Here is a 144,179-nt window from a genome sequence, read left to right on the forward strand (position 1 = left end):
AGGTGCTCAGTACTGTGCTGGTTAATTTGGTGTTGGACTTGATTTTGCAACGCTTCATGTCCCCCATTTTTTTCGTTTCAGCAGATGGGCAGTTGATTTTTTATTATTAAGTCTTCCCCTCAGTAACTAGGCCACAACTACATATTTGGTTGTCATACTACCAGGGTGGTCTGCGAACACACGCAGTCTGCCAGCTGCTAATTTAGAGTGTACCACAAAAACAGCCACTTCTGGAGGCATTCACCTGCTTTCCATGGGTACCCAGAAAGGATGTAGACCAAGGCTTGCCCTCCAGGCCCTGCACCAACATCGTAGGGGCCAGGTCCAAGCACTTTTTTTTTCCACTGGAAGCCCTCTTATGCAGATGCTGCAGGAACAGGATTAAATGCTGAGTCAAAACAACTGAAAGTTGGGTAAGCTAATAATACATCTTTGGAAAACAAAATGCGTAAAAGATGGCGACGTGGAAAAAGACCACACAGGAAAACCCACTACAAGAAAAAGAACACTCGGCACATGGTACTGTGTGTTGTTTTCTACAAAAGCAAAATAAGAAATCTCTGCTGCATTGTTAATAACAAGGATCATCCGAGGAAAGGGAAAAATGAGTGCAGTGTTAACCATGTGCAGCCTTTAGTTCATTGTGCGATTGGCATGATTTGCAGTATTCCGTTGTCATGTAAGTCCATGTATATGGGCCAGACAGGACGCTGTCTAAGTGCCCATCTCAGAGAGCATTTGTTTACGATCACAAATTCAACGGGTGCAAATCTTCCTGCGAATTATAAAAAGTGTGGGTGTCGCCCTTTGTTTGATGAGACTGTGATGTTGCACAGGTATAATGATCAGATTGTTAGGGAACGGGTTGAGGCCTTCTTTATCGATGAACATAGTAGCAAGTGTGTCAGCAAATCGTCTATAACTCTACACGGGCAGGAGCACGCACTAATCGGCACCATATTTCTTCAATCTATTATTTCTTTCGTGAATAAATTTCGTGTTTTTCAACAAAACGGCAGTAGCAAGTAAGTGCTTGTGTGTGTCCCTCCTGCCTGTAATCGTTATTAATGCGCTTTCAAATTTTCAATGGCTTCATGGCCTGCCACATACTATTTGTCCCATACACAGCTTCTTCCATTCACCTTCAATTTACACTTTACTGACAGTTGCTCCTGGTGCCTCCTCATAAAGGGCCCGAAATGCCGCGTAACCTTCACAGCACTTCGGTTGATCTGATTCTGCCGCAGTCATTTGGTCTATCCTTTCTCTCTCCCTCTCCCGTCTTTTTTGGCTCGCGGTTTCACGCTTTTTTTTTTCCTTTGGCCGCGATATCCTTACGTTCTCTGTACAGAAGCGACGTTTCCAATTCCTCTCCCGCAACGCAACTTAACTGCCCGAAGAGCTAGAACTCTGATGCGTGCTACTCGCGAGATTAACCCTATCAAACACATGCATACTTACGATCGAGGCACATGTACTTCAAACATCCAGGACAGCGCCTCGGGGAGTACACGCCACCGGTTCGAATAAACTTGAGCAATGTGATGGGCTCCTACACAAAAGGAACAACAACGAAACGCTTGAAACTGCGGCCGGAGTGTGTAAGGACATAGCATTGTAATTTGAATTTAGCGTGTGCTCCATACTTGGGCGAGAAACAGGGAGTGGGAAAAGAAACCACACGTACGTTGGATACACGAAGCAAGTGTTGGTTTGCGCGCCAACGTCTGGTTTGTCGTTTTCCACTGTGTCTGTTCCTCGCCCAAGTATGCAGCGCACGCTAAATTTGATTCAAGATTATACAAAAATCGTTAACATCACAATACGATCGGGAATGAGAATGACAGCTAGGAGGCCGAGCTAGGCGACCACGTAAGCAAGAATTCACGCAGCTTTAGGGTACATAGTACAATAGTATAAACACAAAAACTACAACAAACATAAACTAACGATGTTACTGACCTTGCTGGGAAAATGAGCGCATACATGCCCCCTTTTCCGCTCTTCCGTGTCTGTGACAGCAAACGCCTGAGACCGGCATGGCTGATCTACGCTGAGCTCAGGCTGCAAGTCTCTCTTGAAATGTCGCAGTAGGTATGTCGGATAGGGAGATCGCACCAATACTAGCATTCACGGTATATTCACGCATCTGCAGCTTCATTTGGTAGCATTCAACACAAACACACGCTGGGTAGTGACAGCGCAAATCGTTCACTCGGGGGACCCAGGGAAATGCTGCGCCTACTTCGGCGTTGTCCCTAGGCGCTCAAAAACAAGTCAAGTGACGTCACGATTTGATCACGTGACCCAAGGATTTCTTTCCTCCTTTTAGCCGCTTCGCCAGCCGACAGCTTCAAGCCTCCCCGTCATCAGAAGCGCGTCGGGCCAATTGGTTTTACAACCGTCCCTCTGGCTAAACGCGCGTGCAGGCGGCCCCCTAAGAAACTGCTCCGACCATCCGACCCACGCTTTCCCACGCTTACTGTGCTTTGGAACACGCCGTTCAAAACAACGCCACAGCCCAGCTGAGGCTCAAGACAATTCGTGTTCACGCAGGCGGCATGATCCAAAGGCCGTTCGCTCTTAGCAAGCTGGCTGCTATAAAGCCCTTCATGCGCCTCTCAGGAAACCGCCGCTTCCAACGCGTTCGACTTTGCAGCGTCGCTGGCGGCTGGAACCCTTACAAGCTAGCGTATAAGTCTTCCGGTAGCCATGATGAATTCGTGATGGAGGAAGTATATTTCTTTGCTTGCTTTGCCAAGGCAAAGCAAGCAAAGAAAAGGCAATTGCGCTCACTCGAAATTAATAAAAAGGGGCGTGGCCATGACATGCATCAAAACATCCTTAAACGAGCCGTGCGCACACAAGGTACAAGACGCATTTAATGAACACAGAGCCCGGCTGAGCAATGCGGGACTCTCTTCTGCAGTTGTCTCTCGCATTTGCGAAGCATTTCTGCAAAAATTAAACGAAAACCGAAGGAAGGTGACGCGCAAACGAAAATAGAAAAAAGAAAGTTCATGTTATCCCGTATTGGCACAGGATCTCGCATAACCTCAAAAAAGTAGCTCGAAGATACGATGTCAATGTTGTGTTCAGCACGCCTTGAAAATTGGCGAAGGCTTGCCCTATGTTGAAGCAAAGGAAACGGCAATCGTGCTCCAAGATACACGGCGAAATATACACAGAATGCACCATGGGAGTTGTCCACGAGATTCCCATGAGTGATAACAATTCTTATATTGGCCAAACAGGCTGATGTTTCAACGACAGAGGAGGGCGCTGCGGTCGTTGAGGTGAGCAGACGTGCCTCACATCGGCTCCGCAGATTATGGTCCACTGTGCCGAAAATTCTTCACGAATTTGGGAATCCTTGGTTCGAGGACATCCGCGTTGACGCAGCGATCACGCCGACACCGAAATTTGGTGAGCCGGACCATTTTTCACCAATTTTCGGACTTCGAAAGTTCTTCCGACGTGGCCCGAGCGCTAAGCCTAACGAGGCCTAGCACGACTTCGGGCCGCCGAGCCCCGCCGCTCGCTCCGCTCCGACGGCGATGACGACCACGACCTCACACTCTGCGATGGATACGACCACCGATTTGGAGTCTGGCCCCGCGCTGGGCTTCCGAGACGGGCGGACGACGATCACCGTTCACGGGTCCGACGAAGACGACGGCACCCCGAACGCCCAGGCCGGCTGGATCCTCGCAACCCAGCGCGGCCGACGATCACCCACCGGCACCGGAGAGCCACGTCAGCACTCGTCTCCGGCAAGCCCTGCCAGCCAAGGTAGGCTGACTCCCGCTCCTACACGGGCCCAGTTTGCCCGAAAAGTGAATGCTACCATCGACAAGGCCGCCCGCATGCCACGCGACACGGCCCGCGACGAATTCAAGATTGTGATCCGCCCCCGCGGCGGACTCATTGTTGGAAAGACGAAGCCCACCGACCTCATGCGAGCTATTGCACGGGCGGCGGGCATGGAACCGCAAGCTTTCACAGAAGACACTGCATGTCCCAACGTCGCCCAGAACATCGTCGTCGTGAGCACGCCGAACGACGCGAGAGCACAGCGCTAATCGACCATTCGAAGCATCACCCTCGGCACGCAAGTGTTCGAAGTCTTCGAATACCACGCAGCACCAGACAATACCGTCAAGGGAGTCATTCGGAACATTTCACTCGAAGACACCCAAGAAGACATTCGCCGCTACATCATAAACAACTACAACCCAACAGTCATCGACGCGCACCGCATCGGCTCGTCCGAGGCTGTCGTCGTACTGTTCCAGGGAAACAAGGTGCCCATGTACGTGAAGTACGCCGGCGTCATCATTCGCTGCACTATCTACAAACAGCACAGAGAAGTCTGCAAGACATGTGGACAGGTCGGCCACCGTAAGGACGTGTGCCCTACGCCCAACCTGAACTTGTGTTTCGCCTGCGGCAAGACTAACCCAGGCCAGAACCACGAAGAGGAATGTAAGCCGCACTGTAAGCTGTGCGGCGTTCGCCACCCCACCGGCGACAGACACTGCAAGAATCGTTTCAAGGTGCCCTTCCAAGTGAAGAAGCGCCAATGGGAAACCAAGACTGCTGCGGCAATGGAAAAAGCCCGACCTCCTCCGCCGCCGGCGCCGAAGGTCAGACTTTCCAGAAAGGACGCGTTCCCGGAACTGCCGGGAGCGAACAAACAACGCCATCCATCACGCTGCGCGAGCCGCGATAGGTCGCGCAGTAAGTCACGAGGCCCGGTGACGCACGACGCCACGTCATGGGCCAAGGTCACAGCTGCCGGGGGTGGAGCCAAGCAACCGGCTCGTCCACGCTCGTCCAGCCGCGGCGACAGCAGAATACAAACGCTAGAGAAGATGGTGCGTGATCAGCAAGACGTGATCGCCAAGCTGACTAAGCAATTGGAAGAGATCCTTATCACAGGACACCGTACGCCTACGACATCACCATGGGTGCTTGGGAAAACGCCACAACCGGCGTCCCTCACCCCGCAACATCTGCAACAATCGCCCAAGCCGAGCCGAGCGCCGGTCATCCGAACGAGCGCCGCTCAAGCGCCCCACCAACCACCACAACAGCACACCGCTACCCCGGCGGCACAAGTTACTACAATAGAAGAAGAAGACGAAGACATCGAAGAAGAAGCCGATCAGGAGGACCGCCCTCCGCGCTCTCCACGGTCAGTCAGCTCGCTATCGCCACCGCTCACACCGGGCGGTGTCAGTTCCGCAGTACGACTCCGCCGTCTCTCGGAACGAGTGGACAGCATAGAGAAACGCATGGACAAGCGCTTAGACGCGCAGAACGCCAAGATCGACCAGCTCGCTGCTCGACTCGATGAGACCAACGCGCGGCTCGACGAGACCAACGCGCGACTCGACCGCCTCGAACAGTTCCTTTACGAGAAGCTGGGAGCCCCCAACTCCAGCACGGTCAACTACAACCCACTCGTATCCCAACAATCACCATGACCAGGTCCGCCCAATCAAGACTAAAGATATGGCACTGGAACGCTAACGGCCTCCAGTGCCGCAGGGCGCTCCTACAGCAACACATACAGACCATGGACTCTCCGCCGGACGTCATCATGCTTCAGGAAACACACATGGAACGTATGCCAACACTACCGGGCTACCGAACGCACGCTACACCTCCCAGCGCTCGCACCAGTACCAAGGGCGCGGCGCAGGGAGTCTGCACCTTCGTCCGGAAAGGCATCACCCACATACCGCACGACCGCTTCCTCGATCACGACACGGCCCTCGAGCTATGCGCGACCGAGATCGTAGTCGGCAAGAAGACGCAAGAATCACTCTACATGATCAACGTGTACAGTAACCCGCAACACCGCAGTCAGCGGTTCCGAACGCTGTTCCACAAGACCCTGCACAAAGCCTCGCGCCACCCGATCCTCATCGCCGGCGACTTCAACGCCCACCACAAAGAGCTTGGGTACGGACTCACCACGGCCAAGGGCAGAGACCTGCTCGACGAAGCCGTGGAAGCCGAATTCACGCTCGTCACTGACCCGCTACAGCCGTCCCGCATCGGCACCTCAACCGCCCGAGACACCAATCCCGACCTCGCCTTCGTACACCTGCCTGACGGCAGAACGACGAGCTGGCGAAACACGGGCCACAACCTCGGCAGTGACCATTACATTATCGAAGTCGAGATCCCCCTGCGAGTATCGGGAACCTCTACCGCCAAGTGCACTCACAAGCTGGTGGACTGGCATGCCTTCCGTCAGCAAGACATCGCACCGACCATCGACGACATCGAGCGATGGACGCGTTGCCTGGTGGACGCCACGAAGCGAGTCACCACGGAGATCGAAACGGACGACTCCATACCGAGCATGGACCCCCGCCTGGCACACATGATCGAGGCGCGCCGGTCCCTACAGCGGCGATGGAAGAAACACCGCCACCACGGCAATTTACGCAAGCGGATCGCCCGCCTCGGTCGCGAGATCGAGCAATACAGCCGACAGCTCTGTACCCAGCAGTGGCACGCGATCTGCAACGAGGCCGACGGACAACTCCACGCGAGCCGAACATGGAAGCTACTTCGCCACCTCAAAGACGAAACCCAGAGCAAGTCCTACCAACAACACCGCCTGTCCCAGATACTACACACGGCGTCTAAGACCCTCGGCACAGAGGAGCTCTGCAAGCGCCTGAACGACCAGTACCTGCCCATCACCTCGAGCGTCGAGCATCTGGACTACCGAGGGGCGGCCAACCCCGAGCTAGACGGCGACATCGAGGAGTGGGAAGTCCGCCGAGCGGTGCAGGACCTCAACTGCAAGTCGGCGGCCGGGCCGGACAACGTACACAACAAGGCTCTCCGGAACCTGAACGACACTGCCATAACGGCTCTCACACGGTACTATAACGACTGCTGGCGCTCGGGCTCGCTCCCCAAACAATGGAAGACGGCCCGAACGATCCTCATACCAAAGCCCAACAAGCCGCCCGGCATCGAGAACCTGCGCCCGATCTCCCTGACGTCGTGCGCAGGCAAGGTGCTCGAGCACGTTCTCAACAACCGCTGGCAGAGCTACCTCGAAGAGCACAACATCTACCCGGCCACGATGCTCGGCTTCCGAGCGAAGCTCAGCACACAAGACGCCATGCTCCTCCTGCAACACGACCTGCTCGAGTCCCCCAGCAGAACCGACTGCAGGGCAGTGCTCGGCCTCGACCTCAAGAGCGCATTTGACAACGTGCTCCACTCCGCCATCCTGGCACAAGTCAACGGACTGGGGCTGGGAGAACGAACGTACAACTACATTCGAGCGTTCCTGTCCCACAGGACGGCATGCATCCACGTCGGTCACCTACAACTAGACGAAAGGGAGCTGGGCAGCGTCGGCACACCGCAAGGGTCCGTCATCTCTCCCTTCCTGTTCAACATCGTCATAATCCCGGTGGCCGAGCGCCTCGCCCGCCTGCCGCACGTCCACCACACGATCTACGCCGACGACATCACGCTCTGGGTGTCGCGCGGCACCAACGGCCACATCGAGGAATCGCTGCAAGAGGCGATCTGTGAAATCGAGGCCTGCCTGAAGAACACGGGCCTCCGGTGCTCCCCGCAAAAGTCGGAGCTGCTTATACTGCCACCCCCCGGCCACCGCAGGAAGGAAGCCGAACGCGAAGCCGGCAACATCACCCTCCGCACCAAAAACGGCACGACCATACCGCACGTCCGCAGCCTCAGAGTGCTCGGCCTCCACATCGACTCGGGCAACACCAACCACACGGCCCTGGACAAATTACTCACGAGGATGGGCATCGCGACCCGTCTCATCAGGAGGATTTCCACACGCCGCGATGGCATGCGAGAGCCCAACCTCCTGCGACTGCTGCAGTCTTTCGTGATGAGCCACGTCTCGTACGTCGGCGCGTTTCACCGATGGCTGCAGCCCGAGCGGGACAAGATCAACGCAGCCATCCGCAAGTCCCACAAGACGGCACTGGGACTTCTCCACAGCACAAGCAACCGGGCCCTTGCGTCCCTCGGCGTACACAACACACTGGAAGAGGTGTGCGAAGCCCAGCGCTCCGCGCAGCTCGCCCGTCTCGGTACTACCAAAACGGGTCGCCTGATCCTGCAACGGGCCGGCCTCCGCCCGCTACGGACGGAGCCGCTCTCGGAAGACACCCACGAACACAGGAAGATACCCAACGACATTGCCAGACAACTGGTCGTCGCACCGCTCCCGCGCAACGTCCACCCGGACCGCAACAAGGAGCGAAGGCGAACCAGAGCCCGCGCACTCGCGGAGACGTACGCCACAGACAACACGGCGGTATACGTGGACGTCGCCCAACTCCCGGACAGACCCCACACCTTCGTGGCCGTAGTGATCCGCGCCACGGACGGAAGCATCCTGAACGCCTGCAGCTTCCGCTCCCCCGGCGCCGAGCAAGCAGAAGAGGCTGCCATCGCACTGGCGCTACGAAGCGACCCCGACACCACAACCATCCTGAGCGACTCCCGCTCGGCCATCACCAACTTCGCCAGAAGCAGCATCGGGGAAACGGCAGCCCGCCTGCTCCCCACGCGCAAGTCGACCACAACCAACATCAGATGGTTCCCGGCACACGTCGGACCCATCGCCGGAGGAGCGGCCAACCGCAACGAGACAGCAGACGCCGTCGCACGCGAGCTCGCGCACCGTGCGGCGCCCCCCTGCGCCTCGACCGCGGGAGACGTCGGCCTCCAAGCGGAACCGCTGACCACGTACGGCGACATCCTGTCGTGGTACCGAGAGGGGCGCCGAGCGCTGCCTCCGCCTCACCCGAGGCTGGGCAGACGCGAAGGCGTCCTTCTCCGACAACTACAGACCCGCACGGTGCTCACGCCGGCCCTCGCCCGACACGTGTGCCCCGGATACTATGTGCAAGTGCAGTGCAGTGTTTGTGCGCGTGAACCAGCAACTCTAGCCCACATCATGTGGGGCTGTGAAGTGCAGCAAGACGGTGCCGAGCCGGACTCACTACCGCCAGACATTGTGGACTACATCAGCTCGCCCGACTCTGCGGCGCAGCTGCTCGCCATCCAGCGGCTCGAGGACGCCCTGGCCCGGCAAGAGCGAACGGGGGACCCTCCCGCGGGAGCGGACTCACCTAGTAGCCGACGTCGCGACGCAGGCCCACCCTCGAGGTCTACATAGCCACGAGCTAGATAGGGTGCGGAGAAGCCCTGCGTGGCCTGATCCGCACCCGCACGCCGGATATTCTCAATAAAGTCTTGTTCTCTCTCTCTCAACGACAGAGCGCGCGAGCACTGTTGGGCAGTAAAGAACACCTTTGGTGGCCACATGTCTGAGCACTGCAAAAGGTGTACTCTGAAAGGTACAAACTGCACTCCGCTCTGTTCAAGTAGGCCATTTTTAAATGGGCAAGAGATAAGCAAGAAAGACAGATTGTGGAAGCGTACTTCATTCATAAGGCGGGAGACAAGTACATCAGTACACCGTTGGTCGCATTGTCATTCAAAGAACTCGAGTTCTTAGATGGACACGTGTACGTCTGCACTCATTGTTGGTGTGACATTTTAATCACGTCAAAACGGTGTATTTAACCTAGGGTTTGTCACTAATAAAGTTTAGTTGGAAGGGGCGCCTGGTGTGTGTCGACGTGTTTCTTCTGGTCCCCGTTGTTCAGCGCCTCAAGTTATTCAGTACGTACTTGTCAAACTCTTTTAGACGGATATTGAGTTAGCGAAGGCTTGTTATGACTCGACCATTTCGCTTGTAGCGACGGCCGTTCGCGTACCGCTGGGCACCAATATATCTTCCGGCCATGGCAGCAGAGGGCAGAGTCTGGCCAGGACGCCTGCCATGGCGACAACGATCATAATGGCTACAGGCTTTGTCGCCTTGTGTAGTCAAAATCAGCACGCTGGATGCACATGTTCAGGTGCAATACGCGTGTCTTCGCGACTTTACGAGATGACACATGTTCTAAAAAATGCTGAAGATGTTCACTTAATGAATGAAGATGTCATATTAAAGTCATCCTGCAATTATTCATACCAAGAAAAAAATAGGCATTCATTTTAACGTATTTCTGTAATCTAAATGTTTTTGTTAAAACCGTTTTCCAAACCACAATTTCCTCTACTTCTACTGGTTACCCGCCGCGGTGGCTCAGTGGCTAAGGCGTTGTGCTGCTGAGCACCACAAGGTCGCGGGTTCGATTCCCGGCCGCGGCGGCCGCTTTTCTGATGGAGGCGAAAAGCAAAAACGCCCGTGTGTACGAGATTTCGGCGCACGATAAAGATCCCCAGGTGGTCAAAATTAATCCGGAGCCCTCCACTACGGCGCGCCTCATTTAGTGGCTCTAACCCAACCCAACCCATGCAACCCCGTGGTCGTCGTCGAAGAGCCACGTGGTCGCGCCAGAGCGCCCCAGGCGCATCGTCTGCTAAACGCGAATATCCTCGGATCGCGGGATTCCACGATTCCCACAAATTATAACGAGGATCGGGCTCCAGATCATTCTCCTTACAGGGCCAATAGCGTGTCGCTCTACTCGACATTCTGATACGCGCCGCGGTGGTTCAGTGGCCAGGGCGTTGCGCTGCTGATCACAAGGTCGCGGGCCGCCGGGCTCGATTCCCGGCCGCGGCGGCCGCTTTCCTGATGGAGGCCAGAAGCAAAAACGCCTGTGTGTACGAGATTTCGGCGCACGATAAAAGATCCCCAGGTGGTCAAAATTAATCCGGAGCCCTCCACTACGGCGCGCCTCATCGCCTGCGTTGCGTCGGCGCGTTAAACCCTACAATCAATCAATAATTCTACTGGTTAACAGATAGTGCGTTCGATTAGGTATTTTACATCCAATTTACCGTGTAGACCAACGTTATTTACAGGTCTTCTGAAACGTTCTAATTGCTGCAACAAGTCCCTTATTGCGTTGTGTGTGTGTGTGTGTTTGGGGGGTGGGGGGAGCGGTGCGTGCGCGTATGCGTGTCTGTGCATTGTATGCGTGTATGTATGTATGCGTGCATGTATACATGTATATACAGGTGCCACCAAATGTAATTGTAACACGGTCTCGTAAATTTACAGGAATTGCTTCTGTCGGAAACGGCCTGGCTGCATTAGCGTGCGTTTAATTGAGTCCTCCCTAATAGAAAAACCCGCCCGCATCTTCCCACGGGGGAAACTCGAGTAAATGCGTCGCATCTACTCGAGTCAAGCAAAGCGTCACGTCAAGCGAAAGCCAAGCAAAGACGCCCTTGACTGAATTCCGAACGCGCGCTCCGCCGCTTATATACGTTGAGGGGACTGCGTAAGCCGGTCCCAGTCGACGACGTTGGCGTACTTGTAAAGCGGCGTGGAATCTAGGTGTCTGAGCCAAGCGCGGATGTTGCTTCGCCGGAGAACGGCACAGCGGTTATATGCGCAGCGCGCCCGAAGGAGAGGAAACCGCGGAAGAGAGAGTACTGCACATGCGCCGGCCCCAGCGCGTCTGCCGCGGCTATACGCAACGTGCCGCGGCTATGACGCAACACAATCCAACACAATCCACTTTAATCCAATCCAAATCCAATCCAATCTAAGCTAAGCCAATCCAATCCAAGCCAATCCAATCGAATCCAATCCAATGCCCCTCGGGAGAGAGTGTTCGAATCCAATCCAATGCCCCTCGCGAGAGAGTGTTCGCTATCGCCTCGACTCGACGCGCATGCGCAGTGAGCGTGCGGACTACGGACGCCAACGCGGGTGACATCGTGAGTTACTGAAATGCTCTGCATTTAAAAGCTTCCTGTAAGCCGGTAATGGCTGTCGTAAAGCTAGTAAGACAAATATTTTGTGATATTCAAAAGGCTTGTTCCAATTAGTTATGACGGCACCTGTACAGTCATTGACAAATGAAACGCGAGAAGAAAAATATGAATAAAAACACGCAAAATTGAAAAATTCTGTTCGTGGAGGTGAAATAATGGCGCGCTATTGGTATATTTGAAAAGACACATTTCCCCAAGTTTGTACTGTAACTATATAGCCACGCGCCAATTTGTCCTGCAGGGGACGAATTCGCGCTATTTCTGCGTTCGTGATCGCGTTTCATTTGTCATTGACTGTACATGCGTATGTATGCATGCATGAATGTATGTATATATGTATACCTTTAACTTTCCAATATTTGTCACTCATCAATCACTTAGTTTTAATGATTGATTGATTGATTGATTGATTGATTGATTGATTGATTGATTGATTGTGGGGTTTAACGCGCCGACGCAACGCAGGCGATGAGGCGCGCCGTAGTGGAGGGCTCCGGATTAATTTTGACCACCTGGGGATCTTTATCGTGCGCCGAAATCTCGTACACACGGGCGTTTTTGCTTTTCGCCTCCATCAGAAAAGCGGCCGCCGCGGCCGGGAATCGAACCCGCGACCTCGTGCTCAGCAGCGCAAACTTAGTTTTAATGGATGTACGCCACTTGAGTGTTCAAGGAAGAAAAATTCGTTAAAACAATCAGTGGTTCTGATTGGTCCGTAGTCAGTCATATGCATGATCAAGTCGAAACACATAACTGTTTTGCTCATTCTTTTAAGGGGCCGTTAATACCTCCACAACGGCCGTCCGATGTAAGAGGAAAAGTAAACTGCCGTGTAATCGTTGGATGTCTAAGGGCCTATGGAAAAGGATACGCAGGACGAAAAATCTGCATAACCAACCAGAAAGTAAACATTCCTATCGCAGCCTTACCAAACCCTACGAAAATACGTAATCTTCTCAACGTGAAAGCGCTTTTACGAAAACGCCTTCCTACAAGATAAGCACGATACGAGAAGCAGTGGAAACTTGTGAATGATTTTGGAACTGGTTTAAACAAAACAATTACACATCTGAAATAAAGTTCAGTGACACTGTTTATCACCAGCCAGTTTGACATTGACAACGCCTTCTGTATTTATTTTTGTCACCAAACAATAGGTAACAAGATAGTGTACGGAAAGAATTCCGTCGCTCATTCTGCCTTTTTATCTTTTGTGCTTCCACGCCTGACTAAGCGTATGGGAAGATTTTAAATCTTAGAAACACCAGCCGAGATTTCGATGATTTCTTTTGTGCGTCATTTGACAGCAACTGCTCAATTCATGTATGTCCCGATGGGCCAGAATTTTAATCTTATCTTGTATTTTGGTTCATTTTATCACTTGATGCAGCGATCAAGATTACCCCACTGCTACAAAGTGTGATAAGGGGTTAATTGCAACTTACATGCCAATTTCAGTCCTTTCGTCTACTATCAAAATAATCGGAAATTGTTTGGTGATAGATGAGACAACTATTTCATGAAAAAGCTTGCCACTATGACTTCCGCATAGCAAGATTTAGTGATCTGTCCCGGATTTCTTTTTTTGACTATAGTAAAATATTAGTAGAGAATTTTCAGCCCGTGGTATGTTTTCCTGGAAAAGCTTTTGGTATAATTGATCCCGAAACTCGAAGCGCACGGCATAACAGGCCCTGCAATAATATTCTTCAAAAAACTTGTTCTATCGACAGTATGTAGTGTATGCAGCAAATAAATTTTCCGAAACTAGAGTCACTAACAATGTAGTTTCACAAGAGTCAATTTTGGAACCCTTGCTTGCCTGTCTTTATATTAATGTCTTATCTGAGTATTATACAACTATTGTATTATCCGACAACAGGTTTACCTATTTAACAACTGAACTAAGTGTCGCTCTCAACTGGCTCGGTGGTGCATGAAGAATCAATTGCCTATCAGCTCAATAAAATGTTAGTAATACATATTCCGGTCAAGTCAAATGATCGCACCCCAGCTTCCTCCTTAGTACTCTGTCGAAGTAACGTTTGCTGTCCGGCGTAATCAACCCTTAGCTCGCTGTAGTCAGCTTTCTTTGTAAATACTTGGCCTGTTCAGATTGTGAAGGTACGCCCCACCCAGCCGTATCGTGAAAGCGACCGCTAGTCGGGGACCCCCATCTCCAGACAAAACATATCAACGGATGGGAAACCAGCGAAAAAAGGACGCAAAACACAAGGAGAGACGAGACAACACAACGCTGGACTGCTAACTGAAATTTAATAGAAGAAACCGATACACCTTGTGAACAACCAAGTCAACGCCTGATGGAGGTGAAAAGCAAAAACGCCCGTGTGTACGAGATTTCGGCGCACGATAAAGATCCCCAGGTGGTCAAAATTAATCGGGAGCCCTCCACTACGGCGCGCCTCATCGTCTGCGTTGCGTCGGCGCGTTAAACCCTACAACCAACCAACCAAGTCAACGCATGCGCCAACACGTACGCGTAAAACGAATGAAAATGCTATTGTTCACTTAACTACTTCTGCTTTCGTACACCAACACCGCTCAAGTTTGAAGGAATCCGATTTCTTAATCGCTGAGGGTAATAGACGGTGCGCTAATGCAGTTGCCTTCCTGCTGTTGTCTTATGAAGAGCGCTTCGAGTACGATTATTACTTGAAGCGTTCTTTTACTTGGAAGCGTACTTCTATTGAATTTTAGTTGCTAGTCCAGCGTTGTGTTGTCTCGTCTCTCCTTCTGTCTTGCGTCCTTTTTTCGCTGGTTTCCCATCCGTCGATATGTACCAACTGGTCAAGCAAGCTATACTTCTACAGACAAAACAACCATGCTCCTTTATTTTCTGTAGGATACCTGCTTCTCACGATGATAACGCTCCTCGCGCCGCTGCCAGCTTCTCCACCTTCCCCCTTTTCTACTCACTAGATTAACTTTCGTACCACTAATTGTGCTATACCACGCCGTACCACCAATTCATTAAAGGGGTCCTGAAATGCCTTCCGCCGATGCATGGATGTACATGTAACCAAATAAAGCAATGTATTAGCAATCTCCTCCTGCAAGAATTTTGTTAAAGCGATGAGTATTAGCTGAGAAATCGTAAATCAAAAACCGCGAATTATCGTCGCGCCGTATTTCCTCCTCCTTTCAACTGTTTCTTCGCTGTTGGCCTCCCCTCCCATGATGCTCCGCTCCTCAGCGGTGACGTACTTCCGCTATTGCGCTCCCACAGACTGCCGTCTGCTACGGGCCAGCTCTTTCGGCTTTTTCATCTCTGTAGACACCATGGACACAGGCTGGAAAAGCGAACGAATGACCTGGCCGCATGTGTGCGGCCTGGCCTTGCCCTTTCGCGATGTACGTAGCTGCAGGGCTGCAGTTGGTATCGGCGGCGAACTCGCAGCCGCGTGGGGAGAATCGCGCGCTCGTTCCCTTTGGTGCACCGCGCACTGTTTATCCAAAAAGCGCGGTCTCAGGTGTGGCCCCGCTGGTGCCGGGTGTTATTTTGCGGTGGTTGTAATTCCTACTACCGGCGGCATGTGAAAAAAGACATTTTCAACCGACACAGAACCCGTGCACAAAACGCGCCGGATCGGATCGCTTTATCAGCGGCGATGAACGTGAAGGCGAAGAGCAAACCAACGCTGCACTCGATCAGCGAGAACCCGTGTTCTGCACCCATGTGTTGCATTCAACACTGACGGGAAAGCGTTTGTTTGCACTTGTTTGGATAGTCGTAAAATGTCCAAACACTCCGGCACTCCGCTAGACCTGACGTTCAGGAACGGTGGACGAGCACTACTGCGCATGCGTCAACTAGACATCAAAAAACAAAGAAAGTGACTTTTTTTTTTGTCGGATGTGACGTCATAGTTCAAGAAAATTGGCAGCTCTTGCGAGGTCATCTCGCTGCGCTCTTCTCGTCGTGATTTTTGCCTGCCGTTGCAGCGGTGCATAGGTGTTTGGCTTACGATTGTGATGAAGGTGCTGTCGAAGAACTTCTGGAGAGCACTTACGGGGGTGTGCAGCGTGTGATCGGGACGCAGAGCGTGTGCGACTGCCTAATTTTCGCGTAGTACGTTGCGACGGTGACCACGGGCGCTCTGCATCAGTTCTGCCGCCTCGATTTACGACAGTGATGAGTGCGTTCCCGTCGAACTTCTGCACTGTGTTTTATTAGAGCGCCGTGTTGAGGCCGCTGGGCGTTTCGCCGCCTACGTGCCGTGGCGAGAGGCAGCAACGCCGGTCAGACGAGGGCACTGGGATGGCGCATGACCACTCCCATCGTAACCAAGCTAGCCACTGCAAACGTAGACCACAGGGCTGTGTTTTTGTCCCAGTAAAACGGAGTTAACCTGTACGAAGGTATAATGGTGTGTTCGTTGTCGTGAGGCAGGCAGGTAATGTTCACCATTGCGAAGTTGTAGTAACTATCATAATCTGTTTGCTAATCACTTTGTTGGTCTGAAACCTTAAGCCAGCTGATAATAGGACATGCAGCCTGGTGGGAGGTAGGGCTGCGCACAGGACAAAGGTCTTTTTTTTGGTGTTGTTGTTACCAGCTGTAGGAACCAAGCCGTAATAATACACATCCAGGCCTCAAGTAGTGATGAGAAAATATTAACTAGTTGCACTTAGCCCTGGTGCCAAGCATTTTTTTTTTCGTGGGCCCTTTCAAGTTGCGGTTTTTAAAATTATCCCTTCTAAGGCACGTTCAAGCTGGTATAATGCCATGCATTCAACAGATGCTGGACAGTTCACCCAATATGTCCTTGATGTGTGCTGTCACATGCCGAAGAACAATATTGTACTTCATTTGGTACTTTTAGAAACAGATCTTATGATGTGCAATGCTTTCAAGTTCATTTCTTCTGTGTTTAGCGTGATTGAGGACTTTTCTGCAGCAATCTTACCGCAAATAAGTTATTGCTTGTCGAACAGCACAAAAGTACCACTACAACTTAAAACTGAAATTAGTCAGGGATGAGGTTTTGCTTGTCAGTTTTCTCTCTCCAGCAGTGATTGCAATGGCAGCTTAGCAGTGGCGTTGCTGGGTAAACTTGCACCCGGGGCCCAGGAAATTTGTCTCCCCCTCACATATACAAAACAATTATTAATAATAAAACTAGTGTTATGGTTATTATTGATAATATTAATGTCTTCTATTGTTAGCATATGAAGGCTGGTTCACACTTGCGACTGGAGCTACCAAAAGCAATTTCTGTCACTCTTGTCACTCGGCATTGCTCTCATCGCGCAACAAGAGCGATTGGTCTCGACAAATTTTGTGTCTTTCATTTGGATACCAATGTAAAAAAAACTTTTTACAGCTACTTAATGCATGGGCTTCGAAACGTCAATGCAAGCATGCATAATATGTGACATGCGATGCGAAATGAAGCCACAGGATACTTGATGTGTAGTTATTTATAAAGAACTGGCAATATAGTATTAGAAAAGTAAGCAGCAAGATAAGAAACCGTGTGTTATTTAGGCAATAATAGCTACACGAGCTTGGTTTAGAGAACACCAGCCGACGACTCTGGTGCAGTTCTTGATACACAGCACCAACCTTTTCAGTGAATTAGGCATCGATAAAAATCCTGACAGTAAGGAGCATCATGGTGTGTCACTCGTGAGCACGAAAACACCATTAGCAGCCGAGAAAGGAGTGGCCAAGAGCTACTTGCAGCAGCACAGGGTGTAATGCGCCAAGCCAAAGTAGGGTAGGGGAAAAGTGAAGGCTGATATGCAGCAGTGTGAGAGTACCACATCTTACAGTCGATACCAAGCAAATGGATGCCTGCAAGAGCAATGGAGGTGTGAGAGAGTCTCGGGCCTCATCAGAAAACGACACTATAAGGTGGTCGCCAGAGGCGTTCGGAAAGCTTTGCAGCCCGCTGTGCCGACTAAATCATGCAGACGTCCCACGGGCCTGGAGGAGGGTGGCCAGCAATGATAGGGCTGTTTAAAGGCAACACATGCAGTACAAATAGTCGCTTCATTCGCATCAATTTTCCTGTGTCTAGGAACACACCTTGAACAAATTATGCTTGAAGGACCACAGGCGGAGCCTGGTGAAAGAAGGCTGGGGGAGAAATAGACGTTGTCGCAGCAAGTAAACAACAGCTGGACTTTAAAAAAAAGCTATTTCCAAGTATTGTGCAGGAAAAGTGGTATACTATGTGAAAGAAACGGCCGCCCCATAAATTAGGAAAAACTGCCTGCGCCTGCCCGTTTGTCACTAAAGGCAGCCTCTGTGGCAGCATGCAACTGCTGGAAATTTCTCTAAGTGAGAATTTCAGTACGTTTGAAATAGATACATTGTCGGGTCTCTTTATTTTTATGGTTATGTGATTACTGAGAATGGAAGCAGATAGAAAGGGAACATTTAGCGTTGAAAGAGACGACTGGCCGTACATGAGTCGTCTAAGCGGCCAGTGCACGGCTAGTCGTGTGGATGTTTGTCTGCGACAATGTTGTCACTTCCTTTCGTACGTTGTAAAAAGATTCCAGCACACATTTGCAAATAAGTTAATTGACATTGGCGTCTTGGGAAAATGAACACAGTTTAACGTATAAAATGTGAGGTTCGGGCTTACCAGTGAAGCAGCCACCAGCCAATGGAGGAAATCTGAATCGAAGGAGGTTATGAGGCGATAAAGAAAGAACTCTTGAGTAAAATATCAGATTCGTACGGGCCCGAGTGTATCAGCGCCACACGCTGGCTCACAACCGTTCGGTCGCGCCCATCCCGATGTGTTGGTGACGATTTCATTGACGTCGTTGTACAGTCGACTAGCTCAAGACAGATCCTAGATGAAACAACCTTTTCCCAGTAGCTGAGGAAATAATATCGCCCTCTCCAACCAAAAATAATAACCAAGAACAAGACGTTTGGGACCAATCTCGATTCCCTCTTCCTTCAGGGGATACTGGGGTCGCGTTGTAGCGCCGGTCACTCACAAAGCGCCTCGCTGTGGAGCGCGGTGCCCGCATGTACACAAGTGGGAGGGTTTGGAGGGAAGGATTTATGTTCTTTGCATCTTTTCCGCCAGTTGGTCACGCTTCTGGAGCGTTTCACCGAAATCTCTTTTGCGGTCTGATGTTTTGCAGTACTGGGCGACGGTTTTGCAGCCGGACGTCGTCATGCTGCCTGAGTCGTTCCAGTAGATTTTTCCTCCCCAATGCATGGGGAAGGGCACTCAGCTCAAAAATCGTGTATACGACACCGGGCGTCCTGTCCTTTGTCACACAGTCTTCAACATTTTTTTTCTAGTAATTTTCACAAAGCACTCAGCAGAACCTTTCACTAACACAGAAACTGCCCCTCACTCCCACCTCAATTATCGTGGGGTCTCCCGACCATATTCCGGGATGGGAGCACTCAGCGGATCGAATGCCTAATGATGGAAAGTGGGTGACGTTTATCTTTTTGTTATGCACTTAATTCGTTGTCCTGTCCTTTTTTTTTCTCACCCTCCACCATAAAAGATGAATCTACCAGAGCAAAATATTTAGGTCATCAGCTTCAAATATTTCTTCACTTAGAACTCCTTGAGACGGCCACACGAAAACCATGATAAAATGGAAAGAAGATGAACACACGGCTATCCGCTTTATTTATGTGCACAACGCAGATACTCATTTATATTGCTCTTAACTTACAGGGGAATGAAATAAAAAAATGTAGATTTACCTGATTAAAAGTTAGGTAAATAAAATAAATGCCTACATAACTGTTCTATTTCTTGCATAATTTGTTCGACAAGCTAGTTGTCCGTTGTTCTTTTAGTTTAATTACACGGGGCCGCATAGGATACGCCCCTTCCATATAATGCCATCTTCGTGCAATTGACATGTGCTGGCTGCGTCACTGGGCACAATGAAGGAAAGTCAACGACATAAAAAATATGAGCTATCAACACCCGATATCAGATCCTTCGCAATTGCTTAAATCGCAAATTGGTTGGTTAGTGCAAGCACTGAAGGAATCTGGTGCAACCAAGGGGAAATCGCGACAACCCATTTGTCTCGCCTAATGTTGGACAACTGAGCTCCCACCCCTCCTCTTCCACATGCGCCCCTCCTCCCAACACAGGCTTTGTACAGTTAGCTCCCCCGCACCAACCTTCATTGCATGTTTCACACTTACTTTCGTTTCTTTTTAATTATCAGTCCCCGCTTCCTCAAGATTCAATCTTCCCCATATTTTTTTTTTCAGGTCATTTTCACCTTGGTTTCCTTCTGAAAATATGACAACCGGACCGGGGTACACGGTCTCCGACGCGTCACTGCGAAGACTCCAGAAAATGCTAAACATTCACCATGACCCGTACACAACATCTCATGTGCGTAAAAAAAGCCACGTAAATAACCGCCGAGGACACATGACCAAAGTCTCGTAGGCTTGGATGCCTCCCCCTTCACTCCTCTTCCCTACTGATCTCGTCCGCCACCCCAACAGTGGTTGTGGACGTGATGAATGGGCTTTGTTAGGCCCCTGTCGTCCCATTGAAAAGCAAGCTCGCTCGCTACACCCCTCCAAGCGTCGCAGTCGTATACCGACGCACCCCCTCTCCAGGAATCGTTCCTTGTTCGCCTCCGCTCACCCTGCAGCCAATTAACTCCTCAAGCCACACCCATCCTCAACTACTGCGACATTCCTGGTTGCCAAAATTCTCCTCGCTTTCTTCCATTGTACCAGGAAACAAGTTTGAATAGACTGGTGGGGACGTAAATTGAGCAGGCCAAAGCTGTGGTCTCGTTACAGTTGTCTTCCAGTTTTTGACGTCAGCATTACACATTGTAGGGGCACAAGTGGCACCCCCCCCCTTTACCGAGGGGCTAGTACCCAGGGCCCAGTGAGCCCCGGCCCCCCCTTAGCGACGCCACTGCAGCTGAGTGTTTTTTGTCACTACAAACCACAACTTGCCTTTTGTATATATGTTTAGAGGTGTGTGATTATCAACTTTGCGTTTGCGAATTGAATACAAGTTAAACGTTGCTGTGAATTCAATAAAATATTTTTGAATACGAATAGTAAAAGCTGGCTGCGAATTGAATATTTTCAAACCACACTATCTTTGTTTTGGTGTTTCTAGAGTGTATAAAACACAACTACACCAAAAAAAGACAGCTTAGGCAGTCAGAACTAGACACATCTCTGTTCAGGTACTTGCGCTTGACATACAAAAAATTTAATGTAACAGAGAAAATAAAACATAGACATGCAAACCAGTGCAACAAGAATTTTGCATACATTGCCATAAAGAAAAATGGGTTCCTCAAAATACTGTGAACACACTAAGCATATTAAATATGATAGACAGCAGTCCCCCCACTCTCCTCAATGATTGAAAGGAGGCTGGGAATGCTAGTTGCCGGTGGGACCTCACCAACAAGCCAGCAATAACGTTTTATTTCTCACTTCTGCTATTATATTTATAGAAAACCTATTTTAGATTATAACTTTTGCTTTCGTAGTGTTGCACTTGACCTAACATACACCACAGTTAGCAAACACTTGCTTGGTGCAAGGCTTCTGCATTAGGCTTTTGGCACGGCTTCGGTGTCATGCAGAAAAACCAACCTGCAAGGTCTTACCATGTAGTGAAGCTTGAAAGTTTGCACGTCTTCAGATAGATCAAACATTCGTTCCTCTATTATTTGTAAATTTCAAATATTTGAAACAGAGCTGCAAATCGAATATCAAAAAGTACTCGCACAGTATTGTAAGTTGCGAATGTTCACACACCTTCAAATATACTGCCTGGTCCCTTCAGTATGAGTGTATAATTTACACAAATAATTTCATGAATGAGAGTTAAAAATCCAGTAAGGTGTTTCATGCAAGTTTGACGCATTTATTTGAAATCACTGATAAGCATTGGGTGCAGTTGATTGGATGCTTAACCGCTCTGTCTTCCCTGTACTATCTCCCACATCCCCTCAAACTCAACGGGCATGGCTTCTGCTTTCCTTTCTTTCTCCACCGGATTCGACCTCCCTCGAAGAATACGCCATTGCCCTTGCAATAGAGCACGCTACTCGTAATGTTCCTACCACCACGCCAGTATATATCTTCTCCGACTGTCAGTCAGCCCTTCGTAATTTCACTAACCATAAGACCCACCCACACACCACTGATTTTGTCACTCCGATACTTGCATCGAATCCTCGGCCACGCTTCACACTGGTTTGGGTTCCTGGCCACGCTGGCGTGTGCGGAAACGCCTTAGCAGACGTGCTCACCCGAGTACCTTTCCCGGGTTTGCCCATGTCCTGGCCAACCTTGTACCACCCGCCGACGGTTCGTACTCAACACCGCGCTTCCCGCCGTTACCAATTACACGCCCAACGCCTATCACGTACCGTACCTGTACCCACCCCCCAGTTCCCGTCTAACTCGTGAGGCTGCGTGCCTCATTCGGCAAGCTCAAACCTCTTCACTCCCCTCCCATCACATTCTTCACCGCATCTATCGGCGCGCTGGTCATCCTTCCTGTCCCACCTGTTCTTCCTACCCATCCATCCCTCATTCTTATTGGGACTGCAGCCCGCCATCACTTGACCCATCCCTCGCCTCCATCACCTCCTGGGAGCTCTGGTTGTCTCCCCCGCCGACAGTAAACATCCAGGCTGCCCAGGAAGCTCTCTACAAACACGTGCACCGGATCCGCACGGACATTCTGGAGTACTACGTGGATCCGGTCAATTGAACTTTGAAATTAAGACCAGGCATTCAGGAGTACTACGCAGATCCGGTAAATTGAACTTTCAAATTAGGACCTGGACTTAGAAATAAGTGTTTGTTCTCTCTCTCTCTCCTTCCTTCCTTTTCAGGGTGGGCATTCATAGGGGCACTTGTTGGGTAATATGTTGTGTTGTAGTATGTGTGGGTTTGTAGGCATCTGTAAAACGGCTTTGGACTTAGAGGTTCGCGAGGGAATCTGGCAGGTCTTTTCTGCTTTCTACGAATCCGTGGCTAGTAAATTTGAGGGCAGCAGTGCGTGCCGCCTCATTCCCTTGTAGAAAGGCGTGATGTCCAGATGAGGTAGATGATCACTAGCTTTTGCATGCGTCGTAGTGTATTTGAGGTGTGATGCATCCTTCTTGATAAAGGGACATGCTTACTGGGAAGCACGGTGAAATCTGTCGTGGCTGTGCTTGCATCTGTTTTTTGCAAAGTTGTGGAAGTGGTAGTGGTGAGTGTGGCGGGCATCAAGGGTTTCTTATGAGTGATTAATGGTAGACGTCCCAGGGTTTTGTGCTTAAATATGCATCAAAACAGTGAACTGAACGAAGGTGGCTACGCAGGCTAGTTGAGACTTCATCTTGGAAATTTTGGTCAAATGTCAGGCATGACTCAAGGAAAGGATAGAGACAGGAATGAGCTTCATCAACGAAGCTTCATTTCCCTCTGAGAGTGATTACAAAGTAAACAAAACCTTCATGTGACACTGCTTTAACACCACATGTAAAAAGCAATTACAGCTGCTGCACACTTCACACTAATTATTCAGTATTCTATAGTGCATCTGTCTCCCACCTTTATCACAATAGGCCTCAAAGATTTCTCATTCCTGTTTTGTGCCATACAACTTCAGCACTCTCGTCGTATCGAATTCTGGCATGTAGCCACCTGGCGTGCATTGAGTCTTGGAGTGGAGCACCAAATCGGTTTCTGTTCAAGTCGTCAGCAATGCGGCATGCTCCCACCACTGCCTGTTAGGGCCTTGTCTGCCCTATGTACAGGTGCAGTCAAAAGTAATTGGAGCACGGGAGCTGTGGCCGAACTGCATCGGAGCGCCGTGTAGCTGCACCGGCGGTAAACGAAAGGCGCAGAACACGCATGCGCGCCTGCCGACGGTGATAGCCCATCTATACTTCTCAACCCACTTCTTTTAACGCGGCTTCGAGCAAATTATTCGCAGCATACTGGTCTCAGCGATGGCGCTGATAGCATACCCACCTAAACATATTAGAAAAGAAAAATTGTCATTTCAGACCCTAGCGATTACGACGCTTCTCCAGCAACTCGCGGGCGCTGAAAGTGTGTGAGCGACGCTGCCAGATACCACCTCTGCTATCAGCGCCATCGCCGAGACCAGTATGCTGCGAATAATTCACTCGAAGCCGCGTTAAAAGAAATGGGTTGAGAAGTATAGATGGGCTATCACCGTCGGCAGGCGCGCATGCGTGTTCTGCTCCTTTCGTTTACCGCCGGTGCAGCTACACGGCGCTCCGATGCGGTTCGGCCACAGCTCCCGTGCTCCAATTACTTCTGACGGCACCTGTACCATCAATATACATTGAAATAGGAACAACAAACCATGTGACTTTCAGTATATGCTGTGCATCATGGTGACGGGCTGTGCAGCCACAGGAGGAACAAAGTTACAAGAATTCGTGTCCAACAGTGTTATGGAAATAGCATTTGAGAATGTTAATTTGGCCCACTGCCACATGTAGTGCGGGGTCCCGCTACGGTTATCAAACTTTGTCACTGTGTAGGATCAAGCAGAACACGACGAAGGCTTATAGCAGAAGCACAAACGGGCACCAAATATGGCGGTGGGCGAAATAAATATTTTCACAGACCGAACAGTGCCCTCTCGACACCCACGTGCAAGTTGGTCGAACTGGAAGTACATAATACCTTAGATAAACTGCACGAAGCTTACCATCACTCCCAAACCTCCCGCCTCAACCACCTACCAGACGAGACACCCTTGAACTCGTATATCCAGCGCCCCAAGAACAGCTACAAAGTGTGCCCCTCCACATCCGTCAACACATTTGTACAGCTCCCATACCGCGATATACGCATCAATACGCTCGTCAGGAAAGCAACCCTCTGGAGACCAACGAAACTAACGTGGATAATTACCGTAAAATCCCGAGCAAGCGCCCCTACCCGGACAAGCGCCCCCCCTCCATTCTCGATTGATTTGAAATTTGCGGCAAATCCCGAGCAAGCGCCCCCTGCCTTTTTTTAACCTTGTCCGGCGCTTCACCCATTTTCACAAAACCTCTTACCTAGTTCAGTATTTTCTTTTCTTTTTTTGCTAAATATTTGCATGTTAAATTATAGAATGACGCAATTTTTTGGAAAAATAAACTGTTTGGGCTTACGTATGTCACGTGCAGTATCCCTTCCCCATGCGTAGCCAGCACACGGCCGAAGCCGAAGCTGGGGGAAACGTGAGCCAGCCGGAGCCAGCATAGCTGCTGACAGTCGCCATTTGCCATTATCGAAAAACGTGTGGACCGTCCCACGTGTGCGGGACGTAAGCGAGAAAGATGCATTCGTACACAGTGAAAAAAAAAGGTTGAGGTTGTAGAATGGCATCGACAAACCGGCAGAAACGTGCACGCGACTATTTGCGTCCATATTGAGTTCCGGTCCGCTACTGTAAAAACTTTCGCGGGATAGGTATTGGGGGAGGGGGGGACGCTAGCTCGGGATAATACGCCGCCATTTTGAATTTCGGTCGACGACCGAGCAAGGGCCCCCCTCAAAAATTCCTCAAATTGTCTGTTACCACAGGGGGGGCGCTTGCTCGGGATTTTACGGTACAAACTTTTCATTTCTGCGCGCCAAGAGTCCTCTGCAATGATTTAACAAGAATATGCAGCAAGACCATGACCTCCTGAATATAATGTCCCGGAGCTTATGACAGCACGCAGCGATTACAAGACACGGGGTCCGACGAACCAAAGCGACGCGCAGGAATCACCTTTGTAGGTCGCAATAGTCTTGTCTTGTTATTTCTTAGTCAACGACCGTGTGGTGAGCGACAAGAGTTTCGTGCGAACGATCGTTCGTGGCTGGCCGGTCGCAATAGTCTTGTCTTGATATTTCTTAGTCAATGACCGTGTGGTGTTTCGTGCGAACGATCGTTCGCGGCTGGCCATGATAGCACCGCCGTTTGATGTTGAAGGCATACGCGCACTCGCACGTCGGAGACGAAACGCCCAGCGGCCTCAACACGGTGCTCTAATGAAATGCAGCGCAGAAGCTTGTCGCGAGCGCGCTCATCACTCTCGCAAATCGAGGTGGCACAACTGATGCAGAACGCCCGTGTTCACCGTCGTAACGCACTACGCGCAAATAAGGCGGCCGCACACACTCAGCGTCTCAATCACACGCTGCACACCACCGTGAGTGCTCTCCAGAAGTTCTTCGAGAGCGCCCTTATCACAATCGCAAGCCGAACACCTATGCACCGCTGCAACGGCAGACAAAAATCACAGCGAGAAGATCGCGGCGAAATAACCGTACAACAGCTGCCATTTTTTTTAAATCATGACGTCACATCCGGCAAAAAAAAAAGTCGCTTTCTTTGTTTTTTGATGTCTAGTTGGCGCATGCGCAGTAGTGCTCGTCCACCGTTCCTGAACGTCAGGTCTCCGCTAGCAGATCAGCCGGCGAGACATTTCGGAAAACATTTGACAGATGGCGCCGTATGCATTAGTGTGTCGCTACGCAAAACTGATGAGACGCTCTACTAAAACTCCCATCGCGGTGTCACGTAGCGGGACGCAAAAATTTAGCGTTTAGCGTATGCAAAGGCCACAAACGCTGTACTAAAACTCTATTAGCAGCAAAATAGCGTGCGTATGTGAAACCGCTTGCGTTTACAAAGCTGCACACCGAGCGCGTACGTTTCAAACCTAGTGACATCGTTTAAATACACTGGCAAGCACAGTGTAACGTAGTCAGATATCAACCGTATGCTCAGGCGACAAGCAAGAGCTTGTTTTATGTGGGGCGGAGATTGCGCATAAAGGCCCGTTCGCACTTGCGACGAAAGCGAGTGAGAGCGGCAGGAATTCCGTCGCTTTGTCGCGCGACGATCGTTTTTGTCGAATGGTCGGGACAAATTTTGGTTGCGCGACAGAATTCCCGTCGCTTTCGCTCGCTTTCGTCGCAAGCGGGAATGGAAAGTTCTGCCGCTGCCGTCTGCTACGCAGCTCGGAGGTAACCGCGCGATCTGCTCGGGCCGGATGAACGCCCACACTCCCGCACGGCAGCGCCCCAAGCGGCAGACGGCCGCGTACATCGCTCCCGGCGCCCCCCTGGAGTGCGTAGAGCCCGCCCTCGGCACACTAGCCAGTATATTTCAGGCACTATTCGCCCCGAGCGCGAACACAGTCGGCCCCTGGCGGCGGCGGGACGAACCGCTCCTAGTGTGGATGGCGCTCTCGCGTCGTCTGCTTTTTCACGTTGCGTGCGGCGCAAGACGCGTGCTGCACACGACAAAACAACCAATATGTGTACTCGTTTGGCAGTAAGCAATGACATAGTTACCTCTGCTTGCGCATTTCCTCTAGAAACGCAATAATCAGCGGCCGTTGCGGGTTAATGCGCTGGTTTAATTCCACGAAACATCTTCGCCCTGGTCACCGCTTGAGTATGAAACGTGTTATAAACATTGCTTCCACACATTGCACTTTTCTTATTGTTGAATGCAGTCGTCTGCCGTTTCGGGAACGTAGAAGGGTGCTTTTTGAAGTTGGCGTGGTGATTATTTAAATGATAAAAGTTTAGTACGCGAAACGGGTAAGAAGCGACAAGACCTGTGCATACGCGTGCAAATTCCACACCCTTGTAAAATTGCACTGTGTCCTTATAGAAAGAAGAAACAAACAAAAACACACTGCACACGACCCATGCGCTACCGCCCGTACATTACCGGACCGTATTTTACACCCGCAAACGCCTGTGTGATCGTGTCCTTCCCGTACCATTTCTAAAATAAATATCATTTTTGGACAGTCGTTGTTTATACCGAGGAGGAGCAATAAACATTTATTCAACTGTATCGAGTTGCTAATTTTACGTATTATTTAAAATACGTTTCTATGGATGCGCAAGAGTATTTAGGGGGATTTTTCGGTAAAATTAAGCAGTTGTGAGTTTGCGTCTGTCATGTGGCATTTCGTGTGTCATTTTTATATATATCATTTTCAAATCCGACATGAATCACCTTGTCCAGAAACGTGTCTCACTCAGCATAACCAAATGCCTAATATGGTCACGTCTTAACCTCTTGAGGTGGACCTAAGTTTAAAGAAAGAGGAGAAAACGCGTAATATAATGCACGTTGTTGCCCACATGTGTGAGGGGGGTGTGCCATGACTCGCTGTTTTTTTTTTTTTAATTTTTTCCCACAATGCTTGCTTTCAATACAATTTCGAAAAAGGCGAGCCACAATTCCTGGACAATCTCGGACCAATCAGTTTTGAAAATACGTACTGCTTTTTCACCGCTACAGAACACGACGCCTAGTGTAGTTTCGATTGTAAATGATAGTGATAACCGTAGTTTGGCTTTTCGCGTTACATGCGTTCTCTTCACGCTGCTCCTGCAACGTTGCAGACCCCCCCCCCCCCCCCCCGAAAAAAGAAAAAAACGAAATGCACCGACATCTTTTATCCTTGCATTTTTTAATCAATCCTCAAGAATTAAATGCCAAGAAAAATGCGATGTTCAGTTTACAAAACAAAGTAGTTACCGGGAACCCGTTGCGCTGATTCGCAACGAGAAATAAAAAGGTAACGTTTTACTACATCTGCAACAGCGCAACTTTATTTGCCATCTTTAGGGTTCGTAAGCGACCTTATACGCAAGAATGCAAACACATCTCGCTGTTGCACGCACCTGTTAGATTTTAAAAGGAACGCAAATGGTCAACAGAGCAGCCGTAACAGAAAATTTGTGCTCACTGTGAGGTCCGGTTTGCACACTGTAAACCTGCTTGTCACTTTGCGAAAACCTAGCTAAGCATGAGATGTTGATTGTACTGCGTTCGTTGACAATTCAATTCGCAAGTTCACTTGCGACGAAAGCCGTAAATAAGTGATCCGAAACCGTTATTCATCAAACCTTCCTTCAGAGTCGTTAAAATTTCATTTAAAGGACCCGTTAGAGCGGATACATTTATATCTCTGCGCTGATCAAAATTCAGTAATTTTATGTTGCCTTTTGAACACACAAACAATATCGTCAGCTCTTAGAAAGAATTTCGGGGCAGTTAAGTAGTGTTACCATTTCAGGGCATCCCACAAATGCAAGAATGCGTCATGCTACCAGTGAAAGCGATTGAGATTGCCGTTGTAAACTGAATTTCAGAGATCGAGGCTTCCTGATTTGTTTCTATTTATGCTTTTATTGAAGGCTCAAAGCCATAGTCTGGAAAGATCGAACTTGCTACGAGCCACAGCGTACAAGTTCATTGCCACAATTACGGCCATTCTGAGATTCCCGATGAGTCGTCGCTTTTTTTTTTTTTTTTTGCGTAGTAATGAAAACTGACTGCCGCTTCCATGCTATACATTGAACGTTGAGGAGCCGAACTACAGCATACCACCCTTGTTTGCACCTTTCGGGCGCACATACGGCGGGAAAAAGGCACGAAGCGCGCCCACAGTGTGCATTCTTACGGGCCGCTCAGCGGAGCATCCACACTAGCAGCGCGACGCTGTCGCCACCTACATGTCGAGCTCGCGGCGAATAATGGAGGAAAGATTTTTTGCTTCCGATGAACCTAGTTCTTTGCCCCTGTGTTTTTAAATACGTGAAGTGGTTAGCACGTCGTCCTCACGCAGCTCTGTATCGTCGTAGCATCGCTGATTGTCCGAACGAAGCTTGCAGCTAAGCCAATGCAGCGACCGAAGCTGTGTGTGTGTGTGTGCATCGCCTCCTGTGTGTTGTGGACGCGTTCGTTTCGCGATGAAATGCGACATTGTACTTCTGCGGGTGGATAGTGCTTCCCATGGTCTGGATTATCTTTCTCGAACGACGTACCACTCAACCTCGCATGGGGTATGTGCAGTGTGCCTGGCTAAAAGCCTTCTCGCTTGCGCGCCAGAGTTGTGACTTGCTGCTCGTCCCCGCAAACCGGGTGTGAGGTGAGTGCCGTATTTACGACGGGCAGGAGGAGGCAACTCATCGTCTGTCAATCGCGGTTCAGACTTGCAACGCATGTTGTGACGTTGCGTTCGTTCGAAACGCATCTCTGGATTGTTTTGAAGTTGAATAAAATGTACGCGTCAAACCCTGGCATTCGGCTCAGGGCGTTCTCTGCGATTGCACCAAAGAAGTGCCACGGGACTTTCTTTATGGTACGTACTCACGTAAGATAAAATCCACGTCGTGTTATGGCCGTGTTGCATGTTAAGCGTTTGTTTACACTTGTTTCGTTTGTCGTAAAATGTCAAAGCACTCCGGCACTCCGCTGGCAGATCAGCCGGCCAGCCGACGCTGAGCAGACGACTCATCTCTTTGCCGGAAGTGCGTGAAAAAGCCGCCCAATAGCAGGATGTCTAGCTCATGACGAACATCTGGGAATCGATGATGTAGACATGTGAAGATGGCGGCGTCCAAAAACACGAAGGAAAGGGTGAGAAAAAAGCGACAAACTTTGCAACAAAAGTGTGAGCTTTCCGCTGCGCGTAAAAGAGTAATACTTGGCACAGGTGACGTTGGCGACCCAATCTAGCGATTGCGCTAGTTCATTTAGTGTGCTCAAAATGCCTTTCAGGGCCCCTTTAAAGCTAATTTCAAGTTTTCGTTCTCCGCGCGGGGACAAACTTGGTATCATGCTAGCCAGTCCCACTGCCCTCGCAAGCAGAACTGGTGCGCCTTACAATGGTCTTGCCACTGAAGAATGCAAATAAAGGAAGTTGCTGTGGTTCAAACCATGCATATAAAACATGTATCCAACGTCACCAATAATCCTTGCCGGTGATTTCAACTACCCCGTAATAAACTGGCAGACGTGCACACCCCAAGGCTGCGCAAGGAAAAGCGAATGCAGGGCATTTCTTGACGTTCTTTCCTTATTTGATCTGCATCAAATGGTTTGCAAACCAACACGAGGAAGTTCTGTTCTTGACCTCGTCCTGACAACCGAACCGGAAAATATGCTTGTTCACGTCTTAGAATGTATTAGCGACCACAATGTAGTACACTGTGAATATCTTTTGAAAAAACAAACAAACCTGAAAAAGCAACAAAAACTATTTTTGATTACTCCCGAGCGAATGTCGAGGCGATTCTTGAAGAGTTATCGTCTTTTTCTGTATGGTTCTTGCAAACCATGGCTTATGTTACGAAGCGGCCAGCGCCGCAGTACTTCCCCGCATCACTCCTCGGCTGTGCGGCGAAGCCACTACGTGCGCCTTTGAAAACAGGCGCCACCATGTCGGTGACAAGTTGCGACAAGCCGCGTCAGACGCTTCGCTTTCGGCGCATTTCAAAACTTCGGCGGCTGCCGGCGAGGCTCGTCTCCACGCTCTTCAAGGACACAGAGGCCCCGCGAACTCAGCGGAATCCTCCTCTCTCCCCTCTCCCGGACTCAACGTGCGCCGAGGCTATGAACGGCTTACGAACTCTGGAAAGAGCGTTGTGTGTGTCTGTGACGTTCGTGGCGTGTTGCAGCTTGTTGCGTTTTGACCGTTACCGCTTTTGGGTATGAATAGACCCCCGCAAGCGTTGTAAACCATTCCTGTTAGAGCAGCGAATCGATGCTGTCGCTCTGCTCGAGTCCTGTATTGTAACCTCGCCCTTCGGGGCATTGTTCTTTGGCTTCGGCTCACTTCTCGCTATGAAGTAAACAGTTACGTTGGCTTATCAGCTCTGGACCTCTTCCCGGCTGCAGTCGGCCTTCACGGTCGCAACACTTATCGTAATACAAATGATAACTGGCTCGCTATACGAAAGAAGCTTACTGAACTGAAGCAAAAGCACGTTCCCAAAATTGAAATCGTCACATCAACACACAGCACATGGTTCTCGTCCCAAGTGAAAAGAGCGATCAATAAGAAGAAACGACTTTATTCGAAAGCGAAGTTGTCAAATTCGGATGGCGATTGGCAGCGCTATAGTGAACAGTCAAATAAATGCAAAGCGGAAATTGAAACGTCCAAAGAGAAGTTTTTTAATGGTGACATTGTAAGCATGTTAATTAGCAACCCAAAAAAGTTTTGGAAAGTAATTAACCCCAAACACTTTTCTCCATCCACTTTACCTATCATAAATAACAGCGTGCTACTCTCGCCATCTCAAGCTGCAACAGATTTAAAGGAGCCATGAAGAGAAAATACAACTTCATTTAATTTTAAAGAACTAGGATTCAGTATCTCACTCAGCTCCATTAGAGCCACAAAAGATGTTTTTTAACGAAAAAAAGCAAGAAGTATTTAAAAACTTTCAAATTTTGCGCCACAGTGACGTGTTATGAGCAAGAATGACGTCATACAAGCCAAGAATAAAACATAATTTTCAGTGCGTAACTGCACGTTAGCATTCAAGTGATGCGGTCAAATGGAACTAGAGACCCCATTACAGACGTCCAGTCATGTGTCGTCACGAGGCGGCCACCAATCGCACAAACAAGGTTCCGTGACGTCATAGAAAAGTTGCGGGAAATTGGCTAGGGGTCCCGACTGCTTCACACGTTTTCTTTCATATCTCCGTTACTTGTTCGAAGATTGCGGTGATATTGATATGATTGTTATCGGGACTAAGCAGTCTTTCTAATAAACCCAACTTGTATTTTGTCTTCATGGCTCCTTTAAACTCCTTTTTCATCTCGGTATTCACGAAATAAAAGCCAATACCACCTGATCTTACATTTACTTCAATTAACGCATCTATGAATGACCTCATAATCACTCCTGAAGGAACAGAGTCGGCCATCGTCTTTCCAAAAACTCAGCCCCTGACTCAGACGGCATCTGCCCAAAGATACTGAAAATGACTAAGCCCATAATATCTCCGATTTTTGCCGCGCTTTTCCAGCAGCCCCTAGATACAGGAATCGTACCAGATGATTGGAAGATCGGTTGTATCACTCCCATTTACAAATCAGGTGACCGTTCAATGCCCTCAAATATCTTTTATATCTTTGGTTTGAAAGACCGATATCTTTGATTAGTATTCCAGGTAAGTTACTTGAACATGTAATATCTTCCGCAGTTATGAATTATTCAAGTTAACATAACTTTTTTTAATAATCAGCATGGTTTTCAGCAAGGTAATTGTTCTGAAACATAATTGTTTGAACTCATTACGGACCTTCATCAAGCTGTTCGCGATTCCCTCAAAATTGAGGCTATATTCATTGACTTCAAGAAAGCATTTGACAAAGTTCCCCATGTTCGTCTATTGATGAAAATTAGCCGGTTTAATATCCGTAGTACAATTATGAATTGGATTACAAGCTTTTTAACCAATCACTACCAGTTTGTTTCAGTAAGCGATCAATCTTCTGCTTTAGCAAAAGTTACATCTGGTGTCCCTCAAGGCTCAGTACGTGGACCAATTTTATTCCTAATTTACATTAATGATATCAGTAAAAACATGTCTTCAACAGTTCGATTATTTGCGAATGATTGAGTTCTCTATAGACAAATGAACACCTCTGAAGATTCTAATATTTTACAGGCTGACCTAAACAAAATCTCCCTTTGATGTGAGAAAGAGCCAATGGAAATCAATGTTTCCAAAACAAAAGCAATGACATTTATTAGATCTAGTAACGTTCAGTTCACTTCATATTTTATGAATAACTTGTGTATAGAAAATGTGACTTCGTTAGAATATTTAGGAGTTCATTCAAGTTCTAACCTTACATGGAATGATAATATTGATGAAATAATTTCGAAAGCAAGTAAAACACTGGGATTCATTAGGCGTAATTTGTATTTAGCAAATCAGTCCCCTAAACTATTAGCTTACACAGCTTTAGTTCGTTCAAAGATTGAATATGGTTCTATAATATGGAATCCAAATCACAACCTCTAGTCGTTACAAAATAAAGCAGCGCGTTTCATTACCAAGAACTACTCCAGAACATCCAGCATCACGGGTATCAAAGAATCCGTCCAATCCGCCTTTTTCATTGCGGTGTGCTGCCACCTAGCGTGCCTAGCGGAAGTTGACGCGGTAGGGTTTGCCGGCGTTTCCTCCGGCAGCGTTCTCGTTGTATGCACGGCAATCCCACATTACGGCGAGGAGCAGCCGAAGTTTTTCTTCTGTGTTGGTGTTATAACGCCTTAAGATGACAGCCCCTGGTCATCGCATAATACCAGGCGGCTTCTTATCCCTGAATGAGGGCTGGCAGAGAAATCTCGGACTGATCCGTGTGCCGTCCGAGTAGCAGAGCGAGCAGTACTTGGAGTCGTCTGGCATGAAGTGCGATCGCCAGCTCAACAAAGGCCGGCAGTTCGCAAAATGCCTTTAAGCGCTGGACACATGTACGATTGGTACACGCGATTCGCATGCGACTGATCGTTCCGACTGTCGCCCCGACTAGTCGTACGCGTGAATTTGAGACGGTCCGATGCGCGCATGAGATGCGTCGTCGGCGTCGCTCCGCCCACTGCTTTTAAGTGCAATGCACTTCTTAGGCGACCCTGAACCTGCGTCCACCGGCGATGTCCGCGCACGTGGAGATGGGCGCGCGCAGCCTGGCCGCTGACATAGCACATACCCACGTGGGGGATTGGCCAGGAATCTCCTCGTCTTCCTTGGCAACGGGGGGAGATGGGCGCGCGCTGCCTGGCCGCTGACATGGCACATACCCACGTGGGGGATTGGCCAAGAATCGGGCGTGAGAAGGGCTAATGCACCTGCTTAAAGGAGTACTGACACGAAATTTCAAAGCTGAGATCCGCTCTAGCAATCAAGTACAACGACAACACAAATAGGTATCTGTGAATAAATGCATCTTTCTTTCTTTGTAGTTGTGTGTGTGTGTGTGATCTCTCTTTCGCGAACATTACCGAACCGCGCAAATTCAACTCGTGCATTCGCACTTTCACATTCTTCCCCTCGGGGAAATGCGGGGAATTTTTTGCTCCATGGTCAACTACGATGATCGCTGAGCTGAATTTGTAGATTCTGCGCGTTTGTTCGCAAGAAATGGATAAAGCAAGCAATCGTGAAGCGTTTTCTGCCTTCGGAAACAGTCCGCGCACACGCCGGCCGCGCCTGCCAGCTCGGCACACTCAGAGGCTCGAACCGGCGCAGACCACGGTAGCAACCGCGCTTGTCGCTGCTCTTATGAATCAATCTGATTGCTAAAAAGAAGTTCCACATGCGAGAAAGTAGGTGTTAGTGTGGTGAAAAATTGTGCTAAGGATTGTTGTCAGGGCTTATTTTAAAAGCGGCGATCACATCTGCCGCGATGCAAGCCTACGCTGACCGGCCGCCCCGGCGCGCGGTGCGCCGAGCGGCCCAGAGATGGCGATACCTGCGCGGAAGCATCGAAACAGGCTACGCAGATGTCTCGGTCACCGATCGCTCAAACGGCAGTTATAGCTTAAATAGAGTTCCTCATGCGAGAAAGGGGATGATAGCGTAGTGAAAAGTTGTGTTGCGGATTGTCATTCGCAGTTGCACAGATAGCGGCGATCAAATATCCGCCAGGATGCTAAGCCCAAAGTTCCCATCACCCGAGCCGACGCGAGCGACGCAAGCCGCCGTAGCCGATCGCGTGCGGCCGACGGGAAGCGATAGAAACCGACACCGTTCCCTTTTCGGCACTCCGAGTTACAGCGGAACGCAGGACAAGTTGTGGGCATTGTTCCGTGCACAACGAGCACACACAAAAAATCAAACGATGTAAATACAACCACGACCCCTTCCCGCTTGTGCGGGAGCTGTGGGGAATGTCGTCTGCTGCCCCTACCGGACTGCTTAGGGACTTGGTCGCTAGGGGATTGCGCATGCGCAGTGGGGTTGTGAAAGAGGCGGATTATACCTCCCTAGAAAAACGACGCCTGCTGGCGTCGTCTCTCACTTCCAAAGAACGTATCATACCCCATCATCCTTCACTGCACCCCATATCAAACCGCCGCATCAAATTTTTCCGCGCCTCGACCATCCCTTCAAAGTCCGCCCCATGTTTGCACGTACAAATCTCCTTCGACAGCCACAGCTCTTTCTGGCCATTTATAACTGGAACAAGCTGCCCAAAGAAATTGCTGCTATTTGTGACCCGACTCGTTTTTTGCGCAATTGAAGCGCAATTTGAACGCGCATGTCAAGTAAAAAACATACCTGTGTGCTTTTTACAACATGAAGTGAATTTACAGGTTTTGTGTTGAGTGTTTTTAGTTTTGCATCCAATTTTTTTCCTGCTTCTTCTCTTTTCTTTTTCCTTTTTATTGTGTGGTAACCTGTAATATGTTGTAAGTTGCCTTTATCTGCAAATTGTATTTAAATGTCTGAAATATCTTGTTGTTATCCCCCCCCCCCCTATGTAATGCCCGTAAGGGCCTTTAGGGTATCTGAATAAAAAAAACTCCAACTGTCGCCCAGGCATTTACCAACCGTCATGTGGCATATCAGCAGCTGTAATACACGACGGGAACAATTTTAGCATGCAACAAGGTGGAACAATAGTACATATCTTACGTGAAATTTTAGGCTATGATAATATGATAAAGGGTCCCACCACTGCCATAGCAAAAGCCGCTAAACGTTGCCAATGCGGTAAACGGATTAAACCACTACCTTACCCCGCAGCTAAGGAATTCAGTCATTCTGGGCTTCATTACAGTTGGTTATTTGACGTTTGTGGAGAAAAATGGCGCTATTATGTGGCGTCACGTACGAATTTTGATGAGGCTGGGGGACAAAGAAACAGAAGTTTTTGTCAGAACGTTGTTAATTGTTTTTCCACACATCGATATCCCTTCTTTCTTTACAAGAAAAAAAACGGCGACGATCACCTGGCGACGAGACGCAAGGCTGTTTTTGTTCTTCTTCTAACCTTTGTCTTTTCGTGAACCTTGACATACACTTCTTAGACGGTTGTACGGGTTTGAATCTTAGACAGTGACACAGCAGGCGAAGTTGGCCATCATACACTAAGGGAGCTCTCACCTACTGCGCAACTAGTCATCACGGTAAAGTACCTTTTTTCCCGTTTTGAGTAATACATTTTTACTGCGAAATTTTTTACCTCTGATGAGTGCAGACACGGCATTCATATTCTGAAGGTGTAACGCGCCAACGCTGCACATGGGCTATGATGCGCGCCGTAGTGGAGGGCTTCGGATTAATTTTCACCCCCTGCGGATCATTAACACACGCCGAAACCTCGACAAACGGGCATTCTTGCTTTTCGTCTCCATCTGAAAAGCATGCACCGGGACCTTCAACTCAGCAGCACAACGCCTTGCCACTACGCCACCAGGCACAGCAAAGGGAAGACATATTTCAATATGTGAAGCCACTGTAAGCTAGGCAAAGTTTTGTTCAACCACTAACCGGGCAAAATTATGAAGCGAAAAAGGGATAGAACGTCTTGTATACAAAGGTACTTCATAAAACATGTTTTCAGCTATTGTAAATGAAATAACATGCCCCTCGCTGCGCTCAGCGCGTGAAATATACAGGTAATTATTTGTCCGTGCCTAATTTTAGAAAAAATTGACGCAGCAGTAAGAATCACTACGCTCACTGACAATGAACCGGTTATAACAAGATTTTGAGAACACCTAATACAAGACATTGTGCTAGATACGGTAGTGAAAGCCGCGACAGTATATCAAAAGGCGAAAGCAATCATGCCAAACTGACAGCAGTTGGGGAAGAGTAGGGTTTTCTTTGCCTGGCTCATTAAAAAAGGCAAATAGTGGACATTTATGATTTATGTACGTGTCGTCGACGAAGCACGCATCTTAATACTACCTGCCCACATAGCCTTTGACACAGGGACCGTTCAGCCGAAAGAATACAATGTCAGTAGTAACCAGTAACAATTGTCTTCATGGTCCTCAATAACGTTGAAACGATTTGGCATAAAAATATGCTAACAGAGTTTCGCTCTGCTTCTGCGCGGTCGTATTGGTCATTGGACAGGCATGCCAGAATACCCATTCCTTGATATTTATTCAACAACCATGGAGTTGCCACTCACGTTCACTGATGACAACCACAACCACGAAGAATGCACGTGCCATCCGGTGCTGCCACACACCATCATTCTTGAATCTTGACAAACACCGAAAGCGGGCAACAAGAGAGATAACTGAAGCATTTTACATAAAAAAGAAGGAAATAGCTGTGCCATCCAACCATCTGTCTTGTAATCAGACGCTGAGTTTGCTCTCTTGTAAAAAGGCTGATAAAGATGTCGTCTTCCGGGGTTTGTACACGTGCGGTCTTTGGTTGTTGCTTTGGTTGTGGTTCCCCGCGACTGTGCGAGATGGTAGATTGTACTGTACATGTTGTGATGACGGTTGCTTTGAGTGTGTATATATTTGTGTGTTTTTACGATTAAACGTTTCAGTTGCTAGTAGCGCTTTGTCCCATGGTCTTTCTTGTCCAAATTTTGTTTTGCGGTGTCCCCATAATTAACCTATAGCAACAAGCCCAATTCTCAGTTCTTTTTAACCATGTAGGTAATAAATTATAAAAATTGCCTCGTAGATGGCACAGTGCTCCTATGTCATCCAGTGAAGCCGCTACGAGAGTGTATTTAATAACTTGCAGAAACTGAAACAAAATTACTTGGGGCACCCAACTCCGGCTACATGCATTGAATGGAGATCATTATGGCTTCCAGCGGTCGTACTTACAATAGATAGCGTGTCTGCTGTGCCCTGCTTGCACCCTTTTTTCCCTTTCCTTTGTTGTTCCTTGGTTACCCTACGCAGGAAATTCTGACCTGCTTTCTGAGAAAGTGCAAATCGCACAACAGCAACTTCGCGAGACCAGCATGACACGCACATGTAGCAGGTAAATTCTTCTTTGTACGTGTCGTGATGGGAAGACGTATACCGCTTTCTCATATGAAGCAACTAAAAAGTCCTATTCGCCCCGAGGACTTTTTCAGGAACGCGGCCTGACGTGCTCAAATGAACTCCCTAGCACCGCGAAAAAAATTTACTTGAACCATCTTCCCACACCCTTACTCCCAAATCCCACAATTAACATGGCCACCCGCCCTCATTGCCGCAATAAAGTCCTCCATTTCATTCTGAAGCACCCACTACGGAGTCACAAAAGTGGCGCGATCGTATTGTCTTTTTTTTCTCCTCTTGGGGCCGTCTTGTTCATACTTAAAGGTTTTCAAAAGCAGAGCTTCACCCGACGTTGGCGTATGGTAATGCTACGTCTCTTGCCTGTCACTACAGTCCCGAGGTTCAAGTTCAACTGTATTTGACTTACATGAGGCCGCGCTTGTTTCTGGTACCCTCCGCTGTGGAGCGTTAACACGAAAGTTGCTTTCTAATCCTTACGCCCCGTCACCCTCTGTAAGTGAAGTCTTCAAACTGGCTTTTCTAAGGAACCGACAGGTATGTGGCAGCACTTCCGTTTCCGCAGTAGCCATGCATGCACGCCAAGACTTCAGGACCTTATAGTCAGGTTGGCTCTTCTAGGCGAATTAGTGCAAACCAGGCAAATTCTGATTCTTACTGTTGGGAACTTGAAACCGCAAATTTGAATAAACAATGTAGAGCAGTTAACCGATGGTGCTATTTTACAAGCCGAACAATTCAACCGAACCAAAATTCTTCGTAAACAAGCGACGGCCCCTAGTGTGCCAGCAAACCTTATTTTATAACTGCCTCAGATTTGCCTCCAAATGTGTCAGAAGTACTCAGAAAACATTACAATATTCAGCGAATGCCTAAAAATGCATTTCCAGAACCACCGCGTATTGCTTACACAGGCAATAAGAGCATGGGCAACTTCCTCACTTTATCACGCGTCACCCAAAGGCAATTCGCTGGTTGCATTCCTTTCGGAAAACCGCGTAGCAAGGTGTGTCCAAACATTTCCACCACACAGAGCACAGCCAGAAGGTCGCGAGACTACTACGTGAATCTACAAATCTACAAGTAACTAACTGTGACATCGCCAACGCTGTATACCTTCTGGAATCCACCATCTGCGGCTGGCAATACACCGGCCCAACTAAAACAAACACCCTTAAATACTTGATTCAATACTAAACGCTCTCCCGCACCTTTCTTTACCTATGTCTAGGCAGGTGAGCACACCTGGCCATTGATTTTAATATCCTACATCCAGAATTCTGGAGTCAGGTTTTAAAAGGCGTCATGACCGAGAAATTCGTGAATCTTATTTATAAGTTTAAAGACAGAAAATCATATCTTTCTGCAGGCCTCTTGTTTCGGGGCGTGTGTTCAGGACTGTTTTGGATCTTTTGTCGGGTCCCAGACAGGCTGCACGTGCAACCAAAGCTCTCTTGGTGTTTCTTCGGAGCACACAACTGGACAGAATTTTGTGAAGAGCATTTTGTATGTGACAGATGTTTTCGCGCATCATCCGACATCTTTTCATTTTGATATATTTTTTTATTTTTGTTCTATCATGTGGCGAAGCAAGCAGCGCGATGGCTCGGCTAACCACCGTTTTCCGTTAAATTTATTCCCTCTCTCTCTCTCGTTGTTTGTATCAATAAATTTAGAGGGAACTAACCCCCGATTCGGATTTCCGCCCTTACCTTCTTTGTTTTTTAAGTTATTCTTTTATTTATTTTTTACATCCCACACCCCGGTTACCGATCTGTCAATAAAGTGGTATGCGCATGTACTGAATTCGCCCGGCAATCATTTCGCAACATCTGCTATAATGAGTCGGTAATTTGGTTATCATTGTGTACCTATAACATAATGGCTTCACGAGCCATATCTGGCCAGATAATACAGGCGCTTTAAGCTTTCAGCGGAAGGCTGCGTTCTTATAGTTTACTTCGGAGCTTTCCACTCTGTGCGTTTCATCTGGACTGGCGTATCTGTTTGTGTGGGTTTCTTTATACCCCTGTTACACTAGCACCCGAATGTCATTTGAGCCAAATGACATTTGACTCAAATTCCAAGTTGGGCTGCTACACCAGGCTTTGAAATGCCATTCGGCTCAAATGACATTCGAGCAAATGAGCACCGAGGGAGACCTTTGGGATTTCAAATGCCATTTATGGCACTCTCGCACGCAGCGTCTTCGATCGGCAATAAGAAATATAATACTTCCGTACGTAAAACAAACAAAATATTTTTGTTTGTAGAACTTTGTTCACTGATCATTTACTTAAAGTATGAAATCAACATATTTAATTTTCATACTCTCAAAACCAGTGAATCCGATGCAAAAAAAATTAAATAAAACTACGCAAACAGCCACCACATTATTTATTTATTTATTTATTTATTTATTTAAAATACCTTACAGGCCCCTGTTCAGGGCATTGAGTAAGGGGGGTAACAAAGGAAAAAGTTACAGATCAATCATCACAAAATCACGTGTTAAAAAAACATCAGAACAACTTATGACAAGGTTCGCAATACACGTGCAAGTTCGAAAACGATAACAAGAAAAGGAAAAGTCAATATCATATCGCACACACGTAAACTGCGCACAAACATTGCAAGTATACTGAATGCTAACACGCTAGTAGGTAAACAGGAGAACAACCAAAGATACCCAAATATGCGCAGACGAATAGCACCAATCAGTTTCTGCAGTCTCGAGTATGCACAATGGAAAGATAACAGGAAAAAACGCAGAACAATACTTGCGCACGTAAAGAGACATTGTCGGCATGAAATGTTCGTACTCAGGCACAAAGTGCGACACTGGCAAAAAAAAAAGAAAGAAAGAAAAATAGAAAGCCCAAGCTAAGACAGATTGTTTTGGTCTTCCAGCAGAGAAAAAAAAATTGGAGGCAAAAAAAAGGGATACAGGACACGGCAGAAAAAAAAATGCGAAAACAGTGGCAAGACCTTATTGTAAAAAGTGAGTGAGCAGTAATTGACGGAAAGTATTGTTGTCTGATACTGATGCGATGCTGTCTGGAAGATCATTCCACAAACGTATGGCGCGAGGGAGAGCAGATGAGTTGAACGAATCAGTTGAGCCATATAACCGCGTGAAACTGAGGTGATTATGCAACCTACGTGAAGTAACGGAAGGAACATCAAGGTGAAGTGGGGTTTGTCTATTGCTGTATACGTATTTGTGAAAGAGGCAGAGAAGGGAAATGTCGCGGCGAGTGCTGAGCGGTTGAAGTGAAAGGTTGTGCTTAATTTGAGTTACGCTGCTGTGGTAGTCATGATTGCGTGAAATGAAACGGGCCGCCCTATTCTGAATCGCTTCTAGCATATTAATTAAGTAGTTGTGGGGAGGGGACCATATAGAAGCGGCAAATTCTAGCTGTGGGCGGACGAAGGTTTGATACGCTAGTTGACGGACGTGAGGGGAACAGCTATGTAAATTACGGTGAAGATATCCTAAAGATTTGGAAGCTTTTGCGCTTATGGTGGCAATGTGGTGAGACGATAGATTCCAAGGTACTTATAGGAAGATGCCTGTGACAGTGGGTGGTTATTGATAGTATAGCGATAGTTAGAAATGTTTTGCTTGCGCGTAAAGGAGATTATGTGGCATTTTTCCTTATTCAGTGACATTAGCCATTTTTTGCACCAGTCATTAATTTGATGAAGGTCGTTTTGCAGTGCTAAGTGGTCATCGGGGGAGGATATAGGACGATAAATTATGCAATCGTCTGCAAAAATTCGCATGCAGGATGAAACGTTACTTGGCAGATCATTTATATAGATTAAGAACAGAAGAGGGCCGAGAACGCACCCTTGTGGTACGCCAGAAGTTACGGGGGAAAGAGAGGAGGGGGAATTGTTAATTACAGTAAACTGCTGTCGAAATAAAAGAAAGTTACGAAGCCAAGATAGGGTTAAAGAGTCCAATCGGAGGGCAGACAATTTAGAAATTAGACGGAAATGCGCTACACGATCGAAGGCTTTGGAAAAATCGAGAAAAATACAGTCAGTCTGAAGGTTATTGTTCATGTTGGAGTGCAATTCTGTTGTTAGTTCTAGAAGCTGCGTTTCGCAAGAGAAACCTTTCCTAAATCCGTGTTGGTTGTGAAAGAAGAACTTATTAGATTCTAAGTGTCGGAAAACATGCGAAGCAATTATATGTTCAAGAATTTTGCAGCAGATACAAGTTAGAGAAATTGGACGGTAACTTTCGGGTGAATGCTTATTACCAGATTTAAAAACAGGCACTATTTTACCAATTTTCCAGTCGGAGGGGAGTTGACCTGTCGCTAAGGATTGCTTGAAAAGGTGATACAAAATGTTAACAGAAACAGAGGCGGTGTTTTTAAGAATTTTAGAATTTATATTGTCAATACCTGCTGAAGTGGACAGTTTGAGGTTATTAACTAGATGCGAAATACCTTCGGCAGTTATTTCAATTGGTTCCATGTATGCGGTGTCCAGTTCTGGAACGTATGGTACGTTAGTATGGTCTTCGAGGGTGAAAACAGATGAGAAAAATGCGTTAAATGCTGATGTGCAATGACTATCTGAGAGGGGAACATAGTCATCGTCTAGCAGGGATATTTCTTGGCCATCATGTTCAGGGGAAATAAGGGACCAGAACTTTTTAGAATTTGATTTCAAAATGGACGGTAAATCGACAGAGTAATATTTATGTTTGGCAGCCTGTACGGAGGAACAGTAGTTTTTCATGAAGTTTCTATATGCTTGCCATGCAGAAGGCGTGTTATGGCATTTAGCTGCGCGGTATAAACGTTTCTTTTTATTTCTAAGCTGCCGGAGAGATTTCGTGAACCAGGGGTTCGATTTATCATTTTTTACTTTGATGAGCGGCACATACTGATTAGTCAAAGCACATAATTTATCTCTGTACAGCACCCAGTTATCATTTACTGAACGATGGTCGAAAAATGGTAGGAATGTGTCAGTGTAAAATGTTTCGAGTTCGGCGTTAATTTGGTTGTAGTTGGCTTTGCTATAATCGCGAATTTTTTTGTGGTCAGTACCGGAGAACGGTAGCGGAATGTTGAGGGTTACTTGAAGGAGGCTGTGGTCGCTGAAACCATCTATGTGCTGTACGGGACCTACCGTTTCAGGAGCCGTCGTAAGAATTAGGTCGAGGATGTTGGAACCACGCGTAGGTTGATTCACAATTTGAAATAAGTTAAAATCTAAGGCAAGATTGATGAATTCTGTAGAAGAGCTGCAAGAGGAAGACAACTGATTCCAATCTATTGCGGGAAAATTGAAGTCACCGAAAATGTAAATGGCACCGGAGCGACATAACTTTGTGGCCTCGGTTAAGCTACTGCGCAAGTCGTCAACAAATGAATGGCTACAATCAGGTGGACGGTAGCAATTGCCGATAAGTAAGGTGGTGAACTTGGTAACACAGGCTACCCAGATAATTTCTATGTCAGAGTGTACATTTATTGCATATGATTGCACAGTCTTTTTTATTGCAAGAAGTACACCTCCGCCACGTCGATTTTTACGGTCGTTTCGGTAAATGTGGAAGTCATTATGATCAGGAAAAATTTCAGTATCAGTGATATCAGGGTAAAGCCATGTTTCGGTAAGGGCAAGAATGTCGCATTCACTGTCGTCTAGGAACGAGCAGACTAGATCCCGTTTCGGCATTAGACTACGTATATTAGTAGATGATATCGATAATGTTGGAACGGTTTGAAGTGGAATTTCATTCGGATCTTGCATGCACTTGTTCAGATCTAGCTATGTACTTGTTAGTACAACTGCATCAGTGTTGATGTCATAGACGTAAGTTTTTTTATCAATGTGCAGGCGGTCAACTTTTACTATGAATGGCTTGTTTTGGGTCTTGGCAAACCCCACCAATTTGCGCCTAGCCTGTCGCGTCGCCAGCGAAAAATCTTCGCCTATGGAAAAAGTCGTTCCTTTTAGTTTTTTTGCAGAGGACAATATCTGTTGTTTGTCTTTGAAGAAAGTTAGTTTTGCGATAATGGGTCTAGTTTTACCCTCTGTAAACTTGCCGAGCCTGTGGACGCGTTCAAACTGCTGACTGGTCGTCTGAACTTCCAGTCGTTCAGAGCAGAAGGTAATTATTTTCTCCTCTGCCTCGTCCCATTCCTCCGCATCGCTATCGTCAATCCCAAAGAAAAGAAGATTTGAACGACGTTGCCTATTTTCAGCATCGTCACATCTAGAAGTGATTTCAGTCAGCCGATCGGATACTTTAAGCAGAGCATTTTCACTGGGTCCTTCGCTGTTCTTTCGCAAAGCTAGCATTGCCTCCAGGGCAGCGATTTTAGCGTTCAGTAATTTGATTTCATTTTTAGCAGTTTCTTGCTCGCCGCTTAGCCGCTTCATATCAGCTGACATCGCAGCGTGGTCAGTTTCAAGTTTTTTCAATGATTCTAATGCTGAAGTAAAGGCATCAGCTTCGGCTTTGCTCATTGGCCCCGGGTTCGATTCGACATCGCCCGAAAGCATGAGCAATGTTTTCAAGACGTCAGAACACAGGTAAGATACACGCAGTAATCGCTTCAAAATGTCGCAAAACTCTGGTGGGCACGACACCGCAATAAGACATGGATGACTACACTTGGTACAGGAAGCACCCTTCATGTAACTAACCTGCAACATCAGTGGGCGTAAGTGATCCATCCCAGATGCGGCGCCGTACCCAAAGTAGGCGGCTGATGGCTGGCGTTTATATGCTTCCCCGGTGACGTCACGTGCTGATATGGACGTTCCGCGTTGCCAGATTGAAGCGCTCGTTTCGTCGAAGTTTGGCATCGGGAGGGTTGAAGTCGGCCAAGCAAGAGGCAGGCGGTCGGAAGCAGTCAGCTCGCAGGATCCGGGGACCCAGGAGCAGACAGCCCAGGTGACCGCAGCCTGCAACATCAGTGGGCGTAAGTGATCCATCCCAGATGCGGCGCCGTACCCAAAGTAGGCGGCTGATGGCTGGCGTTTATATGCTTCCCCGGTGACGTCACGTGCTGATATGGACGTTCCGCGTTGCCAGATTGAAGCGCTCGTTTCGTCGAAGTTTGGCATCGGGAGGGTTGAAGTCGGCCAAGCAAGAGGCAGGCGGTCGGAAGCAGTCAGCTCGCAGGATCCGGGGACCCAGGAGCAGACAGCCCAGGTGACCGCAGCCTGCAACATCAGTGGGCGTAAGTGATCCATCCCAGATGCGGCGCCGTACCCCTAGAGTCAAAACTGGTGTCTGTTCTAATTTGATATCATTTTACTGCCTTGGACTGCTCCTAAATTTGATTGTTGCATTATTGTACGAAAACAAAACGGGGCGTCAACAGCGCCACTACAGCACGGCGAGCAATTGTGAAAGCTTTCAAATGCCATCGAAATCGTAGTTTAGCCAGTCACGGCGGATTCCGAATGTAATTCGAAGCACCCCATTTGAGTCAAATGACATTTGATTAAAATGACATTCGGACCCTAGTGTAACCAGGGTATTACCCTGTATTAGTTCCTAGTGTTCATTTTAAACTGTCCCATGTTCCGTAGCACGTGTGGTGCAAATCGGTCTATATATATGTGTGTGTTGACTTGTCTTCTTGACGTTCTTTTGTTAGCTTGTACTGCCGCGAACTGCTGATTGTAACTCTCGACCAGCTTCTAAAGCGGTAACCATTGACACATACTTGCAGTACCTTGTTTTGTGTATTTATTGTGATTATATCTTTGCCATTCCCCCGAACTCATCATAGATTTACGTGCACCTATATAAGCTTAAACCTCCCAATTTTTTCATTCCGTGTAGGCATAACCCCCCTTTGCTCTCACAATTCCTTCCCAAATAAATAGACAATCCCTCCCTCGAGACACTTTTCTACGTTACCGCCCCGTTGTAGCACGCAGTCGAACACCTTTACTTCGGAATCACTCTTTTGAGAACTTTTTTTTATAACTCGCTGTTTTTCATACTACGCCGATCTGTACAATTCCTTCCCTACGATCACGCCCCTTGCTCTTTCGGTCGTATGTATACCAGTGCACCGTCAGTCGGTAACCTACTCTCATGAAGGCAGGTCTACTTGCCGAAACGTAAGTGGTAAAAATTGTTCTATTTATTTTCACGTATGTCCTACCTTTGGCACCTCCTATTTTACGCGCTCGCCGCGTGTTTTCCTTGTTTCCGATCCTTAAAGGCTCTTACACTAAATTGGAGTGATCTGAAACGCCGTTTCACCAGCGTGAGTATTAGAACCTAACATGTGATCATACGAAGTATAATTGTGATGTCCTGTACCTATTGTTACGAATCGGCCCGCCGCCGTACTTCCCCGCATCACTCCTCGGCTGTGCGGCGAAGCCACTACGTGCGCCTTTCAGACAAGTCCCACCGTGTCGGTGACTCATTTTCATGCCTCGACAAGCCCGGGCCAGACGCTTCGCTTTCGGCACGTTTCAAACTTCGACGGTTGCCGGCCCGGCGAGCCACGTCTCAACGCGCTTCAAGGACACAGAGGCCCCGCAATCGCAGCAGAGTCCTCCTCTCTCCCCTCTCTCGGACTCAACGTGCGCCGATGCTATCGACTGCTCACGAACTCTGGAAAGAGCGTTGTGTGTGTCTGTGACGTTCGTGGCATGTTGCCGCTTGTTGGCGTTTTGACCGTTACCGCTTTTGGGTATAAATAGAGCCCCGCAAGCGCTATAACACATTCCTGCTTGAGCAGTGAATCCATGCTGTCACATTGCTCGAGTCCTGTACTGTTACCTCGCCCGTCGGGGCATTGTTCTTTGGCCGCGGCTCATCTTTAGCTATGAAGTAAACAGTTACGTTAGCCTACGGCTTCTGGACTTCTTCACGGCTGCAACGGCGGCTGGCCGCTCGCTTGGCATGAGGAACACGACGATATCGATGCATATGACGATGACTACTACTAGCAAAGTGCAAAGCAACGACGGAACGTGTAAATAAACAATTTCAAACTTGTACAAATGCGTGGTGATGTGTTCTTAAGTGCTCACGAATAAAGAAATCCTGTAGCTCCACTATGGTTCCAGCCTTGCGCGACTTCGTTCAAGCTTCGCCAGTTCAGCTGGTGGGAGGAAGTTTCTCTCAGGAGGCTTCGGGCTAAGGTGGCCCTCACACCTTGAGTCGTTTGGACTTGGGGACCCTCACCAGAAGATCCAGAAACTTGTCCCAGGTGTCCGGGACAAAAGATGCCAAAATTTTTTGTCGACGTGTGCGGGAACAAGGACAGCTCGAGACGACGTCCTCAGTAATGTAGGTCTCCAATGGAATAAACCGGATGACTACAATCGCTGGGTGCAGGAAGATAGATACTGTAGGTCGATGATGGGACTTTCTGCACGTAACTGGACTACATGCATACCCGTGGACTCGACATCTTATTGGTTTCGTGACTATCTGTGCTTTTTGCAGCCCCTCTCTCTGGCTTTCCCACTTTACTCTCTTTCTCTTGTTCTCCTACTTCCTTCGCTCTTCCTTTCTTACGCCTCTTATATGCCGCGTGGCAAAACCACGAAGCGAAAAAAAGTCTACAATGCTGAGGATGACTTTGCATCCACTGCTCGCTGCGACGAAGACGACGACGTCTTCGGTGCATATGACGACGATTACTAGCACCGCAACTATGGAAATAAACGATGATACTGACACTTACGTATGTGTCCGGCAATGCTCACCTACAACAGCTTCGCCATTCAAGCCTTGACCGTGAGTGCAAGCTTCCCTGACTTTTTTTCCGTAGCCACCCGCGACTGCGTCAGGCCTGCACACGGCCGGGCTAGAGAGCGAGCGGCGCGCGCTTTCATACGGCCTCCGCAGCGGCGGCGAAAACAAAGGGGAGGAGTCTCGACGTACAGTTCCGCCGCTCTCCGCATGGGGGCTACGCGAGCCAACCCTTGCTTGGCACTTGCGCGCTTGCATTTGCAGGCTGCTTTCGACGCGCGTGCGGGCTGTTTTCGCAGCGTTTGTGCTTCTGTGATTTAACAGCAATCACATCGTCTTACTTTTCTTCGGTCTGAGAGAGGCTGAAGGCGTGAGTTTTCAGAAATTCATCGCAGTGCGCTGCATGTTGTTCAACATAGTAAAGTGAATTCAGTGTATATGCTTCGACCGGTGCCGTGATGGTGTACTGTTGTGTCCCGTACTGCAAATCGCGTGCCGGGAAAACGCCGGGGGTTTCGTTCCACCAGTTCCCTGTGGATCAAGAACTGTGCTCAAAATGGCAGCGGAACATTTCAAGGCAGAACCTCGTAATAAACGACAAGTCGCCATCGACTGTCGTATTCAGCAGGCACTTCCGTCAGATCGATTACGCTCCTGACTGCAGGATAAGAAAGCTGCTTCCCGGAGCCGTGCCAACTGTCTTTGAAGATTATCCCGCATACTTGGCGCCAAGTGCGAAGAAGCCCCGGAAAGAACCAGTCGTAAGACAATCTTTGCCCCCTCGCAAACCAACTAAGCGGAAGGCAGAGCCAGAGGAACTACCTGCGGATTTGGATGCTCCGGAGAGTTTCGACAAGCCGTCTGCAAATGTTTCCACCCAGACCACTAACAATGATGCACAGCGAGCAAGTCGGTACCTTTCTATGGTTGGAAGACTGCGTTCTCAAGTTGCCTATCACCGTTCTCAAAGTCAGAAGTCTCTGTCTCTGCTGAGAGCTGAACAAAAGGCAAGCGAGGCGTACCGTGCAAACAGGCACTTGGCTGCACTTGAGGAAATTGTGGCAGACGCTGAGCGAGGGGAAAAAAAGGTCGTTATGAAAAAAAGGTCGATATCGAAAAAGGTCGATATCGAAAAAAAGGTCGATATGACTACGCTCGCACGTCGGGCCTTTTAACCTTGCCTGCAAAGTGTACTCTACAGAGGTACATGGGTCCATCCCCGACGACATCCGGAATGAGCGCCGCGATGAAGGAAAGGCTCGTTTCCGAGGCGTCGATGCTGAGCAGCAAGCAGCATATGGCCTCCTTGATAATCGATGAAGCAAGCATCAGACCCAAGTGCATCTATGACAGGAAGGCCGACGCTGTGTTTGGCCTTAAAGACAAGCCCGGCGGTGATACGCCCAGCAGCTCGAAGGAAGTGCTCGCGAACAGAGTTTTGTGCTTTGTATTGCAAGGCGTGTCAAGCAAGTACAAAATTCCCTGTTCGTATTACTTCACAAAACAGCTGAGCGGCAGGGACCTGTTCACGTGGACAAAAGAGGTGATCGCTGCGGTGGAATTGTGTGGCTTCGTTGTGACCCGCATTGTGACTGACAATTACTCAGCCAACGTCACCTTGTTTAAACACTTGGGGAGTGGCTCTCTGCAAACAGTCGTGAGGCACCCACACGATGACAGCCGCATCATTCTGCTCAGCTTCGATCCTTGCCACGTCCTGAAGAATGTGCGCAACCAGTTCCTGGAGCGACAGCTTACGGATGGCTCAGGTGTGATTAGTGGCACCTTCGTACAAGAGCTTTACGAGCACCAGAAGAATATGACAATCAAGCTTGCCAGGAATTTGACGAGGAAGCACGTCTACCCTACAAACCTGGAGAAGATGAATGTACTTCGTGCGGTTCAGATCTTCTCCCCACAGGTTTGTGCAGCACTGGAACACCTCGAAGAAAACTCCCGCAATGACCCTGCACTCTCCGCATTTAGGCGAGCAAGTTCCACCGTGCTTCATGAGGACAATGAAAGATTGGTTTGATATGCACGACACCTCTTTCGGGGGAACGGGGCAGAAGGCACCCATTGCAGACGTGGACGATGGCCGGCTGTTGTGGCTAGAAAATGACTTCACGTGTTATGTAAAGAAAGTACAAGCAAGCTCAGTCGCCTCTGGGAACGGCGCTTTCACCGGCGAAACGTTCGAGGCCCTGCTTTTCACTACAAAGTCAACAGTGGAAACAACTCGATACCTCCTAACCCAAGGCATCAACTACGTGCTAACAAGGAAGCTAAACAGCGACCCCATAGAAGCAGTATTCGGCAGAGTCAGGTACATGTGCGGTAGAAACGACATGCTCGACGCCCGGGCTGTGACGGCTGCTTTGGACCAAATTGTAAAATCCAAGTTCGCAAGGCCACCTGAAGTCGTGACGTGCGACACTGATGTTGACAAGTTGGTCAGTAGCCTGTCGGTGACATTCTCTGACGACCTGAAAGAGCTTAGGGAATGTACTTCTGCTCTCCCGCTGTCTGTGACATGCTTTGGTTTGGCCTACGTCGGCGGTTACATCGCGAAACTGATCACTGACTTCGGGTGCGAATCTTGCGCCATGCTCCTCACTACAAGCGACAAAGATCAGCCACTGTACGCGCTTTTGAGAGGCCAGGACAGAAGCGGGCTTGCCTACCCGAGGCCAGAGTTCCTTGCACTTTTAAACGGGATCCTCACATTCTTCGAGAAAATAGCAAAACACCTGCCACGCACGCATGTTCTCGAAGTTCTACAGCTGCTCGTAGAACCGCATCTGGACGTACCTCTGCTGAACTGCCCCGAAAGTGTTGACAATAGTCACGGAAGACGGTCAGCAAGTTTGATTGCTGACAAATTCTTCAGGATCCTTTTAGTGAATCACTCCACTCGAGTCACCGACGACAATGAAAAGCGCATGAACTATACACATAAGCCGTCGAGGAAGCACTTCCGACTGTGAAGCTTCTCCAGCTCGAACAACGTTTCTTTTGTGCAGGACTGTTTTGTCACGCCGAAGATGATTTTTCTGGTGCTCGAACTGGGGAACGCCATTATTTATGTGTTCAAATGGTGCAATTGTGCTTTTTACTGTTTACTTCAATGTATTGCAAACTTTTTAGGGGTAATTACCGAATGTTTACTTGCTAGCTTCTGACAAGCTCCTATGCTGTTGTGCATAATACAGTAAGGTCTCATTGCTTCTCTCCAAATAAACTCGTTTCCAGTTTGCCTGGTGCCTTTCAGTTCACAGATTATCCCCGATGCTTTTTCTTCGGCATGCGTTTTTAAAAATTTCTTAACTAACGCTCTGCAAGTTTTAAGTCGTAACCTATGACAATTACAGAACGCCGCTAAGTACTTCAACCTGCATATGAAACCCAAACATTGAAACTAGCCAAGGCGAATCAATCACGCTGCGCTGAGAGCAAAATTTTGCAGCAATTCTGTTTGTTGCACCCGATGGCGGGCGCCCACGACAGCGGCGTACTTAGGATTTAAGTTCACAAAAGGGGGAGGGGGGGCAGGGAGGGCAGCGTGAAAGACCAAAAAAGTACACAAAAATTAAACCACACAACAGAAAAAAAGCCAAAGCTTGTAATTTATTCACGATGCACTAAAAATTTAGGGCGATTCCACGTTTTGTCGAATTTTGTAATTATTTCATTAATATCTTTAGAGAAATTTCAAAATGGCTCATCGCCGCTTTGAGAACATACATCGAAGTCGCGTATGGCTGGTGCGTAGCGTGCGACACAAATAATCAGCCGAAGATCAGAAACCATTATTCGGTGATGGGCACGGAGTCTTCGTTTGGTTCTTCCTACCCGGCCCCCTTTAACCCCCCTTCTGCGTGCGCCAGTAGCGGTGATTGTAGTGAAAAATAAAGAAAAGAAGAGCAGAGGCCGCGCATAGCTCGCCCGCGCGCGGAGTGGGAGACGAGCGCGTCCTCAGGGTTGGCCCGCAGCGCCAGCTCCTCGCAGCGGCCGCAGGCAGGAACTAGGCCCCTTGCGAAGGCCGTATGACAGCGCGCGCCGCTCCCTCTCTAGCCCGGCCGTGGCCTGCACAAAACACTAAGCTCGCAGCGCCGCGCGGGGGCGCTGCTCTTTAGCTAACGTTGTTAGCTCTTCAGCTAATACGTTTAGAGGTCCACAGCCAGTTAAAAAAATTACACCATCTTCCCGTGGGGAACCCTGATGCGGATGCGAAGCATCATAGGTGTTCCGTGTGGTTCCATTGTGCTGCCGTTATGTTGAGTATCTGGTGTTTAGTAACGCCAGAGGGAATTCCACGCCCGGGTCCACACCGGTGGCAAAGGCACGCAAGTACTGTTGTGTTACGATGAGTAGGCGGTGGTTCTCGAGGCGCCGAAACTCGTCCATCATGTTCGTGTCGATGTTGTCGTCTCTGTGGTAGAATCCGTAGTCTCCGTCAGCGTTGGTGAGGTAAAGGTTGTTGATGTTGGTGCACCGCCTGAGAGCAACGTACACGCCCTCCTCTTCGCAGCTTTGTCTTCTTCTCCTTCTTCTTCTTCAGTGGTTCCCCTACGGGAAGATGACTACGGTGGTTGAACGCGAATTCTATCTCGTGATGGATTCTTTGGTTGCCCAATCCCTAGGGGCATCCGGCCACAATCATCATCAGAGGCACTGCGGACGGGGCACGGACGCGGGACATCCCGCCGAGCAAGAGATGCTTCGCATCTAAAAAACGAAGTGTATGCCTTTACAGAAAGTTTTTTTTTCGATATTTAGATGGGCCACCAGTAGTGCATGAATATTTAATAGAATAGAGTAGTAATGCAATAGAGCAGTAGGTACTAGAAAAGGGGGAGGAGTCGGCATTCATATTCCACGAGGAACCAATTGGCACAGAATAAACGGAAACTGCGAAGAATATATGTGGGTTAAGGGCACGATAGCGGGAAGGGAAACGCTCTTGGGAGTCGGCTATGTGTGGTCAGGGGACGAAAGTGAGTTTAAAGAAAGGAAGGGAAATCTGGTAAGCTGCATTAAGCGGGAATCCGATCAGTTAAGACAATCGGGAGAGGTGATTCTAGTGGGAAATACGAACTCCCAGATTGAGGACGTAGACGGATACACAGACCGCGATGGTAAACTTGTACTAGATATGTGTCAAGTACATAATCTTATTGTGGTAAACAAAAGAAAATAAATGTTAGGGAAAAATTACTTGAGAACGAGGGGGAAAGCAGACCAGTATAGACTACAGCCTCATATCGTAAGGAGTGTGTGAAAAATTGACTCTAATGGAAATAGGTAAAATAGGTGCCCACAGCTTAGGAACTGACCGCAAACGGATAACTGTGACTTTTGGAAAAATTAAAGATCCGAACCCGGAAAAGGCGGTTCACGACTTGACATTAAACTAACAGCGGATAGCTACTATTGCGGAAAGCTTGGAGTCGGAAACCGAGAGGCAGCCTACGAAGGTTGGGAATACAGTGATCGAATTGATTTTATTCAAGGAAAAATAAGGAACAAAAATTAGCGCAACCACTGTAAAGGATATGAAAGCTAAGAAGCTGGTGGGACAAGGATATCAAGAAAGCTATAACACAAAGACAGCGAGCATCGAGAGAGCACAGGGAGGCCAAGCGAATGGGAATGCATACAGAGGAAATAACTTTGAAGTGGAATTTGTACCGCCTACATAATCTGGAAGTGCAAAAACTTGTATACACCAAAAACTCAAACGATAAAGTGAGCGATGGGTCTCGAATATACAGGCCAGGATAAAGGCGCGCCGAGAAAGATTTGAAACCATGTAAAGGAATTAATGAAAAAGACCGAAGAAGTACAACGTAATGTCATAAAAGGGGAAGGTCAGGTACGAAAGGGGAAGAGGCGGTATTTCACATGCGCTCAATGATACAAGAGAAGTTCAGAAGAACGGAGAGAGGACTACAGCATTTAGGGAGTGGGGCAAGTGAGGTGTGTACAGAGAGAGAGCTAAAGTTGGAGAATCTAGACTGGAAAAAAAGCCAAAAAAATGTTCCAGCTAATAAGGCAACAGGGACGGTTGAAATTCCTATACGGCTGGTCAACCTACTGGGTCCAAAAAGCAAGGCACAACTGATTCGAGCAATCGCAAATGGGATAAAAACTAGGCAAGTACCGGATAATTGGTGTAAGAGCAGGATGAAGATGATATATACTGGTAAAGGAGACAAGGCTGATGCCGATTCGTACAGGTCTATTACAGTTACCTCAGTGGCATACAGGCAGGCAATGCAAGCCATAAAAGCGGAACTACAGGCGTGGATAGAGGGGAACAGCATACTGGGAGAACTACAAGATGGATTCAGACGAAACAGACGCTTAGAGGACAATTTATTTGTCCTAACCCAATGCTAGATGTGTCAATGGCTCAAAAGCGACAGTTATGGATAGTATTTCTGGGTGTAAAGGGAGTATACGACAATGTAGATAGAGAATACTCTATGGATAATACTTGAGCGTGAGGGATTAGGCCAGGATTTTATACAGCTGTAGCAGAGAATTTACTATGAGACCGTGGTGCAGATTACCTGGGAGGACCAAAAGTGCGCCGAACCGGTAGTTTCAAATAGAGGTTTAAAGCAGGGTTGTCTATTGTCTTCCTTGCTGGTCATGCTGTACATGGCGAGAAGAGAAAGAACGCTCGAAGACAGTCAAATTATGTCATAGTCGCAAAGGACAAAAAGTGAAACAACAAACCCCGGGACTGATATATGCAGATGACATAGTACTACTAGCGGATAGCGAACAGTGCCTGCAACAGCTCACATATATGTGAAGAAACCACTGAACTGAGGTTAGAGTTTAGCCCAGCAAAGTCGGGAGGTCTGGTTTTTAATGACGACGCCCGTAACGAATCGGTATTTGTTTAACAAGCAGCAATACCACCGATAACGAAGTACAAATATCTGGCATATGAATAAACGAAGGTCAGGCGTATCTAAAAACTTATGAAGAGCATTTCAGAATGAAAGGCAAAAGAAACTCCCCTATCATGAAGCACAGACCTATCATGAAGCACAGAGCACTATGGGGATATTCATTCATTCATTCAGAGTAAGACCCTCTAGGCGAGGGTATTACATAGGGGGGATGGGGGCAAGACAACATTATACAAAAGTACTGACAAAAATACAAAACGCATTACAACCAGTAATTAGCTGCAACGAAGGGAAAAAACAATAAATACAACCTACAGCCATACCGCGTTGTACAATCGTTAAACAATCAGATAAATTGGGAATATAGCTCGCAAGACCTAAAGAATTTGCTTGACACTTTTGCGCCCATAATATTGGCTGAAAAAGAAAACAATATAACGTAAAACCAAAGAACAGAGAACATAACAAGTGGCAGCGTATGCAGAAATAGCCTGCAGCAAGAGCAAGAGCAACGTATGCAAGCTACTGCTACAATTTATATCAAATTTGAAGTAGTGAGAGGAATCTGTAAGGGTTTAATGGTACGGGCACTCACCTTTTAAAACCCAATAGTGTGTGTCAAATCAGAGATTCAATCAGGGCTAGAAGTAAATCAGAGGGCGGTAGGTCGATTGGCATTAGGAGCACACAGTAAAACAACAAATGAGGCAGTGCAGGGAGACATGGGATGGGCCTCCTTTCAAGTAAGAGAAGCACAGAGCAAAATATGTTTTGAAGAACGGCTTAGAAATATTGATGACCAGAGATGGGCGGCCAAAGTGTTAGGGTATGTTTACATGAAAAGCATGGACACACAGCGGAGTAAAAGAACCAGAAGGCTTAGGGCAAAGTACATGAAACCTGGAAGTGCAGGGGAAACGACCAAGGCAATAAAAATGAAGTGAAGGAATCGAAGGCAGCGAACTGGGAAAAAAGAACGGGCGCAAAGAAGTCCTTGGATATCTACCGAATCTGGAAGCAGGAGATCCCGAGGGAAAAGTTCTTTGATAATACCAAAGGGAGTGCATTCCTTTTTGAAGCGTGGGCGGGTTGCTTGCGAACAAAAACGCTTATCCACGAGCAGGTACAGGAAGAACTGTGTGCAGGCTGCGGCAGCGATCCGGAAACCATGCGACTAATTGTAACGGAGTGCAATGGTATGCGTCCAGTCCTCAGTGAGGGAGAGATCCAGCTTCAGGAAGCCCCTGACTTTAAGATTAAGGGAAAAGTGAGTTGGAAAGCAGTAAAGGTTAGTAAAAGAAGGTTAGAATGTGGGTGGAAAAAGAACAGATAATAAGCTAGGAAGGCATCCGAACTATGAAGTCAGACCAACACAAATATACGATAAAGGGTTTCTTTTTCTTTTTTTCATGGCAAGGAGATTGTACAGTGGTTTTACGACAACGGTCGTTGTGCAACGCCACCCCGTTACAAAGGGGAAGCCGCTAAGCATCATAATCATCACCATCATTATTGCAACTCTCTCATATTCAATGTTTGTATGCTTTACAACTGCAAATACTGTTCTGGGGCTATCACCAAATCTTTGGTAGGGTCATTTTTGTGCAACAAGAATTACGTTTCGCAGTTGCTTAAAACGGTTTCTTGCAAAAAACGCCATAAAATTATTTACGTCCTACTGTCTCGTTTTGTCGTAATTAGGTGCTTGGTAAACTGGTTTACAGGATGCAGGCTAACGTAGTCATTCGGCATTCGCATTTTTGTGCTGTGCTCTTATGGTTATGAGCTAAGGTTTTGCCTTAAATTATTTCCAGCTCTTCGCACATATTTTACTTGTTTCTATGCAAGAACCATCGTCTACCTGTTGAAGAATTATCTGTTAAAACACCATGCAACTAACAGTGCTGAAGAATTGTTTAATACTAGTCTATATCCACGTTACAATACAGAAGGACAACGTAGAGGCCCAGGGAGACAAAGTCCTAGACGTAAGTGGTCGTTATTAATTTTGTTGTACACTTAGCCTGGATAAATATGTTCCTATTAAGAACGTCAATTAGCATAACTGTGAGTTCTTACTCACAGGTCACTCATTTTGTTCCCCTTTATGGCACCTACTGTTTTCTGGGGTGTACTGTGTCAGCGATACGATTTCAAGAATGGTATTGTTTTAAGTGTGGAGCCCTTTAGGGTCGCGGGATGTCGTCCGTCTAATGTCTTTGGTCGTCACGCAAGTCAAATTATGCACATAGGGGGATTTGCCGAGTTGAATTTGTTTTAGACCAGTTAGGTACGTAGGACAAAATAAGGGTGGCAGTAGAAATTATTTAGTCAGTAAGCTCAAGAAACAGAAAAGAAAGAAATAGGAGTGGGAAAATTGAACAAATGTCAACCTGATCCGAATTGCAGCAAATGAGTGGACGGCGTGACACACATCCCTATGGCAGTGGCCCAGCCTCTTCGTGCCCCCGAAAAACGAAAGCACTTGAAAAGACAATCGCAGTCCTAGCATCATTCTCAGATTATTGTTGTTCCCCCCTTTGCGGCGCATACCCATGTGGGAGACTGGCCAGGAATCGTGCAATTTGAGGGATTATTGGGCCTAAGCTGATTACACCAGATAAACGAAAGCAAAACACAGAACACGAAAACCTAAACACGGAAAAAGAAAAAACAACACACACAAAAGGAAAAGCAAAACACAGAAAACGAAAAGAAAACAGAAGATAAACACAAGGTGCTCACAAAATAGCACAAGGGAATCACTGCCGAATCCCTGCTCCGCACTTCTGACAACTTTCACGTTGACTGGAACTGCATATTTAAAAAAAAAAAACGTCGCTTCCTTAAATTCTTCTTGAAACATCACAAGCGCAGCCACCCGTTCGAGAATTTATTTTAATTAGCTAGTACAACTCATTAGAAATTAGTTCCTAATTTTGCTTGGCTTTTGTGAGTCGAGTGGTGCATAGCTTCGGAAAAGATTATTTGCAGTCAGTCCTAATGCTTTAGGAATAACTGCATTTTCTGCGCATTTTAATTTCTTTGCGTTGATTTTGGGAGCGGTAAATTCTTGAAAAAACGTAGTATAAATAGCAATGTGCATTTCCACAAACTCCAGAATTTTATAACCGACAGTGGTGATGTAGTTCACATTCCACATATGTTTCGCACTGCATTGCCACTAGACGGCGGTTTTGTGACTAAAGCTTTCACTTTACAGTTTATGACAAAAACCATGGGCTACAAATGGACGCTTTTCGGAAATAAGGCTGCCAAAGACATCAAGTGCAAGCTTGATAAAGTGGAAACTGTGACTGGAACGGTAGTGCATTTTCAAAGAAATTACACAGAAAACGGACATGAGTAAGTTTCAGTGTATTCATCAACATCGACTTTGAGAGTACCCGCAAGCCGCGATGAAAATATTCGGGGAATTTTTTTTTCCAATGCACACCTTACTAACAATCGCATTATAGAGTGTGTAATGCGATTATGTAATCCTTTATAGACATCCCTTCTTTTTTCCAACCCTTAACATACCCAAACGTGTCATCACGGCGAATGCAGCGAGCGCCGTCGTGCCTGGTAGAATATTCAGTTTTTCAGCACGCATTGAGCGGAGATCTTCACGCGTTTTTAACGGATCCAAACAATGATAACAGATATAGCAGAGATAGCTGTAAGCGCATGGCACGAGCTTTCGCATTTTGCAAGGAACTTTATCCCCCAACCGTGCAGGCGCTAAAAAGTAGACGACACATGCAGAGAGGCAAGCCGGTTCCCTAAAAACCTAAGAAAGACACCCAAGGGAGAGGTGATCAAAGTGCGGACATCACCGATGATACTGTAACTGTATTACGTTCTACGTAATATCAGAGTCCTTCAATGCTTTACAGCACTGAAGGACTCTGGTAATACTGTTACGTCCTGAAGGACGCTGGCTTAAACCGTAGACCGATGACAGGCGGGCGGAACCTCTTTATTAGGTGAAACGCCTGATTGAAGAGACCAGTCAGAGCGGGCGTTTAGAAGGCGGCTCCCGAATATGGCGGGCAGATCCAGACAAGCGAGTGTGGGAGCTCTAGGTCTAACGCCGTCGCCTTCGTGCTATAAGGCTGTTCATCGCACAAGATGCGTACATCCAACAGGAAGGTAGTACAGGGTAGCACTTACAAAAGGTGGTACACGACAAAAGAAGGCTATATTGTCCCATCGCAATACATACCGCAGAAATGGAAAACAACAAAAGTAAAAACACTGGCCACCAGACACCAGAAAACAATAGCTACTAACAAATCAAGAAACATCAGAAATTGTTCTTGTGTATTGGTGCAATCGTTTATAGTGGGTGGGAAAAAATGTTAACAGATTGGTAGACGCGAACACTTGCGTTAAATACAAGGAATGAAAATTACCACTACGACAAGTAGCCACGGGTTTCGGGAAGCGATTCGAGTCTACGGCAAGTTTCCAGTGAAATAATACGCATCGGAATTCAAGGAGCTGTATTTTTTTACAGTGCTCCGGTGTTTGTACCCCTTTATTTGGGTGAGCTCAGGAACATAACCTGTGCTACATCAAGCCAAAGTAATCCCACAATACAGAGTTTGAAAACATGCAATTCAACTAAAAGATGTAATACCGTTCAACTTCAGAACAAAGATGAAGTGTGGGTGGAAAAGAAAAGAGATGCGAAGTACGACAAAAACGTTAGAAAATATACATACGCCCATTATCCGTAATGCAATCCCATAACATGGCGTAACTGTGTTAGTGTACTTCTTTTGTTAATGGGAGCGGATAATTCCAGATGCGAACACCACAAGCATGCAAAGCTCATATGGCAAGGGTTCCACGTGTTTTTCATGACTAAAAACAAAGCCTCTCGAGATTCAACGTGCCATGGAAACACGAGGAGTTGGAAAACGAACGTCCCTCTGTGTGCGTGTGTGTGTGTGTGCGCGCGCGTGTGTGCGTGCGCGCGCGCGTGTGTGTGTTATCAGCACGTCGCCACCACCAAAGCAACACGCCGCTTAAAACACTACAACCTCAAGTTTACAGTGCTAATCACTTGACCATGCCGCTTCAGCCGATTATTTTACAATGGGCCCCATTTTCAAGGTCAGACCATAAAATAAACCTCGCGCTGGTACGTTTCAATACTTGGATGCACAGTTTGAGTAGGTTATGCAACAACACGCGCCATTTTCAAGGTCAGTACCGTCAAAATAACCGGTGGGCGCCTTATGTATGTGCCTTTATTAAGCATACCCACCTTGAATGCTCAAGAGAAATCAATTTTCCTCGTACCTTTTACCTAAATTCTGTGGCGCTTCTATGCTATGTGCTAAAGAGCTTCGCTAATCATCCACCTTGCATAATCAATAGCTCATACGTCTTTTGAAAAAGCTTGTGAATTTTGTCCAGCCGCATATGTTTGTCTTTCACAGGTACAGTAAGAAGCTTATGGGATCTATTGTTCCAGAGAAACCGTCACACATGGATGTTTATGATGAAAAAGGTATTTACTGCGTCATACTTTTGCATACTTTCGCACACTTTTCTCATACTTTTGCAGTAGATGATGTCATAACTGAAATTTTAAAAAATGAGCTTGGTCTGGCTATGTAGTTACACGAAATGGCAACCGATGGACTACCAGAGTAACAGAGTGAAAACCAAGAGACGGGACTATAAGAAGGGGAAGGCCAATATCCCGATGGAGGGACAAAATAAGAAAATGTGGACGGTATAGGATGGAATCAAGCAGCGCAGTACCGGAGTGGTTGGAGGTCTATAAAAGAGGTCTTCATCCTGCTCTGGGCATAAATAGGATGTTTTTATTGCTGTTGCTATTGTTGTTGATGATGATGATGGTGATGATGATAATGGTGGTGCCTTTTGCATTTTAAACTGTAGGGATTATACTTTCTGGCGTGACAATGCACGAAAATGCACGACAATGCACGACAATGCACGAAACAGAAAGAAGATACTATGGAGCGCAGTAAACACTTTGTTTATACGGGCATATATATAGTACTACCTGAGTCCTTCAATGCTTTTCGAAAAGCATTAGAGGACTCTTGTTCTACTATGAACTCGACACATAAAAAGCACACAGTCCCCGAAGCGCGCAAGCAGCGCCTAACCGGTCAGTCCGCACCAAGAAATTACATTTCTTTACAAGATAAAGAGATCGGGGTGACATTTACGCACACGTCACCTGCACGCGCAACTTCCAGGGATTCTGCGGGCACAAACATGACGAGACGCCCATTCAGGAGATAATTAAGCATATGCTCGGAACATTCCGGAAATTAGCTTATGGGAAGGACTGTCGTAAAATTCCGAACCTATTTTTTGAACTGAAACTTGTGGTAATCCGGCAATAGTGGCGGTGGACAATCCCGCGCGATGGACATGTTCCCGCGGAGTATGAAGATGTGGCGCGAGATGAGATAGGAGGGAACATGGCGGACTCGGCCGGGCTACGTGTGTGCAGCCGGATCGGCTGAGCAGTGGACCTTGGCGGAGCGGGACTCCAAGTAAAGGTGTGATCGAGGGGGCTCAGTGTCTTTCTGGGGAACCGCGGCCGGGTGCAAGAACCCCGGTACCACATTTGGCGCCCTGAACGTGGGGCCGGCCGTGGTTCCTGGGAAGGGCATTGTGGTCTTCTTCCTTGTTTTGGTGTTCCGCGGTGGGCATTTTGCGGGGCGAATTACGTTGGCGTTTTTGAGGGGCTCTCGGAATTTTTCGGTAGCCCTCCTCGTGATTTGAGGCGCCTTTGTAGTGGCTTCTGTTGTTTATAACCATTTTTTCTTCCCGTGTTCGCTTCGCGGCTCGCGAGAGCATTTCTTCCCAGGGACATGCCTGGCCGTGGAGCTTCTACCCGTCGGCGCCCCTTGGTTGCTCCGCGTGAGCCCGCAGGGGATGCGGACGCCACTGGGCTCGTCAGCGTGCTCCGCCCGATCATGGACCTCTGCGAGAACCTCACGAACCGGCTGGCGGGTCTCGGGCTAGAAGGCGGTGGGTCCGAGCATGGGCCATCGTTCCAGCCAAGCATTGCGGTGCCACGGTTCACGGGCTACGATGACCCCAAGACCGTGGCGGACTTCCTGAGCGATCTCAGTGTTTACAAGACGGCGTCGGGTGCTTCGGACGAGTTCGTGTTGACCCGTGTCCTGTCGGTTGCCCTGGAGGCATCGGCTGGTCGTTGGTGGCGCCTCCAGACCCCGTTCGCGTCCTGGGCTGACTTCGAGGCACGCTTCCGCGAGGAGTTCTTGCCTCCCGACTACGACTACCGCATCCGCCGTGAGTTGGAGGCAGTACGCAGCACCCGCGTGAAGGCTTGCTCGAATACATTCGAGCTATCAGGAGCTCTTCAAGCGAGCTATCCCGGGTGCGTCTGACGCGGAAATGGTAAAGCACGTCTTGCGGTGTTGCCATCCGCGCTTTCGACCTTTTCTGCACGGTCGTGATTACTCCAGTTTGGAGGAGATGGCGCGATCAGCTCGAGCAATCGAGGACGCTCTGATATCAGAGCTGAGTTATATACCCCCTCCGCCAGTAGGGGAGGCACTTGAGCCAGCTTGCGCATGGAGAGACACCTATGAGACTTCGCCACAGCGAAGTCCACAGCCGCGTACGGCAGCGGCGGGCTTGAATTCCCCCCGCGCACGAGGTCCTTCTGCCCTTGGCGACCGGCAGTTGGAGCGCGGAAGACCACTAGATGGTGCAGCCCACGGCGGGAACTCCCCGCAGCGGTTAGAGCCAGGGTTCCTGCGTTGGGAAAACAGGCCCTCTTTACTGGCAGGCTCACCGCTCCCCGACCCGAGTCTCCCTTGGGGGTCGGCAACGAAATCCTCTGAACTCCAGAGGTCCTTCTCGTCCGGTCGTCGAGACGGGAGGGTCGCGGGGCTACACGCCCAATGGAAATCAAGCTGGCGGCTGTTACCAATGTGGACAGCCAGGACACATCCGTCGTGAGTGTCCGCGTGTGATGGCTGGTCGCCGAAATACAAATAGCCATCGAGATGAAGGAATGCAGCCCGAGGCAATGATGGTGACTAACCCATCACTGAGTGGCCCAGAATTGGCTGGTGGCGAGGACTGGTTCCTATTACCCACTGCTTGCCGTGTTGAAGCACGCACACAGCCCATAGCACCACATCTTTCTGTTCACGTTCTTGGAACGGATGTTTCTGCATTGGTTGATACCGGCGGCAGTTTGTCGCTCATTGGTGATACTGTCTTTGAACTTTGCCGAGCACGTGGTGTTAAGTTGCGCCAATGCAGCACCCGGTTGCAAGTGGCCAATGGTGCTGTGGTTGAAGCGCGTGGGGCTGTGCGTTTGCACATTTCTTACGCAAGCAGAAGGTGTCGGCAGCGCTTTACGTACTGCCCTGGCTTGGCAGTACCCATGATTTTGGGCCGGGATTTCATTATTCGCGAGGGCCTACTGCTTGACTTGGCGGAAGGTGGTTACAGATTGGGCAATGACGCAGAATTGATACCTTTTCTGGCGTCAACGCATATCTGTACCGTGCCAAGGTCAGCCGTAGTCGCAACGAAATCCGTCTTGCCTGAGCGAATCAGGCAGTTGCTTGAGGAGTGTCCTTGCAGTGACTATGAGAGGGAGCAGCTCGCCTATGTGCTGGAGCCGTTTGCTGAAATGTTCATGGAGGCCCCTGGGCGGACAACAGTCCTTCAACATCGCATTGACACGGGAGACGCCCCTCCTTGGAGCTGCAATCCACGGCCGCTCAGCATCCAGAAGAAGGCGAAACTGGATGTCGCCCTTAACGAGATGCTGAACACGGGGGTTGTGCGGCCGTCGCAGAGTGCCCATGCATCTCCAGTCGTGTTGGCGCCAAAAAAGGACGGCAGTGTGCGTCTCTGCGTGGACTACCGTCGTCTCAACGACGTAACTGTAAGAGACGCATATCCTTTTCCTGCCGTAGAATCCATCATTTCCTCGCTTGGTGGTGCCCGCGTGTTTACCACTCTGGATTGCTCACGCGGCTTTTTGCAAATTGAAATGCACCCTGATGATATTCCCAAAACAGCTTTCACATGCTACAGGAGTCTTTTCGAGTTTGTGCGCATGCCATTTGGGCTGAAGAACTCCCCGAGCTCATTTCAAAGATTAATGGACATCGTCCTTGACGATGTACGTTATAAGTACGCGATGGCCTATATGGATGACGTCGTCGTCTTTTCGCGCACCTTTGAGGAGCATCTCGTGCATCTCAGAGATGTGCTTGACCGCATGAAACGCGCCGGTCTCACCATCAATCCTAAAAAGGTCCAACTCGCGACAAGCAAAGTTGACTTGCTCGGCTTTGTCGTGGACAAGGGAGAGCTTCGTCCTAACGATGCCAAACTGAAAGCAATTACAGAGTATCCGTGCCCGCGTGACGTTAAGAGCATGCAGCGCTTCTTGGGCATGATAGCCTTTTACCGCAGCTTCATCCCTCATTGTGCGGAGCTATCACGTCCGCTGAACCAGCTACTACGGAAAGGCGTGAAATGGCAATGGGCAGAGGCTGAACAGCAAGCTTTTGAAGCACTGTCTCGCGCAATCGCGACAACAGCGGCGTTAAGGATACCGGACCTTAACAAACAATTTGTGTTGCAGACCGATGCTAGCGACTATGGACTGGGCGCAGTGCTGATGCAGGAGTTTGAGGGCGTTCTCCGTCCGGTCGCATTTGCTAGCCATACGCTCACTCCGGCTGAGCGCAATTACACTGTCACAGAACGTGAGTGTCTGGCAATTGTGTTTGCACTAAAGAAATTTGACATGTATCTTGACGGTGCCTCTTTCACCATTCAGACAGACCACATGGCATTAACGTGGCTGCAGCGTTTGCAGAACCCTGCTGGTCGTCTTGCGCGCTGGGTGCTTGCGCTTCAGCGCTACGATTTTACTATCCAGCACAGGAAGGGTTCGCAGAACCAAGTCGCTGACGCGCTATCGCGCGCGCCCCTGCCGCCATCGTCGGACGCGGCAGCGCCGGCGCTGGTGGCTGCAGGGGATGCTGACGCACGCTGGGGTACGCTGGTGAGCAGGGCAGATCTTCTCGCGGCGCAACGTGCCGACGGACTCTGCCGTAAGATCATTGAGCACGTCGGGGCACAGGGCGCAGCTCCCACCAGCAACAGCGGTGAGTTTGATACATATGTGTTGGCGGAAGACGGTCTCCTGCTACGGTATATCCCGCAGGACGATGAAGAAGCTAATTCCCCATTCCGCGCTGTTGTACCCCGTAAGCTTCGGAGGGCTTTCATCCGTTACTTTCATGATTCAGCTCTGGCTGGACACAGCTCTGGCAGCAAAACTTATGAGAAGTTATGTCGGACTGTCACGTGGCCGGGAATGAGGCAGGATGTGCTGCGGTACGCCAGGAGCTGTCACGTGTGTCAGACAGCGAAACCCCGAGTCGGTTGCCCGCCCGGTTTTTGATGCAGTCTGTTGAGAGTAAGAGCCCCTGGCAAATCGTTGCTTGCGATATCATGGGCCCTTACCCCCGCAGCCCGCGTGGGAATTGTTATTTGTTTTTGGTGACGGACCATTTCACGAAGTGGGTAGAGCTGTTCCCGCTACGTACCGTCAATACACCGAATGTATGGAGGTGCCTAATGGAAGTGTTTTCGCGCTTTGGGTTCCCCGCACAGCTCATAACGGATAATGCTACGTATTTTACGAGCAAATTGTTTGAGGACAACTGCCGAGCTGTAGGCGTGAAACACAATCGTACGACCACCTATCACCCTCAGGCAAACATAACTGAGCGGGTGAATCGCAATCTCAAGGCGATGCTAATTGCTCATACGGAGCAACACAAGGATTGGGATGCTAAGCTGCCTGAGATTGCATTTGCCACTCGCACCACGGTGAATCGCTCAACCGGGTTTACGCCGGCTTATTTGAACTACGGTCGGGAAATGCCATTTCCTCTTGACAGGACACTTCCAGAAACGGAGGCGGGTTCTGGTCTGTCGCCCCATGCTGTGGCCGTCCGCCAGCGCCTGCGCGACGCGATACAGGCTGCCCGGGAGCAGCTTGACGTTGCTCGTCTCCAGCAGGCGGAGCAGTACAACCGGTGTCGTCGGGATGTTCAGTTTGCGGTTGGTGACATGGTTCTCCGGCGCACTCATCCACTGAGCGATGCCTCACGCAAGTTTGCCGCGTCCCTAGCCCCTAAATGGGAGGGCCCTTTTACCGTAAGCGAGAAGCTGTCTTCCATAACGTATCTTTTACGCCACAGCAGTACAGGTGAACATGCAGGCCCGGTTAATATAGCAGACCTTAAACAGTACCACGTGGACTGATCTGCTTTTGGCCGCAACGCCTCTTGTTTCTCAATGGCGTCTGCGCACCCGTCATGTTAACTTTCTATGGGATGTATCTAGAGTATCCTTTTTAGGCATTTTTTTTGTTTCGGATTACCTATTCTTGGTCCTGAATTTGATGATTGATCAGTACCACGTGATGCGCTTCTTTATTTTTTTTATTTTTCCCCCTGCTAGAATTGTGTTTCTTTCCGGGCGTTAATTTTTGCTTCTTTCGCATCCAGAATCCATTTTGGCATTCGCTCCTGCTGCGCCCGCATTCACCGCCGCCCCGTGTGGAGGACTTTCCCCACTGCCACATCCACATGTGCGTGATGCATGACCCGGTGGCATCCTGAGTTCCTGACTCCCTGGCCTTGGGGCTACCTTCTTGGCTCCACGGCTCTTGCTCCGGGCCGTGCCTGCTCTCTACTCTCCACTGTGCTACCTTGGCGTGTGTGCTGTGGGTCTTGAACCGGACGTTTGGGTGGTGCTCTCGGTTCCACTCCGGCGCTGCGTACCTCTCGCCGGGAGGCCCTATCTGCTACCTCTGGTACTGTTGAACAGACCGTCATCGGTTCATGGGATTCCTCCAGTGGCGCCAGCGATCCAGCGGCGTCCATGGCTGTTCCTGGGCTGACGTCATCTTGGGGCTCCGATGCGGATGCTTCGAGTTACTCTTTAACTGTCGGTTGGCTCGAGGACTGTGCGTCGGCCTTTTCTTCGGAGGGGGGGAGAGTGTGGTAATCCGGCAATAGTGGCGGTGGACAATCCCGCGCGATGGACATGTTCCCGCGGAGTATGAAGATGTGGCGCGAGATGAGATAGGAGGGAACATGGCGGACTCGGTTGGGCTACGTGTGTGCAGCCGGATCGGCTGAGCAGTGGACCTTGGCGGAGCGGGACTCTAAGTAAAGGTGTGATCGAGGGGGCTCAGTGTCTTTCTGGGGAACCGCGGCCGGGTGCAAGAACCCCGGTACCACAAACTATGGTAAGGTCTTATAAGGCCATGATTTCAAATGTGACAACAACCGCCACTTAGCGGTAAAGGAGTTGCATTAACCCTATTGTTTGTTTGTTTGTTTGTTTGTTTGTTTGTCTGTCTGTCTGTCTGTCTGTCTGTCTGTCTGTCTGTCTGTCTGTCTGTCTGTCTGTCTGTCTGTCTGTCTGTCTGTCTGTTTGTTTGTTTGTTTGTTTGTTTGTTTGTTTGTTTGTTTGTTTGTTTGTTTGTTTGTTTGTTTGTTTGTTTGTTTGTTTGTTTGTTTGTTTGTTTGTTTGTTTGTTTGTTTGTTTGTTTGTTTGTTTGTTTGTTTGTTTGTTTGTTACATCGAACACTAGATCCAAGAAAGGTGAGCGATACAAGTGCACACAATTCATCAGTACTACACCGCTTAATGACAGCACGTTTGTGGTGGCTAGGTCATTCCACTCACATACGGTGCGTGGAAAAACAGAAAACTTGAAAAGGTTAGTCCGTGCAAAGTAAGGAGTAAACGCGTGGGATTGGCAGTGCCGGGTAACTTTCGTTGTTAAGGGCGATACAAACAGTTAAGGGTCGAGTGCTAATTTGTTACGTACGAGTAGGGAAAGAAAATCTAATCTGAATTGCTTTCTCCGATCGAGTTTCGAATAAAGGTAGGTCGCTAATTTTCATTAGTTCTGTGGATGAGTCAGTACGGGAAAAATTTTTATGAATAAACCGCACACATTTTCTTTGAATTCGTTCAAGATTATCAATGCTAAATGTTGTATACGGATCTTCAACGGTGCATGCGTACTTGAGCATGGGTCTTATTAATGATTACTAACCTAAAAGTTTAACGCTAGGCGGGGAACTTTTAATCTTGTGTTTAAAAAAAAAACAAAGATTTCAAGAGACAGAAGAGCAAACGTTGTTGATGTGAAGGTTCCAGGACAAGTTATTTGTTAGTGTCACGCGCAAATACTTATAGATATAGACACCGCTTCCAGTGGCAACGGACCATCTTCGTACACATGCTTGAATTCTGTTTTTTTAAGAGTTACACGACGATACACATTTGTTAACACTAAGAATCATACCCCATTCATCACACCATTTCAGAATGTTTCCTAAGCTATTGTTGAGGTCGTCTTGATGAGTTGCAGAATTAACATGTTTATACAAGACACAATCGTCCGCTAAGAGTCGAATCTGAACGCCAGGGTTACTTACATCTACAATGTCAACGTACAAGAGAAAAAGCATGGGACGCAATACACTTCCCTGTGGCACGACAGAAGTGACTGAAAACAGCCCGAGTGCTGCTCGCCCACATCAACGAATTGTTTGCAGTTGGTTAAGTAAACTGCTATCCAAGAGACAAGAATTTCAGGGACACCAGTTTTCCTAAGATTTAAAATTAGTTTATTGTGCGGCACCTTGTGAATGCCTTTGCAAAAATCTAAAAAAATGACATCAATCTGGCCTTCCTTGTCTATATCGGAAGTAAACGAATGAACAATCGTAATTATTTGCGTAACGGTGCCCTCTTCGAACCAGCGCTGAAATTTTGTTAAGATTGCGTGTTGTTCTAAATAATCAGTTATTCAATTTCATATAATGTGTTCTATTATTTTGTAGCATGGCGAAGTTAAGGAAATCTGGCGATAATTTTCTATCGACAGTCGGCCTCTTTTTAAATATAGGCACCACCCGGGCCATCCTCCAGTAATCCAGTAATTGTGCTGATCGCAAGGAAGCATGGGAAACATCGACTAAAAACTCCGCGAGAATTTCAGCATAACGACGAAGGAACACGGTTGGGATATTATCTGCATTACAGGAAATTTTAGTTTTAAAATTCAGCAGCAAAGGAGAAACACCGGTGTAGGAAATAAAATATACATCATATAAATGGGGAACTATTGCATCGGTAGGCACACATGAAGCGGCAGGATAAAATACAGCTTGGTAGTGCCCATTGAAATCCTGAGCAATTCCTCTCCGATCAGTAACGGCCGCGTGCCATCGGTTATTATTTGGGATGGTCTTTTTTTCTCGGTTACGTAGTTCCAAAACTTGCTTGGATCACTTTTGATAAAGTTTGGCAGTGAGGTATTAAAGTAGTAATTTCTGGCACTTTCTATCGCGTTTTGGAGGCTCTTCTGTGGGCTTTTAATCAGTCCTGTAGGTGCCCGCTGCTTTTTTACTCTTTTGATTTTGCACTTCAAGTGAATGATGTCACGCGTCATCCACGGCGTGTGTTTGTAAATCTTTTTGCGTTTATCGAGAATAAATTCATCCATGCAGAAATGACAAATTTTCTTGAAGCGGTTCCAAAGTGAGCGAACGTCACTGTCACTGTCACTGAATTCCTCGAGACAGGCTCCCAGGTAATTTATTAAACACGCGTCATTACCTCGGGAGTAGTCTTTGACGCTACGTATTTAAGAATGTTTATTTATCTGCGAGCGAACAAAAGGTGTACTAAGCTCACAAACCGGTGGTCAGAAAAACCTTGCTCAACTAAGGCGCGAGAAAAAACACTAAGTCAAAAACAGAACGTGAAGCGTCTTGTACAGTAGTTGGCTTATTAACGAGCTATGCAACGTGATGCGTGAGCATGATATCAAAAATAACATTTATGTGCATCCGCCCTGAGGTGCTCCCTATCGACGTCTGGCAAATTAAAATCACCTGCCAGCATGATTTTGCTGCTCAAATGTTTTTTCATGTGTTCTTGCAAATTTTGTGGGTAATCAGGCGTGGCATCCGGAGGTCGGTAAAGGGCATACAAAACAAATATGTGGCCCCAGCAGTTAACTTTTATGCATAAGCACTCTAATTCAGGTTCCTCTTCTAATAAAACGGCCTCAATTTGATCTGTCTTTAATTAGGACTGCCACCCCTCCTGTTCTAGATGACCTGTCCTTTCGGAACACGGTGTGTTCGGAGGGTGTGGGGAGCATCCTCATCTTTTATTTTACGGAATTACTCATCCTCATCCCTCATCTCATACGATTTCATATTGTATTTATAAGTTTCACGCGTTCGTTAGGTTCAAGCACCTTCCATTATTTTTTAAAATGATTCACTACCTTATTTTATTTATGCAGAGTGTTTTCACCATGATCGCTTCATTTACTTCAATCGACCGCTTAAGCAATTATGCTCGTCAGAAGCGCTAAACAAGGTTTTGGATCAAAAGCCCAACGCACTACTGTTTTTGGATCTCGTTTGTTTCGCACTCTCAAATACCTGCAGTTTCTGGAGCAATAAGTTTACTGGGTTCAGTTCCTAAGCATCCTAAAAAGTACGATTTTAAAAACCCAGAAGCATGTTCTCTTGCCAAAAAATTGGCTCACGATTACTACACTCCCAATACGAAATTTTTTCTCAGCGCAAGCTGCAGTCTTCTCGGTCACGGCGCGTAGCTGCTACATCTAAGGATGTGATCGCGTGATCAGCGAAAGCACGGCGGCGCGCGCTGCTCTGCCGTTATCTGGTAGCGCGTCGCGGCCACCGAGCATGTTGTAAATCGTGTTTGAACCTCCCGCGCAAATGCCCCGTGGTTAGGATGAACCACGCAACAAGGATGACGCGAAGCACATGCACTGGTTGCCGGACTCGTGGTTCAGCACGCATTCGTGAGGGCTGCAGTGCGCTGAGGCAGCAGTCATTCGTGGGTTCCCTTTGTAAGCCTCTGCGTCGGCGACGCGACCTGCGTCTCAAGAAGGCACCGCGAACTACGTCTCAGGAAGGAACCGGGAACTGCGTCTCAGGAAGTGAACGTACATCATCATCGAGCGCACGACGGCACGCGCTGCTATGGCGTCATTTCGCCGCGCGTCGCCACCGCCTAGCATGCCTCACTGCGTCCCCCTCACACTTTCGCGGTGCGACGTCGCCGAGGAGCATCTCGTGCGGGCTCATAATACTGCCCTCCCCCTCACACTTTCGCCACAATTTCCTCCGCGGTTTTCTTTCTGTCTTCGCTGGCTCGGTTACGACGCCGACGGCGATGTCAAATCACAGTAGTAGCCGCCAAAGTGTTGCGCACTCAAAAGTGATGAACAATGGCCCATTTTTAAATTCACATAGAGTAGAACGCTGACACCACGGGCTGGGGAGAAACCGCCTCCTGCTCATGTGTTGAAGTGCAGACTATTGCCCGCCATCTGTTATTTGAAGATTCATCTTCGACCCGAGGACAAATTAAGAATGGTTTCCCAAGGTTGCAAAGTATGCACATCAGCTCCTTTCATCAGGAACACGTGCACATGGGGGGGGGGGTATTTCGGACGTGTACAGGGAAATAGCTAGCGACTTTATGAGCCTACGTATCCTAACACGTATCCTAAACACGTATCCTAACGCTTCACATATCACTTATCCTAAAACGCTTCAAGAACATTGCACAAGACTAGAGGCGAAAACTCAAGCAAACAGCTTGTCACCGTGGTTGAGTCGATGTCACTGCGCTATCATAGCAGCGAAGTCATAATTGATCGAAAACTTACCTTACTGTACTTGCAAACAGCTTTGAGATTCGAGGTTCTGGTTTCACTCTTAATTTTTGGTTAGCAAACCTTGTTCACTTGGACTTCTTTGGTAGCGATAATTACTTATCTAGCACACGTTCACTTTCACAAAATTATGCACTATATCCTCATAATTAGGATAATTCACTCATTACTACAGATGCGACCTCAAAACAAATTTTTTTCCTGAGTTACCTACCTTTATACCTGGCAGCCCCCATGAGTGTATACTATCAACCAATAAATGGCGCCTAACTTCTAAACAATTCAAAATTGAAGCATTTACCACCCTCGCTATTACTTTAGAAGTAGTTGTTAAAACTTTATAGATCATCCTCATCGCTGCACCGATGGGTTCAGCTTCATCGGTGCCCGCATTCGCGTGCGAGCAGCTCTTGCTCGAGCTGCTTTGTCTTCCTCTAATTCGCCTTCTTGTAAATGAACCGCCATCGCATCACCGGGACGTCCCGGCCCTTGGTCTCTCCCACGGTCCTCCTCTTATTTTATAGTAGTAAAATTACGTTAAGAACAGAAATAGTGGCAGGTGGCCTATACTAAGGTGGTCTTTAGTCGTGGGCTTTCCTTGGTTATTAATTCGTTGTAAAGCCATATAACTTCAGACAGGCCGGCGTTTTGCCTAAGACAGAACTGACTCGCGTTTCAGAAAGGTAAAATCATCTCGTCCAGAACACCGGAAGCGAATATCTTTGATCAACGCTGTAAATTTTGACTGACGTAGCTTGACAAGCCCCCTTCCTTCTCTCTTCTTCGCGATGTCCTTGTCCCTTTCCCGAGGACTAAGCCTGCCGTAGATTAGGGGTAGCTTCTTCTACTTTCAATCCTCACAGAATACTGCTACTTTTAGCATGCTCTCAATTAATATGGGAACTGCTTTGATTTTGAGGTGGTGTCAGGAACTTATTGTTTATTTTGAGGCACAGAGTGCACTATTTTACAAATAGGCGCAAACAATATATCCCTTGTCTTTTACAGAAGTGTATCACCACACGGAGATCCTGGCCCACTTAGACGGCAGAAAACTTTGTGGGATATTTCACACAGTTCCGAATTTAAAAAACGGAATCGGAGACGGTAAGTAGCCACAATCACGCTGTTGCGGGGGAAGTACAGTATTCTAGACAGTGGCACATGAAACCAAAACGAGTAGTGCTAATTGCGAGGGTCTGACGTGAAGTAGTTATGTTGGTTGCTTTGAAAATATCGCCAATTCCGTGTAGCCTGCAATGCTTCTTGAGTCGCAATTTAAAAAAAAAACATCATCGACTCAAACAATTGCTTTTTTTTCGGAGTACTGCTGCACACTTTTCGATATATTTTAACGTCAGCCATGCGCATGTCCAAACTTTTACGAAAACAAGTAATGTAATTTACCCAAACCTCTATCCCAAACATTCCCTCTTGAAGTTCTACAGTGAAACAAACTCTATTCCAATGTAAATTATCACAGGTTGATCTGAAGGTTTACAATATGAAGGAGCAAAAATGCATCAAAGTAAGCCTCTACAGCACACGTTCACTTGTTGTGCGGCACGCCCTGTTCTATATCTTTGACGTTTCCGGTTCGTAGTTTCTCGAATCAGGCACATTCTCCCTCAAAGCTTCCGATCCCAGGACTATTCCCCAAGTCAGCATACGTGTCAGTAAAAAAGGAAAGGCGACAACAACCATGTTTCATACCTGCCAACGGCGATATTCCGTTTTAAGATAGGTACAGGCCCGCACTTCCGGTGTGATTCAAAACCTCAATTAAACGCGTGCTGATATGGCGCGCCCCGCTTCTTACCAGGCCTAACAGATACCAAACCACTTGCATGTACAACAATAATGCGCAGAATTGAGCTCAGAGAACATTTAAATTCCGCGCCCCGCCTCTTACCCGGCCTAACAGATACCAAACCACTTGCATGTATAACAATAATGCGCAGAATTGAGCTCAGAGAACATTTAAATTCCGCGCCCCGCCTCTTACCCGGCCTAACAGATACCAAACCACTTGCATGTATAACAATAATGCGCAGAATTGAGCTCAGAGAACATTTAAATTCCGCGCCCCGCCTCTTACCCGGCCTAACAGATACCAAACCACTTGCATGTATAACAATAATGCGCAGAATTGAGCTCAGAGAACATTTAACGATGAAATAAATCACTGGACATGGTGAGAAATATTGACAGTGCTACGGACTGAAACCAGGGCGTTCGTTCCAAAACCCGTGATTCTACTCCTGTGCTGCTGACGGCGGTACCCTTGTAGCAGTTTCATAAAATAATAGAATAAATGATTCAGGTGAAGCAGTAAATGTCGCTGCGTGCGCACAGGAAGTTGTTGTCTTGTACCCACAAGGGAACAAAATCTTGCCTGCCAGCGTTCGAATAGTATAGTGTCTTTTTCGATTACCTTGTGGCGGCGCCCCAGCAGCTTGCGTCGTCTGCTGCCGCAAACGGGCACGCTCCAGGAACGATGACGCTGGGGCTGAGCCACGAGTGGCGAGTGCTGACCACGCGCTTGCGGTGCGCGCTGGGCACGAGCGTGGAATAAAGCGGGGCCTCCAGTTTGGGCCCACGGCGCTGTAGCGTGCAGACGTGTGTCTTCTCATCTCTCTGTCGCCGTCGCGACATTGGTGACCCGGACGTTGCAGCGGAGCCACGTACTCAGAATGGACCCTAACCGCGACGCCAGCGGTCCTTCTGTGTCCTCCGCTGCCTCTTCACCTGGCATCTCCGCCGTCGCTTGCCGTTTGCCCCCCTTCAGCGCTAAGCACCCCGACGTGTGGTTCCTTCAAGCCGAGGCAAGCTTCCGAGTGAGTCACATCACGTCGCAAGAGACACGCTTCAACCATCTACAACAGTCACTGCCTATTGAGATCGCGGTTGAGGTTCGTGACATCCTTGCCAACCCGCCTACCACGAACTCTTACGACACGTTGAAGGCTGCCATCTTGAGCCGCACGAGCCCTTCGGAACGGCAGCGTTTCCAGGGGCTGCTTTCTGCAGAGGAGTTGGGTGACCGTCGACCTTCGCAGCTCCTTCACGAACTGCAAACCCTGCTCGGCGACGCACCTTCTGCCACGGACTCCCGTTTGTTGAAGGAACTTTTCCTGCGACGGCTCCCCTCTTCCGTGCAGATGATCCTCGCGACTGCTTCTGACCTTCCCTTATCCGCGTTGGCCGCGCATGCTGACAAGATAATGGAAGTCGCCACGTTGCATCCGCCTTTGCCCACGGTGGCATCCGCTCAATCTTCCGACCATACCACCGTGGCGGCGCCTGCTACTCCTTTGCCCTCACCGCTATCCGACGACCTCGCCGCTCTCCGAGAGCGCATGCAAAACTTGGAAGAGCTTGTCGCCTCGGCTGGTTACAGCTCGCCGCCGCCTCGCAACCCTCGAGCTCGCCGGTTTGGCCCTTCTCGCCGTACCCCGCCTCCGCAAGTATTTCGCCAGGAAGGCACAACGCGCCAGCCACCTCAACACCCTGATTCATTGTGCTGGTACCATCGCCGCTTCGGTGCAGCGGCGCAACGTTGCACCCGTCCTTGCGGCTGGCCGGGAAACGAGGCGAGGGATCGTTAGCGGCGGCGACCGATTCCCAAGCCAGCGACAGTCGCCTCTTCTACATCACAGATGCAACCAGTGGTCAACGTTTCCTAGTTGACACTGGTGCTGAAGTTAGTGTGCTCCCCGCTAATTCCTGTGACCGCACTCAAGCACCACTGTGCCATCTCCAAGCTATTAACAAGTCCAGCATTCCCGTCTACCGAAAAAAATCCCTGATGGTAAACATCGGCCTACGCCGTGCGTTCCGCTGGATTTTCCTCGTGGCCAACGTGAGTCACGCCATTCTAGGAGCCGATTTCCTTTCGCACTTCGGCCTCCTGGTTGACATGGCCCGAAAAAGAATCCTGGACGCCACAACCGGCCTTTCTGTCATCGGCAAATCGTTTCCAGTCCATCCGTTCGCATTCACGCTTCTTTGCGACCTACCTTCTCCGTACCGGGAATTGCTGAACGAGTTTCCTTCCCTGACTGCCCCTCCAGACTGGACAAAGCCAGTGAAGCATGACGTCGTTCATCAGATCATCACCACCGGTCCACCTACGCACGCCGTGGCGCGTCGACTGGCTCCAGAGAAACATAAAATCGCGGAACAGGAATTTCACCACATGGTTGAAATCGGCATTGCTCGCCCGTCATCGAGCAACTGGTCCTCGTCGTTACACATGGTCCCGAAGAAATCAGGAGACTGGCGACCCTGTGGTGATTACCGCTCCCTGAACGTGGCCACTGTACCCGACAGGTACCCCCTACCTAATATACAGGACTTCACCAATAACCTCAGTGGATGTACCATCTTTTCAAAGCTTGACCTCCAAAAAGCCTACCACCAAATCCCCGTAGCCCCGGATGACGTCAAGAAAACTGCCATCATTACACCGTTTGGCCTCTTCGAATTCACTCGAATGCCTTTCGGGTTACGCAACGCAGCGCAGACTTTTCAGCGCTTCATAGACGTCGTCCTCCGTGGCCTACCTTTTGTTTTCGCCTACATAGATGACGTTCTTGTCGCCAGTTCATCGCTATCTGAGCACCTGCACCATCTGCGGATAGTTTTCGAGCGCCTAGCAGAGCATGGCCTCATCCTTAATAGCGACAAGTGTGCGTTCGGGTTGCCGTCGTTGGAGTTTCTCGGTCATTTCGTTGACTGCAATGGAATTCGCCCTCTGCCAGACAAAGTGAAGGCCATAATCGACTTTCCCCGACCTGAGTCCTTGCGCCAACTGCGCCGTTTCCTAGGGCTGGTGAATTATTACCGACGGTTCATCCCGGAATGTGCGGCCATCGTTCAACCTCTCGAAACTTTCCTTCAAACTCCCAAGTCTCCCGAGTGCAGTCTTGAATGGTCTGAAGTCGCTGATCGCGCATTCACTACCATCAAGGAGCGCCTGGCCTCTTCTACCCTCCTCGTGCACCCGCGCCACAACGCTCCCACAAGCCTGATGGTAGATGCTTCCCACTGTGCGATTGGAGGTGTACTTCAGCAGCACATCCGCGGCAGCTGGCACCCGCTCGGTTTCTTTTCGAAGAAGCTTTCTCCCATTGAGCAACGGTACAGCACTTTCGGACGGGAACTCCTGGCGGCATACCTCGCTGTGAAGCATTTCCGCTTTTTCCTCGAAGGCCGCAGCTTCGTGATCTTCACCGATCACAAGCCTCTTACGAACGCCTTCAAGTCATCGAAGACTACATATTCTCCCCGAGAGACGCGACATTTGGCTTATCTTGCAGAGTTTACGACGGACATTCGGCATGTCAAGGGAGTTAACAACATTCCAGCCGACGCCCTTAGCCGTATTTCCGCCATACAGCGCCCCGGTTTCAGTTCTCAGGAGTTGGCCCAAGCCCAAAGCGATGACGAGGAGCTCCGAACTCTACGTTCTTCAAACAGCTCCTCTCTGCAACTCGAGGACATTCTATGCCCTGATTCGGGAATCAGCATCGTTTGCGACATTGACCCGGTCTCAGGCCGCAGACGGCCGTACCTTCCTGCGGCTCTCAGGCGCATTGCCTTCAACTCTATTCACCGTCTCTCTCATCCTGGAGTTCGTGCCTCACGGCGTTTGATTGCCGAGAGATGTCTGGCCGGGCATGAATACTGACGTACGCGCCTGGGCCCGTTCCTGCCTCGCCTGCCAACAATGCAAGGTCTCTCGGCATACCACATCGCCTCTGGCTACTTTCCCACTACCGGACTCAAGGTTCTCCACAATTCACGTGGACCTTGTTGGCCCACTACCACCATCTAAGGGCTGCCGCTACATCTTGACAGTGATCGACCGTTTTACCCGCTGGCCGGAGGCTTCTCCAATCGACGATATTACTGCTGAGACTGTTGCTTCCACGCTTATGTCGACGTGGATCGCCCGTTTTGGCGTGCCGTCGGAGATTATCACAGACAGTGGCCGCCAATTTGAGTCCACACTCTTTCGCCACTTGACATGCCTACTCGGTGTTACTCACTAAAAACAACGGCCTATCATCCTCAAGCCAACGGCATGGTCGAGAGGTTTCATCGTCAGCTCAAGGCCTCGCTGATGGCTCACGAATCACCTGAGCAGTGGGCAGTTCACCTTCCTCTTGTGCTGCTAGGATTGCGCACTGTCATCAAAGATGATCTTGGTTGTGCCGCATCCCAAATGGTCTACGGCACGTCTTTGCGATTACCGGCAGACTTCCTGGTCCCTCCACAGCCTCAAGATAACCCTTCCTCTCCTGGCCCATCCTACGTAAAGGACTTAACCCGGTTTTTCAGCTATATCCGTCCCCAACCGCCACGGCCGTGTTCCACAAAACCCACTTTTATTCACCCAAGTCTTTCTGTCAGCCAATACGTTTTCATCCGTGTCGACAGTGCCCGCCGGCCACTTCAACCGCCCTACACCGGCCCTCATCTCGTCATTTCACGCGGCGAAAAGACGTTTACAGTTCGCGTTAACGGCCGCGACACTGTCGTTTCCATCGATCGCCTCAAGCCCGCTTTCACCGAGGGTGAACCGCCTGCCTTCGACACCACCATCCACCACTCCACCCTGAACACCACCACTCTCCCCTCCGTTCGCAGCCCCACCCGCGAACATACCAGCGCAAGGACTGTCCGTTTTGCCGACACTCCGTCTGAAGAGGGGGGGGGCTATGTGGCGGCGCCCCAGCAGCTTGCGTCGTCTGCTGCCGCAAACGGGCACGCTCCAGGAACGATGACGCTGGGGCTGAGCCACGAGTGGCGAGTGCTGACCACGCGCTTGCGGTGCGCGCTGGGCACGAGCGTGGAATAAAGCGGGGCCTCCAGTTTGGGCCCACGGCGCTGTAGCGTGCAGACGTGTGTCTTCTCATCTCTCTGTCGCCGTCACGACAACCTCTTTCTGGCATACTATTCCTGATCACTCAACCAAACAATATTTCCGAATAAAAGATGTTTCTATCCAGCCAACCGTATAGTGGGCCCGCTTTCTCCTTAAAAAGTTGCTGGGAGATTTCTCCATATACAAAGGCAGCCTCTAACCTAGTAATCCCAGCTTTTAAATTTTGTGTCACTACTCCTTTAAGGAGAAGTACTGACACAAAATTTCAAAGCTGGGATAACTAGGTAAGAGGCTGCCTTTGTATATGGAGATATCTCCCAGCAACTTTCACAAGTAACCATTCAGTATAACATTGTTTATATCCATTTTAATATTTGCGCGCACGAGAAAGCTCAGAACGGTTCAAACTGCCGACGTCGGCTCCCGTGACGTGGCCAAGGAGCTGCGGTTGGTGAGCGCTGCTCCGATGTGTGTATCTCGCCACGGTTTTGTGACCGACGTCACGCCACTCGGGCGCGTGGAGATGGTGGAGACCACGGCCAGTCTGGGGCGCGAGCGGGCGCGAGCGCGCGCGTTTCACACTGGCAGTGGTTCGACGAGAACAGTGACGTCACGAGCGCCCTCCTGTCATGGCGGCCACCTCGGCGTTCGTTTTGTCGAAACGGAAACTGACACGAATAAACGAAGCTGTAAATAATTATTTACGCTGCCATCGACCATCTAATGTGCCATTCTATTATTAGTGGGCTGGCAGGCATCTAAAGTAGCGAAGAAAACTTAACACGAAAATTTCGTGTCGGTGCTCCCTTCAGCACCAGTCAATTGTCACTTGGAGCCACGACGAAGCGATCTTCCAAAATTGATGTAGGAAAACTGAATGTTCTTGCGAGGCGCACCAAACATGCTTGTCTACCAGTACTGGCAGCCTCCCTGCATACACGTTTTAGTGCCCTTTTACACCAAGGTTGAAAACATGCACACCCGCGCAAACAAATTTTTTCATACGGCTTGATTACCATAAATGTGTATCATTTACAAAAAAAGTTTGTTTACACCACACCTCAGTGATTTTGCCTGAACCTCTACGTAATCCATTTCTGCTGGTACAAACGAATTTTGCACGCTTTCGTTCAAATGCATGCGTTGTTTTTGCAGCGAACATGGTGTCCTCTTGCGAAGCTCGCTTAAAAACAAGGCGCCATCGCCCGGACGAGAAAAAAGAATATCGCCATTGCTGGGAGTTTTATAAAACACACTGCCAAGAGAGACCTCACTATTATGTATACAACCACACTTGCAAGGTGCCATGGCATGAGGATGGCGGCCTACCGTAAGTTAACACATTGCACTCGCATCCAGTGATTAGGCTGAAGTGTGTAGTGGTCAAACAACGCTGAGAGCTGAGCCTGTTGTGATGTTTGTTTCGGCGAGTGTCGACACCGAATCAGCGCCACGTACAGTAGGTGGCATTTCTGCCCAAAGGAAGTGTTTTACTCTGACGATATTATTGAAAATAAACCCGACGGGTGCGTTTCTATCGCCTGTATTCACGAAAACAAAATACCCATTTGTTCAATTTGAAGGAGCCAGCGTTTGGTAACTCACTCAGCTCTATCCGAGCCACAAAATAAGCGTTTTTAACCGAAGACAGAAAGAAATGTTTAAAAACATTCTAATTTCGCGCTACAGTGACTCTGTTATGGGCAGGCGTGACGTAATATGGCCGAGCAATGAAAACATAGTTTTCAGCGTATAAAGCGCACATTTGCATTCAAGTGATACGGTGAAACAGAACCGGAAGCCCCACTACCATCGCCCAGTCACGTTTATTGGAGGGGGATCAGGTAGGCCGTCGCCAAGGAAGATTAAATTGTGACGTCATGATTCTGTGACGCCACAGAATCAAACAAGATTCTGTGACGTCACATAGAAATCGCCGGACAGTTTCTGGGTAGTCGCCACTGCGTCTGTCTTTCTTATTGTCTCCATTATTTCTGTGAAGTTTGCGACAGAATTTCTATCATCGTTACCGGGACCAAACAGTCTTTGTAATGAGCAAAAATTGAATTTTGTCTTCGTGACCACTTTAAAAGCACAATGCGCAATGTACAAGCACATGCTAGGTGTCGGGCAGTCTGTTTGGCAGCCAAGCATCAAGTATAACAGTGGGATCAGCTGGGGAACACATTACAGCACGAAGGTAGACGAAGACTAAAAGAGAACACGGGACAACGCTTTTCACGTGTTCTTTTTCAGCCTTCGTCCACTTTTTGGGCTCTAATGTGTTCCCGAACTGAGTACCAAACTTCCCAACAGTGGACGGAAACGACGCTGTTCTGAGCGTCTGCCCAACAACACATTCTGCTGCAGTGAGATATATGTTTACTCGTATCCTCAGCATGCACAGTCCGCTTGCAGAAAGCGAAGGCATCTTAATATCAGAACTCGTGGAACGTTACGTAACATCTGCCAAAAACCGAAAGCACCGCTGAATGCAAAATAGGAAGTTAAGCGCGGAGGTAGCTATAGCTTTTCAAATTTAGGCCATAACTACTTGTGCTGACGCTGCGCACTGCAAACGGTTTACCTCTCTTTTTAAGTGCTCGGTGGTTCACAGATGATAGCTATAAAGAAATACGGCGAAATTGTTTGACAAAGACTGAATAGGTAGCACAAGCAGTAGTGCTTTGCTCCTTCAACACAAGGATCGAAAACCATTGACTCAACTAAATAGTTCCGTGGAACCGGAATGTCGCTTTCACAGAAGAAAGATAACATCGCCAAGAAAGCATCATTACACTGTCCTTCCGAGAAGGACGGTTACCGCTGTCAGTCGTTCGGGGTCACTTTGAATCGGCGCTATTTTATGCCGACCAGTGTTCCATAGGTATCGCCGTGTCCCGCACTTACACATGTTCGTACCCCACGATTTTTTAGGGGCGAAGGCTTGTCCGCCCGGCGTCCGGCGTCCGTGCTCACGGCACAGCACAGTGTAAATCGAAACATCTGTAAACAAAAGGTTCACAAAAGGTTAGTTCACAAAAGGGTAGAAAGAGAGAGAGAGAGAGAGAGAGAGAGAGAGAGAGAGAGAGAGAGAGAGAGAGAGAGAGAGAGAGAGAGAGAGAGAGAGAGAGAGAGAGAGTGCTCCCGTGCTGCGCATGCGCGAGGAGCATTGGATTGGATTGGATAGGATTGGAATGAATTTGATTTGGATTGGATTGGATTAAATTGAATTGTATGGAATGGATTGGATTTGAAATCGTTTTAGCAGTAGTAAGCACTCTCACAGGTGATTTATGGTAAGAACGATCCCCAGTGCTTCGCCCACTCGTCATGATTCACTTCGGGGAGAGGCGTGATTTTTTTCCACACCACACCTTCCCCGTCACCATGGTGCATTGACTAACCTTGTAGGCAGAATGGAGCTCTCTCGATGCGAAATTGCCGAAATTCTGCGTTTTTTTCAATTGCATGTCTGCTTCAACGTGTCAACTTTGAGCGAGCTCCTCTCATTGGCTGAGGGGAAACGACACAAAAGGACACAAGGCAAACAAGGCGAGGCGTTGGTTTTCCTGTACTGGCGGTGATCAAGGGCCATGTAATCGGAACATACGCCACGTCTTAAAACGAACCCAAGTTTGACATTTCTGAAATGGGATGACATCAGAATACAGCCCGAGATAAGTTTGGTGTCATCGTTAGCAGAAATTTCCCTAATTTACACAACGCGATAAAAACGAGAAATACTTATCTTGTTTTATTATTAGAGTGAAATAACAGCTGGCACCCTGTTTTTAGTTCCAACCAGCATGTGCTTCTTTGTACCCAGTGCACCAGCGCGGGCTTAGAAAAGCGCGGCTCAACCCAAAATGTTTGTGTGTGAGTAAGAACGAGGGGGCACAAACGAAGTCAGTGACTTTGCTAATCATCAGATAACCACTGCCGACTAATAATTTCTCGTGCAGTTTATGTACAAGTTTCCGGGACTTTGACTTCCCGTCCCACCATGACGACCAGCCGTGCCGCAATGCCCCTGAACAAGAATAAATACAAAGAGATCAATCAGAAGTGAATGTTGAGTAGGTCTGTACGGCAGTTAAGTTGTTATTTTGAGCTGGTTTATTTTTTTCTTTTAATATTCTGCAAAGGAAACTGTTATGTAAACCGAAGGGGCAGTCATACGGCTCAGAAGAAAAGCTGGGAAGCTTTATTTGTACACCTGGAAGTTGGAGAAGACTTCGTTCTGATCCAGATAACGTTGTAAGTCGATTGACCCATTAGCTAACAATAGGGATAGCCTTCACCAACACAAACGGTCAATCTATCAAGATCCTTAAGCGAGGGACATGTGCTACCCGACTATTTAAGGAACGAACTCAACTTTAGTGTATTTTCTTCAAAGAAAAAAAAAGCTTCCTCTAAATCTTAGTTTCAGTAAAGCATTTTTAGTATAAATAAATGATCTCAGTAAAAGCTTAACGAATTAGTTTAAAGTGGCTATGATAAATTGGAAACACATTTCTTCTTCCTCACAATGGAAAACACTAACGCCAACGTGTTTTACGTTACAGGGCGTGCTAACGTCGTCTGCAAACAAGCGACTCAAAGGGCGAATGGATGACCCATAAACTCAGGGTGCTTAAGCATGCGCTCGAATCGAATATTGTACCAAGTGGCACCGTCGAAATAAAGTTGGCGAAGCGAAACAAAACGGTTACGTTTCTATGCGTGCACCAGTGATGGCTCAACAAGAAACTACGGCGAACAGTCCGCACTGGTTAAGGATTTACTGTACCGGGGCAACCCACTCTCAAGTACCCTGCACGAGCAAAACGAGGGCACCGCATGCCCCGCTGCCGAAATTTTACATCAAACTTAGCCCTACTGCCAACCCACCAACCCCCACCTTATGGTTTTCGCTCACTACAGCCCTCATAAAAGATGAAACCCAGTACCACCCAGTGTGAAATCTGCTGCGACAGCAGAGCTGCAGTTCCATCGCGTTGGCTAGAATGTAAGCAGACGTTCGCCGGAGAACGACAGTGCCGTCGCCACGCATATTCTACAGGTCGAGCAAAGCAATCGCCATCTAAACGTGATGAGAGGGCCTCCCCTCTCCCTCCCCTGGCGGTAGCGAGAGAAACGAAGCGGCCAGAAGTCCTGTGAGGAGGAGGAGGTAAGTAGGATTGGGAAGAGAGAGGATACCACGAACGTTCATTGTGCGATCATTATAGGTCTTTCATGGGCGTCTTTATTCTTCTGTGCTGCCCGAAGGACATGGTCAGACCATGTCTTTCAGGCATGGTCTGACCATGGGCGCGCTCCAATTTCCCGATTAGACGGCTTCGTTGCCGTCTTTGCGGACAGTACGCCATGTTTATCCCCGTTCCGATTCGAACAAAGCAGTCAACGAAGACTGCTTCGAGAAGACAGCAGCGAAGTCAGCAACGATGCAGGCTACCTTCCTGTCCAAACTAATAAGTGACGCCAGCGCCACCTTTTTGCGTATTAATGTTGTAACATACAAACTTGTTTTTATTGAAATATTTCGCATAATTTACTCGTGGTGAATATTTGGGTTTTAAATAACACAATGTTTGTAATAATAACGGTAATAGTATTTACGAAAGGAGCGGCTGGCGTTACTCAACAAGTCTGCTACGAGGTTGTCGTCTGCGTTGGTGACCGCTGCGCTTCTAGCCACCATAGCTGCGCCGTTCTAATTCTTCTTCCTTTAGACGACTAATTAGTCTTCTTCGTAAGCAGTCTACCAAGCTGTCCGTGAATTGGAACGCAGCCCATGTCTCCACCATGACTCACCATCATCATCATCATAAAGCAACTTCATTGAATGGTTCTGAGAATTAATACAAGTATTTGCACCGATAGCCAAAGGCTAGTGTCCGGATATCACTTTCTAGTGCGTATTGTCCTAGAGTTCCGAGAAAGGATGGGTTACTAGATGGTAGCACTAGGCGCACATCCGTGTCGTACGGAGAGAGCCATTTATCGAACCGGGTATCTCTGATCTCGCCGCATGTCGGACAGTGCCACATAAAAGGGCATGGGTTACACGGTGTAACCTGCCCATAAAACATGCCCGTGCATGTCGACGTGATGGAAGTGGCACTATTACGCCATTCCCTGTCAGGTGTGGTGTATATGCCGCGTTGGCGTAGGCGTTGGCAATGAAATTTTCTTTCTGAAGGGGACTCTATCAAGTAGGAAGCCCTGGGGGGTAATGGAGTCGCTCTCCTCTTCCTTGTAATAGGTGTTGACGGTGCGACCTCATCGCAATATCAAAACGCAAAAAAATCATAGACACATTTCAGACTGCTTATATATGTAATGCGAAAGCATTACGCGTTATTTTGTTAGATGGAGTGCAAGAATTTTCTTAACCTAGATTTTCCCGGGTTTTAGAGGATGTGAAGGAGTGACAGGAGAACCTGAGTCTTTGTCGCGTGGGTCCTTCGCACAAGACTATATATTATAGTCTTTCTTGGGCTACATACACACAAAATTTGTCTGTCTGTCTGTCCGTCCGTCCGTCCGTCTGATCGGCCGTCCTTCGATTCAGCCATCCGGCCAAAAGTTGAACATTTACAACAAAAAAAAATTGTGTAGGCAGAACCATTCGAAACTAATACAGATTATTAACGGAAGAACGAGAGAAGCGAGACCTGGGCCATGGCTGCCCTTGGCGGGGACGATAACTTTACTGACACGGGCAAACTACATGATGATGCTGATCATTACTGATGCGTACCCATCGGGAGATTCAACATCCTCCCGCGCGCGCAACGTTCACGTCTGCTATTAAAGGCACAAGCGGCGTCCTTCAATGTTCTGGCACGAGCGTTGCAGCCCGAACCGATCCTTTCCTGCGTCCTGTAACACGTTCCTTATGAACGATGTTTGCGGAAGGAGCCCCGTTGAGTGGCACCTTGAACGCCTCGTTCCGTCGCGAGCTGATGCGCCGCTCCTGGTTCGTTTCGAACTTGCCTACGCTGATTTGTGGTCCAGCCTTGAACGCAGAATATTTACTCTTCGGTTGGAACCACGCGGGTCAGTTCTTCCTGAGCCTCGTGACAGCGCTGCTTTTCTTGGCGACCCGTGGCCTCCGCTCAGGCGTCCTTTTCAAGGGCTGGTCGCATCCCTCTCCCGCCCGCGAGAAAATCGCTGCGAGGACGAATAAGGCCACAATCCTAAAAGGTTGGCTTCCGGTCCATGATGTCAATCCTGAAAGAGCTGTCGGGAGAAGCTGTCCTCTTTTGTCTCCAGCGGTGCATGCGCCATCGTGCAGCCTTGAGCACAGCCTGGCGTCGCCAAAGCGAAGTGGATGTACACAAAACTCTGTACACAGTCTTTTGAATGGTTAGATATTCCATAGTATTGCAGCCATTTCCCGAAAGGCGTTGTCGCGCAACTGTCAGTGTCTTGTTGGTGCGGTGGCTCGTGCGAAGACAGCCGAGAACTGTTCTTAGAAAAATCTTGAAACTTCTTCGGATGAATCTTTCGGAAGTTTCTTCTCTTGACGAGCTCATTTTCGTGCTCGTTGTCGGCACTCTGCATGGTTCTCGTTGTTCTCGACCAGTCCACTGGGTCTCCTCGCAGTTCAGAGAAGTAAACACAAGTGGTGCAGATTTTCTATCTCCAGGAATACGGAACTCATATCTGTGTTCGGGTGAAACCTCCCGGAGTACTGAGATTGGTGCTAGTCGGCCTTTCCGAAGGTCCGGTAACGATTCACTCTTTATGAAGTCGGGTGCAAAGACGTACTGGAACTCAAAATCAAACCATGACAGCTCTCAAAATCAAACCGTGGCAGCTCTATCATTTTGTTCACGTCCTTAAATTCAAGTGTTTCGTCGTCTACTTGAACGGGATCCACTAAGTCGTCATTGTCTGCGGCCCGTGTGGCCTCGCATTCGTCACGTTTAGTTTTCTCGGGGACACTCGAAGCTAACTCCGTGCTGGCTCCCACCTGCATGTCTTTCCGCTGAGGATCATCTTTGGCATGTTGGAACCTTGAATCGTGCATTGTAACGATGGCTTGTTCCTGCACGAGGACTTGCGGGATGTTGTCAGACAAATTGTTCTCGATCGCCTGATCTTGTTCGGTTTGAGCTAGGCAGCCAGTTTGAGGTAGACAGCCCTTCTCAGCGTTGTACGGAACGGGTTCTTGCAATGCCGTCATACAGCAGTTGTACTCCGACGGACCTGCCGGCGTCACGCTATCCCCAGTCGATGTTCTGTACGTCGTCATGTGCCCAACGCGGTGTGCACTCTCCCTTCGTTTTCCCGGCGTGACAGACGTGTACGACCCCGTATCTGGCAGCTCCATCTCGTACAACGCACTGTGCTCGCGCCGAACGCCGTTGAGCACAGATCTCAATGGGCGAGGTCAAATTGGCGTGCCTGATGTGCCTTGGTAGTGGCTGTCACGCCGGGTGCCTGGCGAGAGTTCAAAGCAGAGCGCAGACGGTTAATGGCACGATCTATGGTTTCTCGGTAAGCCAATGCGTCAAAATTATATCGCTCAACTGTATCATCGTTCAGAAGCTCTACAATTTTCACTTCAACTTCATAAAGTGCGGTGTCCTTACTTTCCAGAAGGTCAATGGCCTCTTGAAGGTCGTGAGGAGTCGCTGAGACGGCTTCAAGAAGATCGTTTGCTGCCTTGAGCAGTCTGGTACTTGCGTCGCGAAGGATACGTCGCTTTCGGCGCAACTTATCCATCGCACGCATACGGTCGATCGTCAGTACAAAATCAGGGCCAGCCATGGCGACCTCCGGCTGAGGGCGGGGCTGATCAGCGGAACAACAGTCGAAATCGCGGGGTTCTAGGAACCTCAAGCCGGAGGGGACGTAGGTGGTCTCCGTCGTCGCGTGCGGTCATCCTCCCGGGTTTAACGGCACCAGAAATGTAGTGGAACAACGACACAATCGAGACCTGGGCCATGGCTGCCCTTGGCGGAGACGATAACTTTACTGACACGGGCAAACTACATGATAATGCTGATCATTACTGATGCGTACCCATCGGGAGATTCAACACAGATGCTGGCGCAAGTCATACACGCCCCCATAATTTCGCGCGAAGGAGGCCTCACGCACATTTGAAGCAAAATGTAAGTACTGCATTCTTTTAATGGGTTTTCACGATAGCAAGTAAAAAAACCGCGCGTTAAAAATAGCGCATAAGGCTCCAGCTTATGCGAGTTGAAAGCAAGCACAAAAAGAACAGCGCTGCTGTCTGTGCGGTTCCAAGCAGAACAAGAAACAAAAGATAAAGAAAGAGATGCGCGCTGTCCCGACTGATGGCGCGCGAGCAGAGGCAACGCGGGAACATTGAATTTATTGCACAAACCCCTATTTGATTCATTAAGAGAGGAGAGGGGAAAAGCATGAGGTGTGGGAACAAAGAGTGGAGAAGGCTTTAGTAGTAGAGGTGGCATACTGCTATCGTCTTTCGATGTCATTTGCTGCGAAGCAGGCAGATACGCGGCCAATCTTCCATCAGTGTGAAAGCAGTACAGTAGGCAAAAGGATTGTCTATAAAGCGCGAGCGACGTGCTCCGGACTGCGCGGGAGACATCTAGTGATAACGCCTGGTTTGAGATCGGTAGAATGCGAGCATGCGCGACCCGTATCAGCGCGATGGCTGTGTTCCTCCCACGACCAACTATACTTGGTCGTGGTTCCTCCTCGCTGTGCCCGTCACCTTGGCTTCCGCACGTTCTTTCGCCGTGAGAAGCGCTGCCTGCGCTGCCGAGCCGGGAAACAAAAGTGGAGATCAGCGATATTGTTAATAGAGCGTTGGCTGCGTTTAACTACGAGGAACGCTTAATTTTCGCGGTGCCCAAGGCAATTTAGACAGGTCTTTTTTTTTTTTTTTCTGTACGCGAGAAAACGAGCAACAGTCGTCGAAAACGCATTGCTGCCGGTGTTCTATAGAGTGACTATATATCGGTCCGTGATCGCTTGCACAGTGCATTAAGTATTGTGGCGTTAGCCCGTCAGCAGTGACGTTCAAAGCGGAGCGCAGAAACCGGATAGTGGTGCACGCGCTATCATGCAGCGTATTGGCAGAGCGATGACGCAATGAACAGCTCTGCGCCAAAGCTAATGCGGACGGAAAAACTCGCACAGCGTGCGCTAAGGCGGGTAATATCTCCGCTTTTGTTTCCCAGCCCGGCAGAGCAGGCACGCAGCGCTTCTTGCGGTCAAAGAAGGTGTGGAAGCAAAGGCGACGGGCACAGCGAGAAGGGACACAGCCATCGCACTGATACGAGCCGCGCATGCTCACATTGTACCGGTCTGAAACCAGGCGTTATCACTGGACGTCTCCCGCGCAGTCCCGAGCATGCCGCGGCGCGCGTTATAGACAAGCCTTTTGCCGACTGTACTTAAGTCTGCAGTGAATTTGAAAACGTTGAAACCGCAGTTATTGGAGCTTTGAAGAGAGTTGTTCTTGGTTGTTTCGGACACGCCAAGAAGCCAGACCTGATAGAGGCTGTTAAATCCCCGCGTGGTATGCGCCTCAATCATAATCGTCATTCCCGAGTGATTAAATCAATCCTCCCATTTCCTCCACGACCCTCTCCGTTTCGGGCAGCCATGGCCCCGGTTTCCCCTCTTCAGCCGCTGCAGTATACAGGCGCTACTCGATGTTGGGGCTGACGATGACGAGCAGTCGGAATACAAGGAGCTTATCAATAAACGGGGGACCGCTAAACGTTGGAAGACTGAGGCTGAGCCCCAGCGAGAAAAATGGCGAGAGCAGGAACGTTAGTGACTGCCGCGAAAACGTACGCGAACTCGGGCGAGAGAAGCGATAGCGTAAACTCGAGCGAGAGAGACTCCGGCTTGAAAAAAGAAAGCGAGAGCAGGAAATCGTGCTAAAACGTGAGAAGGTGAAACGGGTCAAGCTCCAAATGTCCGGAAGTGAAGTTCATGGTGACAGCAGCCTGTAGTCTGTGGCGCTGCACTTGCGATGCGAACTAGTGAGTAAAAAAATACAGGGAAGCTTGCACTAACGCGTAACACTTGAATGGCGAAGCCGTTAGGTGATCACTGACGGACACAAAGTTGAGTTTTAGTATCGTTGTGGTTTCTTGGTTGACGTCGGCGGCATACCATTTCAATGACCTTATGTTGATCAAGGCCAGAGTGAGCTCGCCGTTTTGGTCGACGTTTTCGTACGCCACTCTGCAAGCGCGACTTATCGTCTCTAGCGGTGGTGGTGGTGGTGGCCCATAAAGTGGCGCATACCCACTCAGGGGGATTGGCCAAGAAGATTGTATTTTTTTAACTAAAAAACCAGATAGGCAAAAAGGTGCAGTCGAAGAAAGAATTTAGACTATAGATTGAAGACAGAAATACAAGGAGAAAGAGGAGTGAGAGAGCCTGATCAGAATCATTTTAACAAGGCAGACGAGCTGTCTCTGAAATGAAGGAATGAATGGCTTGACAGACATCCCCATGGCAGTGACCTAGCTGTGTGCCTCCAAACGACAAAAGCACTGGCAAGGTTAGTGGCATTCCGAGACGCCGCAGGGGAGCCTCCAGCAGTCTTCTCCGGTGATGCGAGAATCGGCGGCAAAAGAGGAAGAAATGCTCATCCGGATGCCTTGCACGCCGAGCCTCTCGAAGCGCTGCCTCTTCCTCGGCTGGGCGAACTATCCGCGTCTGGACCACCATGTGGAGGGAATGATCACCTACAGCAGCTTCAACATTCAAGTCGCGGCTCTTGTACGGTACGGAGCGCATGCGCACAGCGACAGGAGGACGAACGAAGGATGGGCGTACGCTATGACGTCTTCCTCGTTCTGAGCAAGCCTTGCCACGATACGGCGAACGGTGAAGTGTTTTTGTTGCCAATGTTGGCCAATCTCCCTGAGTGGGTATGCTTGGTTTGACGAACGTGCGCTCGAGGTACGCGTGCACCAGCGCTCGGCAAATTCAACTCGTGCATTCGCACTTTCACATTCTTCCCCACGGGGAAATGCGGGGATTTTTTTTCTCGGAGAGTTTTCGGAGCGCACAAACTCCCTGAGATACTGGGCCTGCTCGCACCTACGCTGAAAAATGACAAAGAAAAAGACCAGCGTCTTCTCGTAATAACCTCATGCGACCTCGCGAGGTCGCATGAGGTTATTACGAGAAGACGCTTTTTTAGTAGTCATTTTTCATTTTTTCATAGTCATTTTTTAGTAGTCATTTTAGTAGCGTAGTCATTTTTCAGCGTGAAAAGTCATTTTTCAGCGTAGGTGCGAGCAGGCCCAGTTTCCCAGGGAGGCTGAGACTTGGCGTTTTTTAACGCTTTTGCCTGGTAGGGCGTCCGACGTGACGGCCCAGTTACCAAGAGAGGGATTTGGGAGATTACGAGAGTGTCAAATCTAGTCTTCTGCGCAAATATAGGCTGTCAGCTGAGGCGTTTCGTGTCACTTAATTTCATTTCTTGCACCCTTGAAGGCCCGAGGGCATTACATAAGAGGGGGGGGGGGCAACGAATGTACACAAACAATACTCATCATACAGTAATGCACACGCGTAATAACAACAAACCAATAAAAGAACACTTTCCCTGGGGATTAGATTCAAGAACAAGTACTAACTGGTGAAAATAAACACATACTGTACGCTGGCGCAGTGTCTATAATGTTTGGTTATTGAATGAAATCAAAGTGGGTTTCCAGCTTTTCCTCCTAGAACGATGTCAGGTCAGGTATACCAGCAATGTTGCCGGGGGGGGGGGGGGGGTGATTCCACAGTTTAATTATATATGGGGGAAAAGGGAGTCGTTCATCGCGGATGTACGGCCGTTATTTCGTGCGATGGGGTTTGAATGGTTAATGCAAGAAGGCGTTCTGTTCGGCGGCTTTAAGAATTCGTGCCTTGACTGTGGGCGAAAAAAGAAAGTGTGCAGGAGGCATAAACGTGAGATGATGCGGCGTGACGCGATAGATGTCAGGTGAATGAATGAATAAAGCTTTATTGTGAAACTACCAGCCGGGTTAGGTACCCTCAGTTCAGGGCACCCCTAACAAATTTCTTTGAGTGAGTGGTTTAAGGCGGTGACGCTAGTTTCCCTAGAAAACTGTGAGGTTATAAAGCAACATGCGCGGTTTTGTACAGATTCTAGTTCGTTTATTAGATATGCCGCGGCGGCCGCTCTTCTGGTGGAGGCGAAAAGCAAAAACGTCCGTGTGTACGAGATTTCAGGGCACGTTAAAGCTCCCCAGGTGGTCTAAATTAATCCGGAGCCCTCCACTATACGGCGCGCCTCATCGCTGCGTTGCGTCGGCGCGTTAAACCCTACAATCAATCAGTCAATCGTTTATTAGATATACCTGGGATGGATTCTAAACGGACGATGCGTGTTTAAGCTTTGGGCATACATAGGTTAGGTATGCTATTTTTTTAAATGTCGAGAGACGAAGATTTTAGATTACCACGAAGGAATCCAAGTGTGCGCAGAGCGTCTGAGCAGATGGCCTGCACGTGAGGCGCGAATGATAGAGACGGGTACGTGTGCACTCCGAAATACTTGTATGACGTGGCCTTGTCGAGAGGAAGCGAATCGATAAAGTAGGTATGATGAACCGTGGCGAAAATTACATCGATTTGCATTTGTTGAGGTTTAACGGCCTCAAATATTCTTTACCCCATAGTGTAACTGTGTCGACGTCTTACTGTAGTTTAGTTCCGTTTTTGCTGCTTTGAATGGCGGAGTATACGACACAATGGTCTGCCAATAATCAAAGTTTAATTTGTTTGTTGGAAGGTCGTTTATGATTACTAAAAATAGAAGAGGGGATAGGCCTGCTGTGTAGGCAGTATACTTTTTAGTGATAGAGGTAGCCTACTGATCTTCTATGAAAATATTTGCGGCATACTTTCCTGCCTATAGCCATTCTACGCCCGATATCATTCTCGTAGTTTGTATCACCACTCAGAACTTGCGCAAGATGTATGTATCCACCTTACCTAGTAATTATTAATTGCCTGTTCTGAAGGGCATGCTTTCTCTGTGTCAATGTGACATTACTTTCCACTTAAACCAGGGTGTCGAACCGAAAAAAATACCGGTTCGGTTACGGTTCTGGTTCAGGCGAAATCATTTCGTTCCGGTTCAGTTCCGGTTCGACAAAATCACGTACCGAACCAGTTCGCGAACCGGTTCGATGAGTTGAATTATCAAATTAGAAAAAAACGTTTAGTAGCTTAAAACGACAGTCAAATCAAAATACAAACAAAAATTGAAAATGCTGCTGTTCCCCAAGGGCAGTGGCGCTATTCCAAAGCAAACTTTAAACAATTACGGGATATTAGAAAACCAGATAAAGTGGCGACGATTTACCACCTACTTTCTCGCCCAGACTTTATGTTGTCCTAGCGACTATTCATAAAGCCACCGCCAAGAGATATGACGGTGGGATATATTTTAATCGTCGCTGTGTAATCGCCCATTACGCTATCCTTGAAGCCTTAAATTTACACCTGCGTAATGGCGCGTTCAAATAACAGAGCTTAATACCAATGGCACACATTTTTAAAATTTGTAACAAAACAGAAAAATCCAACAACAGGCACATAAATACTACCAGTAAATTAGATTATTTGTTCGCCCTGAATAATGAGTTAGCTGTCACCTTATTGAATGCGTTAGCCACACTTTTGTCAAAAGTAAGCTTTAGTTATTAACGCTCAGTCACTTCATTATTGCGCTGACCACTGCAATTCCTTTTGCGATAGCTATACCGGGCGTGTGCATACAATCAGTATGTCATCGTACCGCCTGACCCCCGGCCATCGTTCCGTGTGCTACACTGCGGAATCTTATGTAAGATTATGCCGTTACAGAATGAAAGGGAAATTTGACGCGCGGAGCATGAGATGGGACTTTTTTGGTTAGATGCTCTTTAATTCGCCCACAGCCGTACTCCGCTCCAGAACGAGTAGCAGTAGAAGTAATGCAGCGAGTTGGGCAGTCAGTACAAGTGCACCTTCGAAGAAAAAAAAAAAAGCAGACTTGAAAGAGACAAAACTGCAGAACAAGCAGAAAAGATGATCGCTGGGCGAATGGGGCAGTGTGAGGTACCGGCCTGCCTTTCTGCTCGTGTCATCCGCTTTATTACTGTTTCTGCTTCCAAGACAAGATCGAGGGCTGCAGTTTCTTGCCAAGGGATTAAGTGCGCACCTTAACAGTTTTCCCTGACATATCTGTTATTTGTATCTGTAAAAAACTGAACTTGTCCACTGTACTGTCCTCAAAAACCGACCACGAAACTCACTTCCTTCGCATTGATGACACATTTGGTTGTGAAAGGCATGCGGGGCAAAGCAAGTATAGAGCAATATCTACGTTTTGGTGCTTTTTTTATTCATTCGGTTTTACTTACTTTTTGCGTAATGTTTTAAAACAACTTGATTCGCCTTTTCTTTTTTGTTGTTTTTCGTGTAAGTAACATTTTTTTTTAAATCTGGCGCATTTCATGCCCCGTCCGATATCTCTGCTCCGAGGCGCAGCTTCTGTTGCAGGCTGGCAGACTTACTTTAACCAGCTGGTGATATTAAACGTGGATCAAAATCTCGATACACGGACGTTCTCGATTTCCATCTACTTCAGAAAATCGGTCGTGGGTAAGAGAGATCGAGGCCACTTGTGGTCAGCAGAAAACGGCTTAGCCGCTGAGCAGCTCCTGCGGTCACACTTGTCAAGTATTAACAATTGGCAGGTGTCGGACCTTTTAAACAAATAATGAAATACAAAAAGTTTGCACACATCGGGCGTGGGCTTTCGCTGTTGCGCAGTGGAGAACTCCTGCAGCCTGATTGATCCAATAAAGTCGCAGCTGGCAAAGTCGTTTTATATCCCCTGCAAGTTGCCGAGAATGACATTTCGTTTGGTCAGCTTGCACTACGCTCGCGCTTCCAGCAGCAATAGACCATTGCTAAATTGGTGCTCATTCATTTCCCTTGTTACATAGAGCGTGATAGTGTTCAATTGTCTGGAGGGGAAAGTGCACGAGCGGGTACGAAGTTGATGGTACGTGAGAAAAAAAGACCTGCATTGCATTGACTGTGCATTATCAACTACGGAGGGTCGCACCGTTTCGGCATGAAGCGGTAACCGTTATTTTTTTCGGTTCAGTACCGGTTCGGGTACAGCGTGCTCAAAAAATAACCGTTCGGGTTCGGGTTCAGTTACGGCAAAAATAGCGGTTCAGTTCCGGTTTTCGGTTCGGTTCGGTTCGACACCCTGACTTAAACATATCGTCCTGAAGCCAAAGACGACGCAGTTGTCTTCAAGGAAAACAAGTTTATTGGAGCGAACTTGTGCTCCCCTAGCAACTCAAAGAATACAGAGGCGGCGAAGCCGCAGTCAACAAAGTGACGTGTGCAGGCGAGTGTCGGCGAATCTAGTAGTAGTAGTATCTGTTTGTTTTATGGCGCAAGGGCAACGATGGCCAAAGAGCGCCAACGCAGTGGTTGATCATTTTGAATGATGTTTTAGTAAAATGGTGCTGTAAATGTGACGATATTAAAAGAGGTTAGTGTGGGGGTGTATACAGCCCCTCATTTAAAACAACAATAAAATTGGGGAAATGGGAATGGCAGGGTGAGAATGTAAAAAATAGACACTCGTAGCTTCCTCCCACTCTGAGGGGCCCCGAGGTTACACGTGGTATGATATGCGGTTTAAAAATCCAATGTCTCCCAGGTAAGCAAAAAGGCGTTTACTTGGAATTAAGGGTTGATCAGCTAAAAACATCGAGGAATGAAGAGGAATCATGTGAGTGTAGAGTTCCCGGAAGTGCTTTTTCCTTGCCTTGTGGAAGTACCCACACTCAACTAAGACATGGCTGACGGATAGGCGATGTCCGCACCTGACACATTGTGGCGGTGGTTTGCCCTGCGTATGTAGCGTATGTATGGCCTATTCGTAATCTGCACATGTATACTTCCGTTGTTCTGTTGTGTTTTTCTGTGTAGTAGCTGCCTAATTGGGGTTTTATAGTGTGGAGTTTATTATCTGTCTGAGTGTCCCAGTGTTGCTGCCAGCGTTGTCGGATTGCCTTTCGAATGAATGGTTTCCAGTCAAGATAGGGAAGCTGCTGAACGTCGACGCTACAGCGAAGTGCTGCCACAGCGGCGCTCTGGTCTGCGAGTTCATTACCAGGAATGCCACTGTGTCCAGGCACCCAACACACGACTATGACCTGTTTTAAAGCGTAGGCTGCCATTATCTCTTTAACTAACCTGTTCAGCACAATGTTCCTACTCGGTTTTCCATAACGCAGTGTCTAGAGTTACGTCCGACGGAACCCAAAATTGAAAACTAGAGTTACGTCCGACGGAACTTTAAGCCAGTTTCTAGAGTTACGTCCGACGGAACCCAGAATTGAAAACTAGGGTTACGTCCGACGTAACTTCAAGCCAGTTTCTAGAGTTACGTCCGACGTAACCCAAAACTGAAAACTAAAGTTACGTCCGACGGAACTATAAGCCACTTTCTAGAGTTACGTCCAACGGAACCCAAAATTGAAAACTAGAGCTACGTCCGACGTAACTTTAAGCCAGTTTCTAGAGTTACGTCCGACAGAACTTTAGGCCAATGTTTTGAGTTACGTCCGGCGAACGTAAAGCATTAAAAAAAATTACAGCTAACGGCACCAAATACCATGACGAGGTGTAATCTGTCACTTGTACACTGTAATCTGTCACTTGTAGAGTATAAAGGCCATGCTTGTACGATACACGACGTACGATGTACGATGCAGCGCATCGTACATCGTACGATGCGCTGCATCGTTCGAATCGCTCGCTCGCTGGACTGCATCGCATGTGACTGCATCGTTCGCTGCTGGGTTCGAATCCCAGCTGGGTTGATGGATTTTTCAATTAAATATTTCAAAAATTTTCTGTACTAGTCCTTGTAGACTTCTTTCCATATCCAACACATGCAAGGAAAGGAGAAGGCAGGAATTAACAAAAATAGAATGTCCTGCCCTGGGCGCAGTGCCAGTTTGTAGGGTCTGCAGTTTGTGCCGAGAACGAATTCGCATGGGTCAAGAGTCTTTTAACACATTTAATTAATTAGGCTGGGCGTCGGTTAATATTTTACCCCGATTAATCGGCATCGATTAATGCGATTATGTATAGGTGTTGTGTTGGTTTGGCAGAAAAAAGACCAAAAATAATTATTGATCAATATGCTCACATGCTTGTTCAGACACATTCCAGATGAGGTAAGTACGTCATCATCACGACTCATGATGCGGGCGACACGCTTGTCAGCTCGTTCGTCACTCACACTTTTCTAGAATCAGGAACATCAGCACCCGCCGTGAGTGCCGATGGCGCCGATTAATCGTGCTTTTCTTACAGTCGGCTCCCGCTAATCAGAGAAGGGTGTCTGATGCGCTTCAGACTTCTTCAGCCCCCCGCGTGCTAGTACCAGCCGCGGCAGACGGCCTTGTAGCAGCTTCCTTGAAAAATGTGCTTCAGGTTCGCCGACAAGTAAATAACAAACCGAAAGATCAGAACAATTATCTCCGCACATTTATAAAGTTTACTGCGTGGTTTCCCATCTACTGCATGCTCACCTATGTAACCTCCGTAAAATGTACATGCAAAAATTAAGCTTGAGTGTTTTTAATGCCTGGACGAATATGTGCGAACCATTTCCTTCAAGAGAAAATTTCAGCTTTTCACTTCAATATCATTTTGATGGCATCTGAATATAAAGTGACTGTTTGCTCCATATCACAAATGGGCGTAAAAACCACCCACTCTGCCCATAATAGTAGCGACTTTGATAAAATACGTTTTTCATTAATCAGCCAGATCAGGTAACTAAAATGTAGCGAGATTTTTTATTCTGTGAAGAAATAAAGGAGTACCAGGGCATTCGCTGTATTATCACTAATTAATTATTTATTATTAGTGGTACGTAATTGATCGATTAACCTTCCGATTAATCGATTAATGCTTTAGTCACGATTAATTGTTTTAACCAGTTCAAGCTTCTGAGCAACAGAAAGAAAAACGTCATGTTGAAATTATACGCAAGCATGTCGAGTATCATATTCGTGTTCAAATAACCCGCCTTACGTAAAGACAGAAAACGATGCCAGTATGCGAAGAGATTGCAGTGATTAAAACCGAAAACAGACGGGAAAATAGCTACTCAATAATATTTCATCGACAACTCTTATCTCAACTCGTGTATCTTCATGCCACACGGCAAAATTTCAAATAAAAACTACAAATATACATGGTACAAAAAACGACCAGTGGGCATTTATACATACCGTTTTGCCGTTGTATAAACTATTTCTGTAGTGAGAAAAGCGCGATTAATTGGCGCCATCGGCACTCATGGCAGGTGCTGATGTTCCTGTATCTAGAAAAATTGTGAGCGAGGAACGAGCTGATAAGCGTCGCGTCCGCATCATGCGCCGTGATGATGACGTACTTACCTCATCCGGAATGTGTCTGAACAAGTGTATGAGCATATTGATCTGATATGTACTACTACATAATTATTTTTGGTCATTTTTTTCTAAAAAAACCACACAACCGAATAATCCATGCATAATCGAATTAATCGATGCCAATTAATCGGGTTGAAATATTATATGACACCCAACCCTATTAATCACTCTTGAACCATGTAAATTGGTTCAAGAGTCTTCAAGAGCTGTAAATTTTTTGTGCTTTACGTTATGCCAGACGTAACTCAAAACATTGGCCTAAAGTTCCGTCGGACGTAACTTTAGTTTTCAATTTGGGGTTCCGTCAGACGTAACTCTAGAAACCAGCTTAAAGTTCCGTCTGACGTAACTCTAGTTTTCAATTTTGGGTTCCGTCGGACGTAACTCTAGAAACGGGCCTAAAGTTCCGTCGGACGTAACCCTAGTTTTCAATTTTGGGTTACGTCGGACGTAACTCTAGAAACTGGCTTAAAGTTACGTCAGACGTAACCCTAGTTTTCAATTCTGAGTTCCGTCGGACGTAACTTTAGAAACTGGCTTAAAGTTCCGTCGGACGTAACTCTAGTTTTCGATTTTGGGTTCCGTCGGACGTAACTCTAGACACTGCGTTTCCATAATGCAGTGCTGTCACAACACTCAATGAGTCTGTGTATATAATGGATTGTTGTATCTTTGTATTATGTGTTCTAGCGTAATTAATATAGCATGTGCCTCAGCCGTAAATATACTTGTGTTTCTGTTTAGTGTTCTTGTGCTGGCAAAATTGGGACCGTGTGCAGCACATGCCACAGCAGTGGCAGTTTTGGAGGCATCTGTATAAAAAGCAGTGTATGGGAATTTGTTTTGCAAGTGCAGGAAGTGTTGTAGGACGAGTTCTGTGGGTGAATGTTTTTTGTAAATTTCCTTGAACGACATGTCACAGGTGACAGGGCGCAGTTGCCAAGGCGGCATGAACTCAACGAAGTCAGTTTTGTAAGATTCAGATAAAATAACCCCAAGTTCCTCTGCCTCCAGCTTCACTCGGATAGAGAAAGGCAGAGGAAGCGATGGACGGCTCAAAAACAGCCTTTCGGACGCTTTGTTTTCAAGAATAGCATTTAGCGGATGACTATTTAAGGATGTCGCCCTTACGCAGTACAAAAGTGCCATGTATGTACGCTGGTGCTCTAAGCACCACTGATCCGTTTCTGCATAGAGGCTTTCAATAGGACTCGTCCGGAAAGCTCCGGACGCCAGGCGGAGCCCCAAGTGCAGCACTGCGTCCAGCATTTTTAGAGCTGTTTTGGAGGCAGACCCATACACAACACTTCCGTAGTCGATACGGGACCTGACAAGACTGTTAAAAACACGTAAAAGGCATGTTGTATCTGCACCGTATGACTGGCGGGAAAGGACTTTTAAGATGTTCATAGTCTTCATGCATTTCATTTTAAGTTGTTTAATATGTGGGATGAATGTAAGCTTATCATCTAAAACTACTCCAAGAAACTTGTGTTCTCTTTTTACGGGTATGTCAACTCCCTTAAGTTGTATGGTTGGTTGCAGATGGATCCCACGCTTCCTGGAAAAGAGAACACAAGTGCTTTTCTGCGGATTTAGGATAAAACCATTTTTGTCTGCCCACTTGGCTAGTCTGTTCACAGCAACTTGGATCTGCCGTTCACAGATAGATGAGTTGCATGACCTGAAGCTGATGTGAACATCGTCTACATAGATTGAATAAAAAATGGTGGGTGGCAGTGCTCTCCCTAACGTATTCATTTTTACAATGAAAAGTGTGCAGCTAAGTACTTCACCCTGGGGAACGCCATTTTCTTGTGTATACGTCCTGGATAATGCTGCACCAACTCGTACCCGGAATGTTATATCTGATAAGTAGCTTTCCAGTGTGTTTAACATGTTTCCACAAATGCCGACAGATTTAAGGTCATGCAGGATGCCATACCGCCAAGTGGTGTCATAGGCCTTTTCAATGTCAAAAAATACAGATATACAGTGTTGTTTATGAGCAAAAGCATCTTTAACATAAGATTCAACAGCTATAAGATTGTCAGTTGTTGACCTGCCCAAGCGAAAGCCTGCCTGGCAGCTATCAAGGACACCATGATATTCCAAGAAATAGATAAGCCGTCTATTGATCATCTTTTCAAAGAGCTTGCTCAAGCAGCTTGTCAAAGCAATAGGGCGATAGCTTGTCACAGAAGAGGCATCTTTTCCCTCTTTCAATATAGCTAACACAATTGCCTCTTTCCAAGCATGAGGAAAGTACCCAGCACACCATATCTTGTTGTACAAGAAGAGAAGAGTATTGAGGGTATCTATGTGCAGGTGCTGAATCATTGTGTATGTTATTTTATCAACTCCTGGCGCCGAAGCGCGGCATGTGTTGAGGGCTACCGTAAGTTCCTGCAGCGAAAAATTAGAGTTATACCCGTCATTAGATTTCTTGTTGTCACGAATAGGCTTTCTTTCAACAGATTCTTTGTATCGCCGGAATGTCTCGATGTAGTGGGAGGAGCTGGAAATATGTTCAAAGTGTTGTCCCAGGGTGTTTGCTTGGTCTTCAAGTGTATCGCCAGTGGTGCTGACAAGAGGTGTGACATATGTTTTCTGCCCCTGCAGTTTCCGTATCCTGTTCCAAACTTTGCGCGTATCTGTATAGGAATTTATTGATGATAGAAAAGACCTCCAACTATCTGTTTTTGCCTGACGTCGGATTCGCCGTCCCATGGCTTTTGCGCGCTTGAAGGAAATTAGGTTTTCTGTAGTAGGATACCTGCGGAGGACCCTCCAGGCCTTATTCTGAGCGTTTCTGGCCTTCTTGCAATCGTCATTCCACCAGGGCCTCTGAAGATTAGGTGTGGTACCGGAGGTCTGGGGAATAGAAACGCTAGCAGCATCAAGTATATGTGCTGTGATGAAGGAGCACGCTTCATCAATACCTAAGTGTGTTATTGATGTGTAAGTAAGTCTCGACATCTCTTTAAACATTGCCCAGTCGGCGCCAGCTTCTTTAAACTTTGCATGTGAAGTGTAACTGTAGGGGCATTTTTCTAAACATCTGAGGGTGACTGGGAAGTGGTCGCTGTCATAGGGATTTGTATCCACTTCCCATTCGATGGACGGAAAAAGAACGGGGGAGCCTATAGCCAGATCAATGTGTGAATATGTGTGGTGTGCTGTATTGTAGTATGTCGGCTGCTTTTTGTTAAAGAGACAAGCTCCAGATGACAAGAGAAAATTTTCTATCAAGCGGCCCCGGGAATCTGTGCGTTCCGATCCCCATAGTGGGCTGTGCGCATTAAGGTCACCAACTAGTAAAAACGGTTCTGGCAGTTGATCTATAAGGGACTCAAATTCGTAACTGGACAGACGATATTCAGGGGGAATGTACAGTGAGCAAATTCTTGTTAACTTGTTGAAGATAATTGCCCGAACAGCAACCGCTTCTAGGCCGGTGCGCAAATGAATAGATTGACAAGGGACAGCTTTTCGCATAACGATTGCCACGCCACCCGAGCAGTGCGAGCAGCTGTCTCTGTCTCTTCTAAATACTGAGTATTGGTTTAGGAAGTTGGTATGCTTAGGGTTCAAGTGAGTCTCTTGTAGACACAGGACGGTTGCTTGAGTTTTGTGTAGGATTATATATATATCATCTAGGTTTTTAATTAATCCCCTACAGTTCCACTGCACAACTATTTGTGCTACCATAAATGTTTAAAGAAGATTTTGGCTGGTGAAGACTAGGGATGGATGTATCACCTACCACACTTAGTTATGGTTTGGGCCAGTGACACGGGGGGCTGCTGGCTTTTTTCCCCGCCCCGCCATGGAGCGCTGTTCTTTCACCGTCTTTGGCGCTGGCTGAGACGGTGCCATTTCCATGTCCTCGTCCGAGTGCTGGGATAGCGACGAGATGGAGTCCTTGCGGCCTCCGACACGGAATATGTTCGAAGTGGAGGAAGGAATCCCTCCCACCAGAGTTTGTTGCGTGTTGGACGCAGAGGTGGTCGAAGGACCCGCCACATCTACATCCATGGCCACCTGAGGTCTGGTAGCCGGAGGAAGGGGACCGACGGCAGAGCCGTCACTCCTGGCATTCGTGGCCGACGCAACACTTGTGGGTGCCACAGGTGTTGTGTCAGCTGGTTGGGCTGCCTTAGGCAGCACCTCGGGGGGCTGGGGCGGCACCAAGTCTGCTTCACAGTACTGGGTGGCCGCAGTGACTAGACGCCGCTCCGCCCCCCGGCGAGCCACGTCGGCATACTTCGCAGAAGCAAAGGCGCTGAGCCTTTTACGCGCTTATAGGTAAGAGATGTTCTCATTGACTTTAAGATTGATTATTTTCTTCTCAAGTTTGAATGTTTCACACGTCCTTGAGTACGCTGTGTGCAGGCCACCGCAGTTCGGACATTTGATCAAAGTGCTGTTGCAATTCTCTTTGGGGTGGTCGTGCTCTGAGCACTTTGCACACGTTAAACGCCCACGGCAGTTGTTAGTACTGTGCCCATAACGTTGGCACTTAAAGCACCGACGCGGGTTGGGGACATATGGTCGGACGGTACAACGAAGAAAGCCTGCATTCACAAATTCAGGTAAGGTACTACGGTCAAAGGTGAGGACAACATGTTTGGTTTTGATTTCCTGATTTTCTCGACGCATAGTGATCCTCCTTGCTGCAATGACGCCCTGGTCGCGCAGGCCCTCGAGGATGTCAGCCCTTACGAAAATGCCATATATGGCCCATATATAAATTATATGTGGCCATATATAGCTATATATGTGTTCATATCAGGCTATAACTTGCCATATATGGGGGCAAATAGGGCCATATATGGCGTGGTCAGCCCATATATGGCGCCAAATATGGCCATATATGGCCCCACGTGGAGTCATATATGGCGGGTCCAACCCATATATGGCTTCAATTGCATCCATATATGGCGCCAAGTATCCCGTATATGGCCTGGTCAACCCGTATATGGCGCCTTCTACATCCATATACGGCGCTACGTTCTTCGTTATAGAGGGTGCCCCAGCTATCGTGCACCAAGATTTAAAAAAAGAGCAATGGCGTTACTCAAAGAATACCTAGTGCACAATGTTTGCAGTACCGTGGAGAAGCAGACAGTAATTTTTTTGTTAATGATACTAATTACCTAACTCGAGAATTACTGTCCTAATCACTGAAGTGTCAATGAGGAACTTATAGGTACCCACGAGGGGCATCTAACTGCGGTATTTTCACCGACGAACTAATTGCCTACTTATTAATTATGACTGACAAAGAAAACCCGCGAAATATGAAAAATACCACGTGAAGGAGCTTCCGCGCGCATTGTAAAGCAGCATCCCCATATAAGCTGATTGAAAGCAACTGCTTCCCTTGTCACCTGCCCGAAGACAGACAGACAGACATTGAACTTTATTAGGTCCGGAAGGTCAAACCTAGCGGCCCAGAGGACCGTCTAGACGCGGGCCGCACCTGCGCGGGTGGCGGGAGGTTTAGGACCTCCGCCCAACTCCGGGCTGTCCAGAAGACCTGCCCGAAGAGACAGTGCATCACCTTGATAATGGAATGCATGGAAGGAGCAGCCACAGAGAGATTTGCGGGGCGCGTGTGCAGATAAGGCACAAACTCGGTCGCGATTTCTTCTTTCTTTCTTTTGTTTATTTAATTCTGGCTAACTCAGAGGCCGCCTGTTTGAGGGCGTTGCTTTACGATGCACGCGGAGGCGCCGTCACGTGGTATGTTTCGTATTTCGCGGGTTTTCTTTATCAGTCAGAATAAATGAGTACGCAATTGGTTCGCCGCTGAAAATACCGCAGTTAGATGCCCCTCGTGGGTACCTGCAAGTGCCTCATTGACACTTTAGTGATTAGGACAGTACTTCTCGAGTTAGAAAATTAATTACAATTAATTAGTTAAGTCTCATTACCAAAAAAATGCTGCCCACTTCTTCACAGTACTGCGAACATTATGCACTAGGTTTTCTTCGAGTTACGCCATTACTCTTTTTTTTTTTAATCTTGGTGCATGATATCTGGGGACACCCTGCATGGTTTGAACAACAGCTATATGACACAATCAGATTTATGTTTTACACTATATGCAGCCAGATATGCGGCCAGTTACTGATATATACAGTTGATTAACGCAGTTCCAAAGTAATATATATGCAAATTCTCTAACCATCTAATTAACAATCACAGGAATATGAATTCCCTGTCAATATAAATTCTCCGAAAACACTTTCTCTTTAATTACCCAGTTATGTTGCTGATAGTTTTTCTACTATACAGAGATCTTTGCTTGCGTACTTCAAAACTGCAATTATATTTAATGCAGCTGCCTTAGTTCTTTATTTGTCATATATGCAACAGCACCACAAACAGTTTTTATTCTTTCTTTTTCAACACAGCATTTATGCACAGCATCGTCCAATAGCTAGTTATGCTTGCTGTGAAAAACATTTCACAGTTAACAGCATTCATTAGTTACGAGAAAAAGATGTTTTCAGTATAAAAAATAAGTAGTGGTGGCATTTGAAAGCTTGAAACCTGTTTATTATTCGGAGCGCTCTCGCGAGTAGGTTTAAAATTGCGTTCAGTAGACAAAGAGAATGTTCACAAATCACACTCTGGCCTAGAACTCTTCCCGTGTGTACGAGATTTCGGCGCACGTTAAAGATCCCCAGGTGGTCAAAATTAATCCGGAGCCCTCCACTACGACGCGCATTATCGCCTGCGTTGCGTCGGCGCGTTAAACACTACAATCAATCAATCTAGAATTCTTCTGCTATCGATTTTTTTCCAGTTTGACAAAGATGTGGTGTTCTTCCACATAAAATCATTGCCTCTCAATAAATATCTCTTTTAAGTAGTGATGTGTCATATTGCACTACTTTATTGTCATTGTGAAAGCATTTGTGAATTGCTTTCACAGCTAACGAGATGGAATTTGGGTAGAACCGCTCAATTTGTCCTCCGTGCCGGTGCGCACCGCCGCGGGGCACTGTACAACGCGCCGGATTTGGGGGCAAACCTGTTGCATGTTTATCGAGGACGCTACACAGTGACGCAACTCGATCGGTTAGCGATAGCTAGAGCACGGCGCCGAAGCGGCGCCGCCTGCTGCGCCTACCCAATATCGCGGTCGCTACCTACAGGATGACGTGCGTGGCGCGTGATTCAGATATTCAAACAGCCCTACAGCGCCTGGCACCTTGAAAGAAAATGGACCTTTTCCAGCAGCGATGTGAGCATGTGGGCTGCCGGTCCGCCATTCTTGGAAGGCGTCTCCCGCAAAGTAAACAAAGGGGCACTCCTCAGCTTTCCGCTTGAGGAGCGGCTATGCTGTCCAGCCTTGCACGTTTTTCTTTTTTCTCTTTCGGCAGCTCGCGGTGGGGTCGTAGGGGTCGTAGGAACACCGATTGGGAAGGGAGAAAGGCTTTGTGCAGGTGCACCCTTTCCACTCGCGCTAAGCAGCCCCGCGGAGGCGATCACCACTCTTGTCACTGCTACTTCTTGGAATCACACGTTGGGCTGCAGGATGCCCCCTCTGCACCGCACATACCGCATTCCCCAGCGTGTCTTGTTCCACGTGCGCGTCTTCGCCGTCCAGTCGCTCATTTTCCGTGTGTTTCTGTGAGTGTTTCCGCGTCTGCAAATTTTGGCAATATCAAAGTAAGTACGCTTAGATGCCGTGCAAGTGCTGTGTACAACGATGCCGCGGCGACTACACCGCGGACACGAAGGTACACGTGTTCACGTTCCCGAGGGAAGAAAGACTGCGAAATGCATGGATACACGCGGTGCCGCGAGAAAGTCTCACCGAGAATTCCAGGGTAAGCTTTTTTTTCCTTTGGTATAGAATTGCGCTTTCATTTCAACAGGATACACGTGCACGTGTAACTGGCTCCCAAGTCGCACTTTTGTATGACAAGCACCGAAGGCTTTGCTTATTGGAGGTAATATTTTTTCTTGGTATGCTAGCTTCACTTGGCGGATGCGGATATTATCCGTGTAGCCACGCATACAGATTAAGCCACTGGCCTACGCTCTCGCGGGCACAATAAGTGCACTCCAACAACTGCTGTCCGAGCCTCGACCGGTATAAACACGCTAGAACCAGTGGAACCGGCGTGTGGTTCGAGAATCGCTTAACCTGGGTGGTGCGTCTGATGCGTTCTTACACTCGATGCTTTACGCTTCCGAAGTCTCTCGAAAAGTTTCCGCGGCAACACTACTTTTTTTAATAGAAGCGCTGTTTTACAGCTCACCCTCTCCGTCCCCTCCTCCGCTAAAGAAAATCGTATTAACGTAAGGGCTTCTTCTCGGAAATTTGTCGTGCGCGTACGTACGTGTTGAGGTTGCAGCTAATGCGTTTCCAAAAGTTGTAAGGGTGGTAGCGCTCAGTTTTCTTCAGAGCTGTTAACCTGGACACTGTTTTTCCCTGTTTTACCGCCTTTTCCTACATCTATTTTTCAAAAACTTAGTTCGGGCCACAAGTTCGGAGGTACAGTCGAATGCTTTATGTCAGTAAACACGGGAGCGCGTGCCGCTCAATACATGCACAGGACTTTGTTGGGAGGCTGACGCGCCCTCGCAGTTTGTGCACTTAGTGGGCGCACTCCCTGAAACCGCTTTATCGCGCGGCTGCCTGCTGCATTAGTTACGTCGCGGAAGATAGCGCATTTTTTATCACTCAGTAGGGCAGTGAAAGTAAATATTTTCATGCATTCGCTGGGTAATTGACCGGAACATGAGCACGTGAAAGAACAACAGCATCGCTTGTTTGGCAAAACAGGTTTGCGGTCTCATTTATTTGAAGGATGCGGTCTTTATCCAGTGGCTTTTCACAGCTCGGATTAGGATGAAGTTTTTCACGGTGTCCACGCACAAAAGGGCGTTTTCTACTTGTGCTGTTTCGAACGTCGGTAGTTTTTTTAAGTTTCTTCAAAATAATGTCTTATCTTAAATTTTTTTTTTATCCGTGCTAGCCAAATATTGCTTTAATACAGCCGATATCGCACACGTCTTAATGTTTTAGTTTTGTTATAAAAAGAATGTGCCACTGAATTGGAGCGTGACCAAACAAAGTTCGTATTAAGTTCGCTGCAGCTGATAATTCGCTATATTAGCGTTCGTTATAGCGTCGTTGATCTGTACTCCGCTGGGTATTTAAATATAGCTTACGCATCTTAACAAAATAATATCCACGGGGCTTTCACTTACACTTCAAAGAAAAATCGGAGAATATAAATGTATGTAATGAAATCTTAGTAGCACTATCGCCATGTCAAATGTGCCCCTTGCATGAGCATGCTCTCCTGCTGAATGTGGTTAATAAATTTTCGCTCATTTCTGTTTGTTGTTTTCGGTATTAGCCCTACAGTGGGGTTGAATAATGAGGTGCTTTTTTGCCTCGTCGCATTCTCGAGAAAGGGTTTAAAAGCCAAATGTTTGCACATTCCAGCCATCCAGCAGACACCTCTCCATGCAGGAATTGATGCCATTTTGGGCCGCTTTTTTTCTTATCAACATAAGCAGAAAAGAATGTTCTGTGGGCTTCAATGTGCATTTACATTTGAAGAAGTGAATAGCTGAAGTGCATTTGTTTAAACCTCAAGCTGAATTGTCAAAATAAGGAGTTCTCGATGTAAAAAAATAAAATTTATTTTGTAAAAGTTGCATAACGGTTTTAACATGGACTATGATGACAAAATTGCAAGCAATTACCTTTCAGCATCACTAATAACAATTGCGTTCTGTGAAGAATGTAAGGCAGAATAAAAGTATTAGCAAGGGGGAGAATTGGTTCAGGCCCTCTAATTATTTGAGGACATGACAGTAGTTTTTACGAAATTTATTTTCAGGATTAATGAAAAAAGAACTTGGACATTGACTAATGATAACTCTATTGGTTTCATTTCATTTGCAAGATTTAGTAAAGCCACAGCTAGATACAAGAGGTAAAAATAAATAAATGCAGTGAGAAACTTGTGCTTCCATCAAAGGGGCCAAGCTGGCCAAGAAGAATGCAGCCACTGACCCATCGCCACAACAAAGCAACCTGCAACCACCTTAATTCGCATGCACCCGCATCATTTTTGTAATAAAATGTGGAAGGTGTGTCATGAAGTGTTTGTGAGCATTTAGGGTGCAGCATTAATTGCTGCTGTTAACTGAAGTTCATTATATATGCTATCCACGTGGTCATAAACTCAATCCATATATAGCCATATATGATGTTAGGTCGCCATATATGGCTTACCCATGTATGGCCCCCCATATATGGCCACGTCAGGAATTGGGCATATAAGGCCATATATGGCCTACATCCATATAAGGCCCCATCCATATATGGCCATGTCAGGAATTGGCATATATGGCTATATATGGCACACCCATATATGGCCACATATGCCCAATTCCTGACGTGGCCATATATGGCAATTTTTATATATGGCCATATATAGCATTTTTGTAAGGGAGAGTCAGTTTCATTGTAGAGATCAGATTCGGATATGACACCTTGGGATGTATTTAGCGTTCGGTGGGGAGTGACTTTGATTTTCAGGTCGCCAATGAGGGTTTGTTCAAGGAGCTTTTTTGATTGAGCCGGGTTGTTTACTTCTACAAGGATTTCTCCAGAGGTCAGTTTCTTGGCTTTGTAGTGTTTTCCTACAACATGTTCAATGCACTTAGCTATTAAGAAAACGGATGTAGATGTCACTGGCTTTGTACTGTCTTCGGATGCGATGATCAAGAACCAGGGAAAGTTGTCAGGTATTTGGAACGATAGGGCAGGCAATGGGGGAAAATTCACTTCGGTGCGGCCCCTTTTGGGGGGCCGATCAGTGGGTATAGAAAATTTTGAAAGAACCATGCAGCATGGAAAAAAAGCAGGGAACGGGGGTACTTTCTTCGCTCGGTTTACCCTGATGCCGAGAGAGGTCCCGGAGCTCCCTGCCTGGTAAACAGACAGGGAGCCCATCCGCCGGAGCTTGACCACGGCTCCGACGGCCACCGTTTGTGGTTTCTACCCTTCACCTCAAAACTCCTAGCCACGGTAGGATACAGCATGAGTATGGGGGCTCGGGGTCCGCGGTGTTGCCAATACCGTCACCAAGATTACTCGAGGTGCCCCGTGCGGGGGTCGGCGAATCTAATACCGCAGCGTATGCTTTGCGGACACTTCTCTCTTGGCGCGAGTGGTTCTCGAACCGTCGAATTGCATCCTGAACAATGTAGATCAAAGAAGATTATTCTAGGCTGGTGACGTTAGTTCAAAACACTCTCCCTGTCAGTGAGATAATACATGCGGCATAAGGAATGCAACACACGCTTCACTTGTCCCACAGATAACAGATCACAGAGCCCGGCGCAGCCGGTCGGCAAAAACAAAACATAAATAAACAAACCCAACACATCGTCCGTGGCATTCGCTATAATTCTACGACAGTGCTCTCCGAGTACACTTCGTAAATCATTTTTACAGTTGTTTGCAGCAATCACTTAACAAGACGATACCATCCAGAAATACCAAGTTACTGAGTTATTGTTCATTTGAAAGTCCCCGAATTTCGCCAGTTAAAGCTTTTTTTAAATATACCACTTCAACATCCGGTAAAGACGTCGGTGAGATGGTCTCGCCTGATCCGACGCCGTATATCTTAGAGAACTTTTTATTCTTTTTGTCAAGTCTGGTCGTATCCTGCCCGTACTTTCCTTGCATATCTTTTATAAGAGCCCATGCACACCTCCCCTACTCCCTGTTCTCTCAATGCTGCCATCATACTGAATCTGAGACGTCTCTATCGTGAAATCCGTAGATTTCTATTTCCCTATGACGATATTGATGGCGCGAATGTTTTCATTGTTTCGTAGACTTTCTTTAGTTCAGGCGCTTCCATGGGTTGTTCGAAATCGGCGGTGCAACTTCTACTTGAGTGTATGCACACACATTCGTTACGGCGGTAGATGCTTGGAAAGAAACTCGAAGAGGAAGACAAGGCTTTAGTGATCAAGGCTGGCCTTGATGTGGCGAGGTGGTGGATTTATTCTTTTTCTGTCTTGAGAATGCACTTCACTCTATTCACTGCCACTGCGATCAGGTGAAATTGTGCGACGCATAAAACCGTTCCTAGAGGAATATTCCTGTCCTGCATAACTTGGGGATCTTCAAACTTGAAACATTAACCATAGTTCAAGGCCAGTATCTTGAAGTCGTCACGAAAAGTCGGGCAAACGTTAGTCACGCCCTGTGAGTCGAGATTACAAGGGAAAGACTCGCACACACCACCCATGTTACCGCGACCTTTCGCATTTGCAGGGAGACACCGAATACTTGACGGGAATTAACAAGAACCGGCGTCGCCTCCTACTTTAAGGCAGAAGCCCAGCCCTTCGGCTGGCACGTTGATGGCGACTTCCCGCTTGGGGCTTTCCCTGATGTCGCGGCTGTCGGACAGCATTTCGGCGACGCAGAAGACGTACTCGCTGACCAGCCTGCAGACGAGCTGCCATGCGTGGTTAGAGCTGCGCGAGGCGATGTCGTTGAGAAACCGAACCGTTTCTTTCGCGTTCTCCAGGCTGCGACTGCAGAACTTGGTTGTCCTCGTTATCTCTGATGCCTCGCACCCAGACGTGGATGTACCCATCTTTCGCGCTGCCTCTTCCTCCTGGAGCAAGCGCTGCTCTTGTTTGACCAGGTTGGCGGGAACTCTGACCTGTCCAGCTGCGATGGCTTTGCACTGTTAAATGGGCGCATTCGTTTCCCCGACGTCTGTGTATCTCGTTGTCGAAGTCCAGTTCCCTCGTCCCCTCCTTGGCGTCGTAGTAGATCTCCTCGTCGTAGTACTCCTGGGTGCCCTTCGCCTGCCGAGCCATCGGGGCGAGCACCGGTACACGTGCTGCGCGTACGAGATTCCGGCGAGAAGAGTTACATGCACGACACGGCTCCCGCCAGTCATCGCATCTCTTCCAGCAAGATGCGACGGCGGCTGTCGTGGCGGTTGGCGCGTTGTATATATTTGGAGTGTCCCCTTACAAAAATGGGTTCTGAATTTCTGTTGACGTTTCATTGAGTTCTCATTGATTCAACGGAAAATCAACAGAAACTCAATGTTCATTGAGTTTACACATTGAGAACACAACGGAATTTTCGTTGTGGTCCGCACAATGATTTTTCTATTGTGGAGTTCTTGTTGACTTTTTGTTGTATTTTCAGTGACTCATGGTGATTATTTGTGAAACTCAATGTTCATTGAGTTTACACATTGAGAACACAACGGAATTTTCGTTGTGGTCCGCACAATGATTTTTCTATTGTGGAATTCTTGTTGACTTTTTGTTGTATTTTCAGTGACTCATGGTGATTATTTGTGAAACTCAATGTTCATTGAGTTTACACATTGAGAACACAACGGAATTTTCGTTGTGGTCCGCACAATGATTTTTCTATTGTGGAGTTCTTGTTGACTTTTTGTTGTATTTTCAGTGACTCATGGTGATTATTTGTGGGCAAGTCATCAGCAACTGATGCCAAATACTATCTGCATGCTTCTTCGACATGGACAGCCACGTGCACTAAAACTTTAATACCCACTGTCCTGGATGTATGAGCCTAATTAGGCAGCATCTTAGCATATTTTTGTGCAGTGTGAGTGTATTAAATAAGTTGCATTTTTCAAGGAAGTTGCATTTTGTACAGGTAGCCAGCTTTCACAATGCAACTCTCAGCGCTTTCTTGTACCGGTACGTATATCCCAGCTGAAAATATGGCAACATATCCATACGACATGCATGATATCATAACGATTTCGAGATGTCTTCAATATCACAAAGATTTCAACGAAAATCACATAACTTTTACGGCATGTTGTCGACACCTTATGAATTCAACGACATTTCGTTGTCCTCAACATCATGAAGGTCCAATATCGCAAAGATTTCAACGACTTGTCGAATAAGTATAACGACATGTCTTTAATGATAAGGACTTCTACTAGATGTCGATATACTGCAAGATTATAAAGGTCTGATATCGTAAAGAGTCAAACAACATGTCGAAGATCAACAACATGTTCATGATATAAAGATTTCAACGATGAGTCCTAGACGTTCTGCAACATATGTCTTCAAGGTATTCTTACAACATGTCACATATCGCACAAATCAGCGCGTCATGTCTGATGCTTTGTGTAACATCTCGCAGACAATATATGTTCTGCCTTGTCAGCATTGGAAGCATGCAAAGTACAAGATACAGCACAAGGTAAAGTACAGTACAAACTCTGATAACTTGCACTTTCAGTGTGATCGAACAAAATTCAAATTCTTGTTTATACTGTTGTTTTATCAATGTTTCTAGAGTGCATATTTCAATTTCAGCCATTCAGTTAACCCATAAAATTCACTTGTCCATACTACAAAATATCCACTGTTTCACCACCAGCTAAAAATTTGTCTCCAGATATCATTAAACAGCAGCGTCTATATCTGGTATAGACGCTAGACGAAAACGTTTGCGTTCTGATTTTTCCCTTCTAGACGGACGATAGCATAACGACAACGATGTCAAGATATGCTTTGACTCATACCACGGCAATCGTTTGTTGCTGAAGCCTCGGTTGCTCTTCGTCAACAACAAACTGAATCGGCCGGACAGTTTTTTTCGATTGCGTGTTTCCATTTCTGCGCAGGCCGGCGGGGGCGGCCCATGTTACATCTTTTTCGCTCGTCGCTGCCGCCCACAGTACCTGTTTGCTGCACTTATTACGTCGCCGCCACCACATGCTTCGGTCTCTTTAATATTGCCTTGCATTATCCCCAACTTGTTACAAACTCAGAGGTTTTCGCTGCTGTATGCGCCTGACATGCCAGGAGTGACATCGCTTGTAGTTTTAGCGCGATGTTGCTTGTCTGCAAGATCGGTGCGTGACAAACAAGCGTTACCAACGCCACAATTCCAACGGCGCATACCATTTCCTTCGTGGCTACCGTGGCTTGCGAAGAAAAGATCGCGGGTGACCTGCGATAGCTTTGCTTGAGTCAAATAAGGGAGCTCCGGCTCAATCGCTCGGAGTACTAACAATGTGACCTCGTCTGCAAGATCGGTGCGTGAGAAACAAGCGTTAGAACTGCCAGAATTCCAAAAATGCAGCATTGACTAGACACAAACGAAAATTTTCATTGCCGGCTTACGTAGTTATAGAATCATTTTAGACGTCCGCTGAAGTTCCGCCTGTATGGCCGAGTGGTTACGTCTTCGATTACTGTTTTGAGGGTCTGTGGTTCGAATCCTCGTCGGACGTTTTTTTTTTTTTTTCCTGATGAAGGTTGTACTACCTCTTCTTTTTTAAAACCATAGTAAGCGCCTGTTCCTTGCTTTCAATCACACCGACGTTTCCCACCCTCTTCTTAAACCCAAAGTAGTTCGTTTTCTCGCACCTCCTCTCTAGAGAAACCCGCCGTGAAAACAAAACCAAAACTAACTTTAAAACCTTCTTTACAATTTAAGTATATATGTCAGTTAGTTTACTTTTATTCGCTTTTGTGTTTAAAAACCTCAAATTCAAGTTATAAACACTTTTAATACTTTAAAAGCAGGAAGTTAATTACCAATAACACAATTTTCGTCAAACACAGAAATGCTGCTATTGCAGTCTGGCAACTATCACTCCCTTTTTGTGTGTTTGTTTATGGAGTTGGTTTTGTGCGGAGTGGTAGCTGGGGCGATTTGTTCAGTTTTATCTATTTCAAGCTTAAATCATAGTTGTAAAAGCTTTATAGGGTGATGATTGCCCTTCCAACCTACGCGTGTGTTGAACACGCGGGAACGGGAAGAACGATCATCGCCTCAACGATCATCGCGCGTCAAAGGTGGATGACATTGCGTCCGAACAAAGTGTCGGTGTCCTTGAAGGGGAAGACGAGCGTGAAGAAGGATTTTAGGCGGGAAACGTCGTTTCTGCTGGGGTGAGTACGCATTTTTTTGTTTTTCTGTTCTTGTTCGGAACGAGTTCTGGTGCTTATGGGTCAGTTATTCGGTAGACCCCCATCTCATTTGCTCTCAGAGCCTATGCGATGTAGCATACTTGTTTGGCGCCTTGGATTTACCAGTCTACCGTTTCCGCAGCCGTCAGCATCAATTTACGCTGAAGCTAGACCTTTGTTGCGATGCTCTCGCTGTAGAACGCGGCAGCTAATTATTTGACATCACGCAAGGCTCTTAAACACCGGGGCGTTTGTTTGTTATGTGTCTCTCAAACAGTGCCTTTGCGGCGACTGTTAATTCCGTGCAGTGCGCTTCGCAGCTATTACGCTCGCGAGACCGGCTGCCGCCGTCGCGACCCGTCTCGTGGTCTTCGGGCCGTACTCGTGAAGCTCACATTCACATACGTGGAAATTGAAGGTGAAATGCGCGCGCGTGGTCTCGCAGGGGCGCCTGCCCACTCAACTCTATTTATATTGGAGAATCGAACTTGCAAAGGCAAGCTAGGCATTGAAATGGAGGAGCCTCAACTAGTACACACCAGTTCCGATTGAAAGCTAGGGATGCATATGGGCTGCTAGCAAGCGTTCCATGCAAATTAGCATAGCAGTGAGCTTTGCATATATCAGGCATACCCCACTCACAGAACCTGCGTGCCTAATAAATACATTACTGTGACCTAAATTTCAGTTTGGGTGTTGCGGGAATGTTCTTATTAGGGCCTTGGAGGTTACTCATTAACGATTAATAATCTGCTTAATGTAAGCATTCGTGGTTTGTGTGTGCTTTTCTTGTATTTCATCAAGTGCCACCACACTCACAGATTATGCACTTTCAGGTGCTGCTGCTGGTTGTCCGGGTTGGCTGGCTGGCTTTCAGTCCAGTTTCAAAGGCTTTGCCAGGGCCCTCCGTGACCAACTGACACTGCACCTGCTGTACCGAAGTACTGCCTGGCCTTTCCTTGGTGCTGGGTACGCTTTGCCGCCAGGAATAGTCAATCCTTCATCCATCATCTGGCCGCTTGGACCACCCGTTCAGAAGCCAGCGCATTTGCTCAACGCATCGGTCCAGGCACCGCTGCCACATCAGTGCACCCACTGATTATGTACTTTCAGGTTAGTTATTTCATGTTGGAACCTGTCATAATGTATACCTGTTAGCAGTGCTCTAGCCCCTGGTTATTTGAAACAGTTTCATGAAGCAGTGTTGTGCATTTTGAGTGTGTCATTGCTTAGCAGGGATATTGAAGCGAATCTGGGGCCAATGGCTAAAGTGCAAGAATAGAAATTGAACTGACTTTGAAGCAAGTATCCGTATGTAATCAAGCCAAGCAAACATTTAGGATTTTCGATATGGTTTTGAATTTGCAATACAAACTGGTGTGGAGCTACTTTCCATTTTAAGTAAGCTTACAATATTATCTACTTCAGATCATACTGTTATTAATCACACTATACCGAAAAGTACATACCGCAGTCTGTAGATTTTGTCGGCACTTTTTTCGCAGTCTCTCATGACAGGCACTATTCTCAGTGATTGGAGGATAGCCGAGGTAGCACCAGTCTTTAAGTCAGGGACGGTACTTCACCATTAACCCCTTAAGTGCTTTGGACGAGCAGAGCTCGTCCTGCCCAAACTGTCACCAAACTGCTTTGGACGAGCAGAGCTCGTCTTAGCGGAATAGGTACTGCCCTATACTGTTCAGGACGAGAAGCGCTCGTCTGCGGCTTAGATTGCGTGCCGTCCACTAGATGGCAGCATTTACTCGACGAATTAGTTTTCTCCTGCGGTAAAGCGTGCTTTTTTTATGAAAATATGGCGTGCGGTGGCGCCGACCCATGCATAGCTGGCCCGTCAACTAGAAAAAGAAGCTGTTCATTTTCGTCATCTTCTTCAAGTGATGCTGATTCGGATACAGACGTTTATCTTGTCTCTGGAAGTGAAGACAGCGATGACGGTGAATTGAGCAGCTCCTCCGGTGATAACAAAGACAGCGGGGAAGCGAACATCGCGACTGCTCGCGAGTGGATCCTGCTTTATGTGGACAATCCTCCTGTGAAGTCTCATCGCTTTCCATTCTTGGCCATTCCAGGCAAGACTTTCATATTGTCATCGCCGGGTGACATTATGGAATATATTCAGCAGTTTCTAGACGATGAACTTATATAATATGTTGTAGACAAAACCAATCGCAAAGCGGCTGAAAAGTTGAAATGCTTTCCTCCCAGTGATCACTCCCGCCTCAAAAAATGGATACCAGTGACAAAGGAAGAGATGTGGGTATTCCTTGCACTCCAGCTATTGCAAAGGTGCTTGCTTAGCCTACACAAGTGAAGAAAGATGTGGCATCTGCAACTGTTCTATTTATAAAGTTTTTAATTTTGTTAGCAGCAGGTACCTGGTTTCCTATGTATTCTTCAGAAATAAACTTTATTGTGTTGATTTGACTAACTGTGGGGTACAAATATTTTTTCAACATCGACTAGCTACTTTTTAGTACAATCAGATTCGAAATCAGCAATAAAAAAAATAGGCACTTTTGGTCGGGAAATTCTAAAAAACATAAAGCACTTAAGGGGTTAAATTTTCCTAACAAGCACCATACGCTAGGTCAGGGAACATTTCATCCACTCTCAAGTTGCTAATTATTTATAATATCACATTCGAATATCAGCACGGTTTTCACAGGGGTTACTTGAAAATTTTTCGCGTACCCAAGCTGCAGCATAAGTGTCCGATTGATTTTCGTCGGCTTCCCGTCGATGAAACGGACCAAACATACCTCCAAAGAACAGAAACGTGCGATAAGGATTGAGCATGAGGGTGATTAAACAGCGCTTCCAAAAGCAGCGTACCACCGGGCTCATTCTGGCAAATTTGCCAGGCTCTAAGTCTGCGATTTAGCGCGACGACCCATTTATGGTGACACTCAAGCGACGCAGGAAATTTGTGCAGCCAATAGACTCCGCACATGCAGACACTTGTTTTGTCATGGTGCACTTCGCACGGTTCTTGCATAAGCACATTGCGCTTACGCTGATTGTTGGTGCAGCCAGTAACGACGTAATCACGCCTGCCCGGACAAGTAGCTTCTGAACATCGCTAAGTAAAAAGCAATGACGGCAATTTTCCCAGAATTCCGAAAATAAACATCAATTGAGGATAAAAAGGTCAGGCGTCCTGCTGGCAGGACGAAACGTGGCCTCACAGGCAATGCCTGTCAGGACAAAGTGGTGTGGACTGGCCCGCCACCTTAGCAGGTTAGGAACAGAATTGATGGGCGAACGGGACACCTCTTGGAAGAATTAAACGTTCTCCTTAGGCACTGCTAAACTTGTTGCTGCTGAAATTCCCAATAAATGACACCGATTTTCGATGCCGTTCGGGGCGTCTGATATTCACGCATGGCACGGAGCAACAGCGTGGGACTCAGCGTCGTCTGCTCGCCCCGCAGTCCGAAAGAATTGGTGGCGCCCAGTGCAGGATGGAAATTCTTGTCTATCATGTCTGCTGCAAAATATGCCCATGTGGTCGAGATTTCGGCGCATGTAAAGATGCGCAGGTTGTCAAAATTAATACGGAGCCCTCTACTATGGCTCACCTCACAGTCTGTGTAGCGTTGGTGCATTAAACCCGAGAATCAATCAATTATAATTTATGCTTCATCTACATTGAAAAGAAAACACTTGAAAATCTTTGTCCCCCAGGTGGAATCTCTGTCACCGCCAGTGTATGTAATTTTATTGCACTCTTACCTCGCAGTTGTTTCCACCCAGATCCTGTGCATAATCGCTCAGCATTGGAAGCTCAGGCGGAGGATGGTCATGCGCTCAACATACCAGAACACTGTCACTAGAGCACCTCTCAAACTCTCGTACTTCTCAAGAAGTGCGCAGCATGCCTGGGGGGGCACAGTAAAAACAGTGCCTCTTATCACACGCCACTACCACATGAAATATCGTTGCAGCTTTAAGTGCATAAATTTTCCTTATTCGAGCCACAGTCATTTGAAGCAATGAAAAAAAAAATAAGGCAATCAGCGCGCGGAGGTGACACAGACAGTGCAAAATTACCTTATCTGAGCCGCTGTCCGCGCCTGTCCAATTGTCACGCTGTGCTAGCTCGCTGTGCTAGCATTCGTCGTGCAGCCTGCTTCGTGTCTGGTTGTAGGAGGCGTGAACAGCGCAGTGCGGAATTTCGAACCAAAAACAATGCTGGGTACTCCTTACGACAAGGCATTCGCAAACCCACAATCCTGCAGAAAGAACACCAGCCACACAAAAAGTTCCTGCTAGCACCACGCCGCAAACCACATTTCGCGTATGACCCTCGTGCACTGCTAGCCAATGAAAAAATGAAGGAGCAAATTGGCCTAGTTGTAACTAGGGTTCACTCTTTTCAATTTAAATAATTTAAAAAATCAATAACAGTCTGCTCATTTTATTTTGCTGAATCGGGTGCTAAAAAAGGTCAGTTTTTTATGGATAGTTGCATGAGTCAGGGCAAGGCATCGTACTGCCTACTTTGTGTGCATTACAGCCATCTGACTATTTTAGCCACATAACCTTTCATCCAGATTGACCTAACAGCACCCAAATGGTTTTTTTTGGCCTTTCTACCACAAAGCAATACACCCACGGTGTACTGCAGTGGGCACTTAGCAAACACTTTAATGAATTCTTGAAACAAGCCGAAAGCATGTTGAGGTATGCATGTTCACCCATAAAAACTAAAAATATACATTTAAATTAAATCTATTCGAAAATAATTTTTAGTGGATCAATGCCAAAATCTGTAAATGAATTACCGTAATATTCTGAGAAATTGTTCATGGGTACTCAAACTCTTCATTGTCTCGATCCTGGAGTTCATGTTGGTTCAACTGTTTCGGTTTTATTTTCTGCTCGCAGGTTGACATTGGGGGCGGTGTGCTAATTGAGAAGGGGTACCTGGATCAGCTGGTGCATGCGTGTGCGAGTGGCCCTGGCAAATTTGCCAGGGCTCTTTTGCGCCATGTCTTCACTCCGGAGGAGCTCAAGGGGAAAACTCTCTTTGGAAGGAAAGGCAAAGCCCAGGGCGACGCTCCTACAAAGCCAGGGTTGGACCAGGTGCGGGTGAAGGCTGTGGTCGGTGAGTGCACATGATTTGCATTTAGAGTGCCAAGAACAAAGCTGTCATCTTTGTCAACTTGTAGCTAATCACCCGTTTTTCTTCATGTGCACAGTGAGATCAGTGCATCCCTTTTATGCTTTTTGGGAAAGTGTCTATTTTTGCACACTTTTATTACTAATTCTGAGAACTTGCTGAACACGTTTTCATTTTTTATAGTAAATCATAAATTCATTCTATCTCTTGCAGGCTACACGGGCCAGAAGTTTCCAGGTGTGAGCGCCGGTTACATAAAAAATAACCTATCATCGCTTTTGAATCGGGAAATAAAGTAAAAAGTGCACGCTGAACACCTTGTTTTTCTTTTTGCATGTCTGCATGAGGCAGAATTTTTAGTCACATGACATGCACTACTGCCACACCATAAGCTCGTGTATTGGTGGTGCGATAAAATGTAGATTCTTGTTCAACCTACAATGATCGCAAAAACCTTTGAAAGAAATCGCAGCAGAAACACATTGAGCATTCGTGTAAAACTCAACAACATATCAACAGAAACGCATGGGGCACTCGTAAAAATCTCAACAAAATATCAACAGAAACTCATGCGGCACTCGTAAAAATCTCAACAAACTATCAACAGAAACACATTGGGCACTCATAAAAACCTCGACAAAATATCAATACGAAATTCAGTAGAGACTCAACGGAAAGGCAACAGAAACTCAATGGGAATTCGACGTAAGAAATTCAACGGAAAATCAATGAAACCACGGTGGCCACTTTTCCTGAAAAACTCAACAAATCCTCAACACAATCTCAACAGAAATTCTTTGGATACTCAACAATGTTTGTTGAGTGAATTCAACAAAATTTCTTATGAAACTCAACAATCATTTTTGTAAGGGTCGCCATCCGGGCGAATCCTTTTTCTTTTGCCTCTTTAGTTTTCTGACGGCAAATCTGGTTGTACAGGGTTGTTATGATGACGATGTCCTCAAAGTTTTTGGCACGTATACCCACAAGGGGGGATTGGCCAGTGCTAACTGACTTGTTGAAATTCGTGAGGTCCTCAAAATACTAATTTATTTCCGGAAAGCCAGAGGCCGTAAAATGAAACTTCGCTATGGTTCAAACCCGAATTGCCCATTAATTAGTGCCCTTCAGCAATTCAAGAGACCTGAAGCGTAAAGAAAAGCTTGAATACAATTATATATATATATATTGTGGGGATCCGCTTGATCCCCTTTCCTCCTCCCGCGAGCGCGATGTTCGAACGAGCGCGCTTTCCCGCGCACGTGACGTCAACCTCGCGGGCCGACGCGCCGGCGGGCACCGACTGTCCCGCCGCCGCTGCCGCTCCTCCTCGCCCGGGAACCTGCCTCCTCTCCTCAGCACCTTAAAGGGGCCCTAAATAGGCTTCCGTAGGTCGCCATTTCAATCGCGCAATCGCTAGAGTACCCCTTCACGACAACGTGTACCAAATATTACACCTCTGCGTAAAGCAGGGGCCGCACAAACACGAAACAAAGATTTCACTTTCTCTCCTGGCTCACCAACCATACCTTGGTGCCCCAAGCCACAAGCTAGAAGACTTCCTGTTCCCCACGGGACCGGACGCCATCCGACGGGAGGTCTTCCAGCACCTAGTCAACTTCCTGGTTACAACAGGACTAGCACTGCGTTTGTAGCCATCGAGTCATGGACTAAACGAACGCGATATAGACTATCTCCCACTCTCCTAACGCTCTTCTCTTCCCCCTTCTCTCTTCCTATCCTTTGAAGCCCCAATCCCCTTCCCTGGACTGGGTCGTATGAGGGTGAACTCCCCGTTGAGTTCAACAATATCCCCAGGCCTTTTCTCTTCCCTCCTTTGTTAATAAATCACCACCACCACCACCTGCCGCCACACTTGCGCGCTCTGACGCAGTTCTTTCCGGCTCTGACGCGCCTCTATGACGCACGAGACACTGCCCAGTGCGGCGCCGCGAACGCGAACCACAGCGACAGCGCTCACTGTGCAACCGGAATCTGGTGGGCGGAGCATGCGCGTCGAGTGCTAAAAAAAAAAAAAAGCGCGCGCAGGGCTTGGCGCAGCCAATGACTGCACGTACATCAAGGAGGGTGATGGATTGCCCTGTTTCTCTCGGTGGTCTTGCGCCGGGTCGATGATGTCGCGGATTCCACAGTGCTTCGGAGGAGCTACTAGAGGAGGAGAGCCCCAGGCCTTATGGGTGGCCCCTTTTATTGAGCGATAACTCGGCTAATACTTATCGCATTTAAACAATTTTTGCGGCATGACGTTCCTTGGATAGTACTCCAGTGACTGCGCACGCAAAATCGTAACATTTGGCAGCCTATTTAGGGCCCCTTTAAAACCGCGACGCGCACGTTTCGCGGGCCTCTCTGGTCTCTCTCGGCTCTCTCGCTAGTAGAGGTCAGTGTCTCTCGCTAGCTCTCTGGATGTCTCTCTGGCTCCAGGGGCTCGGAAAGGAGATGGAGGATAGAGTATAGGGAACGCGAGGGGTCGCGGCTCGTATCGCACCCTCGCCGCCACACGTCCGGAGCGGGACCCATGACCCGAATCGGACGCGCGAGGTAGGCGCCCCCCCCACCTCGCCGGCAGCCCCGTGTCGCCTCAGCCGTCGCGGCCCGCTAGAGCCCGGCCTCGAGGCGCGCGTCGGTACAGTGTAGTTCTTAACCCGGCCTGGGCGTTATTATGCACTGTACAACTGGGCCAATAAACCCCCTTGGTTCGTCCTGGCCCCTTGGAGCCTGTCGTCGCCTGTGTCGGTGAGTCGAACCCGTCGCGGCGTCTCCCTCGTGGACGCCGCGTACCTCTCTGGGGCATTTTGGATGGGTCATTTCCGGGCAAATGGGGAACACCCTGAACCCCACTTAGGCCCACAAGGGACTGTCGAGCTGACATCGTCGCTCAACGTACGTCTCGAACGAGGCTAGCCGGGGTCGTTTGTTGTCCCGTAGCTAGACCCATTATGCCCACAATATATATATATATATATATATATATATATATATATATATATATATATATATATATATATATATATATATATATATATATATATATATACACACGAGAGGGTAGACACACGTATGAAAACGATGATCGAACTAACGTTTCTACCCTCTCGTGTATTTTTGAAACCGAATCCCGGAACTTATTCATCGCTATATATATATATATATATATATATATATATATATATATATATATATATATATATATATATATATATATATATATATATATATATATATATATATATATATATATATTTGCATGCCCCAAGTTTGTTGCGCAACAGATAATATAAGTGGAACCGATAAAGTCCACCCCAAATGCTCAATTGCGTCTTTCAAAAGCAGTTATGTTCGTGGGAAATTCTTCTTCTTTGCGATAATGGCGTACGCCCATGCACTGATGGAGATTGGCCAAGTTCTGAGATTGGTGATTAGTTATAATGGAGGCTTTAGAATTGGAGAACAATGATGGGTAAGAGAAAAAAAGCAGCGCATACGCTTCGTAGGTCACGTAGTGTAAAATGGAGGACAGAAAAGAGAGAGAGAGAAAAAAACACTAGATAGCAAAAGCAGACCGGCCCATATAAAGGTGCCATACGGCTACATACTAAACATTCGGTACATTTTATTAATCTTAGCCGACATGTGACTAGGCATGAAAGTAAAGATGTTGCTGGACGCTTTCATCGCAAGGGATGCCTGTGGAGTTCTGATGGAGATCGTCTTGAAGAGGCATCATTTTTAAATCATGAAGACCATGGCTAAACTGCCATTACTATTTTTTTTGTGGCTTACATGGCAATGTCGTACACGGTAGCGTGTGGTTGGTTGGTTTGCTCAGAGCATGACACATACCCAAGCAGGGGATTGGCCAAGAAGCCATCTGCGAAATTAGGGTGTGGTGGTGGTTGAAAAAAATTTTTATTTGAGCCAACAAAAATAAATAAATGAAAGAAAGGTGGGTGGCCTCTTCTCAGCTCAGAAAGCCGCGAGTGACTGTTGCTGCTCTAGCCCGGGAGATCAGGTGCTCCCGAGTCCCGAGCTGAGAGCTGGTCAGCCCGCACTCCCACTGCTCAGGGGTGGGGGAAGGGAGGGGGTTCGGGTGGTCCATACAAGCCCATACAAGCTGATAAGTCGTACCGGGAGCATGGCAGGTAGGGCAGCTGTAAGGGTATGTAGGGGGGGGGGATATATGGTGAAGAATAGGGGTGTTAAAATATGTTTCCGTCTGGAGTCTGCGCCATATCCGGGCGTCGCAAGTGTTGAGGGAGGGATGAGGGGGTGGGTAACGGCGGCGGCTCTGACGGTACAGACAGACAAAGAACTTTATTCAGGTCCTGAGGAACTGCCTTGGACCGCCCCTATCAAGTATCAAGAGGAGTCCGTGACAGTCGCGGGACGCTCTCACGCTGGGACCGGAAGGCCGTGACCCTCCGCTCTCTCGCAGGCCCTCTGGACAGCCCGAAGCTGAACCGAAAGGTCGCCGCTCTAAAGGGCTTGGGCGAGAAGTGGTTAAACCTTCCCCTCGAAGGGAAAGATCCCGTTTGGAGCACCCTGAATGCCGACGATTGCGGTCGGGTGAGGTGAGGGTGAGGAAGCGGAAAAGTCCTCCGAGAAAGTTGATAATGAGTCGTGACCTCGTGGAAGGTGAGGAGCGAGTCCCTATACGTCCCGGCGACCCTGCCTACGAATTCGCCGGGACCGCCGCGGTGAGCGAAACCTTGCGCACGGTCATGGGCAAACTTATTAGCGTTGGGAACATCGGTATGTACGTTGGCCCCCATGTGGGCCGGGAACCATTTTATTGTGATGATGGTGATTTTTATTGGTTTCCCCTTTGTATCAGGGTGATGACATGTCTTCTTACCAAAAAGGACTAATATACCTATGTTTTACACTCTTGGTTTAATACTAGCGCTGCTTAGGGCAGGCACAAAAAGCTTATTAGGCACAAAATACTTTTTTTTTCTGTTACAGGTGGTAACTGTCTTAGGCAATATTCCCCTCTCTGCTTTTCGTCCACCAGCATTCTAATCTTCTTTTCGTCCCCTCTTTACACCGACGGCACTCCCTACCCCCGACAACGAGCACACGTAGCTGCCGAAGTGCGCTCCGACGCCACCACCCTCGTTGCTTCCAGCCTGCAGACAGCATCAACGAGCACGGCAGAAGAAGCCGCTATAGCCCTCGTCATCGCTCACGCTACGACTCCAACTCTCACGGTGCTCACGGACTCTCAAGCTGCCTGCCGCCGCTACGCTCAAGGCAGAGTTTCCACCCTGGCACTCCACATCCTGTCCCAACGCCGCGCCGTTAAAGGGGTCATGAAATACCTTCCGCCGATGCATGGATGTACATGTAACCAAATAAGACAGTGTATTAGCAATCTCCTCCCGCAAGAATTTTGTTAAAGCGATGAGTATTAGCTGAGAAATCGTAAATCAAAAACCGCGCATCATCGTCGCGCCGCGTTTCCTCCTCTTTTCAACTGTTGACGGCGCGCGAGCACTCCCTCCCATGATGCTGCGCTAGTCAGCGGTGACGTACTTCCGCATTACGCTCCTCCGACTGCCGTCTGCTACGGGCAAGCTTTGTTGACACCATGAATTCCGCACTCCGCTCAAGGATGGATAAGCGAACGAAAAATCTGGCCGCATGTGTGCGGTGGCCTGGCCTTGCCCTTTCGCGGTGTGCGTTGCTGCAGTGCAGCACGTGACTTTTAATCGGCGGCGAACTCGCAGCCGCTGGGGAGGATCTTGCGCTCGGTCTCTTTCATGCACCGCGCACTGTTTATCCAAAAAGCGCCGTATCAGAGATGTGGCCCCGCTGGTGCCGTGTCTTATTTTGCGGTGGTGAATTCCTGCCGGCGCCATGTGAAAAAGACATTTTAAACCGATAAAGAACCCGTGCACAAAACGCTTCAATCATGTGACCAGTTCAGCATGGGGCGACGCGTGGTGGAGAGCGGCAACGTTGGCAAAACATGCTCCGGTGCGGCTCTGAGCTTTCTAGCGCTGGAGCGAGCGCCTTTCTTTGACGATCTCAAACATCAATTGCCTTGGCAACAAAGCACAAACCGCCCCAGAGGTCAGTTACGGTTGCGTAATCCCGGTTCAGCTCGGGGCCCCACCTCGCGACATGTGGGCACTGCAGACGTACCACTCACTCTCATTAGGAAGTGTGAGATGCGTTTGTCATTACAGGAGGCGATGGTGTGTGTGTGTTGTGGACGCCTTTGTTTCGCGATGAAATGCGACGTTGTGCTTCTGCGGGTGGATAGTGCTTCCCATGGTCTGGATTATCTTTCTCGAGCGACGTACGACTCAACTTCGCATGGGGTATGTGCAGTGTGCGTGGCTAAAAGCCATCTCGGCTTGCGCGCCAGAGTTAAGTGACTTGCTGTTCGTCCCCGCAAACCGCGCGCGACGTGAGTGCCGAATTTACGACGGGCAGGAGGAGGCAACCCATCGTCTGTCAATCGCGGTTCAGACTTGCAACGCATGTTGTGACGTTGTGTTCGTTCGAAACGCATCTCTGGATTGTTTTGAAGTGGAAAAAAATGTATCCGTCAAACCCGGGCATTCGCCTCAGGGCGTTCTCTGCGATTGCACGAAAGAAGTGCCACGGGGCTTCAACGCTTTCTTTATGGAACGTACTCCGGTAAGAGAATATCCATGTCGTGTTATGGCCGTGTTGCATTCAATACGAACGGTTAAGCGTTTGTTTACACTTGTTTCGTTTGTCGTAAAATGTCCAAGCACTCCGGCACTACGCTGGCAGATCAGCCGGCTAGTCGACGCTGAGCAGACGACTCATCTCTTTGCCGGAAGTGCGTGAAAAAGCCGCCCAATAGCAGGATGTCTAGCTCATGACGAACATCGGGGAATCGATGATGTAGACATGTGAAGATGGCGGCGTCCAAAAACACGAAGGAAAGGGTGAGAAAAAAGCGACAAACTTTGCAACAAAAGTGTGAGCTTTCCGCTGCGCGTAAAAGAGTAATACTTGGCCCAGATGACCTTGACGACCCAATCTAACGATTGCGCTACTTCATTTAGTGTGCTCAAAATGCCTTTCAGGGCCCCTTTAACCCGCATCGTGTGGACACCGAGCCACACATCCCTCCCTGGGAACGAAGTGGCTCACGTCACGGCCCGCGATCTTCTTACCAGGGCCCTCCCAGACGAGGCCTGCCAACAAACTTACACCGACATCCTGTACCACTACAGGGCCTCCCGACGCACTTATCCCCCTCCTCACCCTTCGCTCTCCGTTCCCGACGCCCACATCTGGCGAAGACTTCAAACTCACACATACCACATTCACGTCGCCCTCCACCGCATCTCCCCCACCTGCTATGCACGTTGCGACACTCCCAACACGACCCTGCACCTTGTCTGGATGTGCCCACTGAACCCCCAACCACCCGATCCCCCTTTGTAGAGCGCTGGGAGAGCGCGTTGCGCAATTGCCAGCTCGAGGACCAGGAAGCCCTGATCTCTCGGGCGAAGGCGGCAGCGGCGACCCTGCGCGGCCTACCGGAATAGGATGGCCACCCACCGCTCCCAACTCTTTCTCTCCCCCTCCCCCCTCCCTTTTTCTGAATAAACGTTTTCCTCCTCCTCCTCCCCTCGACAGCCTTGAAGTTAACTTCCTCTGTGCTACCCTTATATCCTAGGGCTTCTGGAAGCTGAATATTTCCCAAATGTAGATTTGGATATATACCCTCGCATTCTAACACTAAGTGCCGCATAGTTTCTGTTTATTTTCCGCAGTCCACGTATACCCGATCATTTTGTGAATACTTCCCCACAAAGCTCCAAGTTCGCAAGCAACCTGCTCTAGCTTCAAAAAGCTAAGCACTGCCTAGGGAATTATCGTAGAAATTTTCCTTCCTGATGTTCAATTTCTCGGCCCGGTACATCTCTAACGACGTTTTAGCTTCCATTTTTTCCTCTAACGACGTTTTAGCTTCCATTTTTTCCCTCCATTTATTTGTTTCAATTTGCCTTGCCTCTTTTTTCCTCTTGCCTCTTGACTCTTTTTTGGTGTGAAATCCAGCAGCGCCCTCGCTGCCGAGGATGGCCGCTGCCTCTTGCGAGATCGAGCCCGAGGAGAAAGCCCTAGCTGCGGAACGCTAATCTGTGAAGATATCTGGACGCGATGGTGGTGCAGTATATCGGTGTAGCGACTGGGAACGGGAAGGTTGGAGGACGGTGCTGCCAAGTCGCCCGCTGCCGATGGGAATGCCCGAAGTAGGATATCGCGGGCAGCGGCGAGCGCCGCCTCATTCCCTGGGAATGAGGCGTGAACTGGGGTCCATACAATTTGGATGTACGGCAGGGTGTTGTCTATAGAAGCTTGAGGGTGGGAGGTGAAGTGCATCCGGTGGCGCAAAATATTTTAGGCGTCAAAATAAGAAAAAAAATGACGCAGCTTGCAATAGTGGTGCAAGGCTGGAGAAATAGCAAGGAGACCCGGCTGCTGCCCCTCACATGGATTTCCGAACTTACCGCTGAAAGTTCTCCATGACTGGCAGGCCCAAATCGTATTTTTCCGCAGGCTTTCACATCTCTCCCAAAGTGGAACACGTTGGCACCTGAGGCAACTGGCTTTGCGAACTCGCCGTCAGTAGCGCGAACTGCTCTGTGCTTCCCCTTGAGGCGTGAACGCACGTGAACTGGCGAGGAGGAGAGCACGCGAGAGATTACATCATGCACACCGGCCAGTGTGTTCTCGAAGGTCAATCTGGCCGACGCCGGGCGCTCACTTGCGCCTTTTGATATTTTTGGTAACGCTCGACAGCGGAACTAGAAGCTTAGACATCTCTGCTGTTAAAATAAATAGAGAACAGAAAAAATAATCTGAATGCAATAGTAAAAACAACAATGGGAATTGGTTTAGTTGTCTAGCACGAAACCGGCCTGCCGCCGTAACATAGAAATGGAGACACCCCTGTGGCAAACAGTGGCAAAAACAGCGGAAGTGGAATTCGGAAGGTTGGGCCGATTAAAGTTTCACTCAAGATGTGTGCGTCGCACTGGGGAGAAGCTGCGGCATTTAAAAAGAAACTATGGTATAGTTGCCAGTTCATCGCAGAAAGGTCATTGAGGGGATGAAGCCAGGCCAGATTTATGAAGATAAAATTGTGGTGCAGGTCTGAATTGGATGATCCTCTACACGCAGCTGCCGTGTCCATTGGGCCGGCGTACGAGCCAGACAAGACACAAAGGCCACCGACGCCAACGTCCAAGGGCGTCGGTTCCCAAAACTGCCCTGGCGCTCCCCACGTCTACGTCGTCGACCAGTCCCCTGTTGCTTGAGCGGCCGGAGTCGTCCGACTCTGGCGGTTTTAGCACTCCGTATGCTTCGTCTTGTACGTGTGCACCGTGTTGACCGGTACCCGTCTGGGCGCTTGTGCATTCGTTGCGGTAGGGTGGATTAGCTCCAGGCCGGCCCTCGCCATGCCCGCACATTCGTTACGGTGGGGAGTGTCCTCCTCGCCCTTCCCGCGCGCGCAGACTCAATAAAACGTTTGTCTCTCTCTCGAGCCGTATGTCGTTATCAGCCCTATGCACCTTCACTAACTGTTCGACATCCCTAATCCCTGACTCGTCTGGGCGCCTCAACAATCTGCCATCCCCAAGCGGCCATCCCAATCAAGCGGCCGACACCGCCCCGACTCGTGATTTAGTACACCGAGCAAATGCTGATGCTGGCCAATCTCCACCCGCACAAAGCCAACCAAATCCTCTGACTGGCTACGGAGAGACGCTTGCCCATTACCGAAAAACTCGCTGCCGCCTCCAAGCACCACACTGGCGCCACATCCGAGAGGAAGCTACAACTTGGCAAAAACACCTAACGAACACCTACCCCCACATCCCACCTGCCCCAACCTCATCTCCCCCACCAAACCCCCTTCCCAATGTCCCAGCCTGGTACACTACACAATATGGCATGGGCATTTCCCCAAATTTCCCCCGCTCCCTAACACATCCTTTGAGCAGTGGAAGGCTTTCCTGGCCAGCCAAGACCCGGATACTTAGCTGAACCTCATGACCCAAGCCAGAACAGCCAGGACAGCCAGTCGAAGCCAACAAATTCCCGACTTGGGATGCCTGTGATTGGGTGAGGCCTATAACATCAGCCTCTGCTGGACAAATAAAGATTGATTCTCTTCCTCTTCTCTCTACTGATGAGCTGCTGCTAGTAGAGAACAGCAGCTCAGGTAAAATGCTCGCTATGTTCCTCAGGCTATAACATAAACTACAAACCTATAGAGTTTCAAAAAGCAAGCATACCGATGCATGTACTGAATCTCCCATCAAACATTGAAGGGCACCCAAGAAGAATGCTCAGGAGGCTCAAAGGAGATGTTATGCACCATCATGTGAGCTTCGCGTGGTAGGGTCTGTTGCAGTCAGTGACAGAATGATTTGGGTGACAACACAAGAGACCGGCCGGAGCAAAAGGAGTGACGACCTACATAGCAGTGCCAAGAAAGGCAGCACTGAGGGACGCAGTTTATCTGTGTGAAAATAGAAGTTGTGCGACGGAAAATTTGACCTACACCAGAAATGCAGCCGTACAGCTACAAATGTAGCCATATGATTGTGTTTCATGTAGAGGTCAAACTTATTCTTTTGCAGAAGCTTTCCACACCTTGGGCATTTCCCCTAAACCTAGTGATAACACCTTCCCTCACTTTGAGTTGATCAATTCACTTCCGCGCTAAAACAGCTAGCCTGCTGGGGTTAGCTCAGTTGGTAGAGCAGCTGCCCTAGGTAGGTAGTGGTCCTATGTTCAAATCGTGGCCCAATACAAATTTTTCTTCAATTATGAATTCTGAGAAAGCGTTACAGCTTTCCTTAATAGCCATACAGCTGCATTTCAGGTGGACATGAAATTGTCCTATGCAAATACTTACTCCAAGTTAAGGATTTTCCCTAAATCTCGTCAATTAACATTGGAATTTTGAAATCGTAGGGAAGAAGTGAATATGGAAAAATATGCACAGCAGGTGAGATGCGTACCGACGACCTCTGGATAACAAGTCTGATGTGCTACTAACTGAGCTACAGGAGTGGCTACACTAATTTTTTTTTTGCTGCATTTGCATGTCTGCAAATTGTGTCCCACATTTACGGGTGGCAGCCGGTCAAATCCGGCATAATTTCTTTCCTACCACTTTAAAATTCCTACACCCATTCAAAAAAGATGAATAAAGCACTATTTTCTCTACAACTCTTTCGTTATTTTTCACTTCTGCTTCCCTTTCTGTGTTCTTGGGCACAACATAAAGAGCTATCAATCACGCCACAGAAAAGAGGTTAATAGCATCACCTGAACAGTACAAAGCACTTGGTATTATTCGTGCCGTTTTTTACCCCTTGTCGTGTTCAGTTATGCTTCAGTAGTGCCCAAGATGCAATAAACACAAGCCTCCTTTGCCATTTTGAATGTTCCTTCAACGAACCCCTCATTCACAATTACAAGCTTCATGCATAATGAGAACCTCATTTCTGGCCGTCTTTGAGCAACAGGTAGCAAACGTAGGTTTCCAACTCGTAGACTGCTCTCAACACAGCGTAGGCAGTCAAGCCAGGGTTGTGGGAGCTGCTTGTTAAAAAAAACTGTGGTTGATTCCTCTCTCATAGGAATCGGTAAAACACGTAAGTGAAACGTGCAGCGAAATCTGAAGCTGAGCATAATTCGTGGTTCAGCGGCTGTCTTGTGGGTGTGCTTGGCGAGCGGCGCCCTGCTGGTGGGTCGCTTTGGCAAAGGTGTAGTGGCGTCATTTCCGTGACCGTTATGACGTCAGTGAAATCTTGTGGTATCGTGGCATAAAACACTTTCTTCTTAAAATATGAAGCCCGAACACGAACCCTAAGTATAACGTACTCTTCAGTACTAAAGGCTGCTTCCCCGCAAGATGACCCTGTGTGCAGGGGTGCACCCTTTACAGGCCGCTTGCTTCGTTGTACTGGCGCCACTTCCGTGACGGATATGACGCCAGCGAAATCTTTGTGTATCCGGGAATAAAACACTTTCGTGCTAAAAATTATGGGCTTTAATGCATCGAAGCTTCCCTTGGGGTATAAGGCATGCTGTTGTCGAGGGCTCCGAGTTAATTTTAACCACGTGGGATTTTTAACGTGCACTGATATCTAGGCACACGGGTACTTTCACCTCCATCTGAACTGCAGCCACCGCGCTTGGAGTCAAACCCGCATCCCCAGGCTCCAAAGCACAACGCCATAGCCACCGTGGCGGGCAGCTAAGAAGAACGTCCCCTTCTCCTTGCAGTTGTTGGTTTAGTGAGTCACGACACCTGTAGACAAGACTGATATCAGAATCCAGGGTTGTAATTGAAACTTCCCTGCACAACACACAACAAGGCACCATTTGCATTATGGCATACGGAGGTACTACTGAACACGGATACAATTGATGAATGATAAAAAAAAAATATACAGTGATGTTACTGCATGACATACATAGGAAAACGAATCACTTAAAGGGGCTGAGTCCCGACTTCCACACTTTTTGTTTTTTGGTGTCACAGGAGGAGCAGACAAGCGTCCACAGATTCTTGCACGGCGCGTGCGCGGCGACCTGCATCACTGCAAGAAGCACGTGCAAAACAGGTTTTCTTGGTGTCCCACAGCAGAAGGGAAAGACCGAATCTTTTTGGTGAATGTATGGACACTGTAGAACAAAGGTCAGTTCACACCGAAAAACAAATGCGGCATAACTGAGAAAAGTTCATTGCAAGGAAGCTTTGAAATTATCAGCTGACTTATTTTATTCTGGAAGTAACATCCCTGGATGTCATAAGCATTTACAGGCCAAGCTGTTGTTTGTTCTTTCCTGGAGCAACGGCCATGAACATTACAAGAACTTGTCATAAGGCTAGCAGACAGCAAGCTGTCACTGATATACACTCACAACATGAACATAACCCTGAAGTTCCAACGTCAAAATAAGAGTAAATGAGATTTATTAAAAATGAAGTCAAACGTGCTGTGAGCAAAGATGTACTGGCATATAAGCCTCCTTCAAAATTGTCACATTCTGTGGGTTTAACGCATCGACGCTACGCCTGGGCTGTGCGGTGTGCCGTAGTAGAGGGTTCCTTTAGACTAATTTCGACCACTCAGAGATCTATACCGTGCGCCGAAACCTCGAGATGTGGGCGTTTTTGCTTTTCGCCCCAACCTAAAAAGCGGCCATCGCAGGCGGGGTAGAACACGTGATCTCGGACTCAGCAGCGCAATGACTTAGCCCTTGAGCCACTGCGATAGTCAGCATTACCTTTTCAGGCGAAGGCTAGCTTATAACTAACGCCAAATGCATCTAAATGTTAAAATGAACACAAGCTGACTCAGCACATTTGGTTTTCTTAGCTCACAGAAGCGGTTTCCCAATTTACTCTTCGGGTGTTATGACACAGGTTGACTGCTACTGCTACTCTGTCCAAATAAAAAGAACATAATTTGAGCATGCTGATACAAAAAAAGTGGTGAGGCCTTATTCATTTCCCCATTTTTCAGAAGGCCAGTAGTAATTTAAATGCATTCGATGTGCAATTTATTCTTAAAATATTTACGCAAGTCTTACGACACCATTAGCATCAAGTGTCTAGTTTTGGAACAAGTCAATAAGAATGTTTCTCGCTAAGCTGGAAGCATGCATCTCTTCACTGACTTTCACTGCGGAAAATGCGTCAAAACTTGCGTAAAGCAGTGTGACAAGTTGCACATTTATGCACGAGCACAGCAAAGCCGTCGGTGATGAGCAGTATATACTAGCTATAAATACTCGCATACATATCCACAAATTCAAAACAGAAAGCTTAGTGATGATATGACATACTAAATCACACAAACTGCACTACTTTTAACCAGCTTGCAGACGTAGTGCCGTGGGATCTACTCAAACAAAAGACAAGTTTGCTACAAGCATGAACAAAAAGAAATCCTCTGCGGCAAATAACCAACAGCCCTACAAATACGTGCAGTGAAACCGGCAGGATGCCTCGAAACCTTCCGTACTATTGCCTCATGTGAATATTTAAACCCGACGGTAGTCCTGAAAATTCACAAATATCAGGCTTAATTGTCTTTCGGCTGTAGCAACACACTAGATCCAAAGAAAAAATTAAAAATTTCGGCGTTCACCAGCTACGTACCTTCCAATCCAAATTTAGTTTTGCACACGCAGTTGCGAAGCTAAAAAAACTCACTATGGCTAATTAAACTAAGCACCTCAGTTCGGTCAACATTTGTACGTGTACAGTTGAGCCAGGTTAGAATATCATACATGGGTATTTATATTGAACAGTCCAAATCCAACATATACAGTAGAACCTAATTGATATATTAAAAAAAAAAAGACGGGAGGGAGAAACGAAGTATCTAACATTGCCTGAATGATTTTTGTTTGAATGGCACACTTTTTATTTTCAAAATACCAATTGGTAAAACTGACATCAAATACTACCCACATCAGCATTTAACTCACAATTCAGCCAACAGGTCTCTACAGACTGATGTAGGTAGCCTGCTGATGCATTCGATGGCGAGTCTCGAAAACAAATACCTCAAGCTTTATGCAAGCTCCATGACTCTGAAAATGTAGGTTTCTATACCATAATCTGAATTGATGGCATAAGCATAACTTAGCATTTATTTACAAATTTTTTGCAGTTACCACTCAATTGCCCCAACTGCCTGTTTTATAATTATTTGCCTGTGTCAACATATTACTTGTAATGAAAACATTATTTTACCTATGCAGCCATGTTCTTACAAAGGGTTCCTCAATCGCAGTTATAAAGACGCACACTTAGCTACTTCAGGTAGAACAGACAAGACTCTGACTTTCAAAACAGCCGGGAAGCACAACAAACATCTATAATTTCCAGACACAGCCAGTAAAATGTGCCGCAATGCAGACACGAAAAACCACACAAAGCTTAAAAACCCCCTCGCATTCTGCCCCCAAACAAAACCTACTTAAGGTCAGCGAGACCTTCAGTAATGATTTACGGGGACTCACACGACCACATTTCTTTGGGACTTGTTCATTCCTGAACCACGAACTTAAAAAGCATCACACTCTAATATGAAAAGCTTTACCGATTCATTAAAATGTTCTTAATGGACTAGTTTCCTTGTTTCAGAAATAACCGCTTCTGTACCAAAAAAAAAAAACAAAAAAAAAAACGAAATGCATTTTAGTCTTGGTTTGTCACTTAGCGCTAAACTTGATTCTAGCTGTCCAGATACAGTTAAACACTGGATGTAACGAACATCAATGTAACGAATTCCTAGATTTAACGAAGTTTTTCAATTCCTCATTTTCCCCTTCATTGAAGTCCATGTGTGTGCGACCTCATTGTAACGAAAAAGTTGCGACAATTAACCTGGATGTATGTAACGAATTCGCTACGCTAACGAGTCAAGGTTTCTTGCCCTTTTTTCTGAAAAATTGGCTGGCGAAATGCACTAATTTAGCGAATTTCGTCCGCACCACAATCTCTCGTGCGTTTCCACGCGTGAGTGCGGTGTTTCCACTGTCGGCGTGCAATTGCATGCGTCCCCTGATATCTGTGTTACAGGGGTGAGACAGCCCAAACAGATTTGGGAGCAGTTTTTGGGGCAGCAAAATGTCGACTTTGGAGCAGTTAACGACATTTAATACGTCGTCTCATGAGCCCAAAAAATAACGTTTTCAGCAATTTCTGGGGTCACGTACACTTTTCAATCAGTTTTGAATACACAGAACACTGAAACAGGCTTACGTGAAAGTGTTCTTTAAGAGTATCACAAAGTACTAATGGCACTACCTTTTTACTAACTGGTGATATTGTGATGCGGCTGTACGAAATATTAACAAAACTACCGCAAACATTATCAAATTTAAGGGCTTTGCAATTATGGTGTTTTTTTTACCCTTTGAATGCTCAAATTATTATTTTTGTAATCCCATGCCATACAAACGAGTGTATTCACGGCAACAGTTGAGAAACTTCGAGCTAATGGTCGCATAGCCCCACCAGCAGGGGTGAGACAGCCCAAAGAGATTTGGGAGCAGTTTTCGGAGCAGCAAAATTTCCATTTTGGAGCAGAAGAATCTTGATTTGGAGCATTTAGGGACATTTATTACATCGCCTTGTGAGCTTAAAAAATCATAATTTTAGCAATTTGGAGGGTCAAGTACACATTCCAATCAGTTTTGAATACACAGAACACTGAAACAGCCTTACGTGAAAGAATTTTTTAAGAGTATCACAAAGTTCTAACTCACTACCTTCTTCCTAACTAGTGATATTGTGTTGCGGCTTTATGCAACACTGACAACAAAACTGCCGTTAACATTATCAAATTTAAGGTATCTGCAATAGTGGCGTGTTTTTTTACCGTTTCAATGCTAAAATGATTATTTTTGTAATCCCAGGCTGCGTTGTACGAACGAGTCTACTCACGGCAGCAGTTGAGCAACTTCGAGCTAACGGTCGCATAGCCCAACCAGCCTACCCGTTGCAGTCCGTGGGGCGCACGTTAACCCCATGGTCTTTTGAGTAGCGTTACTGTTTAGCCACCTAGATTTTGGCATTAAATTTCACTTCGCATACATCAAGTGTTATTAGTCGCGTGCTATGGCAACTATGCAGTCCTGCAGCCATTGGGCGCTGCTTGAACAGGTCGCGGCGCCGCAGCACAGCCCGCAACTTTCGTGTCGACCGTTCCACCCCCGAGGCTCGCAATCACGCTTCCAAGCACAGCAACACTTCAGCATTTTATAACACCACAGTGAGCCAAAAAAGTTCACTTCACGAACCCGATTATAGATGCACGCACCGCGTTTCGCACTCCAGGACAAGCCACGCGGAAGTCTTAGGCCCCACATTTCAATGAACTTTTTTTCGAGCCGCGCAACTCCTTGTAATCTCGCATCAATCTCAAACCATAACCCCAGGTTAACGTCACTGTTCAGAGCCACAACTGATAGAATTAATAGACTGGAACCCAGCTGATTGCGTAAATTAAACCAGGGAAAATATCGGCGATGCGCACTGAGCGCGTGAAGTAGGCAGTAGCAGCCGGATCAGGCGGTGGCCATGTTTGTAGCCACAGCGATTCCCAATCAGGAAGGCCATTTCAGCGAACCCGGACGGAAAGCCAATCGTGTTTTAGAAGCTATCGTTTGCTTCATTTCAGTCTTTCTATTTCTGCCATTTCGGTGTTTGCAATTGACTGACAATAAAAGTGGTGACCAGGATGCGCGAGGCTTTCGTCCCCGCCGGAGCTGACATGAGCATCAAATTCCGTGCCTTTCAGGCTCTTCAGGAGCAGTTTGGCGCAATTTTCGCAATTTTCATGCTTTTGGAGCAGCTTGGCGCAGGAAAATGGAATTGTATCAAAAAGGCGCAATATGCGCAGCTGTCTCACCCCTGCACCAGCCTCCCTATTTCAATCACTGAGGTGCACGTTCACCCCTACCATGTTTAGCCACCCAGATTTTGGCATTAAATTTCCCTTCACATACATCAAGTGTTACAGTCCTGCAGCTATTGGGCGCTGCCTGAACAGGTCGCGGTGCCACAGCGCAGGCCACAACTTTCGTGTCGACTGCCCCATTCCCGAGACTCGCGATTCCGCTTCGAAACACAGCAACTCTGCATTTTGTAACACCGCAACGAGCCAACGCGCGCACCGTGTTCGCAATCAAGGACATACCATGCGGGAGTCATGGGCCCCACATTTCAATGAACTTCTTTCGAGCCGTGCGCAGCTTCCCGTAATCTGGCACCAATCTCAAACCTTATCCCCGCGTTAACATCACTGTTCAGAGCCACAACAGATAGGATGAATAGACTGGAACCCAGCTCATAGCGTAAAATAAACCAAGGAAAGTATTGGCGATGCGCACTGAGCTTCTGAAGTACGCAGCAGCAGCCGGATCAGGCGGCGGCCACTGCGATGTCCAATCAGGAAGGCATTTCAGCGAACATGGCCGGAAAACCAATCGCGTTTTAGAAGCTATTGTTTGCTTCGTTTCCGTCTCTCTATTTGTGCCGTTTCAGCGTTTACGATGCCTAGCATATTGGTTTCGTTTCTGCTTCATTTCCGCGAGCACCTGCATGTAACGAAAACCTGGATGTAACGAAAAAATGTAAATTTTTGTCAAATTCGTTATATCCAGGTGTAACTGTAGTTTTATATTTTTTTTATTTCACTAAAGAAAAGACGCATTTCCAAAACAAGCAAGTCAGTTTGTTAGGAACAGTTTCATAGATCAGTGAAACTTTTCCCATTACAGCACGGTGATTTTGAGGCTCGTGGGTTACGAATCCGGAAGTCCCAGAGGAATGTGATCAGGTGAGTCTCCTTAATGTAATGGTTTTAACTGCATTCAAGCACTTGGTAATCCCGCAAATGACTCCTAGTTTGTACTTTCACAAGCATTTCTGCAGCTTTAATTTATGAAGGGTTTGAGTGTTTAGACGGAACGGCCGAACGTACTAATTATCGCCGCTCGAATCAGACTGCGCGATCCTCGCGTTCTTTTCCGCCACTGCGACGAGCCTCTCCAGCAGGTCCAGCTTCTTCCGCTTGAGAGCCATCCGATCCCGGTGCCTGCGCTCCGCGCTTTCCTCCTGCCTCCGCGCGGCCAACGTGTAGTTCTGAACAAATTGCCGTAAGTCCGCAGGGCTTGGACTACTCGGCTCCGTCACAGTCGCTGGAACAATGACGACAGGGCTGAAAGAGAAAAAAATCCCGACTTAATTTTTCCTTCAAAGGGTGATAAAGTAGCTGGTCAGCAAATTACAAGAGACATAAGAGACACGTGCGGGGAGCAGTTTCTCTCTTATATGAGACGTTTTAGATGCGACTGCATCTCATTCACCCGCCTTGTCCCTCCATACGGCGTTGTTGTCCGATCCACACCCCTCCCCCATTCTCCTCGCCGCGCGAGCTGCGCTCTCCGCCGCTCACCCCCTCTCCTCTCCGATAGCGAACACTCTCACGCGAGGGGCATTGGATTGGATTAGATTAGATTGGATTGGATTAAAGTGGATTGTGTTGCGTCATAGCTGCGCCACGTTGCGTCATAGCCACGGCAGGGGGTTCAAGGCACGTTTCGTGCGATGGGAGAATCAACATAACGGAAACAACAACAGAACCCCCTATGCGTCGCATCTACACAGGGGTTCCCGCAAGGGGAGGTGGGAGTAATTTTTTTTACTTACTGATCATCCCCTAGTTCAATGTGGGCACCGTACGACTAAAATAAGCGCAAAGGAAGGCTACAGCATGTTGCAAAAGGCTTGTTCCAATTTATGTTTCGCCCCCAGAGTTTATGAATTAGTTCTGAGTCTTTGTTTGCTTCGTGACTGCATTCACAGTGTTTTTTTACAGCAGCTTCCACACGCTTCCTCTCCTTTCACTGTCTGCGGAAGATGAAGAATCGTAGATGTCGAGTTCCCAAGCCAGATGGATAAGTGCACAGCTTCTTCCACTGTGTGCTCTGGCTATTCAACAGGCTTCGGGGCTAGACATCTGCGATGCTTCTTGACTGGCAGCTACGCAATCGGGAGTGCGCACTGTGCACCCCCAGAGGGCTGCTTGGCCTGTACAGAAGCCCTCAAGCACGATCGCACTTATACATGTGGCGGTAAGCCTTTAACTACTCCTGCATGTTGCATTTCCCCTGGCAAGACTTCTCGTCGTCGTTTCACTGAAAACACGCAAGAAACATGTTGTTTACAACAAGTTTGAACTCGGTAGTTGGGCACCGGATATATGCATTTTGAACACTTGTGATAGACCATTACAAAAATGCACTGGCTACTTTCACTAGCAACGACAGAGCTTTGTTGCAATGCACCGGTGATATGCGGCTGAACGGTTACTTAAGGAGCAGTGATGGTACCACCACAGCATGAGAGCATGCTGGCACAGATTTTTTTAAATCAAACTAATTTCTAGTGTTGACACAAACTTTAGGAAAACTGCTGTTTGCATTTTTTTAAATGAGAAATAGGTACATTGCAGTTTTTCGAAATATATGCTCTCATTACACTAATACCAGAGTCCTTCAACGCTTTTCTGGTCCCGAAACTTTGCCATAACGCTATGCCAGGTAATTAAAGCCGCCGCCGCCGGGTGGTGCTGGGAGCACAGTGGGGGACAGACAAGACCTGCACGCTGCGTCGACGAAGCTAGGCTCCCACAGAATCCGGCAGCATCGGCAGGCTGTTTTCGCAGTTTTAAGTAATTAGTCAACGTGACACCTTTGGTCATATTGAGCAGGTACGCTGGGCGGAAATGTCCAGGACTTGTTGAGTACTGGGATGTCGCTCCAGCTACCAATGTACGAGTAAAAAGGTCCTGTTTTGTTTACCAAGTGACGCTGATAAGCGTGAGCAGTAGAGACGTGCAACACTGCGACGGGAAGCCGGCGGCTTTGCTTTTGACTCACAACATGTCTACCTCTGCGAAAAACATTTTGACGCCACACAAGTTGTTTAAAGCGATGATTTTTGAATTGTGCTTCAAAGTCCGCAGGCAACAATGTGGCATACAAAATTTGCCTTGCGTATTAGAACGGCTTCACAAAGGAATGAACTTGCACTTCCAGCTTGACATATGGCACATTTAACGTCTGCGGTTTCATTTACTAAATATGCGTGTACACATGGCGTGCCTTGCAAAGTTTGTCTCCACTGTCAAGATTCACCGATCTAAAAAAAAATCCCGGGCCATCTCCACTAAGGTGAAACAGGGGAAGGGTCGAAGCATGCAGTGTATACGTGTAGTCTTGGCACCTTGGCGTTTTTGCCCACGGAGATGAAACCATTGGGAGGTAGAGGTATACAGCTTTGCTTTAAAAGTCTCTTCTCTTTGAAGCATGAAACTCTCTAGTACGAAGCGTAAATGAGAGTCCCGGTGTTTTTTCAGCAAGCGTTACGCAGCGCTCCAGCGTGAGGCGTAAACGAGTGTCCCGGTGTTTTTTAGTATGCGTTACGCTCTAGCGCTTGGCATAAACAAGTGTGCCAGTGTTTTAGTACCGTGACTACATAAGACAACGATTACGACAACGACAGGAGACCCTACCAGCACCAGCTTCTAAGGGGCTTCACCCCTAAAAGCCCTTGCGGTTATTAAGGCTTTGCAAGCCACACCGCCAAGCAACTGGTAGAGCCATGCACAAGTACGCTGCGCAGACCCCTACTGGCATTGCACTGACGAGCGCTTCGCCACGTGTAATTGTTTACTGAAGCGACGGTGACGCAAAGCAACGACTGCCCAGTCCCTACATTGATTTGACTTTTAGTGTGGAAATATGTATATCACTCATGCTGCACAGGACAGGAAATAAATACAAAATTTACACCATCCTCCCGCGAGGGGAACCATGGGGTAGATGCGACAAACGGGGGTTGCCGTTGCGTTTCCGTTATGTTAGCGTGTCCATTGTTGTTGTGTGTCCATATTTTACGCAGCATGTTCACCCCCGATGCGTCGCATCTACCCCACGGTTCCCCTCGCAGGAAGATGGTGTAAATTTTATCGGGTTGGCCGGTGCTTGTTACGGTTGCACCGACCATCGCGATTTCAAATCATCGGCGGTCACCGCAGGAGCACCGGCGGAACGACTGAGCGAAGCGGTGCAGTTACCGCGTTTATATGTACGGTGAGGGGAATGAGAAAGAGCAGCGCAGAGCAGCGCATGTGTTAACCCGCACCCACGCACAGCTGGCACGGCGACGGAGCGAGCGCAGCCGAGCGCTAACACGCAGATGGCGCTGCGGTGAGAGCGGCGCTAGCGCGCAGCTGGCGCGGCGAGGAGAATGGGGGAGGGACGCGGACGCCGCCGGACTACGCCGGAGGGACAAGGCGGGTGAAAGAGATGCGTCGCATCTAAAAAGTAAATACAGCTGAACCTTGTTATAAGAGGCATGGGTGTAAGAGACAAATGGGTATCAGAGACACCATTCACCCACATGGTTGGCTGCCCTATCTTTCCCATTAAAGGGAAGGTGAAGCGGTTTTAGAATTAAAAGAAAAGTTGACTAGCCGCAAGTACACATTGAATAGTTCATGTGTACGAAATATTTTCGCAATACATGCAATAGAAGCGGCGCAATGAGCAAACAAAAGTGGCCCGATGCCCCGCCCCCATCTCGCCGCGCGATGCCGGAAGACCGCAGAGCACGGGCGAAAACCGGCTGAAAAACGTCATACCTGGACTTCCGGCCGGATCGGCCGCCTCAGCCATGCTCTTTTCGCCGTGTTTGCTTGTGAATGATACTTGTTGTTGTTGTGGTTGATAGCACTCATTTGTACAACTTTCGTGTTCAAAAAGTATGCACGAACGCCAAACGAGGCATACGTTATCATGCCGTATTCCTAAGCAGAATAATGCCACGCTGGGATGCTTGATAACATACGGAAGCGACAGCCGAGGTGGCTGTGCTTGATGACAGAGAATATACTATACTACGTTAAATACTTTGTAAACCGCTCCAATGCGGGTTTTTTTTTTTTTTTTATGCGACGGACGTGAATGTTCACATTAGATTCTAGATTTAAGAAGGATGGGGAATACTGCTGAACTTTGGCCGGGGATGTTTCGTTCCATTCCAGAAACCAAGTCACATTTGTTCAGGAAATACTTGTTTCGTTAAACGCGTCGGTTTTCTTTCCCTATGGGCTCAGGACAATGTTAAAAAAAAAACAATTTTTTGGCGAAACTAAAACAAGGGGCCAATCCTGATAGAAGTTCTCTCCCGGCTAAGAGGTAATTAAACAGTATTCTTACAAAGTAAAAGAACCAAAACAACCAGATTACTTATTTTGCAAGTATGCATGTCACGATAAGGTGATGTTTGTCTGGAATTAAAAAAAAAACACCACTCCGAACCACCACCGTGCCATAATTTGTGTTGACTGCGGGGGCCTAATTTTTCGTCCAAGATTCCGTGTGGCTGCATATTATAACCTGGCAAGCACTTGTTGTCACTGAACCTCAAGTGTGCTCCAGTGATAGTCGGTGATATATATAATGATGATACTAAAAAAATTTGGAGCGAAGAGTAAATATACGGCCTCTGTCCGACTAGCGCGGTAAATGCTTAAATCTAGTAATGCTGAAACAGGCCAACGATTCATTATCACAAACGTTTGGTGATTGTTACCTAAAGTAACGTAACTACAACGTAACTGCCTTGTCCGACTGGTCTGTTAATTATAATGAGGTGGCCGTAATATTGTAGCAGAATGCGCAACGCACAAGCGAAAATCAAGCCCTACTACAGCCAATAATGCTGAGCAGGCACTAGTATGCTGCAGTGTTTTCAGAATAAATGCATGTGAAGCAGTAAGACGCCACTCATCGAAGTGCAGCTAGCAATCGCGAAGGCGCCGTAGCGCCGCTGCCAAAATGGCGCGCGCGTGTGGGTCTGTGTATGGGGATGAGTATGGTGGGCGACAACGAACAAAGGAAATGCGGAAGCAGAGTCTGCTTGTTGGTTTATGCGTGTACCGGCAAGATGTGTCTCGCATATACGTTTACAGCGCATGAACGCTATTTTTTCGCGCAGTGCATGTACGTGCTTTTCGCTGGTACATTGTTTAGAAAACTCCCATTAATCTTCGGCATAAATGGTTTTGTGTATAATAAGAAACAGTTAAGGCAGTACCTAATATTAACATAAGGTATAAAATCCCCCTATGCTGGTTGCCTAATTCAAAAATATTTTGATGGAACCCACTAGTCGATGTCACAGTCACTTCTTTGGGGTTGTCTGTCGTGTAAAGCAAATTTAAGCTCCAAGATAATTGAACCAACAGCACGGGAAAATATATTACTAACTTCCAGTCATGTGCGAAAATTAAACTGCAAGCTAAATTGCCGCAAAGGCAACCGTGCGATCGTTCGCAATGCTTCTGACAACCCACGCGGCCGAAGGGTGTCCTCCTCTGACGTCATGACTGGCGCAACCAATCAGGGGCGTCAAAAGACGAAAAGCGCGCGTCTTTCAAACGGGGCCGCGCTTTTTGCAAGATAAATGCCACTTGGACTCATGTACGATAAATTTAAATGTGATATTCGGAATCAGCGCGCAAGAAACTATATAACTGTTAATCTAACTCAAATTTTTTGGAAAGCGCTTCAGCTTCCCTTTAAATTGGCCTCTTTTATAGCAGACATCGGATGTAGAAGACAGTTGGTTATAAGGGACAAGTCATCCTTGAATTTCAGTCAACCAGCGCTTGTAACAGACATTTTTACTTCGGATGCGGCGCCAGCATTCACTAACAGTTGCATTCATTTTGGAATCAAAGGGGACGACAGACGCCCGCAGTCGCTATTTATTATAACACCAGCAAATGCAGTGGTTCAGTCAGCTATGAAATGATGACGAGAAGCCCCGCCAATGGAAATGCAATGTACAGAAGTGGTTAAAAAAATGCGTACGAGTGTGACCGTGCATGCGGGCTTCTGCACAAGCCAA

The 144,179-nt window shown here is 47.7% G+C and overlaps 2 protein-coding genes and 2 long non-coding RNA genes across 7 annotated transcripts in view; 2 read left to right on the forward strand and 2 right to left on the reverse strand.

The window, feature by feature from the left end:
* LOC144161846 (uncharacterized) overlaps window positions 1–2,332 on the reverse strand; it is a 4,913-nt gene extending 2,581 nt beyond the window's left edge. Inside the window, exons 1-3 of the long non-coding RNA XR_013320503.1 lie at window positions 1,963–2,332; window positions 1,462–1,552; window positions 245–367 (exon numbers count right to left, since the gene is read on the reverse strand). This is a non-coding gene — a long non-coding RNA (uncharacterized LOC144161846). The remainder of the gene's footprint in view (window positions 1–244; window positions 368–1,461; window positions 1,553–1,962) is intronic.
* A 34,353-nt stretch (window positions 2,333–36,685) lies between these two features.
* Window positions 36,686–83,711, forward strand: LOC144161847 (uncharacterized). The gene is made up of 7 exons (XR_013320504.1): window positions 36,686–36,771; window positions 57,081–57,254; window positions 58,490–58,632; window positions 60,720–60,790; window positions 73,102–73,200; window positions 80,141–80,315; window positions 83,557–83,711. It is a non-coding gene; the product is annotated as an uncharacterized LOC144161847 (long non-coding RNA).
* Window positions 83,712–114,063: 30,352 nt separating this feature from the next.
* LOC144162328 (uncharacterized) lies at window positions 114,064–119,952 on the forward strand. Of its 2 annotated transcripts, XM_077692810.1 has the most exons (4): window positions 114,064–114,477; window positions 115,332–115,608; window positions 119,404–119,623; window positions 119,852–119,952. In XM_077692810.1, exons 2-4 carry the CDS (start codon window positions 115,597–115,599, stop codon window positions 119,935–119,937), a joined length of 318 nt encoding a protein of 105 aa, XP_077548936.1. In that variant the 5' UTR covers window positions 114,064–114,477; window positions 115,332–115,596; the 3' UTR covers window positions 119,938–119,952. The 2 variants fall into 2 exon arrangements, with proteins under 2 accessions (XP_077548936.1, XP_077548937.1); XM_077692811.1 differs by lacking the exon at window positions 114,064–114,477 and having other exon boundaries at window positions 114,562–115,608.
* Window positions 119,953–131,697: 11,745 nt separating this feature from the next.
* Window positions 131,698–144,179, reverse strand: part of LOC144162329 (uncharacterized) — a 27,878-nt gene continuing 15,396 nt past the window's right edge. For 2 of the 3 annotated variants that reach the window (XM_077692813.1, XM_077692812.1), the window contains 2 exons: window positions 138,181–138,417; window positions 131,995–132,273 (listed from right to left, as the gene is read on the reverse strand). In XM_077692813.1, the coding sequence (XP_077548939.1) occupies window positions 132,210–132,273; window positions 138,181–138,417 (301 nt within the window). In that variant the 3' untranslated portion in view covers window positions 131,995–132,209. The other variant, XM_077692814.1, reaches the window with a different exon arrangement.

Source organism: Haemaphysalis longicornis, unplaced genomic scaffold (genome assembly GCF_048455015.1).
Source record: "Haemaphysalis longicornis isolate Haplotype H1 unplaced genomic scaffold, Haemaphysalis longicornis Haplotype H1 scaffold_12, whole genome shotgun sequence".
NCBI classification, from domain to species: Eukaryota; Metazoa; Arthropoda; class Arachnida; order Ixodida; family Ixodidae; genus Haemaphysalis; species Haemaphysalis longicornis.

What these genes read in the sequence shown, in the direction of transcription:
- LOC144162328 (XM_077692810.1), top strand. An exon ending in GCGGGTGAAGGCTGTGGTCG is followed by an intron (nt 119,624 to 119,851) that starts GTGAGTGCACAT and finishes TATCTCTTGCAG; the next exon opens with GCTACACGGGCCAGAAGTTT.